The following is a 121,896-nucleotide window of genomic DNA, read 5'->3' as shown; positions in this document are numbered from 1 at the left end:
GATTCCCAAGTCCATCACTTTTTAAAAATAAGATAAATATTTTTTCCAAATAAAGATATTTTTTCTCCCTCTCATGTCTTGCTGCTTTAGGAGAAAAAAAGAAAGTAAAGAAACAAACTAACAACCATTGTAAGATATGTGCACAATCAAGCAACACAAATTCCCTTATTGGACATGTATGAAAAATACATGTTTCTCCCTGGTCCCTGAGGAATCCATTGCTTCTCTTTTAGGACTTTGGGAGAATGTTCAGTATTATGTTCTCTCCAAATCACTTCCTCCCTTTATAGGCTGAGAGGTGAAAGCTTATAACAGACCAGAATGGCAAGAGTAATTTGACAAACATTGACTTTGTTTCTACTTTGTTTAATGTATTATGGTTGACATAGGAGTGGGAATGGAGGGAAAAGGGAGAAAGACACATAAAGATAAGACCTGGCCTCGGAGAATTTCTGATCTAGTTCAGGAATATGGCACATACACAAATCTAACAAGAAATGTTAAGTACAAAAAGCTTTTTGAGATCTAAAGAAATGGCATATGAAATTCAATTGAAGGAACTGGGGATGCTTAAAGTTGAGAAAAAAGACAGGGTAATGGGAAAGAGAGGAGACAGTGTCTTCACCTATCAAAACTCACTGAGTTACAAAGAACTTTGTCGAGATCATTTAATGTGGAAACCTGACATAGCTGACATAGAAGAGGAAGGAGATTATATTCTTTGTGACTGAAAAGGGCAAAACAAGGAACAATGGGTGGAAGTTACAAGGTGGCCACATTTTTCACATGTTTTGTTTGTGAAGAGAGTGCTAGGCCTGAAGTTTTAGGAAGACCTGAAGGACTTGAGTTCTGGGCTAGTCACTTAATCCGATTTGCCTCAGTGTTCTCATATGTAATGAGCTGAAGAAGGCAAACCACTTCAGAATCCTTGCCAAGAAAACCCTAAATATGTTCACAAAGAATTGGACAGGACCAAAATGATTGAACAAAGAGCTATAGGCATCATGCCAGTTCTTGAAGCTATAGGTGTATTTTTTTTAATTGCCTGGAACCATAAATGACTGCCCTGAGCCTTTAAGTTTTCTCAAGTTCTGTGCATGTGTTGTGTTATTTAATCTTCAGAACAACCCTAGGAGGTAGGTGCTATTCCCATTTTACACATGAGAAAACTTGAGGCTGAGATTAAGTGACTTGCCCAGGACAGCCCAATAATTCCAGGGGACTCTGATGATAGTGAATTCCTCATCACTAGAAGTATTTGAGCTGAGCAAATTTTCCTACATGAATGCAGTAGAATACAAAATGATGATTATGAGGAGTTAGATGGCACGGTGGATAAAACACTGGCCCTGGAGTCAGCAGAACTTGACTTCAAATCTGGCCTCAGACATTTAACATTTACAAGCTGTCTGACTCTGGGCAAGTCACTTAACCTCAATTGCTTTACCCCTCAAAAAAAGAAAAAAAAGAAAAGAAAAAGGATTATGAAAAATTTAGAGAAATGTAAGATTTGTATGAACTAATGCAAAGACATAAAAGCTGACACAAGAATATAAAATGTGACAACAATGTAATGAAATTAACTATTATAGCACAGTTGAGTTTTAACCTTATTGGGTAAATGTTTTGCTTAAGCACACTTTACGCCATTCTTCATTAATTTGGGTTAATTGTATGACCGCATTGGCTGGCACGAGATTTACCAACTCTTTTTATTATAATTTAGTCAAACTTTAAAATAAAATTGAATTCTGTATGATGTAGAAAACACTGAACATCTTTGAAAAGAGATAATGAAACATAACTACTCCATAATCAAGAGGTTACCAAAACAAAATATTATATACATTTTAGGTGATGTTTCTGTATTGGATATTTTAGTGAATTGTTTTTCTTTGTCACAAAGATGGAATCAGTCTGGAGGAGATAGGTGAGAAATAGCTCATAGAATTACTTAGTTAGAATAAACTTTTCTCCCCTTTGGCCATTAATAAAGCATATTAAAAAAAGTTAAGAAAAGAAATATATAATGATGTAACAATAATTCTACCTAGAAGGGAAAAGGGAAAAAATGTTTAACTGTTGCCTGACTTCACCCATACCCGGATCCCCAGGCCCCAGCTTGTGTGGCAGCCAGTTCGTTACCGCAGACATTGGCCGGGCTCGAGCCTGGTGTTCAGGTACCAAGGGTTGGTTCTCTGGGTTCCCTTCCTTGGGAGAGACAGTGGTAGTGGTCTGGGATGAGGGAGAGGAATAATCTATGTCTCATTCCTGCAATAGGCCTTCAGGAGAAAGATTATCTTGCTGATGGGCACAGAAGCCTGAGGAACAGATTTGTGTGGTTTCTCAAGGGTGGATGAGAGTACCTAAGAGAGCAATAAGAAATATTTTCCTAGAAATTGGTGTGCATTCTATGCCCAGCATAAAAAGTCTTTTTTCCCTGCCAGTCATTGTTGCACATTCAAATACACCTTTGAATCCTTATCTGTTCTGTTTAAGATTTAAAACTAAAGAGACCATAATCCAGATCTTAACCTAGAGTCAATGACCTTTAAAAAATAACTTTTTCAATAAAATTGGTTTCCTTTTTCATCCTATATGTTTTATATTCTGAGAAGAGGGTCCAAAAGCTTCACTTGACTGCCAGTGGAATCCATGGTGCAAAAAAAAAAATTAAGAACGTCTGATTAGTTCAACTTATTAATTTTTCAATGAGAAAAATGAAGCCCATCAAAGAAATGTTACTTGTCCAAAGTCACATTGCTAGTAAAGTATATGTGTGGGATTGAAATATTGAGGATGGAATATATAATCCTTGTGTGTGGATGGGCTCACCTGAAGGAACTAATGCTTGGCTTAGAGCAGAGGAAAATGTGGAAGGAGTACTATTGCTATCTTCAAGTATTTTTATTAGGCTTAGCCCCAGAGGGCAGAACTTCTCATTTGGTGGAAGTCATAGAGAAATAGGTCTTAAAGAATCCCTGTTCTCTAAAAACAGAATGGGCTGATTTGGAATTGAAGGAATTCCTCATTACTAATGCTTTCTCAGAAGTGGTTGAATGACTGATAATCAGGGATGTTATAGAGGGAACTCTCCTGCTGCACAACAAAGAGTAGGGTTGAATGAAAGATCTTCAAGGTCTTCAGAAATTGGACATTTTGTAATTTTTTTTTCATTCTGTAATTTTTAAAGACCTTTCTTGGGGGAATTAGTCTAGGACTTGGGCAGGTGATGGTTACTAAACAGTGCACCCAAGTACATTGATTTCTGTGATACTAGCTGAATAAAGAGGAAATGAAGGGATAATCTATTTAAGATAGGGATCACTATATTTCAATTTCATTGAGAGCTTGTCTGGATAAAGACAGAAATACCTATGTGGTCTACTCAGAGCTTAGTAGAAAGGTAGCACTGTGGAAAGAATTTTAGAACTTGAGCTGATTTTGAACCTAGATTCTATAGTTCACTACTCTTTGAGCTGGGTCAAGTCACTTGACCTCCATGGGTTTCAGTTTCTTGTACTATAAATGTGCATGTTAAACTAAATGAAATCCAGCTTCAAATCTGTGATTTGATTCTATTCACCTCCCCTTTATTTTTTTTTAAGTAACTATTTGCTACTTACTAACAGCTAAAGTTATTTTGACCATATTAAGACAGTCCAGAGCAGCACCAGGTGATTCCACTTTGCACCTGTTTATTTGGTAGATCTCCCATGCTTTTCCCTGCAAGAAATTTTTCTGTCCCCTCTAAGTCCCTGCTTCCCGCTCCGACAATTCGTAAAAAGACAGGTGGTGTGGGCCCTCACCTTGCACATCAGGGCATGTGCAGAAGCTCCCTCCCAACCCCAGAACCTGTTGAGTAGCATTCCATGAAATAGCAACTGTACAGACTGGAGCTGAGAACCATAGACAGGCCTGAGGTAACCCACCCTCATTTCCCTGGTGGGCTAGCCTGGAGGACTCAGAGGGCGTTGCTGCTATCCTGCACCAGGTGCACCCTCATTCTGTCTCTCTTTCCTGTCCTTTTCTTCACTTTTGGGAACTAACACCCACATGATTGATATCCCAGAATGGCTCATTGCATCAAACCTTGTCTCTGAGAGAAGGGTTCTTAGTGGTGTGTAGGACAGCAGTAGAAGAGGCATGGGAATGCTAAAAGTGTCAGTGGGGGCAGCTGTCCTTAATATATGGTGTGTGTCTGCCCCTGGGCTGTAGATTATCTGGCCTTCAGTGTTCCTTGTCATCCTAGGGGTCACTGCGGGAGTCGTCTGTGGTTCATTTGGTTGCCAGTACATTTGAAATGTTACTGTCTCAGCCACTTAAGGGAGGACCCTGGGCAAGCCATTAAACTTTTCAGCCTCGGTTTCCTCCTCAGTAAGATGGGCATAATAATATTATCTACCTCACAATGTTGTGATGACAATCATGTGAAATGTTTTGCAGAGCTTAAAGAGTTATCTGAAGGCTGACTTTTTAAAAATTCAATTATACAAACATTTAACTAGCAGTTATGAGCAAGGTCCATATGCTAAGTACTAAGGATACAAAGATGAAAAATACAAGGGAATACAGTAAATATTTATTAAGTACCTAGTATGTGCCAGGTACTGTATTAAAATGGACAGTACTGAGGAGAATAAAGGAATGTTGATGCTCCGGACCCTGGGAGGAGACAGAAAGCCTGGATACTCTGAGTTTGCCTATGGGTAGGAGAACACCCTCAGGAAGAGGAGACACCAGCTGGAATAGCTGCAATTCAAGGCCCTTCCCTCTCTACTGGCAACACAAGGCAGGGAGGAGTTTGGATCCTTTCTGCCAGAATTCCCTTTAATTTTTCAAAATTGTGCCATCTGACCACAACAAACCTGAATAGAGATTTCTGTTGTAATCAAGTTTATCCCCTCCACCCTCATTTTAATGGACACACATGATGTGCATATCCATGATGGTGGTAAGTGATTACTTGTCTGCCTCTGGGCTGGAGCACAGCTGCTTGTAGGCCCTAATTCCTTTCAGCCATCTAAAAGGAATGTGCCCATTGGCTAAGTGTCTCAGTCAGTACAGATGGGTCTCTTCAGTCACATAGTAAGTCTCTCAGAGCTGTAAATTCGCTATCCCTCCCCAGACTGAACTTCCCAGGGCAAAGATCCTGGCTCCTTGTTTATTTGGTGTAGGAGAATTCCCTGCCTAGGTTAGTGAGAATTGCCAGTTTCTTTACACTTTGGATGCCTGGGGCACTGGGAGGTTAAAGACTTTCCCAGAATTGTACAAGCAGTATCTATTAAAATTAAGACTTGGAATCAGGTCTTCCTGGTTCTGAAGCCAGCACTCTGTCTGCTATATCTGTTGTTTCTGTATTATTATTATTACTATGGTTTCAACGGTCTGTAATTTTTGTACTCCTTACAACAATTAAGTTCAGTTTGCTACATACGCGTAGCTGTTGATCAGGAGTTTTTGTAGTCAAAAAGTCATTATTTAGTGAACTGACATAGGGACCAGTCTTTCCAAGCTTGGATATTAGATGTAGTGTTCAAAGCCTTTCCAGTCTGGTAGGGCCTCCTAGAGCTTAGATGCCACTAGGTTGGACCTTTAAGGACCTAGGGTCAGCTTCCTAACATGATGAGGTATCTGAGTTATTGAGAATCATTATCATAATATTTTAGAGCTATAAGATACTTATTTTCATCTGCATTTTTTTTTATAAAATGGGAGGAAAGTGTCATAATTCAAAGAATGAATATCCTAAAGCAATTCACCAATCTCCTTTTCCTTAGGAAAGATGAGCAATTTGGGGAAAAGGTCTTTGCTTGAAAGAGGTTTCTTAGAATCAAGTTGAAAAAATACAGTTAGGCTTTCCAAAAAAAAGTGGAATTGGGGCACCTCTCACTATGGAAAATCCATGTAAATTTTTTGGCCTTCTCTTTGTACTAGAGAAGAAGTCTGAATTATTATGGCATTAAAAGATGAAATATGTTGATATTATATAATACCATACATATATTTTTGCATTTTCAAGTTTTTCAATTTTCTGTGTCATTGCTGGCCTTTTTGAGTGTTGTCTGCTGGTCTTTACATGTTGTCTGAGCGTAAAACTCCCCCCAAATTCCCATTTTGTTTCTTATGTTGACTTGTAATGTATCAAAACTGTAATGAGAAAGTTGTAATGTGGAAGGGATAACTATACTCAGAATCAAATATGATATTTGCCTTGTTTAGGGCAGAAATTCTTAACTTTTTTTTGTATGACTTCTTTTGGCAGCTGACTTCTCAGAATAATGTGCATAATAATAAATGCATAGAATAAAATACTGAGGGTTACAAAGAAAATTTGTTATATTGAGATATATTTATATATATGCATATATGTATACATACATTTTAAAGTTCATGGGCCTCAGGCTGAAACTCTTTGAATAAGAGTAGGTCCTGACTTAGAAATTCTTCTTAGAATTTGGCTGTAAAGGTCAGCCTTTTCAAATGTTGACCTGCTTTGGCCAGAGCACCATTCCTCCAAGGCTCTGGAAAGGCTGCACAGATGAGACTGTGCAACTCATTCTTTGCTGTCAGTGTTGCTAAAATGTTATTGTCATTGGCAAGCTTTCCTTTTTTTCAACAAGGAAGGGATGGAAATATATTGAATGTTCTTGGTACAGAAAATGGAGCTTCAGGGATCAGGCAAGACTTAGACCTTGGCAGTCCTGAGAAAGCCTATGTGGATTCCAAGCGGTATAGGACCCCTGAGCAAAGTTAAAAGGTATATATCTTTGGCCCCTGAACTTCCTAACCATAAGTTTCACATTCTCCAAGTTTGGAACGAGTATTCTTTTTAGCCCTGTTACTTCCTGACTGCAGCAGGTGAGGGCACTTAAATCTTGCAAGAAAGGTAATCCTTAGGGAAAATCCTAAAATTGGAAATAGGAAGAAAAATTATTATTTCACTAAATGCACTCTGCCCTCCAGCCAGTTCAGTCTGCTTGCTATGCTCCAGATATGTCTGACCAGATTTGAATTCAGGCCTGACTCCACGCTTTTGTCTACTGTGCCATCCAACTGCACTCCCTTACCCCAGCAATTAAGGCAATTACTGGGAATTGATAACGTTCTTTCATAGGATGGGTAGATAGGAAGATATTGTAGACAGATATATTGCTAAATATGTGCATATTTTGTGCTTGTGATAAAAAAGGAAAATGAGAAATCTGGAGAAGGGGAATCAGAAATATTAACTGTTTTATGTTCATTCATTCAATTAAATTCCAATTGTTTTATTTAGTACCCATGATGTATAGGAAACTGTGAGAGACACAAAGAAGCAGATGACCTATTTGGAGAATGTAGGCAGTCTGAAGATTTTTGAGTAAAAGGTGAAAGATGTTCAGGAGATATATATATATATATATAAAGGAGATTACTTAGTGATGAGAACCAATGATGTCAAACTCATATAGAAATGAAGGCCACTAAACTTGTAGAAGGATTCCTATGTGCCATATAATGACGTTGAAAACATTGAAATAATAAATATTTTTTTATTTTGATTTATCTCGTTAAATATTTACCAATTATATTTTAACCTAGTTAGGGCTTTACTTGGAGATGTTGTGGGTCTCATGCATACCTTTGTTGTGAAAGGTGATGGAGAGGGAATAGACTGTCTTTTTCTCTTAAGGCAACATCCACGAGTAACAAGGATCTGCACTAAAGTCCATTGAGTGGACTATTCTTACTGGTTCAATCCTGATCTTTATTGATGTATGCCTCAGTTGTTGGGACTCACCAGGAGCATTTGATCATATATGTCCTTTAACAAGGGGCCAGATAAAAGCTTGATGCCATGGAACCAGAGCATATACCCCCTGGGTTTGTCCTTGCTACCCATTATATAAGTGATAGAAGCAAAATGACATGGCAGGTTCTAGCACTTAGAGTTCCACAGGGGAATTTGAAAGTCATGATGTCCACCCTCTCTTACCTAAAGTCACATAGTAAAGTGACAGAGCTAGAATGTGAATCCAGATTTTCTTTCTTTTTTTTTTTTTTTTTTTTTTTTTTTTTTTTCCTGAGGCTGGGGTTAAGTGACTTGCCAGGGTCACACAGCTAGGAAGTGTTAAGTGTCTGACATCACATTTGAACTCGGGTCCTCCTGAATTCAAGGCTGGTGCTCTATCCACTACGCCACCTAGCTGCCCCTGAATCCAGGTTTTCTGACTTAAGTCTGGTGTTCTTGCCACTATGGTACATAACTATGTAGTCATGACATTGCTGTTGGTTTTTGAATGACTAAGGATGCAGGATGGATAGAATGCTGGACCGGGAGTCAGAAGGTCCCAATTAGGAGTCTTGCCTCAGACACACAGAGTTGGTTATAGATGCTAACTTCCAGTTTTATGCACTGCATTTTAAGAATCAATCTACTATTTATCAAGTGCCTGTTATGTGCCAGGTCGTTGTGTCAGGGATAGAAAGACAGAAAGGAATTTCTTCTCTCTCTTAAGAGCAGAGTGGCACAGTGACAGAGCACCAGATCTGAAGTCAAGAAAGATTCCTCTTCCCGAGTTCAAATTTGACCTCAGACATTTATTAGCTGGGTAATCCCGAACAAGTCACTTTGCCCTGTTTACCTTGGTTTCCTTTAAAATGAGAAGGCTGGACTCAATGGCCTCTAAGGTCTCTTTCACAACTATAAATTTACAATCCATTTGTCATTCTTTGAATAATGTTTGCTATGTCCTTACAACATTGAAGGAAAGTTTTGCTTGGAGTTTGACTCAGAAATGGAGAAGCATTAAGGTATGGAAGATTGCTCTATTTGAAGTTAGAAGATATGAATTACATTTCAATCTCTGTTACTGTCTGTAGCACTTCGGCTCCCCTGGGTCTCTTTCTTCATCTATAAAACAAGGGAGTTGGCCAAGATAAGCTCTGAGGTCTCTGCTGGCTCTGTCTGTGAGTGTAGTCGGGGGTTTGGCATGCCTCCCAACACTCTCTGTCTCCTCTTGTTTCTCTCCTTTTAGGATTCTAGAATTTTTAAAGATTCGAATAGTATGCTGAAATTTTTCTAAAAAAATTTTTATTGAAGTTTTTTATTTTTTAAAACATATGCAAGGATAAGTTTTTCAACATTGACCCTTGTAAAACCTTGTGTTCCAATCCCCCCATCCTCTCCCCTAGATGGCATGTAAACCAATATATGTTAAACATGGTAAAATATGTTAAATCCAATATATGCATACATGTTTATACAGTTATCTTGCTGCACAAGAAAAATTAGATCAAAAAGTAGTAAAATATGAGAAAGAAAATAAAACCACAACAAAAGAGTGAAAATACTATGTTGTAATCCACATTCAGTTCCCATAGTCTTCTCTGGGGTAGATGACTCTCATCACAAGCTCATTGGAATAGGCCTGAATCATCTCACTGTTAAAAAGAGCCACATCCATCAAAATTGTTCATCGTATGATCTTGTTGCTGTGTACAATGATCTCCTGGTTCTGCTTGTCTCACTTACATACTGAAATATTTTGCTTTTGGAAGCTCTCCTTGCATCACTGCCATTCTGCAGTGAGTAGCAAACTGATCTTTTTAAGGGACCCCTGAATAACCATCAGGGTGGTCCAGAGGAGAAGACTAAGTAAGGAGATATTTCACCCCAAAACATGCTATTTTCTGAGCTCCTGCTCTGTCTGTGTTTCCTTTCCCTACAAGGTCACAGTATCTCAGAGTTGGGATAGCATAGGATCCTAGATATAGACCTGAAAGAGACCTCAGGGGCTATCTAGTTCAACCCCTTCATTTTTACACTTGGAGAACCGGAGGCCCACCAAGATTGTGACTTGCCTAAAGTCATAGAAATGAATGTTGAGGCAGAATTTGAACTTGAGTTCTCTGACTTCAGACTTGCCATATCCAGAAACACCACTGTTGACATCTAATCTAATGCATCCTTGAGCAAAAATCCTATTTCCATATCTAGGAAGTGGCCTCCTGACCTTTGCTTAAGGACCCTCCACTTTTGGAGAGCAGTGATTATTAAAGGGGCCACAAAGACATATGCTGGAGGTGGAGTCAGGAGAGACTGAAGCTGATTCTATTGCCTAATGGATACTTGGAGCCCCACCTGCTTTGGGGTGAGGTTATTGTAAAAATCAAATGAAAGTTATGGTGCTTTACAAACCTTAAAGTGCTATGAGAATACTAGCTATTATACTTAGGAAGTTTTTCCTATGCCAAGTTTGCTCTGTTTTTTTTTGTTTTTGTTTTTTTGGTTTTTGGTTACAACTCCCCTCACCCACCCACCCATCACCCCCTTATTTCCACCCTCTGGAGCCAAGCAAAGAACATCTACTCTCTCTTCTATAGGACATCTGTCTAGACATACTTGAGTACCCTTAACATCTCCCAAACTTATCTTCTCTTCCAGATAAAAATTAACTCGGCCCCTTTCCCAGCTTCCTTGTTCTCTTCCAGTATTGTTAAATGCTTACTACCTTCGTGACCCAGGACAAGTCCCTAAAATTCTTATTGCCTCAGTTTCCTCGTGTGTGTGTGTGTGTGTGTGTGTGTGTGTGTGTGTGTGTGTGCGAGAGAGAGAGAGAGAGAGAGAGAGAGAGAGAGATGAACTTCATGATCTCTTAAAATTCCTTCTAAAACCTAATGATTTTTGGCAATATCCTTCCTTCTTTCACCCTGCAAAATTATCTTGTTTTTATTTTGTATCTAGAGAATGTCCCAAAAGTCTTCTTGTAACTTTAAGCTATAATATCTTACAGAATCTTCAGAATCTTAGGTATCCCAGCTTAAAGCTGCACAAAGACTTTGGGGACAGCCTTTATTTTATATATGCTTATGTAAGACAATATTGTTTCCTTTTTCATTCATGCCTGAGTCTTTGTGACCCCATTAAGGATTATCTTGGCAAAGATACTGAAATGGTTTGTCATTTTCTTTCCCAGCTCATTTTTACCGATGAGGAAACTGAGGCAAACAGGGTTAAATGACTGCCTATGGTCAAATACCTAGTAAGTGTCTAAAACAAGAATTGAACTTAGAAAGGAGTCTTCTTTGACTTCAGGTTTGGCACACCATCCACTGCACCACTCAGCAACTTGGGTAGAAGAGAAGCTCCTTTTTGTCTTTCTAACCCTAACATGATGGTTTAACACAGAACAAGTACTTGATAAATGCTTGTAGATCGATTCTAATAAGATGCATAAAACGGAACACTTTGGAGGATAGCAACTATATCCAACTCTTTGTTTCCAACACAGAGAGAGCTCATAAAGAACTCACTAAATGCTCATGACTTGGATACATAATATCACATAATGGATAGTTTTGGGCTTGAGACAGGAAGACCTGTATTTAAATTCCACCGCTAATATTTACTAGTTGTAAGTAACCAATTATTTCATTTTTTGCTGCCTTATACATAAAGACAGGATAACAGAACTTCTACTCAACTAAACTAATGTATATCAAACAATTTACAAGTCTTAAAATGCTGTATAAATGTCAATACTATTTTTAGATGATTTTTAACTTAAGGAATGATATTTCTAATTTGATCTTAGTAGGACCTTTTTATTTTTCCTTTTCTCTCAGATATGGACAAAGATGAAGAAATTCAAAGTCTGAATTTTCTGTTCTAATGATGATGATAAATACAACAACAACAGCTTTTTAAAAAAGCTTTTAACTGTTTACAAAATACTTTGAATATATGTATATAATTTGATCTCCCTAACTGCCCTATGAAGAAGTTAGGGAAGTTACTATCTCCATTTTTCAGAGAAGAACACTGACTTTTGGGGCAGCTGGGTGGCTCAGTGGATACAATATTAGGACTGGGAATCTTCACTAGCTGTAAGACTTTGAGCAAGCCACTTAACTTATAAAGAAAGAAATGGCAAATTGCTCCAGTATCTTTGCCAAGAAAACCTTATGAACAATATGGTCCATAGGGTTACAAAGAATTGGACATAACTGAACACAAGTGTATTGACTTGCCTAAGGTCACACAACAATTAATGGGACTGAGACTTGGATATTCTGACTTGATATCCACTGCTCTTCTCACTTTATTGTAGCTGCCCATGGCAAATCAAAGGCAACAAGCAGGAAATGTTCATGGAGTTTTCTGTTATCCTGCTGCTAGGGATGCTGAGGCTGTGGTAGGTGACTGGAGATGCAGAGTTCTGAGCCATGCTAAGAATAAAGCCAATCATGTGTCCAGACTAAGGCCTGCACCAACATGGCAAGTCTTGGGGAGTGGAGAAGAAGGGAGGGGCACCAAATTGCCTCAGAAGGAGCAAAAGTGACCCTGTTGATCAGTAGTAGGATTGGCACTTTTAGCTTGCATGAGATAAGGAAACCCAGTTGAAAGAAAGAGAATTAGTTTATTTGGGTCTGTGAAGAATGTGGACATTCTCTGTTATGTTTGACTAATCAAAAAAAGGTTTATTGACCATGTTGCTGGGGAGAATACAAAGCAAGAAGCAAAGTCCCTGACCCTGGGACCTCACAGTCTAGAGATGGAGACAACAAAGCTGTAACTAAGAATCCTGGAGAAGTACCATAAACATGCCAGGGTAACCTTAGTAGTGGGGGGAGCAGTGCTAGGCAGGGGAGAAGTTTACCACAGCCTGCCATCTGTCAATAGCCTTTTATTTTTGGTTAATTTGTCTTGCTAACTAGGTACTAGTCAGTGATATTTTTATACCACTTTAGGATTGCAAGTGCTAAAGATTCCTGAAGTTTCACCTTGGTGAAAGCTTAGCTTTAGCTCTAGGATTCAAGGTTCACTTGAAGTAATTCAATATGTAGACCAAAGGGCTAGATTTTGTGCTTCAGACACTAGGTATGGAGAAGATTCCGAGGAAGGAGAAATCCATGTGGAGTGGAGTGTGAGGGAAGATTTTATGGAAAAAGTTGGCCTTTATCTGAGCCTTGAAGGAACAATGGAATTGTTAGACCCTGGATAATAAACCATAGCCCCTCTAATTGCACCTCTGTATCATAGTACTACGGAACAAGTACTTATTAAAGGCTTACTATATGCCAGGACTTGTATGAAGTGCTTATTTATTGTCTTTTTTAATTCTTATAACAATGATGGGAGGTAGGTGCTATTGTTATCCCCGTTATACAGTTGTGGAAATTGAAGCAGTCAGAGGTTAAGTGACTTACTCAAGATCCTGCAGCCAAAAAGTATCTGAGATGTGAATTCAGCTCTTCTTTGTTCTTGGCTCAGTATTCTCTCCTGTATCACCTAGCCCTTTAGAGAATGGGTAGGATTAAGGGAGGTGGTGAAGATGGATGTGTCCTAGGCTGGAGGAAGGGCTTGAACAAAGATAGTGTGGTGGGAAGGCATCTGGCATCTTGGAGGAGAAAACTGATTGGCCTGCAGTGTTTGCATTGGAAAGGATCAGGAGATAAGGAAGGTTACAAACACTGACTATTCTATGGACAACCTTGCTTCTAATCTCTTCACCTCTCCATGGATAGCATCGATGATCTCACTGATCTAGGTAGCTCCCTCTATCAATGCAGGTCAGCAATATAGTCTTTGAGTTGACCAGAGCATTGTGAGGTTAGGTGACATATTGGGTACATGTCAGAGATGGGACTTTAACCCGTGTCATCCCTGCTCTGAAGCTGGCTTTTAGTCATTTTATCACTTCAGCTCTCTTACAGAACTACTCAAAAAATCTTCGTAAGGCACAGATTTGATTATCTTATTCCCCTCTTAAAAATCTTACCCGGCTCCCTCTTGACTATAAGATAAAGTACAAACTCCATTGCCTGATGATAGTTTTCTTCCATCTGACACCAAGCTACCTTTCTACCCTTCTTTTACATCATTTACCTTTGAGAGCTCTCTGTTCCACTCTAACTTGATTAATCTTTGCTTTTAGCTACATTGCAAGCTCGTGCCTTTGTGAATTTGCTCAAGTCATCACTAGGCTAGGAATGCTTTTTTTTCTCTAATTATATTTTATTTTTCCAAATACATGGCAAAGATAGTTTTTCAACTTTCACCTCTGTAAAACTTCATGTTCCAGATTTTTCTCCCTCTCTCTCCCCCTCTCTCCTTTAGACAGCAAGCAATCCAATATAGGTTAAACATGTATAATTCTTCTAAACATATGTCCATATTCATCATGCTGCACAAGAAAAATCAGATCAAAAGGGAAAAAAGCAAACAAACAACAAAAACAAAAGGTGAAAATATTATGCTTTGATCTATATTCAGTCTCCATAGTTCTCGAAAGCAAATGACATTTTCCATTCTAAGTCTATTGGAATTACCTTGAATCACCTCATTTTTGAAAAAAGACTCAAATCCACCCCAGTTGATCATCACATAATTTTGTTATTGCTCTCTACAGTGTTCTCTTGGTTCTACTCACTTCACTTAGTATCAGTTCATGTAAGTCTCTCCAGGCCTCTCTGAAATCATCCTGTTGGTCATTTCTTACAGAACAATAATATTCCATAACATTCATATACTATAACTTATCTAGCCATTCTCCAACTGATGGACAGCCACTCACTTTCCAGTTTCTGGCCACTACACAAAGAGCTGCCACAAACATTTTTGCACATGTGGGAATCGTTCCCTTCTTTAAGATCTCTTTGGGATATAAACCCAGTAGTAACACAGCTGGATCAAAGGGTGTGCACAGTTTGATAACTTTTTGAGCATAATTCCAAATTGCTCTCCGTAATTCTGCTTTCCTTCAATTAGCTCAGATGCTTCCTTTTGCTAGTGGACCATTACTCTTTTCCAATCTTGGGAAGTCTCGCTTTCCTTAAATCACCTTGGGTTTATTTATCTGTATGTATTCTGTATCCCTCCAGGAGAATGTAAGCTCCTTAAAGTCAAGGACTATTCTAGCATGGTGTTTCATACATAGTTGATTCTTAGTATAAGTGTTGAGGTGAATTAATTTATCTTGAATGTCAATCTAAATAGAATAATAATCTGATAAACAATGGGGAGAGATTACAGGGGGCTATCCTTTAATATAATATGTAGGTGTCACAATGGCTAGAGCATCAGGTTTGGAATTGGGAAGACTCATTTTCACGGAGTTCAAATCTGGCCTTAGATGTGTGACCCTGGGAAAGCCACTTAACCCCATTAAGGAAGGAAGGAAGGAAGGAGAAAAGGAGGGAAAAGAAAGCAAGAAATAGGGGGAAAGGAGCAAGGAAGAAGAGGAAAGGAGGGAGTAAGGAAGAAAAAGAGTGAAGAAAAGAAGGAAGGGTGGGAAGGAAAGATTGATTTATTAATTTATTAAATGCTTACTATAGTCCAGGTGCTAGAAGATCTTGATTTAAATCCAACCTCTTCTACCTACTGGCTGTTTGCCCCTGAACAAGCCTAAGGCTTTGTGTTGTAGAGAAGGTGAGGCCCTGAAACTGTAGAAGGAATTTTCTTTTGGGAGAACGCCTATGACAGTGAAATCACAGATTGAGGCTCTATTCCTACCACTTGAAAAAGTGGGTAAGCAGTTGGGCTTCCTGTTGGGAAGACCTGAGCCCAAAATTCTTTGTCTGGCACATAACATGGGAAAAAATAATTTAACCTGAATCTGTATTGGTTAAAGAAGTTTTCTCAATAGAAGTTCCCTGTACCAATAAGATCACCAGTCCAGACCCTTCCTTTTCGTTTTTTGTTGTTATTGTTGGGTTTTTTTCAGACCCTTCCTTTTCAAAATAAAAGATCCTAACTAGTAAAACCAGAAGAAAAGGGAAGGAGTAAGAAATAGTTGGATTTAAGTTCAACATAAGAACAAATTTGCCAATAAAAAAACTGCCACAAAATGGAACAGGTTACTTTGGTAGGATGGAGTTTCAAACAGAAGTTGATGTGCCATATTCATTGTAGATGGTGAGCTTAGATTCTGGTTGACCCAAATGATGTCTGAAGTTCCTTTCAACTCCAAGATTCTTTCAGCCCATAAAACCTGTAAGTGGCAGAAGGAGTTCTCCTGGCTCTTTCTGCTAACCCACACTGCTATTCACTTTCACATATATACAAATCAATGCTTGATGGTCTCTCTCTCTCATTTGTGATTTTAAGCCAGTATCTACTCTCTGTACCAATGAAAACGAGGAACTGATCTCTGAGCCAAAGACTCATTGTTGAGGTGGTCTCTGAAGGGGATACCTTGAGGAGTCCCACAAAATGGGGATATTTGAGCCCCATCATGCTATTGTGGTAAACTGCAATGGATATTGGAACAAACTGAGAGACTGTAGTAGAGACACCATTTCTACGTAGCTCAAGATGATTTTGGGACAACTGTGTTTTTAAAACATTATTGGTTCCCCCTTCCATCCCCTCCCTTTTTTTTTCTTTCCTGCTGGTTTTTCAGTTTCCTTAAAACTTGACTCAAAGGAGGCATTGTTCACCTTCCAGTCAAGATGATGGCACAGCTGAGCTTTTTATTTTGGTTTAGTCATGCACATGGTCAGATGTTTATTTTCAAACAAATGGTAAACATCTTGATGAAGCAGCTCATGTCTTTTTTGCCAGCATGTGGTGCAAGCTCAACCTGTAGGTGGCTCAGGGACTGGCTGTTTTCTGGGAGAGGGCCAAAAGAGTGAAAAGCAAACCCTATAATTTATGCAGAATTGGTATCTACTTGAAGCTTCTTGTCTCAAAATGGCCCCTGAATCACCTAGAAAGGATCCTTCAAAGACTGAGTGAAAGCTACTTGCTCTGATAACTCTTTCTTAGAAAAAATTTTATTATGAATTTAACATCAATAATCATGAGCATTTCAATATACAAATAATAACAGAAAATAATTTAATTTTTTAAATTAAAACTAATTTTTTTTAGTTTAATAAAAGTGACCTGTATGTCTGTCCCATTCTGAACTTCCTTCCATTCTCGTCTATTTTTAAATGTTTGTTTGATACTTTTTTCCTTCATTTTTTTATATCTCTACATCACTACCTACCAATTTCCCCTTTCAATAGAATCCTTTCCTTTTATATAAAAACTTTTTCTTTCCTTGACCTAATTCTCCCACTGAACAAATTAAACAACAAACAAAAATAAAGCCTTTAATATAGGCATGCATAATCCAGCAAAAACAAACATAAATCTATATGATCATAGATTTGGAGGGACCTTAGAAGTTATCTAGTTTAATCTCATTTTAGGTGAGAAAACCAAGATTTGGAAAGATCAAATAGCTTGTTGATCATCAGAGAGCATGGGAGTAACAGTCTGGATTTAATTCAAGGGCCTCTAACGTGAGAGCCAGTATTCTTTCCACTGCACCATACTGCTTCTCAGTTCCACACTGTTTGCTTTCTAATAAAATACATGCATATACAGATATCTATATCCCCATGTAGATGTATATATACAAATATACACACATGTATTATAGTATACAAGTTGCATATACAGAGGACACACACACAAACATGTATTTTGTAACTCACTGTATTCAGTTGTTTTTGACTCAGAGATCCCTTTTTGATTTTTCTTGGCAAAGATTCTGGAATTTGCCACCTCCTTCTCCAGCTCATTTTACAGATAAGGAAATTGCAGCAAACAAGGTTAAGTGACTTAGCCAAGATCATACAACTAGTAAATGTCTGAGGCCAGTGAGAATTTGAGTCTTTCTGACTCCAGGCCCAGTGCTGCATCCACTTAGATATACATGCATATATGCATATGTGTATAGAGATACACACAAAGATGTATATATCTGTATACACACAAAAACTGTGCACATACACATGCATGTATTCATATATACATACACACATATGTGTAATAAAAATAGCTGCAAAGTAATAATAATGAGATTTACTTGCACTATATCAAATTTTTCCTTAGGCATTAGGTTAGTATAACATTATGTCTTTGCTGTTATAGTCAGTATGTATGCTTTGCTCTTATTTTCTTAGCCCAGCATCACTTTGTATAAGTCTTTCCAAATTTATATTACATTTCTATAATTTTCTGTGGCACAACATTTTTAATGGCTTTTGATTCAAATCATCGGGTAACTCCCCTTCAGAGGGGCTATAGACAAGATGTCAAGTTCATATGCTAACAAACATTTATCAAGCTCATTCTGTGTGCTAAATGCTGTGCTATGAGCTGCAGTTGTGAAGAAAGACAAAAAAAAATCATTCCCTTTAAAGAATTTAAAGGATATTCTAATAAGTAGAGAGAATATACATCCAACATGTATAGTGAGTAAATTGGAAGTAAGCTCAGTGGGAAAGCATGAGCATTGGAGGATGTAAAAAAGGCTTCTTGCAGATGATGGGATTTTAACTATGACTTGAAGGAAGCCTGAGAAGTCAGGCAAGGTGGAAATGAGGAGGGAAAGCATTCCAGGAGTGGGGGACAGCCAATGAAAGTCACACTTAAAAGATATGTATAGAGTGATGAACAGAGAGAAAACCAGTATGACTGGCTTGTAGTGTATGTAGAAGGAAATAAAATGTAAGAAAACTGGAAAGGTAGGAAAGGGCCAGGTTGTAAAGGGCTTTTAAAGGCATACAAAGGATTTTATATTTGTTTGTAGAAGTAATTGGAGGTCAGAATTTATTTGATAGGAAGGTGATATGGTCAGATTTGAACTTTAAAAAGATGACTTTGGTCCCTGAGTTTGGGGAGAGATTTGAGGCAAGGAGACTAATGAACAAGCTATTGCAAATAGTCCAGGGATAAGATGATGAGAGCCTATACCAAGATGGTGACCATCAGAGGAGAAAACAAGTCATTTATGAGAGATGCTATTTGAAGGTGGAATCAATAGAATTTGGGAGCAAATTAGATATGGGGAATTATTGAATGTGAAGAGTAGAAGATAACACCTGATGTTAAAGCCTGTATAATTGGAAAGGTGGTCTACAATTGACAATAATAGGGAAGTTTGGGAGGGGAAGGCTTGGCAGGCAGAGATGGTCCGTTAAGTTCTAGACATATTGCATGTAAATGTCTACAGAGCATGAGATGTTCAATAGGTAATTGGACATGTGAGTCTAGTGTTGAGGAGATGGGTTATAGGGTTGGATGAATGGTCAATTAACAGTATCAAATCTCACAGGGAATTCAAGAAAAATAAAGATCGAGAAAAGTCCTCTAGCTTTAGTAATGAAGAGACCACTGGTAGGTAACTTTGGAAAAAGTAGTTTCAAGTAAATGATGAGGTCAGAAGCCAGACCATAGAGAAATAAGAAGAAAGTGAGAGGAAAGGAGATGGTGGCGCAGATTATGCTTTCTCAAGGAGTTTAGTCACAAAATGAAGGAGAGATATAGGACAGTAACTAGTGGAGATGGATGGAGCAAATGGGTTTTTTTAGGGATAGAAGTGACATGGGAATGCTTGTAGGAACCAAGGAAACAGCTAGGAGACAGAAAGAGAAGGTCAGTGAAAGAGTAGGGTGATAGAGGGGGCATTCACCTGGAGAAGATGGAATAGAATGGACTCACTTGTGCATGAAGAGAGCTTTGCCTTTGCAGTAAGGATTACCTCATCATGTGAGACAAGAATGAAGGCAAAGATAATGACAGCAGGCATCTACATGATATGAGATGAGGAGAAAAGAGGGGCCTCTTGACAAATGGCCTCAATTTTTTTTTAGTGAAATATGGGACAAAGTTCTCAGCTGAAGGGGTGCTGGGAAGGCAAGGCAAGCTATACAAATTTGAGGAAAGAATAAAAGGTCTGGAAAAGTAGGTTGAGTGGGATACTTAGTCAATTAGGGATGTGTGAAAGATTGCCTCACTGCAGAATGTGCTTTATGAAGAAACATGAATAAGCTATGAACTACACAAGAGTATCCCACCATCAGAGCCATTGATGACATCACAGAATAATCAAATCAATCAAGTATTTGTACATATAGTTCAATAACAGTCCAAAAAGAGCAGGGATTATGAGTAGACACAAGATTCTTTTACAAGGACATCATGAATTTGAGAGTTATATGGAATTTTAAAGGCTATTCAGTCCAATCCATACCCAACAAGAATCCCCACTATAAAATGAATGACTAATGGTAATCCTTTTTCTGCTTGATGATTTCTAAGATGTTCATCACCTCTTGAACCATCACAATCTGCTTTTAGACAGCTCTTATTATTTCTAAATTTTTCCTTATGTTAAGTCCAAATTTACCTTTTCGCAATTTCTACCCTTTCTTCCTGGTTCTGCCTTTTTAAGATAAACAGAACAATAATAGCTAATATCTTTATTTAATATTTTTCACTAGTTACATTCAAAGCAATTTTTAAGCTTTAGTTAGCATTCAGTTCCTTTTTTAGGTGTGGATAGGATTTTTCATTACTTCAGAGTGTCATGGATGATTATACTGAGATGAGCCAAGTTATTTACAATTAGCTAACAGTTATGTAGTACTTTAAAAAACAACAACAAAAAAAAACACCTCATTCGAACAAGTCTTTGTCCCATTGGAATCCCTTCACTCCTTGAAGATGGTTCTCATGTTCTGCCTCCCTTACCACCCTTTCTCTTATGCTCTCTTTGCTTCTCTCCTGCGTCCTTTAACTGATCTTCATATGATGTGATGTCTTTGTTGTCCTCTGGACAGTGATGTTTACATCAAATTCCCAAACACCACAAGGCCACCACCTCAATAAGCTTCTAGACTCATACTTTCAGAAGCTATCCATTTATCTAATGCTTGTTTTTTTTAATTAGATTTAAATATAGATACATATAAAGTCTTAGTTTGCGTTCAAAAACAATTTCATAAGTAAAAGATGAGGGAGTCATGGCTATATAACAGTTAATGATGAAAAAGATTTGACGTTAGTGAACTACTGCTTAATATATATTAATCCATGTAATGCAGATTAAAAGACATCAATAAAAACCAACCCAATACAGTTATTTAAAAAGTTATTTAAAACTGCAGTGAATGAGGTCTGGTGTCCAGAAATAATTCTTTTACTTCCTACTATATCATATTTGGTTTTAGATGTCACATTTTAGGAATAACCTTGACAAATTGAAGTAGGTTTAGAGGAAGTGCTTTTGAGAGAACTTGGAATACAAGCAGAGGTGATATACTCACCATAGTTGCAGTTGGAAAAAAGCTTGAGAAGATAATTCTGACTGACCGTGGTCAGAATCCAAAATTATCTTTATAGGCTGCAATAGAATTTTGTATGCTTGTGTGTATGTATGGTCCATCCAGATTTGTGACTTCATTGGTTTTCTCTAAGTGAGGAAATTCCCTCTACAAAGTAGATTTGCAGCTGGGGCACTGAGAAGTTAAGTGACTTGCCGGGAGTCACAGGAGTGGGCAGTCAGAACTTGAATTTATTTAGGTATTCCAGATTCTCCAGCCAACATGCCATGTTACTACTATTAATTAATAAATATTTATTAAGTACCTACTATGTGCTAGGAACTGTGCTAACCACTGTAATTTAGTGAAATGAAATATAGCAAGTAAATGTAAAGTCTCATACGTAGGTTTAAAAACTTAATTATTTTTAAAAAATTAAATATGGGATATGTGTGTATGTGGCCAGACAGCAGTTTGTATAAAATAATGTGTGAGTTTTGATTTATTTTAAGCTTGATCTAAATGTGATATTACTAGAAATAAAAAAGTTAGTGCTATCTTAGGCAATATTAAAAAAGAGTGACTGGGACCAAGTTGGTGATTGTTCTAGTGATCTCTTTTGGTCAAATGGCATCTGCTGCATTGTATTCATGTCTGGGTGATGCATTTTAGGATGAGTATTAATAAATTTGAGAGTATCCATGATGTCAATAGACCTCAAGATAGTGTCCTGAACATGAGTATTGCTTGAAGGTATCCGGTTTGTTCATCCTGGGGAAGAGAAAACTTGCTAGGGTGGATTGTAGAGTAAGAGTGATATAAACGGTTTTCAGGTATTTAAAGGGCTGTGTTCCCATGTGAAAACTTTGTTCTTGGTCCCGGAGCCAGAAGTAGGAGTAGTGGATAGAAGATACAAGAGGAAAATTTAAGTTTGAAGCAAGAAAAAATAGCTATACAATTTATTATTTGTTTCCTTCTCAGGAAAATGTGTTTATGTATGTGAGGGAGTGGGGCTGGGGTAAGAGAACTGGGAAAAGTATAAAGTTAGATGATCTCTAAAATTCTTTCCAGTTCATAATTCGTTCAGTCTTTTGAATAATGTATATCGGGGGGACAGGGAAGGGAATAATAAGCATTTGTTGTTGTTCAGTCATATTTTAATCATGTTGTTCTCTTCATAATCCCATTTGGGTTTTCTTGGCAGACATACAGGAGTGGTTTACCATTTCCTTCTCAATCTCATTTTACAGATGAGGCTTCCTACAGAGCTTTCTTGCTAGAAGTTCACTTTTCTTCATCTCTAGATGTGATGTGAGATTTGGAGATAAAATAAATGCAATCAGTTCTATCCACAAAAGTTAGATTCACCACATGGGAAGGTGTGAGCCTAGATTTTTGCAATTTTAGACCAAGGGCTGTAAACCTCACTTACATAGTTTGTCATTCCTTTTCTGTATGGGCAATCTTGAGGCATGAGCACTGTTCCATCCCCAAGAAAAGGGCAGAACCTTGTTACATTGAATGTCTCTCTTCTCTGTTCTCAGACTAATTTTTAAAAAGATAGTCAAGGCACCAATCCAGTACTTACTAAAAATGCTAACCACTATGCTAAGTAAACTCTAGAAATAAAAATAAAACCGGCAAAAGAGAACCTGCCTGAAGGAGTTTATGTTCTAAATGGGGGGGAAAAGCACATGGTAGGGGGAGAGTATACTCTGGAGACAGCTAGGAAGTGGCATGGAAGCCTGTTTTGGGGCAAGAAAAGGGAAAAGGTTATTAACTTTCAGAGCTAGGCAAAATTGTGTTACAAAGGGAGAGGGAAGAAGAAGGAGGATAATGAATAAATATTATGATGGCAAAATAGTGGGGAAGATAGTTAATGAGGCTCTTGGTAATACTTTTTGACTTGGACATTGGGATTTTAAAAGGAAAATGGGGATCTTTATGGGATGGGGACTCCCATGTGGGATTAGGATCAGTTAAAGAAACTGGGTTTTAACTTTAGAAAGATATGACTTTAGTATCTTAATATTTGATGGACTTTCAGGTGGAAGAGAATTTAGCTCCATGTTTAGTTCCATCCCAGATTATAGAACTGTGAACATTGGATGGAGGGAGCAAGAGATAGATTTCAGTTTAGTATTAAAAAAGGAAGACAAACAATACTTTCTAATAATCAAAGTTGTCTAAAAGTCAAATAGACTGCTTTAAAAAGTGGTAAGTGCTTTCTCCCTGGAAGAAGCAGAGAGCCCTCCCTTCTTGGCCTTTCTTCAGGCATCCTAGATAGGATATCAGGACTTGAGGGCAGGGGTTAATTTTCATTTAGTCTTTGTCATTCTAGCACCAAATACAGTTTCTGGCACATATTATGTGCCTTAAGAAATGCTTGTTGTTGAATGTTACTGTAAAGGGTGAACCCAGGCTTAATGCACTCATGAATATTAACTTTGTACGAGGGCTAGAAGTACAGTTAGATTCCTGTGTGGATGAAAAGCATAATCTATTGTGTGAAAATAAACTGGAATTTATTGTATATTGTCTTTTATAATTTTATTTTTATATCTTATTAAATTTCTTTTATAAAAGAGTTGTTTCTTAGTGAAGGTATGAGATTGATTATTAACACAGAGATAGGGCCCAGTGCTTGCTTATGAATTATTCCTTGGGAACACAAGGAAGGTATCTGAATGGGGAAGAAGGACATGTTGCTGATTTGATCCTCTCCCTCCCTCTTGCTATTTTTGCTTCCTCCTCTCATACACCCACTTGCTCAGCTCAATGCCAGAGAGCTTTGAGTTCTCAAAAGGACATTCCAGAATTTAAACACTTCATCTCGATAACCAAATTTATTGGCTCTCTACTGTATGCAAGTCCCACTGATGTGGGACTCTATGGCTCATAGAGTCCCTGAAGCTAAATGGGCCTTTTGATGACAAGAAAATAGTCATTCAACTTGGCTGGGACACACTGTATCAGTGCTTGGCTCATTGATTTTCATGTGTGTTGATTCTTCGCTAGCCATGACAAGATAAATCAAAGGATAACAGCTCAGGTTGGGGGAGGGCAAGAGCAAAGCCTATAGACCACACCGGGTTTGAAGAGAGACTCATAATACCTTGGTAATTAGTCAGATAAGTCAGATTTGAAGAATTTGTATTCGATTTGGAAGTCAGCGTTTAGGTGCTGAGAAGATCAGACAAGGGAATAAAATAATAATAGGCAAGGTAGAAATGCCTATGATACTAGGACAGATGAAAGGGGCAAATAGATTTTCGTTCATTTTTTTTCTCAAGCAAAGGGGATGTCTGGGAGTTTAAACATTATAATCTCAGGGCGGTTGGACACTTAAGTGGCTCTTAACTGGATAGTTAATAGAGCACTAGTGGATAGAACACTAGAATGGGAATCAGAAGACCTGAATTCAAATCTCGCTTCAGACCTTGGACAAGTCACACAACCTCTCCCTACTTTGGTTTCCTCTGCTATAAAATAGGGATAATAATAGCATCTCAAAAAGTTATGAGTATCAGATGAGACAATGTTTATGAAGCATTTAGCACAGTGCTCGACACGTTTGTTTAATAAATGCTTGTTTCCTTCTTTGCTCTCTCTTCCAGGTGTGTATGTTGTGGTGTACCCATCATGTTTCCATGTACTTGTACCTTTCTCATCTTAACAAAAATGCAAGTCTTCTGTCTTGAGACATAGTTGAATATAACTTTACACTTCACTTACACAGGAGTTAGGAATCTACATAAAACCAATGGAACCTCATTCATGGAAATGCTCTTGTAATGATACCTTAGTTATAGGTTACTAAATTTAAAGCTGTTGGGACAAAGGGTCTTATAAAACACTCTCATTTCTATAGTATTTTGTGATTTACAAAGTACTTTCCTCACAAATATGCTGAGAGGAGTAGAATATTTTTATCCCCATTTTAATAAAGTAATGGAAAGTATTTATTGATTTTATACCCCCTTTCCAGGAGCAGTGACATTTTTGGTATCTAAGAATAAGGAGGAAGAGTGTTAGCTCACTGGCTAAGGCAGGAAAGACAGTGAGATGGTTCAAGGGGAATATTGGATGAAATTTGAATCAATATGGAATATGAGATCACTATAGATAGGGGGCTATGTGTCTTGGTTTTGGCTGATATGGAATATGAGATCACTATAGATAGGGGGCTATGTGTCTTGGTTTTGGCTGATTCACTAATTGGGTCAGTACTTCCTCACAGTGGTGGCTACCAATCTTAGTGGATTAAGTCACTCAGATGAGGAGACTGAGTCCAGGAAGACCACATAATTAATAAGCATCAGAGCTGGGATCCAAACTCAGGTTTTAAAATTCCAACTTCTGTGATCTTTGCATTGTTGCCTCTGCAGTAACTGAGCTTATCTCACATGCTTGGGTAAGTCACAGACAAAATATGTTATTGTGAGTCAGTTTTATGATTAGAAAGTGGTGGATGTGGAATGTAGTCTGTGGACTTGAGACAAAATGGCAGCCATCAAGAATTTGCTTTATAGTTCATTCTTTGAGGGATCCATTATCTCCATTGGCATAGATATTCCATCCAGCGGTGTAGATCAAATCCCTTCCAAATTCTCTCATTCAGTTAAGTTTTCATTTATGCTATCCATGTTATTTTATAAAATCTTCCTTAGATGAGCCAAGTACTTGTTCCGGGGGCTTACTTCTACATCTTTTATGTCACCCAATTCTTCCAGCATTTATCAACTTGATTATGTTAAATATTGGAAGTACCCATATTTAAATCAGCATTATGGATTGTCTAAGAACTCTGGAATTCGTAGTGCCCTCTGTTCCATTTCTTCTTATTCCAGTGCCATCATTGTGGAAGTGAAAAGAGGACTACATAGGACTGAAGGTCATCTTGTATTTTTATCTATTTTATAGATCAGTATGGGCCAAAGAATTCATCATTCACAAACCAAACTTTTGTTGCTTTGCCTCTTGAAATTATGTTAACTAATTATTAATTTTTGATCCATCATTTTCCTCATATTTCTTTAAGACCCAACTCCTGAAAAGGTCAGGCAGTTTTTGAAGGGTGTAACAATGAAGTAATCTCCACGCCCAGCCCAGGTAGATGCTTTAGTTATAAATGTATTAGTTACTGATATTTATATAATAATATATATTAGTCTAATTTCTCTCATTCTCTGTACTTACCTAGTCTGGTCTTTGAACAACAGTCATATTATCCATCCTCAAAACCATTTACTAACTAGAGTTAAGATAGGGGATGAACATGTGGTTTCATTGATCTAGAAAATTATTAAAATTATTAGGTAAGGAAACACCTTCTGCCCACATCTTGTTTCTATTCACACAACATTGCTTACATTACTATTTTAAGCATATTGGTCAAATTGGTCTCCTTGCTTTAGGTATCTTCTCCCCACGACAGTCTGTCCTCTGCTCAGCTGTGATTTTCCTCTACTCAAATGGTTTTCTTAAAGCTCATATCTGACAATGTCACTTTTCTATTCTCTAAATTCTAGTGGATCCCTATTGATTCTATGATCAGATTTTATCAAAAATATTCATATTATTCCCTTTTAATTTTGATTTTGTTTTGTAATATATATATTTATACTTTAGAACATGTATATAATTTACATGTGTGAATATATATCTATTAAAACTGAAGCTCAAACTTTTTTTTACTAATAAAGATGTGTGATCAATAAAATTTGGAAAATGTTACTCTGGACAATTTTATAAGAATATAAGTTGCAAGGAGGGAGTAACTGAATTGATAGGGGGAGTTTTCTCATCTGGGAGCTCCCATTACCAGTGATATCAGAGGTTGATCCCAATCCTTCAAGCAACTCTTGAATGTTATGGTTTACATTTACTCAACATCCTTTTTCTCAACAATATTTTACCTCCAAATACTGCTGTTGATTTTTATAAAGAACAACAATGACAAATATGAGAACTTCAGAGAATCATGTCATTATTTGTGTGACTCAATGAACTCATTATTTGTATGAAAGGAGAACCAGGAAAACAACATAATGATTATAGCAATTAAATGGAAAAAAAGTCATTAAAAAGAAGTTGAAATCTGAGTAGTCGAAAAACCAGTGAAAGTTTTAGAAATGAAAAAGTGAAGCACATCTCCTTGGCAGATGAGGGCAAAAACTACTAGGACACGGCAATGGATGTCTTGTCGGCTGTGGTTTTTGTCCTGAGGAAGGAAGGTTACATTTGAAGAGGGGTGGGAAATGACTTTAATAGAAAGATAAAAATATTAAAATAATTAAAATTAAGATAATATGGAATAGAAATGAAAATGAAATAGAATGTGAATAAAACTCAGCTGAATTATCCTGATGTGATCAATTCTCTGATTGTGACTATGGGACTCTCACCTCTGTCTGAATATTATGCCTTTCAGCGTAGCCTGAGAGTATGTTAACATCTTTGGTTTCCATGTTACATTGTTGATTGATATTAACCTGGAAAATCACCTAATAACTTCAAATCTTTTCCCATATGAACCCCGTTTCATGAAGTCTCTACCACATCATCTGATTATAGTCTTTTGTTACACTGGGTCAAGATCTTTTTATCCCCTAGCCCAGTCATCCACTATATCCTTTCCAACTTCATGTCCTCAGAAACTTTGATAAACATATTATGTATGCCTTTATCTAAATTAATGATGAAAAATGGTGAACACAGCCAAGTATTGATCCCTTGAAATAGTCCACTAAAGACCTCTCTCCAAATTGGTATCAGTTCCTTAAAAAATAGTTCTTTGGATTTAGTCCTAAATTCATCTAGGTATACTGTGTTTAGCTCCTCTTATTCCATCTTGTCCACAAGAACATCGTGAGAAATTTGTTGAGAGCTTGATTGAAATCTTGGTAAACGATGTTTATAGCATTATCCTGATCTACCAGTCTGGTAATCCTGTCAAAAAAGGAAATGAAGTTAGTCTGGCATGACCTGTTTTTGAGAGTCACGTTGGCATTCAGAGATCAGAGTTTCTCTTTCTAGGTGTTCACAAGACATACCTTAATTATATACTACAGAATCATGCTGGGAATGGAAGTCAAATTCATTGACCCATCTATAATTGGAAGACTTAGTTTCCTTTTTCTTTTTTTTTTTAAACCAGAGGAGTATTTGTCTTTTTTCCTGTCCCATGGCACAATTATTCCTGTTTGTGATAATCTAACAGGTGATGAATCAGCTTAATCTGACTCACAAACTTTGGTTCTTTCAGTATCCTAGAAATAGTTTATCCTGCCTTGGGGACTGGAATTCATTGAAGGCAGGTAGGTGCCTTCTTACTATCCCCTTGCTTATTTGGGGTTTCAAATCCTTGATTGCTATTTTTTTCCACCCTCACCTTTCCAATTCAAAGTTTATTCACCTTGACAAAGAAAAACAATGAGAATTGAGCTTTCTTTTTCCTCTCTTATCCTAGCTGTCTCTAAAGTAGTTCTGTCCTTGCTCTGATGCTCCCCTTTCTTACAACTTAAGTAAAAAACCTTTTTCTGGTTGTCCTTAGCTTCTGAATCCATTTCAGTCACCGAGCTCCTTTAACTGTTCTTTAATGGCTGCTGTATTTAAATATTAGTCTTCCATTCCCTGCCTCGAGTTCATCTCCTATATGTTTCCTTCTTAAATCTCTACTGGTCAATGAGTTGATTATTTGTGTCCAACTCTTTATAACCTCATTTGGGATTTTCTTGACAAAGATACTGGAGTGGTTTGCCATTTACTTCTCCAGCTCATTTTACAGATGAGGAAACTGAGGCAAGCAAAGTTAAGTGATTTGCTCCAAGTCATACAACTAGTAAGTTTCTGGGGTCAGATTTGATTGAGGAAGATGTATTTTCTTGAATTCAGGACCAGCACGCTAACTACTGCACCACTTAGCTGCACTTAGATACCCTTTGCATCATCTATATTCTCCTTTTTCTTCCTCATTAGAATTGTTTCTCTTCAGATTTTCAAAATTTTTCATTCTTGAGAGCTTTCCATTTTTTCTTGAACTAATCCATAGAATTTGAATTCATGGTGTTTGTTTTTTTTTCTGAAGCTTTTGAAATCTGTACTCTCACAATCTAGGATGCATGTCAGATTGTGTTCGCTTTTCTCTCCTCCGTGCCAGCTTTTAAATTGACCAGCAAAGTCAATAAACATGAGCAGTGCCTAAGGCAATAAAGTAATCATAAGAGGTTGCAGTGGAGGGAAGAGAGGCTTAAAAGAGCCAGAAAGTATACAAAAATTTTTTTAATTAAAATTATTAATATTGTTTAGTTTGACACCTTGGCTCAATTTGATGTCTTTCAAATCTTGGACTTTTTAAGTAGTACTTTACTATAGTGACATGTGTTATTATTTGTTGTTATTCAGGTGTTTGTCAGGTTGAGTTTGTGACCTCATTTGGGGGTTTCTTGGCAGACATGCTGGAGTGGTTTGCCATTTACTTCTCCAACTAATTTTAAATTTAAGGAACTGAAGCAACAGGGTTAAGTGACTTTTCCAGGGTCATACAGCTAGGATATGTCTGAGGGCAGATTTGAAGTACGCATGCACTATAGCTGCCCTTGGATTATTATTATACCACATTTTAAAGATGAGGAAATTGAGGTTGAGGGAGTTAAAATTACTTGTAAGTGTCTAAAGTAAATTTGAAGTAAATTCTTTGAGTCTAAGTCCACTGTTGTCCATTGTACCACTTTATCTCCATTTGCACAGCCATGAAAGACAGTGTTCTGGCAAATGGATACATCACTAACGATTGTGCTTTTTTCCCCTGGGTTTGGTTTGGAGGTGGAGAAGCAGGAGAGAATGTGGAGCTGGAGTCAGATCCTGCCTCTGACACAATCTGTGTGACTAAGGGCAAATCATTTCTCTTCTGTAATCTGCACTGTTTTCATTTATTTTTAAAAAATGTTTAAAGTGCCTATCTCACAGGATTGTCTTGAGGCTTAAATAAGAAAACATATTTAGGGACAGCTAGATGGCTGTAGATAGAGGATCGGCCCTGGGATCAGGGAGAACCTGAGCCAAATCTGATCTCAGTCACTTATTCACCGCTAGCTAAGTGAACCTTCATTTAATCCTGGTTGCCTCGGAAAAAAAAGAAAATTCATGTAAAGCATTTTGCAAATTTCAAAGCAGTTGATATGTAGTAGTTATTATTGTGGTCTAATAAACAGTCTTAAAATTTTTATTTTTATTTTTTGCAAAGCCATTGGAGTTAAGTGACTTGTGCAGGGTCATATAGCTAGAAAGTGTTAAGTATCTGAGGCTGGGTTTGAACTCAGGTCCTCTTGACTCCAGAGCCAGTGCTCTATCCACTGTGCCATTTAACTGCCCCCAATTTTCTTATTTTTAAAAATGTAAAATTTTTCAAATGCTGAGCATAAAAATTAAAACAGCAACAACGGCCTGTTTGCTTTAGTGTACCTTTTTGAGAGATCTTTTTTCTCAGCATTCAAAACATTTTTGTTTCTTGTAAGACTGCTTCTTTATTGGCTGTTTTTTCCTTTTCTTTACAGAAATCCCACTTTCCCATGCAGCATGAATCAGTTTCCAGCAAAGAGCTCTTCCCAGTGTCAGCGGCTGGAAGATTCAAATTCCTGGCTCCCCTCCATAGAGAGCCTTTCAATGGATGACTTTTGGATGGAGGTGGAGAACATGAAGCAGACTGATGAGCTGAAGCAGGAGGATGGTAGTGTTACTGAAGCCCAGATCCCAGAGGGTGAGGAACTCAGCTGCTACTAATCATGAGGAGGGGAAATGGACAGAAGGGCAGTGTGGCAGGGGTTTTCCATGGAAAACATTTCATTTTGAAATATTCGATGTGGAAAAAAAGAGTACATTGACTCAGGACAGGTTTTTTTAAATTAATTAATTTTTAATATACATTGTTTTATGAATCATGTTGAGAGAAAAAAATCAGAGCAGAAGGGAAAAGCCATAGGTGAGAAAAAGAACATAAAAAAGGAGTGAACATAGCATGTGTTGATTTACATTACAGATTTACAGTCTCCTTAGTTCTTTTTCATCATGCAGATGGCATTTTTTATCCAAAGTCTATTGGGATTGCCTTAGGTCACTGAGAAGAACCAAGTCTTTCATAGTTGATCATCACACATTCTTGCTGTTATTCTGTACATTGTATTCCTGGTTCTGCTTGTTTCACTCAACATCAGTTCATGGGACTCTTTCCAAGCCTTTCTAAAATCAGAGTGTTCCTTATTTTTTATAGAACAATAATATTCCATTATTATCATATTGATGGCATCTACTCATCTTCCAGTTCTTTGCTACCACAAACATTTTTTCACATGTGGGTCCTTTTTTCTCCTTTTTGTTTTCCTTGGGATACAGACCCTATAATGGCACTGCTGGGTCAAAGGTTATATACAGTTTTGTAGCCCTTTAGGCATAGTTCCAAATTGCTCTCTAGAATGGCTGGATGTATTCGCAGTTCCACCAACAATGCATCAGTGTCCCAGTTTTCCCACATCCTCTCCAACATTCATCATTATCTTTTCCTGCCATTTTAGCCCATATGAGAGGTGGTATCGCAGAGTATATAGCTATAGATGACTTTAATTTCTTCATCTAAAAATTTTCCTCATCATATCCTTTCATTATTTATCAATTGGGAAATGACTTGTATTCTTATAAATTTAACACAGTATTATATGTGTTAGAAATGAGACCTTTCTCAGAAACACTGGCTGTAAAGATTTTTCCTGCCAGCTTTGTACTTCCCTTTTAATCTTGTTTCTATTGGTTTTGTTTGTGCAAAATTTTTAAATTTAATACAAAGTTTTTCATTTTACCATTCATAGTTCCTCCCTTCTCCAAAGATCTGATCCAAGGCAGGTTTTGATTAGAGCAGTGAGGTGGCCCAGTGGATAGACTTCTGGGCCTGAAGTAAAAGAAGACTCAAATCTGGTCTCAGACATTTACTAGTTGTGTGAACCCGGCCAAGTCACTTATCCCAATTTACCTCCGTTTCCTCATCTGTGAAATGATCTGGAGAAGAAAATGGCAAATCACTATTTTTGCCAAGAAAACCCCAAATGGGGTCACAAAGATACTGAATCAGTGAACCCAACAACAAGGTTTTGATTGAGATGTTTGGCAAATGAAGAGTGTGTGTGTGTGTGTGTGTGTGTGTGTCTGTGTGTCTGTGTGTCAAATTTCAGCAACCAACTATTTCAATTCAGCGAACATTAGTATTCACTCAGTCTAGGGCTGTGGAGGAGATGCAAGGTACAGATAAGCAATTCCGGTCCTGTAGGAGCCTGCAATCTAAAAATTAAGATTCAAACATAGACAGCTTTTACACTAGATAGGAGATAAGGCTGTTATTGTTTGTCGTTCTTTCTCCAAGAGGGGTATGACATCAGAGAGGTGATGCCGTGACATGTAAGTGAACTGGATTGGAGGGAGGGAGGGCTGTGCAAAGTCACCAGCGTCACCTTCCCTGCCAGAGCCCTCTGGGTCTCTGGGTCAGATACAGATCAGGATGACTGGAGATGGCCCTGGATGCAGGGGACACCTTGGCCTTTTTAAGCTAAGGTCTTTTCCAAGGTTTGACAGAGGCAATGCTCAGCCTATAATTAAGGCAGAGAATGGCCTCTTACCTGATCAAAAACAATTTACAGCGGTACCTCGGCGTTGATTGGTTCTAGAAGGCACAGTGAGGGGTGAAAACGGGTACCAAAGGAATTTTTCACATAAGGAATCCACCTCCAGCCCGTAGTCCAAGCCTCCCTCCCCATCTAATTCCCCAGTGGGGCTTCCAGCTTTAGAGAAACAAGCCAGCCCAGCCCTGCCTGGCTCCTCCTTGACCCAGCTTGCTTTCTGAGAGGAATTTTGACCTTTGTACGCTCTCCCCATCCCATGCCATCCAAGTGTTCTTTCAGGTATGGGATGGGGGGAGCCTGGTTGTGGAGGGAGAAGCCAGCACCTTCTGCTGCCCAGGGCCTGGAGCTGCTGGGAATCCTGGAAGTCTGGGCCTCTGCTGCTACTACTGGGTCCACCACTGTTTCTGTTGCTGGTTGTGGGGCCCGATGCTGTTGCTCCTGCTGAGCATGCAGGCCATTATCTTTTGGGAGCTGGGACATGATATGCTGCAGCCATGTCATCTTGTAGGAACTGCCTGAGGACAGGCCCACTCTGCAATCTGAGAGTCCTGAGCACTGTAGCCTTCCCTGGCAAGTAGGCCTGAGGGCAGTAGCAAGGACAGGGCAGTGCCCCTGGCCAACCTCAGATCCCCATTGCTCCCCCAGGTGCAGGGAGGGCTGAGCAAGCTTCAGGTGCTGAAGCAATTTTTTTTCTCCTTGAACTGTATCGAATACTGAATTAAATGAGTTTAGAAGCAGACCAGTGCTGAAGTACTACTATATTATTTTGGGAGGGGAAGGCCCTCAGGATTTCTGGCCTAAACAGAAACAGATTGCTGAGCAATCAAAGCTCAAACAGTGAGCAGGTGGGGTTTGGCCTGGGACCCTTTGTTGGTAAATCAATGAGAGCTCGATGATTTGGATTTAAGACATAATCCTAGCCCATAAACCCAGATGTCTCACAATGTTTCACCAATCAAAACTTACATTCTTTTTGGTAGAGTGGCTGCATGTATGGACAGAGAGAGGAGAAGGAAAAGAAAAGAAGGAATTGTGTTGCCCAGCTGACCAGTTCTAATTGAGCCCCCAGTGGAAAAACTCCTACTTCTACTTACCAAAGCTATGTTTGTCCCTTGTTCTTAGAGACTACCTTGACACCCAGGACATGCTGCTATGACAGGACGAGTGAATTGGATTTAAGTGAGGGAGGGCTGTGCAAAGTCACCAGGGAGATTAAGTGCAAACATGAGGTGAAGAGCCAAATCCATTATGAATTTCTGGAGGGAAACGGTCTTTGCCAACATATAACTTCTTGTAGGAGGCGGCATCTGAGCTCTAATTGCATTACATTTATTTACCTCTATAAATCAGGAGTTTGTAACCTGGTGTCCAATAACCTGTTTTTAAAAAAATATTTTGGTAACTATATTTCAGCAAAGTTTTTCTTTGTGATCCTCTATATTTGTTTATTAGGCCTTTAAAAACATTCTTAATAGACTGCCAAGGAAATCTATGAGACCCAAAAGTTTAAGATTTCCTGGTGTGAATATTTATTTCCTCCTTGCCACAGCAACCATAGATTAATGAATACTCCCTGAGGGCACTGCTCTTGAACTCTGAGCTCTAGAGGGATAAGGGAGTAATACAAGGGCAATTAGTTTTTAGAAAGGGGTATTAAGATGTTACAGTAAGAACAGTTGGTATAAAATGTCCCCCCCACCCAAAAAAAAAAGTCTGTATAATACTTTCTCACAAGAGTCCGAGGGAATGTCGAGCTTAGAGCATATGTAGTAAAGAGAAGCAAGCCGGAGCTTGCTGGAGTACTCAGAATCTTTGCTTTTGGGAAGGGTTAACCCTCTTCTATATATTTTGCAGATTCTTGAAACCATCTTCCCTTAGGTTGTCTAGGTTGTCCTCACCCCCTGATAGAAACCACACATCAATCATTGCTGTCTCTGCCACTATTCATTGCTTTCCCAGGAGATGCTGCTGGGGCACTGATGAGCCTCCAGTTCCTAGAACCTCTGCATTTCACAAGGTCATGCTCTGGTTAAAGGGGAAAAGAAAAGGAAAGCCTGAGGTGTTCTCTCTCTTCTGTATTGCCCAGAGGTTTGGCTAGGACTGCTTTCACTGCTTGCTGGCCAAACCTTGGAGAATCCAAAGTGATTTGCTATTTTATATTAACTATATTCTTGATGCATTTCATTGAAAAGCCTTTTGTTGATTACTTCATTGATTCATTGGAGATGGCTAGGCTTTATTTACAACTTGCTATTTGCAACAATTGATTCATTCAGTTGAGAAGTCTGGATGACTTTCAATCCTTATGCAGGGAAGAGCCATCCACAACTGCCCCACCTAGCTGCCCCTGCCATATGTTTATGTAGTGTGACTTATGTATTTATGTGTATGTGGTAGGTATGGTTTTTGTAAGAATATATATTAGTATATGCATGTCTCCTTGAAGTTACCTAAGTAAATAAATACAAATCATATACAGATGAGAGAAAGAAAAGGAAAGAAAGACAGAGAGATCAAGCAATCGATCATAGTTGATTGGAAGGGCAAAGATCTTCTATATGAGATGGCACCTGGACTGTGCTTTGAAAGAAGGAAGGAAAGAATTTTTTTGCAAGACAAATTTTGCCTGATTATGGGCCACTTACAGATTGTCTCCTTTACCTTCAAGTCTTTTGTAGCAGGATTTAATGAGACAAGCGAACTCAGAGTCACTTCATTGGAGACATCATACCTGGTATATGCAATCATTCACCAATCAATTGTGAATTCACTTAATCATATCCCCATCTTGCTGTAAGATTATTATGAAAGTAGGATCCTACGATGTGAAGCTAGAAGGAACTTAAAAAATAAAGGCCATCTCAGAGGAAGTAGTCTCCCAATATATCAACTCCTCAAAGACTAAACACATGAGAGCCCCGTTTCCCATCCCAGGAGTGTACACACATAGTCCCACACACTATGGGTGTATACACACAGATACATATAGTACATACATACACACACCCTCCATATCACCCCATGGAGGTATTGTCAGTTCTGTTGGACTGAGATCCCCCTTTCATTCTACCAGGTTTAATTCCTTATCTTACAAATATGGAATCCAAGGCCTAGAGTGATATACTTCAAGTAGCAGAGCAAGGATTCAAAGGTATTCACAGGACCTCTGACTCAGAGCCAGCACCCTTGCCAATATATTATGGTGAACTTGACAAATGCTTTATTAAAATCAAGCTCCAGTGTATCCGTGCCATTCTTCTGATTAAACAGCCTGATAAGAGATGGCATTCATACTTATGTGGTATAACAAGTCCTTGCCTAAAATATTTCTCTATTTGTCAATATTGTTTATCCCAGTTCTTTAAACATGTCAAATAACTCTGTATATTCTTCTCCTCCTTTCTCCTAAACAGTTCCCAAACAGTACACAAACTCAAAGAAGTAAATTCCTTTTTATCTTACCTTTATCCACCCCCCTTTCCATCTCACCCCCCCCCCAAATCCAAACTGGAGGAAACATTCCCTTCCAGACATTATTAGTTGTAACAAGCAGAGATCAGCATGGTGAAATGGTAATGTGTACTTCTGTGATGAGTGGGACTTGGCTCTCAGCTCTTTTTTCCTCCTACCCTTGAGATTGTTTATGTCCTCCACCTTCCCACTAAATTTGTGTCTGCACAAATGTGTTTATACTTTTGGTAGTTTCAGATTTAGAAGCGACCTTTGCAGAATAGAACATAAGAGGAGCTATTCTTTCAAGTTTCCTTTATCTGGGACTTTTGGAAACATTAGGACATAATCTATTCCCCACTTATGTAACAGATAAAATCAAGGTAGACTGAGGCATAAAGTTATGAGCACAATGAGTTTATTAATAAAACATGAATTTACTAATAAATAGGACTCAACTTCCCCACAAAGCTAAAACCCCAAATGAAGGTTCTCTTATAGTTTTAGGAAATACAGAAAATAGGAAGGCTAGCATCATAGAAGAAAATATGATTTGATGGAAATTAGGAAGAGGGACTAACAACAACCCTCTTCGTTTCCATCTGTGAGAAATAGTCATTGTTTGAGTCCAGTTGCATTTGCAAGGACAGAGATAGCAAACCAGACTTCTTTGTGTAACAAACCAGATATCCATGAGGAATACTTGGTTCTGTAAAGATTTTAGCGATCAGTCTCCTTAGCGTCCACCTGTATTTTTTGAGGTGACATATTTCCTTAACACAAGTACAAAAGCATGATTAACAGAAGAACTGGAAACCTAACTCATTAGAGGCCAGCTAAATTTCTGAATTAAGTTCAGAGACAAGGAATCATGACTTGGTCAGTTATTGAACAAAAATCAATTAATTTTAAATAGGATCAATTTAAAAAAGCACAGAATCAATTTGTTTCACTTAAAAAGATTCAGTGGCTCCCTATGGTCTTTAGGCTAAAATGGCTTTTGTCTAGCATATAAAGCTATACAATCCATCGTTTTTTGGGGGTAGGGGAATCTTCTTGATTTATTAGTCATTCAGTCCTGAAGGAGACTAACTAACTCCAAAGAAAGAAAAAGAAATCTTTTCTTGTTCTCTTTGACTCATTATACCCCACCCTGGAGTCCTAGGAAAAATTTTCTAAAAGTTTAGGAATGGGTCATTAAACATAAAGCACAAAGAAGATAAGGTATAGGACAACTTTTTCTTTCTTCCACTAAAGAAGAAATGTTTAAAATACAAAGGATCCTTATGTATGTTGATGATTAAAGCAAGTAGCAGTAAGCTATATTTCCCTCATACTCTTGAATGTGATAACTCCTGACTTATTGAACTCACAAAGTTGTTATCGAGGCTGGAACCACCCATCTCAGGATTGCTGTTTGATCACCTGTGGTCAGGGAAAAAACCACTAAGAAGAGATAGCCAGAGCATTTGAGCTCCATTCTTAGGTTTATCTAGATCTCATCAGGTGTTCCCTGTACTGTGGAGCTTCCATAACTTTAAGGAGTTATGGAAGCCCTTCCCACCGCCCTTGTTGGAAATCTGAGGAAGGGCTTGAAGAGTCCTAACATATTTGATAAATGGGAGGAAAGAATGATCATTCTTTCCTTTTAAAGTCTATTGAATAATCAGCCTTTTCTGCTCAGTGGCCAGCTCTATTGGGTTTGCCTCAATCTCTCACTCTCCCCCACCAACTTCCCTATCACAGGGACCAAGAGACCAACCACAAGTTTCTGTTTACATTTGTGCTTTAGCAAACAGCCAGGCAAATGTATTTATCAGAAACAGTCTGGTGATAAGGCCATTAGAAAGGACCAAGATACTAGTTCAGCTCCATAGGAAGGGCTCCAGACAAAACAGATAAGGAGTTTTCCCCCATTATAAAGCCTTCTACAGTCTGGTCCCAACTCCCCCCTCTGCAGTTCTTTTCCAGAGTTATTACATATAACTCTCCTTCATAATACTCCATTTCAGTCAAACTCTTAAATTGATGTTTTCTTCTGTATTCCAGCCTCTTAGAATCCCTAGCTTTTTTCAAAGCTCATCTCACATGCTACTTTCTATGTAAGATTGTTCCTGATTCCTCTTGCCTATTAGTACTTTCCTCTATTCAGTTTTAGTTTTTATGTTTCTTTGTATGTAATTTGAATTTTCTTATTTGTGCTCTCATTGTTTTTCCCAATTAGAATGTGGACTCTTTGAGGACAAGGACCTTAAAAAAATTTTTATTTTTGTATTCCTAGCATCTAGCACTTCAGAGTATATTGTAAGTGCTTGACCAATGCTTGCTGGTTAGATAATTGCATAAATATGTATGCATATATTGGATTTAACATATATTTTTACCATGTTTAACCTAGATTACTTGCTATCTAGGAGAGGAGGTGGGGAAAAGGGGGGGAAAATTGGAACACAAGGTTGTGTAAGGGTCAATGTTGAAAAATTATCCATGCATATGTTTTGAAAATAAAAAGCTTTAACTAAAAACATTTTTTTTAAAAAACGTTTGCTCACTAAGAAACCTATGGTTCAAATCTTTTGGATCATAGAATTAAAATTTTTAAGCTAAAAGGAACCTGAAAGGCCATCTAGTTCTACCCCTTTATTTTTATAGATAAGAAAATGAGGTCTAGAGAAATTAAGTGATTTCTTTTAGGTCATACAGTTAGAAAATGACAGAGCTAGACTTGGAATACAAAGTCTTTAATTCCACATCCAGATTTCTTTTTGCCACATTAAACTGTCTCTAGATCACTTAGTTCCTGGATAAAACTAGAAGATCAGAAGACAAAGCAATTTGCATTTGCCAGGTAAATATCAGTGATTTTGTAGTAGAGCTGTTTTGGGAGAGTTTTGGAGGGCACTAGTGGGCATGTCAGTATCTCTTCATTCTTTGTTTTCTAGTGACCAGTATGTCTCATAATGCTGGGGAGTCTCTGGAGAAACCCCACAGGCTCCAATTTGCACTTCTATGTTTTGCCAGCTTTTTAAATGACTCCTAAGTGTGTGGGGAAGAGGAAATTTTACCCACAACATAGGGAGTCCATGAAGGGACAAATGACCTGTTAGATAATTGAGCTCAGATGGGTGTGACCTCTATCATAGAACAACTGCTTTCTCTAAAGGACCAAATATATGGAATAGTTTTACCATTTTAGTTTTCTATTTAGCTCTTTCTTTTTTTATATTGTGACAATGAATCTTCTAATTTAGTTTTTATAAGTACTTAGTTTTTATACTGTCTTATTGAGAAGAAATTGAACATTTCAGGCTGAAACGGGTTTTGCAGTTAGACGGATGAAGCTTTGGATAGAAAATGATAATGATAATAAACATTAACATAATGCTTTGCAATTTATAAATGGATATGGCAACCGGAAACAACTGTGCTTTCTCTGAACTCAAACCCAGCCCTTTAGCTTATTACTAGGTTCTGTTTGTGAGAAAAGTGGGTCATTACAAGGGAGTCTCAGACATCAATTGGGGAAAGCTAATTTTCTGAGAACAAGGATGATTTTTCTAGGTTAAGCTTCATTACAGGCCTGCACAATCTCTAATTAAATTGTGTACAAAACATGCAGGCCAAATCCAGTTTTATTTTGAGGATTTGTGATTATTTTGTGTAAGAAGATGAGCTGTCCAAAGAACATGAGCAGTGATTTCCAGAGTTCTGGAACTTGATAGGCTCAGTTGGAGATCCCTTAGCTTGATATTACAATCAGAACCTGTCCCGATTGCACTCTTCTTTCTTCCCTTCCCCCACCTTTTTGTTATTTTCCTCTTTTAGAACTGGCCTTGAAAAATGGGATTTTTTTTTCTTTTTTTCTGATTGTACTTGTATTCCCAGGGCTCAGCACAGTTCCCAGCATATAGTGCTTATAAATGTTTGTTTACTGTTAACTTTTTTCCTTTCTCTCCTTCCTTCAGTCTCTCCCTCCGTCTTCTTTCCTTTCTTCCCTTTTATTCATTTATTTTCTCTCTCTCTTTCTCTTTCCTTCTTTCCTTTCTTTCCCTTACTTCCTTTCTTTCTTCTTTCAGTTAATTTCTTTTTCTTTCCTTCCTTCTCTTCTATTCTGACTTTCTTTTGGGAAGAAATATGACTTCAGATAAAAACTCTTTTTTGGGACCATTTATCATTAAGGATAGATACTTCAAGAACCCATGATTCAATTAATGTGAGTATGTCCTACCATTGAGAAATACAATTCCTACCACATTAGTTGTTGATTTGATGAATTACTGTAACTGAAACGTTCCTTACCTTAGTGGCCAACTTTCTGGTGATGAACTTCTTTCTTGGCCAGGTCTGTCTGTACTCAGTCTTTCCAATTTAGTAAGACCTCACAGAGTTTAACTTGACTAAGATGATCTTAAAAATGAGTCCTCTGTGCCCGTCTGACTCATCAGAGAATGTTGGTAGAGACTCTGGTTGGAAACTTAATAAAATAGCTTCGGTTTCTATTTATGGTACCTGGAGCCTTTGAATGCCTGGCAATTTTCCCTTGACACACACTCATTAAGGTTGTTCTAAAGTATCTGTTTCTTTAAAATGATCAAGGGTTGACAAGTGAAGGATCAGATGAGAACCTGAAATATTGGAGTAGAGAAAGTAGGTAGGTAAATAAACTGAAACAAGAGCAGGGGAATTCAGTTTACCTTACAGATATCTGTTGTATATGTAGAGGAGGTAACATGAAAGAATGAAAAGAATACTGAATTTAGAGCCAAAATACCTGGAGTCAAATCCTAACTGATACTTACTTGTGACCTTTAGCAAATCCCTTCCCCCTCCAAACTGCAGTTCCTTCATATATGCAATGTGGCAGTTGGACAAGATGATCCTAAAATCCTTTCTGGTTCTATAGGTTATGATACTGTGACCTCCAAACTTATTATATACATATATCTCCCTGTCCCCTCTCAAAGAGACAGGGGATTACCCTTGGAGCAAAGTTCCATGATGCCAAGGATCTAGATAGTGCTTCTTAGATTGGTTCTACACTGGCTCCTTTGAAGAGAATGTTCGTTTATTCTGTCATTTTTTTATGAGAATGTGACCATTTTTAATATTTTATTATCATAATATGTTTTGAGATTCTAGTGAATCTCCTTTTAAAAATATTTTAACAATTTTATTTTAAAATAATATAATCATTTCTAATAATTCTTTCCCTCTGGTAATTCTCTTACTTATTGACAGCAATGGAAAACAGTAAGCAAAACTTTCTAATATATCATATTTGTTTGAGTATGAAGCATTCTGTACTCATAGTTTACCACTTTTCTGTTTAGATGAAGGGGGTATGTTACAGTTTCTGTCATCTGGAACCAGTGTAGATTTTTGCCTTTATTTATTTAGAGTGATTTTTATGTGTTGTCATATATTGTATTATTTTAATTATTAGTCTTCTAGTTCTTTGTATTGCATCAGTTCATACAAGCCTTCTCATGTTTCTTTGAATTCCACATAATTGCTGCTCCTCAGAACAAAGTAATACTCTTTTACATTCATTTAGGATGATTTGTTTAGCCTGTATCCAATGAATAGTTATCTGCTTTTGGTGCTATACAAAAGCATGATATTCATATCATCTCATATACACACACACACACACACACCTATATACACATGTATATATGTGTGCACACATATATAGAACTTTTTTCCCCTTTTATAGACCTTCTTGAGGTGAAATATCTAGTAATAATTCCTGTGAATCACCAGATATAAACAACTTAATAACTGCTTGCATAGTTCCAAATTGTATTAGTTTGCTTGTGTTAACAAAGCTTATCCAACATTTAGTTCAAATCTCTGAGAATTTGCATCTTTTGTCATTTTTGCTAGTTTGATGAGGGTATTTGATTTGGAGCATTTTTTCTTTATTGATAAGAATATATTTTGCCTTTGCACAACTTCATATTCTTTGATTGCTAAACTTTTGTTTTTAAAGTACAATTTTAAGCTTTATTAATTTATGTCAATTTCCTATATAATTTATAGGTAAAACTTTTATCATTTTTCTTGATTTAGCTTCATTGATTTTATTTATACAAATTGTATTTTCTTTTTTATAATCTCTATCCATTTCTGATTGTGATTCTTCTCATAACATGACATTAGTAGTTAGATCACTTATGCCAGTTATCACAATAAGTTCCAACTGGAGAAGATGCTGATTTAAACATATTTTGTGCCTACCTGCTTTCCATTTTCCCCAGAACTTTAAAAATAAGGACTTCTTCCTACAGCAATTTGTTTTTGGATCTATCAAACACTGAATCCCCATGATTGTTTGATTCTCAGACTTGTTAAGCTACTCAGTTGCACTGGACTACTCTTTGGTTTTTTAATTAGTATGAAATAATTTTAGTGCTTTATAATATAACTTGAAGACTGGGTTGCTTGTTCTATTAAGTTGACATTTTCTGAGTTACCTCTATTAATTTTGTTATTATTTTGCCTACTTTTATGAATAATCTCTTGGTAGTTTGTTTGATATGACACTTCTGCTTTTAGAAAATATTGAATGAAACATAAACAGGTTTAAGCTACAATGTAAGGAGAGATGGTGCTCAAGACATAAAGGAAAACTTATTGGTCAGCCTGAGGATAAAATCCTTGGAGTGACCTTAATAAGGGTGGTTGTGACAGCTCTGACCTTGAAGGAAAAGAAAAGGCATCATATACTCTGGATTGTTTAGACATTCATTAGCCTTTAGTCAGGAGCCAGTGACTTCTTACGGTCCTTTATTATTCTGGTAGCTGTGATACATCATACTTGATAGAAAGCATAATTCCCATTAATTATGCTTTGAACCCACTTCACAAGTAAAATATTTGCTGAGTGTTAAATATTTCTGAAATGCTAATCCGGTTCCCTCATTCTACATGGAAAGAACCTCCGGCATTTAACTGCTGTGCTATAGATATTCAGGGTTAATACTAAAAGTTCATTGCTTTTAATCCTTAGATGAAAATATTCAGCTAGAATTCATATATTTCAAACCAAGTTTTACCCATGGTAGTTGTCCTTTAGTGATTATATCTGTGAATGTGAATATCAATCTCTGAGAATTATAAAATGAATGTCTGGGTGGGACTTCAAAGATCATCTAACCTGGTAGCTTCTTAAATCATAAGTATCCCATCTACTTGACATCTTTGACATCCTTGGCTATTTAGTGTAAGTCCAAATAAATATCTTGGTTGACAAGGAACTTGTTACCATAAACATCTGTGTGTCTGATATTATCTGGGCGAATATGCCCCTCTTTGCTGTCCTCCTTGCTTCTGGAATCACGGTAACGTGTTCACTATATGCAATGCTTTGCATTTGTTGACAGAGGGTGAGGCAGAAGCCCAGTGGCTTCAGGATACGGGCTTGGCTGACCTCATTGGAGCCCCTACGCCAGACACTGATAACAGAGCACTCTTATCCACACTCACAAAGACCCAGGCGGCTGCTGTGCAACGGAGACTAGACACATACACACGCTCAATTCGTAGGAAAAACAAGCCACCAGTGAGAGACGTCAGAGACATCTTTGGGACTTTTGATTCTGGGGTCAGTTAAACCTTATCTTTTTTTGTTTTTGGTCCTTTCCTTCCCCCTCTTGTCTCATTCCCAGTGCTCCTGCTGACTGTAGCAACTTTCTCTCAAATGATTTTTGCCACAAACAAAAATAAACATTGATACTCTGGTGACCATTAAGCTCATACACACAAAAGAAGGTCAGATTTGCAACTGAACAAGTAAAGCATTTGCCTGCATAAGAGAAGTATCAGGACCTACCGAGTACATTACACTAGTTTCTAGGACTACTGTGTGGTGTCATGGAAAAGGTGGTTGCATATGAAATCGGAGGATTTTGATACAAAATTCGTCCTTAAACTACCTTGGACATGAGCAGCTAAATAGCATAGTGCAAAAGGCACTTGGCTTGGAATCAGAAAGACTTATCTTCCTGAGTTCAAATCTTGCCTCAAACACTTATTATCTGTGTAGTCCTGGGTAAATCACTTAACTCTGCTTACCTTACTTTTCTCATTTGTAAAAATGAGCTGGGGAAGGAAATGTCAAGTCACTTTGCCAAGTGGCAACTTTGCCAAGAAAACCTTCAAAAATGGGGGTCAAAACTACCTTAGACAAGTCACTTAATTCTCTAGGTCTCAGTTTCCCCTTCTGTAAAATGAGGGGATTGGACTAAATGACCTTTGAGGTCCTTTCTTGCTCTAAGTCTCTTATGACAAAGGTTAAAATCCTTACTCCCGATATCTAGGAGTTTATTTAACACAATAATTTTAGGATCATAGATTTAAAGATCTGATTTTAGAGCATATGGAATCTAACCCCCTCATTTTTCTTTTTGGATTTTTAAATTTTTAAAAATTTATTTTTATTTATTTATTTTTAATACACATTGCTTTATGAAACATGTTGGGAGAAAAAAAAATCAGTATGAAAGGGGAAAATCATGGGAGGAAAAAACCTAGAAAAAAGAAGTGAACATAGCATTACATTCAATCTCCATAGTTCTTTTTCTGGATGTAGATGGCATTTGCTGTCTAAAATCTAAAATCAGTGAGGTCATTGAACCCACTGAGAAGAACCAAGTCTTTCATAGTTGATCATTACACATTTTTGCTGTTATTGTGTAAAATGTATTCCTGATTCTGCTTGTTTCTCTCAGCATCAGTTCGTGCAAATCTTTACAGGCCTTTCTAAAATCAGCTTGTTCATCATTTTTTATAATACAATAATATTCCATCAACCCCCTCATTTTACAGAGAAAGGATACTGAGGTCCAGAAATTTAAGTGTGGCATCTAGCATCTTTTCTGGATCTAATCAATAAATTATCATTCAGAAGTCCCTGCTTCTATCACATCACCACTTTAGAGAATAAAAATAATAGTAACTCATATTTTATTTTAAATAATAGCTTTTTATTTTTAGATAGTTTTTAACATTTATCCTTACAAAATCTTGTATTCCAAACTTTTCTCCTTCCTTTCTCTTTATTTCCCTTCCCTAGATGGCAAGCAATTTAAACATGTGAAATTCTTCTGAAATTCTATTCTAAAATTATTATGCTGCACAAGAAAAATCAGATCAAAAAGAGAAAAGCAAACAATAAAAAAGGTGAAAATACTATGTTGCCGTCCATATTCAATTTCCACAGCCCTCTCTCTGGTGTAGATGGCTCTCTCTATCCAGTATTGGAATTGGCCTGAATCACCTCATTGTTGAAAAAAGCCATGTCCATCATTATAGAATACTTAGAGCATTATAAAGTGTTTTCTGTACAAAGACCCTGAGATTGGCAGCATGATATTATCCCCATTTGTAGATGAGGAAACTGAGGTTCTCAGAGAAGGAAAAGTGACCTATCGATGGTCACAGAAGTAGAATATAGCAGAGCCAGGATTTACAAAACCAAGTCCTCTCACTCCAAGACTACATCCTTGGGCCAGAGAAAGGTCTTTGTCTCCCAGACAATGGCACCTGAAACATACTTGCCTATCAGGAGGTAGGGAAAGAGAAAGGAGATGAGAAAAATGAACAGCAGCCCTTTACAGCCTGATTTGGCTTTCTTTTAGGCTTATTATATATTACATTTATCCCTTCCACATCGTGACTTTCCCCAGCAAGTTTTTGATTTATCATGGGGTGGCATAAGAAATTAAATGGGAGACTTTTAGAATTTTGTGGAAACTGCAAAGGATACAGAAAACAAACTCAAAAATATGTGTGTATAGACATATACATACATATGTAGTATTGTGTTATATTAACATTTTATCTTTTAATACCATAAAAATTCAAACATCTTCTATAATATGAAGGAAGAACCAAAACATTTTCTGTGGATTTTCCAAATTGGGGGAATGTTATACCCCTAACCCTTGAGATGTGGAAGGGATTAACTATACTTTTTTTCATATATCTTACAATCCAGACAAATTGACCTTCTTGGTCTCGTTTTTCTTCCTTGCAAAATGAGGACAATAATAGCACCTCCTTCCTAGAGTTATAGTGAAAATTAAATAAGAGGACACAGAAGGCACTTTGATATATAAGCAGCTATCATTTAAGGTTTACATTGCATCACTCATCCCTCTCCCTCTACATAGACTGTCTTTTTCCTTTCCCCAATGTCCCCTGCTTGGAATTTACTCACTCATTTCCTCTTCTATCTTTTAGAATCTACAGCTTCCTTTAAAAATTACTTCATGCTTTTTCCTATATGATGCCTAGCCTGATTCCCCCTGGCTATTATTATTCCTCCCCTCAAAATTACCTTGCATTTACTTTGTATCTGTGGTAGATAATCCATTTTGTGAACACTTTTTATTATACATGTTGTTTTCTCCTATAGCTATTAAGCTTCTTAAAGAAAGAGACTTTTATTTTTGTCTTTGTATCCCTGGCACACAGTAAGTACTGAGTGAATACTTATTGATTGATATAATTTGCAACATTTTTATTCAGCAGGTGTTAGCAGAGAGAGCGGATGCTGAAGAGAAATGGACCCAGCTCAACTCTAGACCTGCACAATCCCCACCAGGTAAGAAGTCCTTTTGTTTTTTGGGATTCTCAAAATATATCCAAGTTCCTCTTCAAAGAAATTAAGTATTTTGTAACTATCGGTCTTTGGACCAACATCAGTCTCTGGAAGAGGTTTATCAGTCAAAATAGTTTTTTGCTACCAGAGTCCTCACTTTTTAAAATTTTAAAAAGAAACCCTTCCTTCCTCCTCCTTCCTATATCCTGCTCATTCCTTCTACTTGGCTCCCAGCTTCTTAATGTCTTTTGTGATACTGTTACTGAGTTTGAAAACTCGACTAGTAGACTTCTGGGCTCTTGTACCAATGTAGAAATGAACTTAAGCAGGATCAGTGGGGTGGGGATCAAATTTCTTGGCAAATCCGGGGATGGAGCCTAATGGTGGTGAATCTTTCATCTGCATAGAATTGTGTGTCCTGGCATTAACATGACCCAAAAAAAGTGTGTTTTTTTTTTATGTATCAGAGAACTTGAAAAATGCGTCGTAGGTGCTGGGAGTCCTAGTGGACTCTGGTATCTGGAACTTTACATCATAGAGGGGAAAAGGCACGTTATGATTATAAGACTTCTAGATACAATTCAACAAAGTTTATTAAGTGTGTGCTATGATCAGAGCCCTGGATTAGGTGCTCAGAAAGAGACAAAGTTTAAATTAATTAAATCAAATACAAAAAATCTTGGTTCTTCATGAATTTAGTCTAGGAATATGCTATAACACAGCTACTCATAACATGCAATATTACATGTTGAATGCTTTAGACGATCCAAGGGGGAAAGGCCAAACAACCAGTGGTACCTTGGAGGACTTAGTCAAAGAGGTGGAATTTGAATTAGAAAAGAATTGGAAGGAATTCAGCAAGCAAAGAGATTGAGAATGGGTAGAGGGATAGAAGGTCACACAAAAGATTGGGAATAGACTGAACGAAGACAAGAAAGAGGGAGAGTGTAGTGATTATTCTGCAACTTTAGAGATAACCAGGTTTATAGACTATATGTAAGGTAAGGCAGGAAAGGGAGATGGCACCAAATTGAAGAAAATTTAAATGTTAGTCAAAGAAGAATGAACTTTACTCTAGAGGCAATAGGAAAACATTGAAAATTCTTTAGCAGATCACTGATATCACTAGATCTATGCATAATGAAAAATATTCTGGGTATGAAGGACAGGTTGGAAGGATAAGAAAACAGAAGTGGAAAAAACTTGGATGGAATCCCCATAGTTAGTTACTCTGTAGCCAAAATTCCTTTGAATGTGAGAATTAAAAGTTTGGCTTATGGGTCTGAGGTCCAGGGAGGGAGAAATATATCTGTAGTAGATAAATTCCTGAGTAGCTTTCTCCCTCAGAACTGCAGTCACTAATAATCTGCAGGACATCTGTCCTGTGGATTCTATTGAAGAACTCTGTTTCTCCCCCTTTTGGTAGTGGCAGATTATCCAGGATGTGTGGAATATCCTTGCCCAGTTCCCAGTTCTGGGAAGGAGGAAATATTCAGCACTGATTCTGCATATTCGGAGCAAGCAGCTCTCCTGCAAAAAAGAACACTACCCCCAGAAAGCAAGTGGATAAAGGGCAAGGGCTCACTGCCGGTAAGGGATTGAGAACACACTTGGATGATTGTTTGCATTAACTTTTGGGGGCATTTGGATTCTTGAGGCACCATTGAGGGTATGCTCTTAGATTCGATTTCATAAACTTTTCCTGGATATCTACAATGAGTAAGGCCCTCTGAAGGATATATAGATGATAATGTATTGTCCCTGACTTTAAGAAACTCCCAGTTTCATATATGAGATAAGGCATATGCACAGCATTGTAAAACAAGGTTTATTGGTGATTTGGGGTCATACACTAAAAGGTGTACCGATTAAAGAATATTTCTCATCCTTTTCTCTCTTTTCTTCCTGCTCTTTTTTTTTTTTTTTTGATAATGACTAACATGGGAATTTGTTTTTTCTTGACTATACATATTCATAATTTATTTTTTGTCTTCTCAGTGGGTTGGGGAGGGAAATTGGAATGGAAAATAAATTCAGTTGAAATTTTAAATTCGGAGGAAGAAGAGCAATGGATGGAAATTACTAAGTGACAAATTTAGGTTTGATATTAGGAATAATTTCCTAGAAATAAATTGTAGCTTTGTTAAATACCTGCTCTGAGAAATTGTGAGTTTTCCCTCTTTGGAGGTTTTTCTGCATGACCAATTTGGTAGGTTTGTTGTAGTGGGAATTCCTTTCATTTATGTGTTGAACTAAATGCTTGCTTATGAATATCCTGATATGTCAACGAGATGGATAGAAAAACAAAAACTGAAGGAACTTTGGCACTACTATACATTTCTGTCACTTAATTTCAGTGAGGCCTTCAATCAATTTTGTGACTTTCAGTGAGTTTTGTGACTTTTCTCTGTCAAAGATCACCCATTTGGGATCCTAGATGGAATATTAGTAAGGATGGTTTGGCAGTGGGCACAGGAATGGTAAAAGAGTCTAGGACTTCAGCAGGAGAATTATTGAAGTATTTGGCCATAGATTATAAGCTATTTAGGGTAGTAGATGAACTAGAAGTGGGCTAATATACTTAAAAACTAGGGATGCCTAGAAGGACTAGAGTTTTTCAAGAGAGAAAAGACTAGGTTCACCAAGTGTGAGAGTAAGAGAGCAGATGTTCTTTTGTAGTCAGAGTGTTTCAAAGGTGAACTTCTTTTCATTATAGATGCATAGACTATCAGAGTCAAAAGAAACCTTAGAGATGATGTAAGAACTAGATCATTTCTAAGATTCCTTCTATATTCTAGACCAACTGTCTCATTATACAAATGACTTAACTGAGGCTCAGAGAAGAAGGCATTGTTGGTCTAAGGCTACACATGATGTTAATATCAGATCCAGGACTAGAATCTGGACATTATGATTTTTCCAAGGGACATTCATGTGTTACTTGCAAATAACTAAATTTCCAGGGATTATCTGTAATTCCAGATATGTTAGTCCCTACAAAAGGTTTTGAACATTGGGAATTTTTTTTTTGTTTCTCTAGAAATTTAGAATTCCAAAGGGAAGACTTGGAGTGACAAGAATAGGAGACTTATCCCAACAAGATATGAAGAAGATTCCTACTTTGGCCCTGATTGAATTGACAGCCCTCTGTGACATTTTGGGACTGGACTTGAGGAGGAGCAAGGCAGGAAAATGGAAGGCAACAGGTGAGTTGTCTATCTAGTCTATCTTGTCCTCCACCTTTCTTTTTCTGCCCACATTTCCTCTTCCTGGTTCTCATGTTTAGAATAATTTTTATCTAGTTTTCTTAAATTCACCTTAAGACTCACCTTATTCTGGCCACCAAAAATACTGATTCTTAGTGTTGAAAGGATGAAAGAAAAATAATTTATAAACACTTTCCATATGCCAAGACTAGATTAGACTAAATTTCTTTAATTGAAATAAGATTTAATTGGCAACAAATTCATATTCTTTTAAATCTTTTTATTTAGGAGTAGAGGGCATGGGAAATCTTAAATCTCTGCAGAGGTGCTAGGTAATGTGGAAACAGGGGAATCCTAACATGAGGCTTGAAAGAGACATTTCTTTGTAACAATACTGACCCCTTGTTGTTGAGAACAAAGAGTCCCAGATTCTTGGATAAGTTTGTTCATCAAAGGAAGGAGACAAATATTTATTTTGTTTTGTGAGACAGTTGGGGTAAAGTGGCTTGCCCAGAGTCACACAGCTAGTAAATATTAAGTGTCTGAGGTTGGATTTGAACTCAGATCCTCTTGACTTCAGGTCCAGAACTCTATCCACTGTGTCTAGACAAATATTTATTAAGCACCTTCTATGTTCCAAGCATATGGGCACTTTATAAATATTCTCTCATTTGATTCTTGCAACAACCCTGGATGGTAAATACTACTATGATTTTACAAATGAGAAAACTGAGGCAGACAGTCAAGTGATTTGCTCAGGAGCACACAGCTAGTTTATCTGAGGTTAGGCTTGAACTCAGTCAGACATTTCTTGCTCCAGACCCAGCTAGAGCCTGATTCCAGCATCTGCTTCTAGTGCCTCATGGTCAGTAACAGAGCCCAGCTTTCCCCAATGCCAAGTCTCCCCCTACCTCCATTTACAGGTGTGTGTGTGTGTGTGTGTGTGTGTGTGTGTGTGTGTATGTGTATGTGTATGTGTCTCTGTTCTGTGGCATATACATGTTTTTCTTGCATCCATAGAGCTTCATCTCCCGCCATCCTTGTTTTGTGCTTATTTGCTTGCTTGATAGACACAGAGAAGGCTAAGACTCAGTTTTTGTTATTTCAAGAACCTGTGGTCCCATTAGTGAGTGCTCCTACTTACACAGATTGCAACCTCTCCATATCTTGGAAGATGATTTAATAAGTTGTCTTGAACAAAGAAATCAGGACCCACTGGCCAACTTTTGGGGATTAGTATATTTTAATTCAGTAGATCCAATGCAGTGTGTTATAACAGACAGGGTATTGGACTTAGAATCAGGACTAGATAGACAACTCACCTGTTGCCTTCCATTTTCCTGAGTTCTTATTCCACCTGAGATATTTACTTAATGGGGCAGCTAGGTGGCGCAGTGGACAGAGCACCAGCCTTGAATTCAGGAGGACCAGAGTTCAAATTTGATCTCAGACACAACACTTCCTAGCTGTGTGACCCTGGGCAAGTCACTTAACCCCAGCCTCAGGGGGGAAAAAAGAAAGAAAGAAAGATATTTACTTAACTTGTATAACCTTAAGCAAGTCACTTTCTTCCAGACCTGTTTCCTTATCAGAAAAACAAAGAGGTTGGGAGTTTGGGAGCTCTTAAATTCACTTCCATCTCTAAATCTCCATGTCCCTTGTAGGGTGGATACTCGGTCTGTTCCTGGTCCAGTTCTCAAAGCCTTTTCAGCTCAGTAGGAATTCTGTTCCATTATAGTCATCCTGAGAACTAAGCTTAGGATCTATGTCTCAGGGAGACATGGAGGAAAATTTTTGTTGAGTTTAGTCATTGTCTTTAAAATTTGTCCTTTAATTCTGTTGGAATGGATGGTCTAATGCGTGTTGCTCCTGGAGAAACTAAGAAAGGAAATTCAGTATTAACTAAAAAGACATGAAATATTTTTTGGTCACTTCTTTTTACAGAGAACCAGCTCTTTGGAGTCCCTCTTAGTACTTTGCTGGAGACTGATCAGAAAGTTGTCCCCAACACACAAGTCCCATTGATTCTACAAGCTGTAAGTTGCCTTCAGATGTCACATGTGTGTAGCTCCAAGTTAGCTTCTGGCCATCTGTTTGCATACACTGAGAGGTTCCAAACCTTTCAGATTCTGGATTATACATAAAAACTAGCTTCCAAATTGGAATCTTCCTAGGTGGGCTTTCAAAGCTTCTGTCACCTGATGTTTCACTCATTGGTTCCACTTCTCTCCTAGCTGCTGTCCTGTTTGGAGAAGAGAGGATTAGACACTGAAGGGATTCTGAGAGTATCTGGCTCCCAGACCAGGATTAAGGTAATTGGGGGTTTTTTTGTTTGCTTTTATTAGTAATATTTTTTAAACTAGTTTTTTATATTCATCTGTGCACATGGTGGTCTCTGTTCCTGGCATTTTTCTTATTAACATGTAACATATGGCTAGTAGAAATGTTCTCTTATTGGCCTGTGCATTTTGTGAATTGGTGTGGATAATTAAGCATGAATGTTTGTTGAGTGAGTGAAATGCAAATTCAGTACATGAATACTGACATTCATTTGAGGTGGTTCTGTTTAATTTCATTTGACTTTTTAAACACTTGTCTTGACTATCTTGTCCTCCACCTTTCTCTTTCTACCCATATTTCATCTTCCTGGTTCTCATGTTTGGAATAATTTTTATCTAGTTTTCTTAAATTCATCTTAAGATGCACCTTATTTTTCTGGCCATCAAAAATACTGATTCTTAGAGTTGAAAGGATGAAAGAACAATCATTTATTAAACACTTCCCATATGCCAAGTACTCTGCTAAGCACTGAAGATAGCCCTTGCTCTCCAAGAGCTCACATTCTATTAGGGGAAACAACAAAAAGAGAATTCTATGGGCCCAGTGTGAGGACGGGACTGAAAATCCCAATAGCATGTGAAAGGACATAGGGCAAGACCCTGGAAAACTTCATTTGATACGATTACAATGGTCAGAGTTCTGGAGGACCTGGAGGCAAGGGACATGATAAGGCTAAGTGGTTCTCTATCACACCACAAAGATTATATTTTCATCCAAACTGTAAGCAGCCATATATTCTTCACCCTTGCACTGTAGATGGCCCGGAGTTTGGGGGAAAAGGAGAAGGGATATTTCTCTTGGCAGTGAGTAATCCATATGTTAAACATATGTTTATACACATTTCTATACATATTTCTACAATTATCATCCTGCACAAGATCAAAAAGAAAAAGAAAGAGAAAGAAAATAAAATTCAAGCAAACAACAAAAAAAGTTGTGATTCATATTCAGTCCCCACAGTACAGATGGCTCTCTTCTTCATCACTAGATCATTGGAACTGTGCTGAATCACCTTGTTGTTGAAAAGAGCTATGTCCGTTAGAATTGATCATCATATAATCTTTCTACAACCCCTATTCTCAAAGAGTCATTACCCCTTTTTTAGTTTTTCTGAATATAGTAACTGCTCTCTAGGACTATCACTTCTTTTCCTGGAATTCTCATGGATTGCAGGACCTACTGGGTAATTTGGATAATAATTGTACCGTAATTAGCTTGAGTCCCTACCCCAGGTCATCTAAATTCAGTTACAACATCTTCCTAGCAAATCAAAATTAAGAATATTTTAAAATAAAATATTTCATTAGGATGAAAGTAATTAGCAAAGGAACAGAGAAACATATTTCTGGAGGGTTGTAATCCAAAATGCCCAGTTACTCAAAAGTGATGGGGGCGCTGGGGATGGTGGGGAAGAGAACTGGGATCCATTATCCCTTGAAAACCTTGTAAACCAGGGTGAAGGAATTGTTTCTCTCATGGTCAAATGGAGTAAAGAAGGTATACTCCTTCATCTCTTTTCATCTTGGTCTTTGTAGCTGGTTGGAATACTATATAGCAATGAGACTCCTTGTACTTATTTCAGAGGGAGTTAGGCTGTTTTTCTGTTAACAGAATGTTAACTTATATTGGAATCATCCCCACTGAGCAGACCAAGTCTCATGACATCATGTTCTAATTTGATTCCCCACCTTCAGTGGCTCAGGGACTGATTCCTTTTCTCTGCGACTCGGAAACATGTTGGGACTCCTGGTTTGTACCATCACAACTTCACTGAAATTCATCTGTGGGTTCTTAGACCCATATATCACAGGATGTCAGGCCTGGAACTCTAATCAAGCTAATCCTTGAAGCCTAGAGCCTTATGGGAAATGTTAGAGTCTATATTCTATTCAGGGGGTAGGAAAAGGAGGGGATTGTTAGAAAACAAAACCTGCACACAAATAAAGTAAATATAACATTGTAAGTAGGGAAAAAGTACTTATACTTGGGGAGCACAGGGCAAGTTTCACAGAGGAGGTAGTTGAAGAAAGGAAGGCAAAGATTCCCAGAGGCAGAGTTGAAGAGATAGTGGATTCCAGGCACTGGGGATGTGCAAGTGGAGTGTTGCATTTGGGAATAGTTTATACTCCAGTCTAACATGGAGGTTAGGAAGGAGTGTAAAATTAAAATAAGGTTGGGAAGGTGATTTGGAGCCAGATTTAGAAATTCCTTAAGGGCCAACCCGAGGAGTTTGTATTTTATCCAAGAAACTTGAGGAAGTCCTTGAAAGGCTTAGAGAATGGATGTGACCTTTGCCTTAGATTATTTTGGCTGCTTTTTGAAGGTTGGATAGGAGAAGAAAAAGACCAAAAGGGGAAAGATCAATTAGATGGATGTTACATGATGATTGAGGGACAGAATTAGAGGGATGATTACATATTTAGACAAAAGAAAAAGGATATGAGAGACATTGGTGTCTTACCCATGTTCTTGTTTTCAGATTTTGCAGCAGAAGCTGGAGAGAGACTTCTATGCAGGTCTCTTCAACTGGGATGAGGTCCATCAAAATGACGCATCGGGCTTGCTGAAGAGGTTCATCCGAGAGCTCCCTACTCCACTGCTCACAGCTGAGTACCTGCCTGCCTTCACCGTGGTACAGAGTGAGTCGTCTCACCCACTGGGGTCGGGGTGAAGAGGGGAATGGCGAAGGCTCAGGACAGCCTCCTGTTTTGTAAATAGACTCCTTTCCAAAAGCGGAATGGCTGCCTCCAGCGGAGTCTGCCATTACCAGAGGTCTCCTGATACAGGACCGCCATTTGTTAGTGATGTGAGAGAGGAAATTTTGTCCACGCGAAGTTGCAGACTGCTAGTACACCCCCTCCTTCCCTCCCCTCTCCCCCCGCCCACCTTGGTGATGCTCATTCTCAATTCTGTGAGACTTTAAATGTGTAAAAGAAGAACCAACTGGCAGGAGCTTGCTAAGGCTTCTTTGGGGAGAGGCAACAAGAAGCAGAGTTCTTTGTGTGGAAGTCTATCCCAGCTCTCAGGGAGGATGCTTGTTGGGGTATGTGAGCTGAGTGCCAGATGCTCTCTAAAGGGTACTGAGATTATGTATGTGTGTTTCTTTTTGCTTAGAAGACACTATAAAAGACTGGGAAGTTTCCTTTGGGGGTCAGTACTCTCTTTGCAAGTAGAAATTTCTTTTACTTCCCTGGGAAGTAACTTGTCAAGCTTTGTTGATAAGAGCCATGCTTCTGTTAATTAATCACTCAACGGACATTTAAAAAAAAAACACCTATTATACCACTACACTAGACATTGCAGACACAAGGACAAAAATAAAATTACTGCTCTCAAGGAGCTTGTCTTCTAACATATATAAATATATATAAAATATAGAAAGGGTTGGGGTCTGGATGTGTGATTTTATTAATCTTGAAAACTCTCAGATGAGGAAATCCTTCCCTATTAGCACCTTCTCTAAGACTTTATAGTCTTACTTCATATATAAAAGGGGTATCTTTTTTTTTGTTCTTCCCACTCAGTGGGATGAAGGATGGAGGAGAGAGAGAATTTAAATCTGAAAGTAAAAAATTTAAAACTTAAAGAAAAATACTTACAGACCTAGGAAGTTTCCTAGAGTCCTAAGAGGTAAATAATTGCATCATAGTCTGTGTTAGAAAGACTTTCTTCTAATTTTGGAGACATTATTGTAGCTACTATACCCCTTTGCCTCTTAGTGTATTATTCATTACTGATTAAAATATTTATAATTTGTTTTGTTTTTCTTGCCTTCTCAATGATGGGAGAGGAGAACAGAAAGGAGAAAATTTGGAATTCAAAATCAAATAAAATAGAAATTTTAAATCATATTATGCATTATTCAAAGTATTAAATAAGGGGCAACTAGATAGTGCAGGGGATAAAGGATAGGCCCTGAACTCAGGAGAACCTGAGTTTAAATAAGGCCTCAGATAGTTAATACTACTAGTTGTGTGCCTCTGGGCAAGTCACTTAACCTCAAATACCCATCCTCTAAAAATGAAAAGAAAGAAAGAAAACAAAATATATGTAAAATAAACACTAAATAATTTTTGGGGGTGGAAGAGAGTAGCTGTGAGAATTTTTAAAAAGCACTTTTGTAGCATTTGAGCTAAACTTTGAAGGAAATTAAGAATTCTAAGAAACAGAGAGTAGGAAGAAGTACATTTCCTTATACTCACTGGCTCTTCCTGGAGTTGAGATTGTTACTAAAAAAATGTGTTGATAGCTCTAGAGGAAAAGACACCCTAAAATTAGCAACAACAACAATGATGATAATTCATTAAGTATCTATTATGTGCCAGGCACTATACCAAGTATTTTACAAACATTATCTCATTTGATCATCTCAACAACCCTGGGAGCTGGCTACTATTATTATTCCTGTTTTACAAATGAGGAAACTGAGGCAAAAGGAGGTTAACTGTTTTGCCCGGAGTCATAGAGCTAGTAAGTATCTGAAGACATTTTAATTCAAGTCTTCCAGACTCCAACTCCGGAACTCTCTGTCTACCTACCTTCCTCCTAACAAAACTCAAAATAGGGTAAGAGACCTTCAGAATAAGGTACTAAGGAAAAAAACAAAAAGATAAAAAAGATTAGATTTCTGATGCCTTTCTATATAATGTGATTGGGGACTTGTTCATTCAATCTAACTGGATTCTGTAAGCATTTCTTTTTTATTTATTTGTTTAATTACTTTTGTGGAGATAATTGGGATTAAGTAACTTGCCCAGGGTGTCACAGCTTGGAAGTATTAAATGTCTGAGGCTGGATTTGAACTCCTGACTTCAGGGCTGGTGCTCTATCCACTGCACTATCTGCCCCTGTAAGCATTTATGAAATGCATTCTATGTGCTAAAGCATGCCTCGACAAATTAAAATGACTCATTTCCTTTAGGAACTTTTAAAGAACCAATAGGTTCAAAGCTGGAAAAGAGATTAGAGACCATAGAATCCAATCCCTTCATTCTATAGTTGAGGAAACTGAGACATACATAGATTAAGTGACTTGTTCAGTGTCACATACTAAGGGTCTGAGATGAGATTTGAAAATGATTTTTTCTCATTCCGAGTCTAGTGCCCTGTCTTCTCCCTTTCATAAATCACCTACCTGCTATGGGCTTGAACCTCCCCAGTTGCACCACAGAGATCTCTACTGCTTTCCCCCCAAACAGATATCCCAGACCTGAAGCAACGGCTACAGGCTCTGAATCTGCTCATCTTAATTCTTCCTGAAGCTAACAGAAACACTTTAAAGGTAAGACTCTATTCTTACTCTGCTCTCCCTTCCGAACTCAGTATTTCCTCCACCCCTTACCCTGAGCATCTCTAAATATTTAATGCTTTCCTTGCCCCGCCATCATTCTAGACAGCCTTGGATCTGGGCCCAAACCTGTTAGCACACATGTACCAAAGGTCATGCTTTTTCCTTGACCAGGACTTACAAAGACATCATTGGCTAATGGAATTATTGGCTTTCACTTATGGAGGTATCACAGGGGATGTGACTCAATTTATAGTGTAAGTCACCAACATGCCGTGTGATAATGGGGTTTTATTCTGATGCCTCAGGTGGTCCTGGGTCCATAGAGGCTAAGCCAGTGGAGCCTAAACCTCAGGCTTTTTCTAGTTGGAAAATTATGAGCTAACGGTCTAGAGTCAGACTATGGGAGCCTTCTTCAGGACCAGCCTAGCTGGGGTCACAAGATTAGTCACTACAAAAACTGCTGGGAAAACTGGAAGACAGTACAGCAGAAACTAGGTCTAGACTGACTCCTTACAAAGGAGCTAAGGTCAAAATGGTGCATAATTTACCCATTAAGGGAGATACCATAGGCAGTTTACCTGTCAGTTCTATGAAGAAGGAAAGAACAAGAGATAGAGAACATTATGAAATGTAAAATGATTTCTTTTGATTATATTAAAAAGTTTTAGCACAAACAAGATTAGTCATTAGGTAATGTTTTTTTTTTTTTTTTTGGCTAGAGCAATTTGTGAAACTATGTGAAGATTCAGAGAGGATACCCTCTGTACTAGTAAAGGGAACAAGGACATCACATTGGTGAAAGTACAGAACTTTGAGAGTATGGAAATCAAAATTATCGTTGCAACATTTTAGCTATCCTTCCCTCATTAGAAGGAAATAAGTGTGGTTATAGGTATTCTCTTTTTCACCTCCTTTATGAGATGCCAGCGTGTGATACTATAAAAATGAACGTGTAATGACGTGGGTTCAGATTATGACTCTACTACTTTTATAATAATTATGCATAATATCTAAGAATTTTAATTTATGTAAAATGAGAGGAGAAATTGGGGCTAAGCACAATGCCTGACCTATAATAGATGTTTAATAAATGTCTATTAAATGTTTATCAAGATGGCATCCCAGGTCCCTTCTAGTTCTAAAACGATAACATTCCTAAGGAGTAGAGGGTGATTGTGAGAGAAAAGAGAGCATTCCATTTTACAGCAGGGTATGCACAGACCCGAGAGTTTCCAAGCAGCTTGCCAAAAATCACACAGAAAGTTGGTGGCAGAAATGATCCTAGAATCCCAGGTCTCCAAAATCCCAAAGAAGACGCTTTTCATTCCCACAGTCTCTGCTGCTTTGGGTTCCTCTCAGGATTAGAACACTAATAGGGAGAGGTGGAAGGTTCAGTGCTTTTCCCAATTGCCTTCTCTGAGACGTAGGGTTTAGGATTTTTCAGAAGAAGAAGCTGGGAGAAAGAGAAGGGAAGTGCTAGCTCAAGGTTATTGAGCTAGTAAGTGTTAGAGCTGGGATTTGAATCCAGATCCTGAGTCCAGATCCTCTGTGCTTCCTCTTACCCTGTGTTCTTCCTCCTTCCCCGCTAGGCTCTGCTGGAATTTCTCAGGAAGGTCGCTTCCCGAGAGAAGAACAATAAGATGACTTTGTGGAATGTTTCCATGGTGATGGCACCAAATCTCTTCATGCATAAAGGGCAGCCTCACAGAATCCCAGAGGGAAAGGGGAAGCAGCTGGCCGAGGGTGCTGCCGATGTCGTCCGGGCCATGATCCACTACCAGGACCTTCTGTGGACCGTAAGTCGGGGGCTGAGGGCATGGAGAAGGGGCCGGCTCTGTCCTCATCAAATGGTGGCAGATCCTAGAAAGTTATTTATGAAATGAGGGAAAAACAAAACAAAACAAAACAACCTGCTTCTATCACTTTGTATTTTCCTTTTTGATATGTTATCAAAAATATTGTGACAAGGGGTTTCACAAATCATAAAATACTGTATAAATGCCAGCTGTTACTATTTTTGTGATTCATAAAGCATAAAATTCAAGTTAAAGAAGGTCATCATGACTGGGCTTTGTTAATGCACGTTTAAAAAAATGGATCTATTCAGGGGCATTATTCCTTGTATGAAAATGTTTTACCATAGGAACACCGTCCTGGGCACCTGGGTGCTTGCTGTTTAGTGTATACTTAGTGATTTAAATTAATGCTTTTAAATAAGAGAGTGCCCCTTGGACATTTCAAATATAATTTTGTTTTTGCATGTTACTGCTGTGGTAAGTAAAGTGTGTCACCATTTTATACATTTCACCCTTAAGAACATGAGACGCGCTGCTTGGGAATCTGCCTGTTGCATTTCACTGGAAGCTTCAGTGCCATAATGGAAGAAACCATATGATTGAGTAAGAAGAGTGATGGATTTGAATGGAGCCAGAGGTCCTGGGTTCAAATCCTGACCCTGTCATTTATATCTATATGGCCTTGTGCAAAGCAGTTAAGCTTTTAGTTTCCTTATATATTAGATGAAGAGAGCGGTATCAGAGCTTTCATATCCCTTCCAACTTCCAGTGTATGGTCTTATGACACCCTCCTCCCCAAAGGAATGATGGCTCTGTAGCTGTGATCCCTGAGGCCCCTGGGGTCACTGTGGCAGGAGTGAAATTCCGCCCCTCTCCCCGTGCCTACCTCATTTCCCTCCCCCCAGAGTCCCACGCTGACTTGAACTGCAGCTGGCTTTTTTTGGCGTTAGGTCTCCTCGTTCTTGGTTGCCCAAGTGCGGAAACTGAATGAGTCCAGCAGCTGGAGGCATCAGTTCTATGACAGACGGATCAAGAACTTCCTTAGAAAGATTCACACGGACAAAGACAAGGGGAACAAGACCTCTGGGGAGGTGAGTGTGGAGCTCATTCCATAAAACATGGTACCTGCCCTGGTGCACCTTAAGTATAGTCTCATTGCCAGGAATACTTGACAGATTCCACTGATAATTTGGGAGTTTATATGCAAAAGATGAGGTTCAAAATTGAGCTTGCTCGGGGGCTCTGAATTTGGGGTCAGAGGATTTAATTCTGACTCTGCCACTAACCAAATTTGGGCAAATTAACTCACTTTTCTTAGCTTCAGTTTCCATCTATAAAAAGAAGGGGTTAGACTATATGGCTTTTTTGTGTTCCTTCCAACTTTATAAATCTAGGATCTCACATTGACCCAGCAGAAGCCATGTGACTAGTGGTCACAGGCAATGGGATCTGATTTTTAGGAACAACTTCTTGCCACTTGTAAGGTCCTTTCCATCTCTCATGCCTGAGATCCATTTGGTTTCCTCGCTCTGAAAGTCACAGAATCCCAGAGTTAGAGGGGAGAGAAGGGAATACCATTTATTATAGTGCATGTTATTTGCCAGGTACTGTGCTAATCGCTTTTTTTTTTTGCAAATATTATCTCATTTGATCCTCACAGCAACCCCCAGAATATAGATGCTGTTATTCCCTTTTTTTAATAATTGAGGAAACTGAGGCATGCAGAACTTGCCACGTATTGCAGATCTCACAGCAGTTACATGTCTGAGGCTGAATTTGCACTCAGTTCTTCTGTCTCTAGACCCAGAGCTTTATCTGCTGATGCCCCCCCCAGAGGGGACCTCAGAAACCGTTCCAACTCAGCCCATGCCTAAGCAGAAATTCTTTCTATGGGGATCTTAGATAAGTGACCATCAAACCCTTTTGATCTCCAAAGATGGTAAACCCACCATTCCCTTGAAGAACCTCATTCCAATTTTGGAAGTTTTTCCACTTATTTACCGATTCACTGACTAAATCAGTACAATTCCCATTCATTGCTTTTCATTCTTAACTCCTGGGATCAAGAAGAAAAAAGTCTATTCTTCGCCCCCATGACAGCTCTTCCACTATTAGAAAGCACTTCTCATTTCCCACCCTAAGATTTCATTTACTGCCTGAGTTACCTTAAAGACATTGCAAGATAAGGGGGTTGGACTAGATGACCTTTGGCATCTCTTCCAGCTTTTAAATCTGTGACCTTATTATCTCTGAACCTAAACCTCCTGGGAAAGACCGTGCTCCTGTGGGTAGCTCTGGACAAAGAGCAGGAAGAGGAGAGAACAAACACTGTACTTTTCTAGGTTTAACTGGCAGTTTTTCTGGAGCCTTGGCTAGGGGATGAAGGGAAATTCTTTAGATTCAGGTATCTTGCCTTCGCCAATGGTTCAGGTTCAGATTGATCATTTTAAACAGAACCTATGCCATCTCTGAACACCTGGGGGCGCTCCAACTTTATTCCCAAATTCTAACTGGGCTGCTGATTCAATTTGGCTGAGAGGATGTTTTTATGTATTTATTTATGTCGACAGCTCTTAGCACTGTGAAAAGACGGAGGCTGGCTGGCTGAATGTGAGCCATTGTTTGCAACCTGGCTTCCTTGGCACCCAGGCCTGGGCCTTCTCTGCGATCTTTCCTAGGTGTCCCATGCTCCTCCCTCTGCCCAGCGGCTTGGGTCCTGGGAGGGAGTCCTTTGCAGCTGGATACAGATGCAGAGGAGGGAGTGCAGCGCCTGCCTAAAAACAAAGGGATTCAAAGCTTCAGCAGCCTTCTGGCCATCCGCAGCAGAAAGACCCCACCCACCCCACCAAGCACCTCACCCTCTTCTTTGGGTTCTTGAGTGCACCGGTGACACTATTTTTGGCTAAAACCCAGAAAAGTCCTATGTGAGCATGTGTGTCTGTGCGTCCACGTTTCTCTCTCCTTAGCCTCCCAAGTCCATGGTGTATGGGTGTTTGTTCTAAAGACCACCCAGGCAGCTAGGTGGTGAAGGTGGAGCACTGAGCCTGGAACCGGGAAGACTCATCTTCATGAGTTCAAATCTGACCTCAAACATTTACTAGCTGGGTAACCTTGAGCAAATCAATTTACCCTGTTTGCCTCAGTTTCCTCATCTGTAAAATGAGCTAAAGAGGGAAATGGCAAAACAAACAAACAACAACCACCCCCCCCCCAAAAATGAATCAAATGAGGTCACAAAGAATAAGCCATGACTCAACAACAAAAAACAGTCATTCACTGTGTTCCTTGCTATTCTGTTAAACTTTCTGTGTTCATCCAATGTGAACTTTAGAACAATGTAAGTATGATCTCCCAAATCAAGCTTTCCTTCTTAATTTTGCTCAGTCTTTTCAGCTTTATTTCAAAATGAGGGTCATTTCATCCTTTCTCCTCTTCAATCAGATCGTGCTACTAAATTTTCTCTAGTCTTGCCCAGATTTTTGCAGTCTCCCCCATGCCTGAAGCTCATTCATTCTCTTCCCCCCTCTGCCTTTTGAACCATTCTCATCCTTCAAAGCAGATGTCAGTTTGTCCATGAGCAATTGAATACTGAAAAAGCATGTACTTAGTATATACTAAGCACCAAGGATACAAAGAGAAAAGTGAGACTTCCTGCTTTCGTGGAGCTTATATTTTAATTGAAAGTTATTTAATAACATTTGAACTATAAATTTAGTATATGAGAATTCATCTACAGAACTGATGGGAAACCTTAGCAGTCCTAAGAGTTCAGAAATAGTTCTCTTCCTTCTTAAATTTTCTTAAGTATACTGTGTCTCTGTCCTATCACTATCTTATATTCTAAACTATGTTGATAAATGTTTAATAACTGGCTCTTTTGGAGGGGAGGCATTTCTGCACATGACACATTAAATTTTAATCTGCGTTATTAATATTTTCACCACCATATCTTAAGTCTAGATGATCAACAAGTCAATAAATCAAATTCTGAGTTGTAGCGTTTGCCAGTTTTCAATGTATAAACATGCTGGAAATTTAATAATTGCCTAGTCACATTTTACTCTTTGTGACCCCATTTAAGGATTTTCTTGCCAAAGATATTGAAGTGATTTGCCATTTCCTTCTTATTTTTCAGGTGAGGAAACTGAGGCAAGTAGAGTTAAGTGGCTTGCCCAGTGTTACACAACAAGTCTAAGGTCAGATCTGATGAGTCTTCCTGACTCTGTACCTGGCATTCTATTCACAGCAACACCCAGCTGCTCAGGCTTGAACAACCTGCTTATGTCTTATGTGCACATGTAGTGAATCCTTGCAGTGAAGCTTAAGTTCCTTTAGAGTAGGAACTATTGTAATTTTTCATCTTTATGCTGCTCCCTTCTCCCACTCCTACTTGCATGTAAACCAGCACTTTGATAGATCTGTGATCTCATAATTCATAGCTTTAGAGCGTGTCCAAGAGAATATCAAAATAAATAAATATAATAAAAAGGATAGTCTTTATAGCAGTGACCAGAATGAGATTATTAAAAACATATTGTAGAAGTAATAGCAATGTTCTGGGAATACTAGCTGTAAATGACATTGCCATTTTTAATAGTACAATGATCCATAACTACACTGAAGGATTTATGATGAAAAATCCCATCTATACCCAGAGAAGGAACTGATTGTGTCTGAGTACAGATTAAAGCATTCTCCCTCCCTCTCTTCTTCTCTCTCTCCCAGTTTCTCTGTCCCTCTCTCCTTCTTTTCCTCTCTCCCTCCCTCTTTCTCTCCTTTCCCCCTCTCTTTCTCTTGCTTTAATTTTTCTTGAGGGTTTTTATTTTCATTAAGGTAGGAGGTATATGTTTTCTTTCATAACTTGACTTTATGCAAATGTTTTGCATAACTTCACCTGTGGTTTCTTAATTGTGGGCGGGGATAAGGGAGAGAATCCAGAACTCAAAAATTAAAAAAAAAAATGTAAAAAAATTTTTTGTCTTAAATGTAACTAGGGGAAAAAATTAAATAAATCAAATTCAAAAGAAAAGTACCAGTTCACAGGATTTTTGTAAGGATTAAGTGAAATGTTATTAAATATATTTTGCAAATCTTAAAAGAAAGAAAAAGAAAATATATTGTAGGTAGTTATTGAATTGTGCACTTCCCTGTTCAGCCTTCTAAAGTCTGTATCATTCATTTATTCATTCAATTAGCATTTATCAAACACCTCCTTTGTATGAGGCATTATGCAAAAACAAAGTACTTATCCTCTATGACCTTAAATTTTCTCTTGGAAGATACATGTATATAGATAAGTAAATGCAAAATAGAAATTTTTATAAGTTGTTTCAGAAGAGAAGACACTAACCCCTGGAAAAGGATTGACCTTGTGGAGAAGATGACAGTTAGGTGGCACAGTGGATAGGACTCTGGCTTAGAGTCAGTAAATGCGACCTCAGATACTTACTAGGTATACGACCTTGGGCAAGTCCCTCAATTCTGTCTGCCTCAGTTTCCTCATCTATAAAATGAGTTGGAGAAGTAAATGGCAAAGCATTCCAATACCTCTGCCAAGAAACTCCCAAATGAGGTCACAGAGAGGCAGACATAACTCCAACAACTGAATAACCACAAACAAGCACTCCTGTCACCTTGCCAAGAAAACCCCAAAGGGCATCACGAAGATGGGAATGTGACTGAGCAGCAACAGTGAGATGGCACTTGAGGAGAGCCTCGAAGGAAGCCGGGTGCTCTGAGAGTAGAGAGGAGGAGGGAAGTACCTTCCAGGCATAGAAGACAAGAAGCAGAAAAAGGTGATGGAATGGAGAATGCACACATGCCAGATCTACAGGCATTTATGTGTGTAACTATCATATGCCAGGCACCTGCTAAGGGCTGGAAATACACATATGTGCAGAGAGAAAAGCAGTTCCTTCCCTCAAAGAGCTTACATTCTAATGGGGGAAGATAATCTAAAAGGAAGCTGAAAAATGATGAAAGAACCTGGTGAATCGGACATTGTAAAGCAATTCTGCAGAGGAATGGAGACGTGGCTGATCTGGGTTATTGTTGGTTTAGTTCTTCAGTCTTGTCCAATTCTTTCTGACCATATTATGCATGAGGTTTTCTTGGCAAAGGTACCAGAGTAGTTGGTCGTTTCTTTTTCCATTGGATTAAGGCAAACAAGATCATACAGGTTATAAGGGTTTTAGGCTGAATTTGAACTCAGATCTTTTGACTCCAGATCAGCATTCTATTCCCTGAGCCATCTAGTTAGTTTGGGCTTCTTCCTTAAAAAGGAGGCTCTGGGAAGAATCAGTTAATCACAATTTGAGGAGGTCCAAGGGACAGAGGGTACTTCCAGTGGGAGAGATCTAGAGGTGGGATGATCTTGCAGGGAGGGCATTGTAGAGAAAGTTCAGAGAGTCAAGGGTGCAGCTACGGAGCAATGAGAAGAACTCTGTTCTCCTTTAACAAGTCTCTTCATGCCTGTACCTACATGTATGTGTCCTTCCTTCCTCAGCCATCCAAAGTGGTGAAAATCCAGGCTGCTCTGCTCCTGAAGGACTGTTTAGAAGTGCATCTCCATAATGGCACCAAAGCAGCTGATGTGCTTAAGCAGTTCCAGAGGCACCTCTGCTCCAACAGCTGGAACGTCATGAATACCGTCAACCCGATCCAATGGTAACTCCTGCCTGGAAACTTGGGGAGGGGGGGCTAGTGAGCAGTCTGGCAATGATGGAAAGATTGTCAAGTTCAAAACCAGTAGACCCTAGTTTTAATATTGCCTCTGCAGTTTAGCTTGCCCCTATAAAAATTAAACAATCTGTTCAGCCTTCTCACCTCCTAAGTGCTTTGTTCTAACCACTAAGCTTTGTGGATAGGTGATTATTCTGGTCCTCAGTTTTTCCTCTATAAAATGAAACGGTTACACTGGGTAGTCTCTAAAGTACCTTCCCGCTATAGCAAACGGACTCCTGGACTTCAGGCCAGAAAACCCCTAGATTCACATCCCAGAATTGCTAAACTATCTCTGTAAACTTGTATAAGTCGGTTTCCTCCTTTGTAAAATGAGAGTGTTGGACTAGAGGACCTCTAAGGTTCCTTTTAACTCTTGAGTTTCTGATGGGATGATGATATCAGAGCATTAACTTTAGCACTAGCTCCTATGTCCCCGGAGATCTTTAAAGAGGCACATAGCTGTCCAGGGTACCAATGGCATAATGGGAAAGAATCCTCTCCCTTCAGAGAAAAAAGTGAATTTGAGCAGTGTCTGAGCAATGTTTTGAAGAACAGCTGACCTCTTAGTTATTTAATATCCAGTCATGCTTTGGTCTTAGAGGGAAGGACATATAGTGACTTTTGTGGAAGAAGAGGATAATAATTTCCATTTCTATAATGCTTCTATATTCTAAATAATCTACATTTACAAAGTGCTTCTTCCCTCCCCACCTTGCTCATAGTAGGTAGGATTCTAACAAAATGTAAGTCTCAGGACTCATCCCATCATTGCTGCCTGCCAGGAACTGCTGCTCTATTTGGAGCAGAGGAAGCAAGGGTTCAAGTTCAGTCCACTTGAGTGATTTTGTGATGCTAGTGAGACTTTGCCCTTTCCCAGGACAAAAAAAGAGTCTTTGATGTCTCTGTTTCATTTATTCATTTTGCACACATGGAAGTCAAATCTCAAAGAAGGGAAGGACTTTCCCCAGAGCCACAGAGGTAGTAATGTGTGGAACCAGGATTAAAATCTAGTTCTCCAGATTTCCCAAGTCCAATGTAGTTACATACCTTTAATGCAAATTTAAACTTAATCACAGTTGTTCATTGTAGATAATAACTCTTACAGATTTTTCTTACATATGTCATAGGATTTAGAACTGAAAGTGATCTTATCATTAATTCAGTCCAATTACTACAGTTCAGAGATACAGAAACTGTAACCTGAGAGAGAAAATTGTTTGTCCAAGGTTACAAAAGTAGTCTATATCAGAATTCAGATTCAAACTCAGTAAAGATAACACAGGGCTCAAATTATTCCATAACAAGTATTATCTCAAGGGAAAACATCTGCCAATGAATGTAACAGACTAAGGTCCCAGACCTCCTTACGTTACCATACCTTTGCCCATTCCCAGTCAGAAGGGAAGGAAGGTAGATGGCTTAAAGTTGGATTCTGCTTTCCTATCCCCTATCCTGGGTGATTATTCATTTGATGTAGTTTTCTGCAGGCCTCTATATACTGAGCATGAGTCATCCATTTAGCTATATTCTTTGCTCACCTTGTGAAAATCTGGTATGCAGTTCTCATGCCTTTGTACCTTTCCCATAATATCTAGAGCTGGAGAAGAGCTTAGAGATAAGATTATCCATTCTCATCTCTTCATTTTACAAAGGAGAAAACTAGGCTGAGAATGAGTGAGAGACTTGTCCAAGATTACACTTAAGAGAGTGGGATCTTCACTTTCAGGTGTGAGGTCTTTTGCTGTTTATTAATTGTTTTTTTTCTGGTTACTAACTTTTTAAATACACATTTCTTTATGAATCATATTGGAAGAGAAAAATCAGAACAAAAGGGGAAAACCATAAGAGAAAAAAAATTGAAAAAAAATTACCCCACAGTTGTTGAGTCATTAAAGAGTTCCCCACTCATGCTGGAAAGATATTATGGAATGAGTAAAAAGGATGTTGCATTTCAAGTCAAAAAACCTTATTTCTATTCCCTGATTACCAGTTAGGTAATAACTGATGACAAGTCACTTAATGATGCTGAGCCTTAACTGACTCAACTATAAAATGAAGAGTTTAGATTAAATGGTTCCTGAGTCTCCTTTGGGTGGTTGCTTGAAAAGTGCTTCACAAATCTTAAAATCCCAGTGAGATGAGAGCTTTTATCATTATGAATGTCTTTGGGACATCCTCAGTAGGATGTATCACTGTGTCTTTTTTCTGTGTCCTGCAGTAACGGGCCTGTTGAATCGTCAAATCTACTCCTCTATGAAGTCGGTGGAAACATAAGTAAGTCTGTCTTTGGACTTTTCAGACGATTACTTGGGCAGTGATCCACATCCACCAGTCATTCTCTCTTTGAGTAAGGACACATCTATTAAGACAATCAAAGAGGAAGGCTTCTTGGTTGTGAGATTTCACTCATTCACTCACTCACTCATTCATCAGCTCAATATTCAATCACCCACTATCTGGGCCTTGTATTTCAGACTGGGGAAAACCAAATGTATCTCAATGAAAAGAGTACTGGATTTGAAATTAAATGACCTAGGTTCTATTGAAGAAAAAAATAATATTAATACTATTACTGTCCTCTATTTTTAGTTTCAACTCTTCCAGAACAATTTGTTTGAATAATTTTCAATTCATTAACATTTATTCAATGGCTACTATGTGCCCAGGTACTGTGCTAAGTGCTGGGGATCATAATTTAAAAAAAGGAACTTAGAATCTAAGGGGGGAAGATAACTTGCAAAAGGAGGCAGAAAAATGGGGGTCAGGGAGAGGCAGAGACGCTGGGGGTATCTGGTAGGTGGTATTTAATCCATGTACTTGAAACTAGGCAGAGTAGCAGGTACAAAAGTCCAACTTCTGCCATCTGTAAAGAAAGGCATAATGCCTGTTGGCCCAACTCAATACCCAAAGATGATTATAAGGAGCTAAATTATAGATATCCCAAAGAAGTAATTTTTTTATACTTTTAGTTTTGCCAAAAAAATTTTTTAACATGCTTCCACAAGTCAAAGCCTGATTCTTTTAATTAATTAACCTCTGTGTCCATAGCTGAGTCACTTAACTTGTTGAGGATTTCTTCATCTATAAAACGAGAGGTAGTATTTAATGACTTCTAAAGTCCCCTTTAGCTCTGAAGTCAATGGTCATATAAACATAGCCTAACAGGGGAGATACTGTAGGTGCTCAGATAGTTTTAACATGAAAGTGCCTTTAAATGCCTTAACAGAGGTGAAATGTGTTTTGAGGGTTCAGAGGTAGAAGCCATTGTTTCTGGCTGGAAGGGAGGAAAGATGGCATCTGATTTGGGCAGCAGGGGCGAGTATGAAGTTGAGGATTTGGCATTAGGCTTTGACTGGGTTTAAAAAGATCAGGCAAAAATCCAGCTAGTCATTTTAGCCTTCTGCTCCATAATCTTCATTGGCTCCCTATTGTCTCCTGAGTAAAGCTCAAATCCCTCTGCCTCACTTTAAAGGCCTTCCACCATCTACAATTATACCTTTCTAAACCTATTTTATATTACTTCCCTTTGAACACCCAAAATTTTAGGGAAACTGCTTATTTCTCACTCTCTGAATAACCATATGCTCTCCCACCTGATACCTTTACTCATAATGTTCCCTTTTGCCAGGAACATCCTCCTTTTCCTTTTCCTTTTCCTTTTTTTTTTTTTTTTTTTTTTTTTTTTTTTTTTTTTTTGCCTGTTTAAATTTCTGTGAGGCCTTTAAAGTCCAGCTCATTCTACTTCCTCTAATAAGCCTACTTAGTTATGACCTGTTTGTAGTCTGAAAGGACTCAAACTTTACTTAGCTTTTTTATTTCACGTGTTTCTGATGCACTTGTCAGTTAATATTGAAATTTACAGTTATCTCTATTTGTGTCCCATCCATCTCCTATGCTCCATGCTCTCTGAGACCAGTCAAGCCAGGCAATATACATTAATTAAACCCTAGGTCCCAGGCTAGGTGGTGGGGATAAAGAAAAGTGAAAGACATTTCCTTTCCTCAGAGAGCTAGCATTCTAATAAAGGGGTATTTATCTCATTTAAATTTTGTATCTATTCCCATATTTAGCTAGTTCATTCTACATGATAGGTGATTTTTGGTGGTGATGGTTGTTGTTATTGTTGAAGCAATCAAAGTTAAATGACTTGCCCAGAGTCTTAGGCTGGATTTGAATCCAGATCCTCCTGACTCAGAGCTGGTACTCTATCTACTGTGCCTCCTAAGCTGTTCTGTCATAGATTTTTTTTTAAATTCCCATTCCCTTTCTTTTCCTCAGTAGCATTTTATTTTCCCAAGAACATGTAAAGATAGTTTTCAATATATATGTTTATAAAACTTTTTGTGTTCCAAATTTTTCTCCCTCTCTTCTTTACCTCCCCCTTCCCCAAGAAAGCAAATAATCTGATATAGGTTAGACACATTCATTTTTGTAAGATTTTGAGTTCCAAATTTTTTTCTCCTTCGTTCTCTAAGATAGCCAACAGTCTGACATAGGTTACACATGTATGGTCATTTTAAACATACTTCCATATTAGTCCATGATAGGTTTTTAAATAGTATTTCATTTTTACAAATGTAAGCAAAAATAGTTTTCAACATTCACCTTTGCAAAACCTTATGTTCCAGATTTTTTTCCTTTCCTTCTCCCTTCCAGCCTCCCCAAGATAGTAAACAATCCAATATAGGTTAAACATGTACAGTTCTTTTAAACATGCATTTTCCATATTCATCATACTGCTCATAAATATCAGATCAAAAGGAAAATAAAAACACAAGAAAGAAAAAAAATAAGCAAACAAACAACAATAAAAGGTGAAAATACTATGTTTTGATCCACATTGAATCTCCATAATTCTCTCACTAGATGTGGATTGCCTTGAATCATTGCATTGCTAAGAACCATGATCATCACATAGTCTTGCTGTTATTGTGTACAGTGTTCTCTTGGTTCTTCTCACTTTACTTTGTATTAGTTCATTTAGTTCATCAAACTGATGAACATCAGTTCTGGCCCATAACATTGATAACTATTTTTCAATTGTCCCTTTGCCCCCCAGGTGAACATTGCCTGGATCCAGACACCTACCTCTTAGACCTGTACCACACCAACCCCCATGGGGAATGGGTCATCAAACAGAGTCCCACCTTACCCCGAACACTTTAGGAGGATTAACAAGGTAGGTGACTTCTTTTGCACTTTGGTCCTGGGTAAAGATAAGCAGTCACATCTAAGGTACCATAGGGTCTTTATTTTCTGCTGAGAACTGCCTTTACTCTCTTGATAGGGAACTGTCAAACATTCTTCTCTGGCCTTAAGTGGAGAAGCTTTCAACATGATATTGTCAAAACTACAAATTAACATTATCTATGTTTCATTGTATTTTTACTTACCTTAAATATTTTCCCAAATACATTTTCATCTGGTTCCTTCTTGGGAATTTTATGGACTGTAAATTTGACACTTCTGCTGTAGTACAGTATCCCTGAGAAGTGCCTTTTCAGCCTTTTACTTAATGACTTCCAGTGATGGGGAACTCATTATCTACTAGAGCCATTCTTTATAATTTGGACTAACTTAAACTTTCAAAAAGTCATCCCTTATAACAAACAGTACACTACCTCTTAGCAACATCTCTCCATGGCTTTAAGTTATGATCTCTGACACCAAATAGAATAAACCTAATCCTCCTCAGGATAATTTTTCAAATACTTAAATCTAATATTTGTTAATTTTTTCTCTATATTAGATATATGTAGTGATTCCATTGATGCTACTTTGTCCCTGGCATTCAGTTCCTTCACCCATTTGTGTCCCCATTGCTTCATATACTCACTGCCCTTCTTTTTTTATTATAGCTTTTTATTTACCAGATATGTGCATGGGTAATTTTACAGCACTGACAATTGCCAAGCTATTTGTTCCTTCCTTCTTCCCCCTACCCCCACCCCCAGATGGCAGGTTGACCAATACATGTTACATATGTTAAAGTATAAATTAAATACATATGTATGTATACATGTCCAAACAGTTATTTTGCTGTACAAAAAGAATCAGACTTTGAAATCTCACTGCCCTTCTTAAAGTATTATACCTAGAATGGAACATTGTATTTTACCTGTGGCCAGAGAGTCTGCCATGGTAGAAACATCAGAGAAAGGCTCAACAGTTAGGTTTGGTGGGAAGAAAAACTTTGTAGCAATCAGAAGTGGAATGGGTTCTCTTGGGAGGGGATGTGTTTCCCCGTTACTGGAGGTCTTTGAGCCTATCTTGGCTGGTCACTTGTCAGAGCTGCAGTGGAGGGGATTCTTACTTAGATCCTAACTGGGATTGTTGATTTCTAGATCCCTTTAGATTCTGAAGTTGCTTAGATTTGCTTTGTATTTTGTTCTATTTATACCATAGGGTCAGAAAGAAAGAAGAGCAGCGGGAAGAACATTTTTTCCTTTTGAGTACTTCCAGTGCCTTTAGCTGGAAGATGTGCAGAATTCAACCTGAAGGTGGGCAGAGATGTGGAAGCTACAGATCACTTCATGTTCCAAAGAACCCAGCTGATCGGCAGCGCAGTGCCTGTCATTAGTGATGTGTGAATAATGCATTTAGGTGGGCAGACATCTTCCTGTACAGCATTCCAGCCAATAGTTGCCCAGAAACCAATCTGACAGTGAAATCCTTGCTCTTTCTTGGGCAGTGACTCATAGAAGAGAGAGAGAGAACAAAGTCCTAGAAACTGCAATTCTGAAAGAAAATTGTGCAGCTGAGAAAGACATTCCCATTTTGGAAAGCTTTGCGGCTATTTCTCCTAAGAACAGCTCCCTCATGTTTCTGTTAGTCACACGAGTTCTCTGCTCTTTGCAGAGAAGAAATGCTACTGCTCTGGGATGCAGTAGTCTTTCCTGGACAAGAGAGCTCCATCCATCCATCCTGTTCTGCATTAGGGCAGTCACCTTAATCTGTATCTGGCCACTGGACCCAGATGGTTCTGGAGGGGAAAGTGAGGCAGGAGACCTTGTACAACCTCCCTCCCTTAAATCCAATTCACTTATGTATCATGGTCCTCTTCAGGAACAAAGGTCAAACAACACATTCTACTAAAAGACTCACCCCAAGAAGGAGGATGAGGCTGTTAACACTTAGTCAGCTTCCTCAGCTGCCTACGCTGACTTTCCAAAGTGATTTTGTCCTCCTTATTCGTGAGATTGTGGAGTCACTCCCCTCCCAGTCAACACTGGTCATTGTCCAGAAATCAAGTGGCGTGTTAGGGGTCTTCGGAAGTATATATTTTGACCCTTTCTTGTTCAATGACCCAGTATTACTTTTTGCTTAAGAAGCATCAGTGTCTTAGCTTTTAAAAATCGTGTCTGGTCTGAAGTCTGTTTCCCCCTTGGAAATCCCTGCTCCATATCTGAGATCTGCTAACAGAGGAGTGCCTCGGGAATCTTTCCTTCTCTGACCCTGCTGATGACACTTGGAGAAGTCCAGTGCCCTGAGCCATGTTGCCCTTCCCCCCCTTGCCTCAGAACTGTCTACCTATTGATAGTTAAATGCATCTTGTGGAATGTAGTGAATGAAGCATTGCCTTGGTGATATCTTCATGCCTTTCTGTTGTGGTCATATTACAATCCTGATTCAGTGTCTCCAAATAAAGACAGACAATCCCAGGGAAAATATGAGCAGCCCTTTGTGGTTTTAGCCAAGTGGGAGATGGGGGGCTGGACCCTTCTGCCCTCAACCTGTCTTCAGATGTGGTCAGGGCTGAATGTGTGCCTCCAGCCATGATCAGGGAGGCAGAGGGAACATAGCTCTCTGACCCGACATCCCACATAGTTGTGAGAGGCAAGGGGTCTCAGGCTGGCCCAAGACCCAGTGGGTACGATGCAGCCCCGTGTTCTAGGGTTTCCTCCAGAATGGCTCCATGCACCAGAACACAATGGACATGACTTTGGACTTTTCTCACTTGCTCCTTAAGCATCTCTGATCCTTCTAACTCCTTTGCTGCCTCCCCTACATAGATCAGTACTGTTTGCTCCAGACAACCATGCATCCACATGCTATGACCTTGCCATGCTGAGAATCTCTGGTACTTCTGGGCCTCCGTGAGTTTTATCACCATCCTTTGGGCTCAGCTGTCGCCTGTTGCCAAGAGAGATGGGAACACAGAGCTTCAGGAAGCCGTCAAAGAGGCCTAGCTTTTTCAGGGAAATTGCTGTGAATTTGATGGCCTGGGGTCCAAGACTCAGGCAACCTTTGGCAGGCCCTTTAACTTTTTCCTTTGTAAATGGGCTTTGAGTGCTGTGGGGGTGGTGCTGGATGATCTCTGAGGTCCCTTGCAGTCATCCCTTGACTTCAAATCATCGAGCAGTGATAGAGGCTATTCTTGGGACTGAATTTAAATTGAAGGTGTCAGCACTGTGAGTGCAGATAGGAGTTTTAGGACTGTAAGATTTGGTGCTGAAAGGGGCCTTAGAGGTCATTCCATCTGAGGTCTTCATTTTTTATGAATGAATAAAAACTAGTTGAAAAAAGTGAGGTGACTTACCCAGACTTGCAAGGACAAGATCGCCACCCCAGGATTCTTTCAATGACCTCACACAGGTGTTCCCACCATTTTTTATTTCCTTGTTTGTCAGAGAAGAAAACGAAGAGGTTAAAACACCAAAAATTTTTGTTATTGAGTTTATTTTCTTTTCATTTTTAAAATTATATTTAAAATTAGTTTCAATAATAAAGATAAGAAAAAGTTTACATCTTTTCAGTTTTATGTCCTTCAAGATTTTTCTATCCTTCCTCCAACTTTCAGTGGGTGACACTATCATATCCTAGGAAGTAACATAATAGGTTTGAGTGAAAGATGTTTTGATGCTTTTCAACTGATTTATGCTAAAGTATTTAAGCAACACGTTTCAGTTAAGATGGTTATCATATGATGAAAGCAGGAGAACCATTGTCCATGCTGTTTAAGATTTATGAAGTATTGTATGTAGTGACAAGAATACTGAGCTAAACTTGAGGAAACCTGAGTATTCTAGTGCTCAGTCTGCCTCTGTCTTGTGTGAACCTGGATGGCTCTTTCAGCATCAAATGAGTTAATAATTTGTTATGTTTAGAAAAATTGCCCGTTTAACCCATATCTGATTGCTGGTCTTGGGAAAGAGGGAAAAAAATTTGGAACACAAGATTTTTCAAAAGTGAATGTTGAAAACTGTCTTTGGAGTTATTTGGAAAAATAAAATACTATTTTAAAAAAGGAAAAAATAAAATGAGGGGATGGGACAATAAAAACAATCATTGAAAAAGATTTTTAAAAGAGAAAACATTTGTAAAGTGCTGGCACTTTATAAATTCCTAGTAAACACTTAACAGATGCTTAGTTCTCTTCCCTCTGTGGGTTTCTGTTTCTTGGATTTGAGTTAAAATTCAGCACTTTTATCTAGCATCTACAAGTTGCAAAATATTGGGGCAGCTAGATGACTCAGTGGATGCAGCAAGATCTGAGTTCAAATCCCAGCCACATTTACCTACTAGCTGTAGGATCTAAAGTCACTTAACTCTGTTTGCCTCAATTCCTCATCTGTAAAATGGAGACACATGGAAGGGGAAAATGGAGAACCACTCCAAATCTTTAGAAAGAAAATCCCATGCACAAGTCCTTATAATTATGTAGATTCAGACAGGACTGAACAGCAACTGAAGGGCAAGATATTATGTTAAGCATAGACACAAAAATTTTAAAAATATTCATTATGGGCCAGCTGGCACAGTACTAACCCTGGAGTCAGGAGGCCCTGAGTTCAAATCCAGCATCAAACACAACACTTCTAGTTGTGTAACCCTAAGCAATTGTCCCAATTGCCTCTCCGAAAAAGAAAAATAAAAAAGAATCACTACTTTAAGGAATTTGTTTACATTTTAGTAGGTACTGAGTGGTGTGAACACATACAGCAATAAATGTAAGAGATGCTCTGGTCCCCTTCTCTCAGGGCCTGGCCTGTTTATTTGATGCTCTCTAAAGTCCTCCTGGGCCCTGAAGGGATTGGAGAGTTTCCTCTCTACCATCTGCTGTAGCCTCACTGGCTGTGTTCCTCTCATTTGTAGGTCTCCAGTGACTGACACCTGAGTTCCATTTAGCCACTTAAAATTGCATTAGCTTCCACAAAAGGACATTTACTTCAAAGATAAACTAAAATCAAATATACAAATATTTGCTCCAACATTTAGGGGTATCATATATACATGCAAACACGCACACAGCTCACCCCAGGCTTGGATGAGGGGGAGGATCAGTCTTAGAATTAACTCAATTCCTCTGTAGCATTATTCCTACTAAATTTGTATCTATATTTCCTTCCTTGCTACTCATTCTTTACACAAGGAGATACTTAATAAATGTGTTGATTTTTTTCACCCACTACTCTCCAGAGATAACCTGTCTTTTGGGGGGAGGGGCTATTAATAATAGCTTTTTATTTCTCCAAATACATGTAAAGATAATTTTCAACATTCACCTTTGCAAAACCTTGTCTTCCAATTTTCCCCCCATCTCCTCTCCCCTAGACAGCAAGCAAACCAATATAGATTAAACACGTGCAAATTAAATTGTTGAGTAAATAAGACCCCATAAATACTTAAGCAGTGAACAGATATAGAAGTGACTATGGTGGGAGGACACTTCCACATGGTGCCCCAGATGCACTAATATAGCTACAGTCTTGTCAAACTATCTTTCACACAGACACAATAGTAACTCCAAATTAGAGACATAGTAATTTCTCTAGTAATTAAGAATCACCAAGCATTTTCCTTACAACAAGAATGTGAGAGGTAGGGCACTGTCAATATCCCCATTTTACAGAAGAGAAAATTGAGAGATTGTGACTTCGCCATTGACATATAGCTAATCAGTGTTGAACCAGTTGGTTCGGTGGATAGAATGCTAAGCCTGGAGTTAGGATAAGTCATCTTACTGAGTTCAAATCCAGGCCCAGAATCTAGTATGGTGACCTTGGGCAAGATGTTTAACGTTTCCTTATCTATAAAATGATCTGGGAAAGGAAATAACAAACCACTCCAATATTTCTGCCAAGAAAGTCCCAAATAAGGTCATAAAGAGGTGGCCATGACTGAAAAACAACTGTTAGAATCAGAATTTGAACACAGATCTCCTCTCTTCAGATCAACACTTTTCCCACCATGGCAGCGGCATATGAATACATCAATGTTATTCAGCTCATCCTCAGAGCTAACCAACTCAGGGTTTCTTGGTGGGTGTTGCCCTATGTATCTTTGTGCATACTTCCTAAGCTGGCTATTAATTCTACATGGGCTGAAAACTTTATGGTCTCCAAGTTGCTGGTCCAGGTGATGAGTTAAGGAAGAGCATGTAAGTAAGACAAGAATTGGTTGGATGGGTTATTAGGTAGTCAGATAGAAGCAGAGATGGGGGAAAGAAATAGTCCTTAGTCTCAGGGTAGCATCCTGCTCTCTTCAATTGAGCACTAGGGATTGGGCCCTAAGAGTTAATGATGTGGAACTTAATAATGATATCTGTGATTGCAGGGTCAGGAGAGCTCCCGGATAATAAGTCACTCTGACAGGGCCACTCTCTTTAGTAGGATATTCTAGACTGAGAAAGGCTCAGTGTTGACTTAACTCTGCAATATCAGCATCCTTTGGCAGGGACAGGGACAGGGATCCAAGCATCCCATGGGATCAGGAGCTAAGAACCTGGATGTTTCCTAAAGATGGGTGGATAATAGTTAATATTTATATAGAACCTGGAGGCATTTTGCTAAGCACTTTGCAAATATTTGTTCCTTAAAACAATCTTGGGAGGTAAGTACTATTATTTCTCCCCATTTTACAGTTGAGGAAACTAAAGTGCATGAGTTAAGAGATTTTCCCAGGTTCACATAGCTAGTATCTGGATATGAACTCAGATATAACAAAAGCCCATATGGTCTCTCTAAGGAAATTGTGCATCCTAGTATCACATTTAGAACTATATGATGTAAAGAAGATCCAACTCACTTCCAGTTGATCAATGATGGACAGATAACTATACCCAGAGAAGGAACACTGGGAAGCGAATGTAAATTGTTAGCACTACTGTCTATCTACCCAGGTTACTTATACCTTCGGAAGCTAATAATTAATGTGCAACAAGAAAATGGTATTTACACACATATATTGTATCTAGGTTATATTGTAACACATGTAAAATGTATGGGATTACCTGCCATCGGGGAGAGGGAGTGGAGGGAGGGAGGGGATAATTTGGAAAAATGAATAAAAAAAAAAAAGAACTATATGATGGCTAAGTGAAAGCAGCAGTCTTCGAATTCACAGCCTAACCGTGGTAGCTGAGTCAGAAGGAAATTTTGTGAATGCTGACACATCTACTTTGGGCATAGGTGGGAAACAAACATAGATTCAATAGGGAGACAGGAGCTTTGGAGAATCGGGTTGGATCAAACAAATAATGAGTCCCTGGCATTTTAGTTTCCTAATCTGATCCTAGCTATTTAGCTCTGAAGCTGTAAATCAATAATTTCTCCTTTCTCTTAGTCTCTTGGATCTTGGTACCTTAGTCACCCTGCCACCAACCAGCCTAGTTTTTTGGTTTAGATTTGTCCCTCAACTATAACCTTCCTTCCTAACCCTACTTATTGGCATTTATCTTAGTTCTGGTATTTAGTGGTTCAGTGGAATACTTTCAAAATTTTCTAATGTCTCCTAAAAAGAAGGAAGAATTAGGAAAAAAACAAAGTCTGTAATCAAAGAGCCATTGGCTGGATTACTGACATCAATCTCTGGCTTTCAATATGTATTTTTCAAATACATATAAAGATAATTTTCAACTAATTTTTTGTAAAACTTTTATGTTCCAAAATTTTTCTCCCTCCCTCCCTCCCTTGCCGCTGCACAAGACAGCAAACAATCTGATATAGATTAAATATGTACAATTCATTTCCATACTTGCCATGTTGTGCAAGAAAAATCAGATCAAAAGGGGAAAAAACATGAGAAAGAAAAAAAGCAAACATCAACAACAAAAAGATGAAAATACTGTGATTTCAGCCACATAGTCCATAGTTCCTTCTCTTAATCCTGATGATATTTTCCATCACAAGTTTATGGAATTGCTTTGAATCACCTCATTGTTGAAAAGAGCCAAGTCCATCATAGTTGACCATCACATAATCTTGCTCTTATTGTCTACAGTGTTCTCTTGGTTCTGCTTACTTCACTCAGCATCAGTTCATTTAAGATTTTCCAAACTTTTCTGAAATCATCCTGCTCGTTCTTATTGAACAATAATATCCCATTACTTTCATATAACTTTTTCAGCCATCCCCCATTTGATAGGCATCCACTCAATTTTTGCAACATACATTTTTGCACATGTGGGTCCTTTTCCCCCTTTTAGGTCTCTTTGGAATAATGTCTTAGTTTTCCCACATCTCCAATATTTATCATTATCTTTTCCTGACATCAGTCTTTGGTAAGTAATCCTAGAATTAGGTCCTAGATGAGACTCCTGACAGTAGAAATTTCCATATAAATCCCCTGCTAAACTGAGCCCTCCATGTATTTGACTAGGCCTTCCTTTTTTAATTTTTAAATTTAATTTTTATTAAAGCTTTTTATTTTCAAAACATAGATAATTTTCAACATTCATCCTTGCAAAACCTTGTATTCCAAATTTTTCTCTTCCCTTCATCCCCTCTGCTAAACAGCAAATGTTAAGCATGTGCAGTTTTTCTATACATATTTCCATAATTATGCTGCACAAGAAAAATCAGATCAAAAAGGCAAAAAAATGAGAAAGAAAACAAAATGGAAACAAACAACAACAAAAAGAATGAAAATACTATGTTGTGATTCACACTTGGTACCCACAGTCCTCTCTCTGGGTGCAGATGGCTGTTTTTATCACAAGAGCTTTGGAACTGACCTGAAACATATTGTTGAAAAGAGCCATGTCCACCAGAATTGATCATTGTATTATTTTGCTGTTGCCCTGTACAATGATCTGGTTCTGCTTACTTCATGTTCATGCAAGTCTCTCCAGGGCTCTCTGAAATCATCCTGCTGATCATTTCTTATGAAATAGTAATATTCCATAACACTTATGTGCCATAATTTATTCAGTCATTACCCAGCTTATGGGCATCCACTCAGTTTCCAGTTTCTTGCCATTACAAAAAGAGTTGCCACAAACATTTTTGTGCATGTGGATCCCTTTTCCTCTTTTATGATCTCTTTGGGATTCAAACCCAGTAGAGCCACTGTTGGATCAAAGAGTATGCACAGTTTCATATCCTTTATTACATGTATCCATTATATTTCTAGTTCTAGTTCTCCCACATCCCCTCCAACATTTGTTATTATCTTTTTCTGTCAATCTGATTGGTGTGTAGTGGTACCTCAGAGTTCTCTTAATTTGCATTTTTCTGATCAATAGTGGTTTACCATTTTCTTTTCCAGCTCATTTTACAGATAAGGAAACTGAGACAAATAGAATTAGGTGACTTGTCCAGGTTCATCCAACTCAAAGGCCAGTCTGAGGCCAGATTTGAACTCAGGAAGAACAATTTTTCCTTATTCTGAGCCTGGCATTCTATCTACTCTGGCACCTAGCATTGTGCCCTTCTCTACTTACCTTCACCATATAGAATTTCTCTTCTTTTTCAAATCAGTGGTGTGCTGGAGCTGGTTTGTGGGCCCTCCCACCCTCACCCTCACCCTCACCTGATTGTTTTCTTTCCAATATGAACTTATATATACCTTAGAAATTAGTAAAGGCTACAAAATTAGGGCTTGCTTTTGGTTTGTTGTTATCTAAACTTAAGAAAATGATGGAGAAAATGTTAATAAGATTAAACTCAAAAGTATACTGGCCATTTCGGTGGAAATCCAGTTCTTAAATGATTACCAGTTCACCTCTGTTCAAGATGCAGCTCAAGCATCAATTTCTATATGAAATTTTTCTTCTTACCCTAATTTCTACTTCCTGAACTAACTGATATTTAACAAATTGGTATTTATTTGTATGTATTTTTGGAGTATTTTTTCTCTATATATTTTTATATGTCCTTGACTCCTTTGTTCTAATACAATTTCTTGTGAGTAGAAATTGTTTCATACCTTGTGCTTTTATCTCCATTATCTAACAGTGTCTGACATATAACAAGTGATTAACAAATGCTTGTTGATTGATTGATTAGTTGACTGACTTAAAAGGTAAATGACTTTCCCGAAGTTAACACTCACAGGCAGAGCTGAGCTTCTGTCCAGGGTGCTGACAGCCCAAGTAAAGGAATCTCAAAATACAGGAAAATCGCCTTCACATAGAAAAGAAATGGTATTGCTGCCTCTGAGACATCTTTTGGGAGAAAAGTCTTTTGCTACAACCTTGGCTCATTCTCTCTGCAAAAGAAGAGGAATTTCCTCTCAGTTTTGTCTTTTCAGCTTTTCTCAGAGATCATCTAAGGAAAGATACCAGTTTAATCAAATTTCAGTCCCTCCATTTATCTTCTGCATTATCAGAGCACTCATCTCTCTTGGTCCGTTTGGATTGCTTGGTGATTGATCATCACACAATGGCTTGTCTGCAGGGAGCCATGCAAGTTCCCTCTCGGCAGGCAGAGTGGGTCTTAACACACTAGGTCTCTGGTTCTTACTTCACATTTGAGTTTGGATTTGGGGTTTTGTGATCTATTTGTTTTGAAAAACATTTGACGTAACATCACATGAAAGGAAGAATACTGGATTTGGAGTCAGGACTCAAGTCTCAGTTTTGACACTTTAGGTTGTATATGATCTTAAACAAGTCATTCAACTTTTCTGAGACAGTTTCCTCACCTGTAAGGTGAAGGGATTGGACTAGATGGCTTCTGAGAGCCCTATCTGTTCTAAAACTATGGTTCTGTTGTCTCATTGCTTGAAAATTCATAGCTAAAATGAAAATGACTAATATGAAAGCCAGGAGAGCATTTCCATGTAGGCTTTAAAGCTAGAAGGGACTTTACAGAGTCTAACCTCTTCATCTTATAGAAAAAGGAAATAAGTCCAGAGAAAAGTCACAGTTAAGTGACAGAGTCAGAATTCAAGCCCAAATACTTTCCAGAGAAGATTATGACTGGAGAGCAAAAGGTAATTCCAGAGGAAAAAAATTCTGCAGTCTGCCATGTGGGGAAACAGCAAATAAAAATAGTTTTTGCCCTCAAAGAGATCACCATCCAATAGAAGGGAGGACAGGAAAACAACATGCCAAAAACATGTAGGATAAATTGAAAATAATCTCATAAGAAAGACACTAAAACTCAGGACCCAGAAAACCTCTTTTTAAGTAGTAGAAATTTTACCTGAGATTTTAAGGAAACCAGGAGGTGAAAGTAAGGAGGGGGGAAATTCACTTTAGTCATAGTGTTGAGGAGGAGGAGCGGCAAGGAGGGCAATGAGAATGGAAGGGAATAAGGCATAAAAAGACTGGAAAGGAAGAGAATAGATTACGAAAAGCTTTAAAGCCAAGCAGAGGATTTTACATTTGATTCTGGAGGTAATAGGGAGTTACCAGAGTTTTTTGAATTTAGGGTACGAGGTGTAACATGGTCAGAATATGCATTAGGACGATCCTTTGACAGATGAGTGGAGGATGTACTAGAACTGGGAGATCTGAGTCAGGAAAACTAGCAGTTATTAAATAGTCTATTAGTCAGGTGATAAGAACATGTACACAAGGCATGTTAAAAGTTAGAGAAAACAGTTTGGCAACAAATTGGGAATGGGGGAGAGGGAAGTGAGAGAATAAGGAGTGAAGGATGACACTTAGATTGCTAGACTTTGGAGAAAGGTAGGATGATAGTTCCCTGGGGTACTGACTTGTTCTGGGAACTGTAATCAAATCAAGACCAACCTTGCTCTTATAAGGGATGTGTAAATTATCTGCCTTGTTGTTCATTCACTAACCCTGGGACTTCTAAACCAAGTTGTCCTACATAATTTCTTTATATTTCTGTGCCTCAATTTCCCTCTCTTTGAAATATCCAACATCCTGTTCCATCTTGATGTTTATGAAGGTGAAATAGAATGATATGCCATAATATCAGACTGCTGCTGGATAGAAGGACCTGGGGTGACCATCCTCTCTCTTTTCCATTAAGAGGTCCTTCTCTGCTCTGATATATACTCAGAACAAGTTGAGTGCTGGGGAAATTGTCCCACTAAAGAGAGGGTTAGGCTCTTTGTAGAATCTTTTCATTCTTTTCATCCTCATTTTGAACACCAGTAAAAGTAATTTGTAATTTAGATTTAGTTGACCCATGCCTAGGATCTCCCCAAAAGTGAAAGTTATTCATTGTACAATGTAGATCAATTATAGAACAAATATTTATTTCCTTCACATAAAGGAAATGCTAAACAAAAGTTTTAAAAACGTTGTGACTTGTAGCTACTATCTTCTCCTAAGAGTTGATATTGGAAGCATACTTGTGATGGAAAGTACAATCCATATCCAAAAACAGAACTATGGAGGCTGAATATGGATCAAAGCATAATATTTTTATCTTTTGTTGTTATTATTGTCATTTGCATGTTTTTTCTTTCTCAATTTTTTTCTTTTGATCTGATTTTTCTTGTGCAGCACGATGAGTATGGAAATATGTTTGGAAGATTTGCACATGTTTAATTTATATTGGATTGCTTGCTATCTTGGGGAGAGGGAAAAGAGAGAGAAAAATTTGGAACACAAAGTTTTGCAAAGGTGAATGTTGGGAACTATTTTTGCGCTTGTTTGGAAAAAATACTATTAATTTTTAAAAGGAAGCATAAAAACAAGACTGCTACATTGGCATTTCACCTTCACCTTGGTTCTGCTCAGTTTGCACAATTCCTTATAAGTTCCATGTGTCTTCTGACAAGGGATTAGTAGTCTTTACCGTGTCTATAGTCATCTTCTCCAAGAAGCGTATGATTGTAAAATACTCCTACTTCTACCATCTCTACCAAAAGATCCAGGAATTCTGAACTTCCTATCCTCAAGAGGTAGCTTCCGTGACTATAAATGTCTATCTCAGGATCGATATGTGGTCACTTATATTCAAATAAGGACCACAAAACAGAAGAGGCAGCCTGAATCCCAAGACCCAAGTTCAGATTTACCCACACAGAGTTACTTGAGCCAGGAGGCTCCCTCCAGAGGTGGGAAAGGGTGTCCTCTTTCTTCCCTCAATCTACCCAACAGGAGGTCTCTAAGCAATACCACACATTCCAGGAAAAGGGAAGAAGAAACGGAGAAGCTGAACATTTAATCTCCTGACACCCTTGGGAAACCAAGGGACCACACGGTGTTTGCTATATCCCAAAGGACCAAATACTTCAGAGCTCAACGTATTTCCCCAGGAATAGTCAGGGAGCAAGCTTAACCCTCCATGTGCTTTAAGGAGAGTACTATTTATTACCATCAGAAATACTACTTTTGCTACCACTCATGATGGCAATGATGATAGTGTTCATATCCACAGTGCTTTAAAGTTTGCAAAGGGCTTTCCCTATGATCAGGACACTGGAGTGAGGTATTTAACAACTGGCTCGGGGGGGTGGGGGCAGGGATTGTACACATAACACTCTTTTAAATTTACTCTTCATTATTAACATTTTCTCCATTACTTTCTTAAGTCTTATTGTTGTTCAGTCATTTCAGTTATGTCTGACTCTTCCTGAACTTATTTGGGGTTTTCTTGGTAAAGTGCATATTGCCATTTACTTCTCCAACCCAATTTACTGAAGAAGAAACTGAGGTAAACAGGATTAAGTGACTGGCCTAGGATCACACAGCTAGTAAGTATCTGAAACAAGATTTAAACTCAGGAAGAGGAGTTTCCTGACTCCAGGCCTGACACTGTGCATTATGTGTTGCCCCTTCTTAAATCTAGGCATCATTAAAACAAAAATTTGTGGCTTTTCTGATTTTTGAGTTGTAAATGCTCACACTGAAAATTTAACAAGCAGATCTCCAAGAGTTTGTTCCTGCACACCCCTCACAGTGAACCTCCTAAGATTAAGTGGCTTGTATTGGATTCACACAAGGCTGTGCTTTGATTTTTAAAAGGAAAGGGAATGGATGAAACCCAGTTAATGGGGACTCCTTGAAAGCATGGCATATTTAGGGAAGAAGGAGCTAGGTGTCTCAGTGGATAAAGTACTGGATCTGGCACTAAAAAGACCTGAGTTTAAACATGGTCTCAGACACTTAATAGGTGGCAATGTCCTTCAAGCCACACAACTACTCTCTGTCTCTGTTTCCATTTTTGTAAAACAGAGACTGTAGCAGTGTATACTTACCAGGGTTGTGAGGGTATAATGAGATAATAGTAGTAAAATGTTCTGAAAACCTCAAGGCACTATATACGTGCTAGCTATCATTAGGAATATATTTTTTGATAATTTTCTGGTAAAAATCTCAGACATCCATTTCCTGCATCTCCTGCCCCCCTTTTGTTTCTTGTTGAACATCTAAGCATCTTTCTAAAATGCTGGAATCCCTTTCATGCCTCGGTCCAGTTCCATGATCTGATCTGAATATTTGCTCAGTTAATTCTCTCTGAGGAGACAAACGGTACGCTCCCCCTGCCCGATTCTGAAACAGTGGACCCCATTTTCCCTCCTGGGCCTGGGTGAAGATTAAGGTCAAGCCTGGGCCATCTCTGGGAAGGAGAGAACACTAGTCCAAGTGTATCCAATATAGGCCTGACACTGAGACCAACGCTGCATCTCCTGCTTCCCTGACAGGTGTGAGGGTATCCTGAGAACTGAGGGGGTCTGGAAGGGTGAGGAGAATAAAGCTACCTATGTTAGATCCAGACATGACTGCTGTGAGCAGTGGCAAGGGTAGATCTTGAGGCAGAGGCAGAGGTAGGAGGGTAGGGCATCCTCTGAGACCTGCAGACCTAGAATCTCCATCCTGATATGGGGCTGGGGCTCCAAGAAGGGACCCAAGCGTCCCTGGCTTTCAGCAATGGGGGGGGCTGCCTCATTATTAGGTATTATTAGAGCTAATCAACCAAAGACTGACCATTAGTCGAGATTCTATAAAGGGGATTCCTTCCAGGTACAGACTGAAAGAGATGGACTCTGGATCCCTTTGGACTGTGGGTAAGAGGAGATGGACAGATAGGTTGGGGTTCTCTTGCCTGGAGGCTCTCACCCAATTCCTGAGGGACACGGGATCTCGGGAGGTCCTGACACACTTGGAGAGCTGGCTGACAAACATCTCTGCAACTTCTCTGTAGGACAATGACAGAGTAGACGTTGTCGGGGGGGTTCCCTAATTGTCCTCTTCTCTCTGCAGTGTACATATCCCTGGTAGCCTGGTGGGAGGAGGATATTCTGAATCACTTGTTATTATCCCTGTCATTTAGCTGGCAAGAGGCCAACGGCAAGAAGCACTTATCCTTTGGTGTATTTGCAGCCTGATGAGCACCCAGCTGCCTGTTTTTAAGGTAAAATTACCATAATTAACAAATCAATCACCCTTGGGGATGCTCTGGTTGCCTCTGAGGATGAGTGGACAATGTGGAAAGCTCTGAAGAGCTTGTCTGTGGTTGGGTGGGGCTTGCACAGACTAGCAGTGACAGGGGGCTACGTGCCCCACATAGTATGAGATAGCCTCCATTTTTACAAATTAACATTTGTTTTCACCGTCCCCACATTTGCCAGGGCAGAAGGTAACATCATCCTCAGTGACAGGTCCATGATGGGCTTGGGCTGGTGTGGGCTTTATTTCCTTCCTGCAGCTGAACCAGATTTGACCTTAATTCTTTCAGGACCAAGCAAGGGAAATGGGGTCCACTGTTCAGATTTGGGGGATCCCAGAATTTCAGAAAGATGTTTAGATGTTCAGTAAGAGACAAAAAATGGGGGGTTGGGATGGAGGAGGCAGAGGAGATGAGAAAGAAGATTGTCCTGAGGTTTTTACCAGAAGATTGTCAGAAAATATAAATGCTTTAGATGATAGCTTGCATTTATATAGGGCTTTAAGATTTGCAATGATTCCCTAAGTGTTGAAAGGATAAAATCTAAATGGCTGCTCCTTACATTCAACGCCTTCTACAACCTAACACTTTAATGTTAATAATAATAATAGCCCATATTTATGTAGCACTTTAAGGTCACAAAGCACTTTACATATTTGTCTCAGTCATATAAAATCCTGGGAGGTAAGGAGAAATTATTGTTTACATTTTACAAATAAGAAAACTGAGGCTGAGGGTTTAAAGTGACTTGCCTGTGGTCATTCAAGTAGAAAGGGGTCATATTTGAACTCAGAACCTCCTGGTTCCAAATCTGGTACTCTATTCATCATACTATATATGATAATACCCATAACTTACTCTCCACAGACAGCTAAGTGGAGCAGTGTATATAGCATGCTGAGTCTGGAGTCAGGATTCTCATCTTTATGAATTCAAATCCAATCTCAGACATTTACCAGCTCTGTGACCTCGGGACAGTCACTGAACCCTGACTGCCTCAGTTTCCTCATCTGTAAAATGAACTGGAGAAGGAAATGGCAATCACTCCATTTTCTCTTGCAAGAAAACCTCAAGTGAGTTAGACATGACTGAACAAACTGAACAACTATAACAATTATTCTCTATCTCATCTTTCCAACCTTCTCTCATATTGCTCCCCATTATTTTCATCATAGTCCAGTTGAGCTGGACTAGTCTCTTCCCCTTTCTTGTCATTCTGTTCTCCTTCTCTTTGTTCCCATCTCTGCTCCTCTGCCCAGCCCAGCCCCGACAGCTGGGTGAGACAACACTGCAAAGATTGGCATTGGGAGGGGACAGCTTGTGATCTTGAGCACGCAAGGCATTCAGTCTTTCTGGGCCTCAGTTTACTCACCTTTTAGAGTGAGGAAGGGGTTGGATCACAGGTCACGGAGCTGGAAGAGACCTCAGAGACCACGTAATCCAATCCTTTGATTTTACAATTGAGGAAACTGAGGCAGAGAAAAAGTAAACAATTTACCCACAGTCACCCAAAGAGAAAGGAAGAACCCACATTCAGAACCTGGCTCCTGGTCTCCAGATCTGGCAGCCTCTCCCCTGTGCCCCAAATGCCTCGCTGGGAGCGAGAACAGGCCGGTCCAGCTGGTGTGTGAAGTAGGAGGTCGCTCGAGACAAGTCAGGAATGGCCAGATCCCTCCCGTTACTACAGTCATTCGTGCTGGTGCAATCACACTCCCTCCTTCACTGGATCCCCCCAGCGTCCTAGGAGACAGGCGGGCAGCCATTAACACCATTGGAAAACCATTAACACCATCGATGGAAAAACTGAAAGCTGGCAGAGTACAGAGCCCAAGCTAGAACACAGCTCTCTGGTCCCCGTGTCCTGTGCTTTCTCCATCACACCCTGTCACACAGGCCGTCTCCCTCAACAGTTATTAGTCTCTGGAAACCTAAAAGGTCTGTGGAGAGATTTCAGGGCATCCGTGAACTTGGATAGAAAAAAAATGACATCTTTATTTTTACTAAACTCTAGCTGAAATTTTGGAAACAGCAAAGCCAGCTATTGTTGGCTTTATTTGACATTTCCTTTAATTAGAATATGGGCAACAAAATAGGATACTGAGATGGTCCATTGACTTCGCCAGATTGCCAGATGAGTTTATGACATAAGACAGGTTAAGAATCCTTTATTTGTTTAACGCCAGCCCTCTATCAGTAGCAGGTGATCGAAGGATTTAAAACTGGAAAAAGCCTCCAAGATCATATTGTCCATCCCTCTAAGAGGGGAAGTGGCTGGTCCTAGATCACACATGGCTCATATCTCAAATCCAGTCATCTTTCTATTGCAGGACTCTTCTACCCCCCCCCCCCATTCCAGGTCACATGTCCGTCCGTCCTCCCCACGCCACAGACCGGATTCAGCAGATTCCCCAAAGCTGGGACAGGGTCCCTGAGTTCCAGGAGCCCTTTCCATCCCCCTGCCAAGGCTCTGGGGACTGGGTCTGAGCTGGATAACATGGCCAGACATGGAGGCAGCACTCTAAGGCTTCTGCTCGTCTGTCACTTCCTATCGGATTTCCCCGTCCGATGTGGCATAGAATTCCTGGCCAGAGTGGGGTAGAGAATGGGGAGGGGTGTCACATCCTCATCCGTCCCCGCCAGGCAGGGGTGACCTGGAGGAGCTGTCGGAGGCCAAGCCTCGATGGCTGAAAGCTTCATTAGCCCTGTTTCAGCCTGAGCTTGTGCAGTGATGTGGACAAATAATGCCTCCAGTGTTATCAGCTGGGCACAGGCGCTGGTTGCATAGCAACCCAGATTGGTCTCCAGCTCCAGCTTCCAAAAAAAAAAAATCCACATCATTTTCTTCAATTTAGCGCCAATGAAATGGAAAGGGACCCTTGGCAGCTCAGCATCTCCAGGCTCCTATCCTGATTGTGAGGGGCGGGGGCCAGCCGGGCAAACCCAGACCGTTATTTTTAGTCTGTCCCAGTCTCTGTCCCTCTTTCAGAATCACAGAAGAGTAGAGATAAAGGGACCTCAGAAAGTTATCCAGTCCAGGTCACATCTGAAAAGGAATCCCCTCTACAAAATCCCCACAGTAATATTCCCAGCTCTGTTCTAAAACCCTCAATGTAGGGGACCCACTACTTACCCCTTTTGGACAGCTCTCATTGTTAGTCTGCCTCTCTCCACCTTCTACCCGTTATGCCCAATTCTGTCCTCTGGGGCCAAACAGAACAAGTCTAATCCTTTTCTTGACAAGGCATAGTTGATAATAATAATAACTGACATTTATATAACACTTTAAGGTTTACAGAGTGCTTTACATTTATTATCAAATTTGACCCACAGAGAAGGAAGAAAGAAAAAGAGAATCCAGATTTAACTACTTTCTTGACACTAATTGACCCACCCTAAATCAAGGATGGAAATAGCCTCCATTTGTTCTTGGAAAACCCAGGAAGGCTCTAGGGCCCTAGAGGGCATCATTTTTTTTTTTCCCTTGGAGGAGAAGAAGTCAATAATTCAACAATTATTTATTTATTGTCATTTAATTTAATTTTTTTAATGAACAAAAGAGTATTTTCTCCTCCCTTCCCCATTAGAAAACAAAAACAAAAACAAAAATTTATAACAAATATGCAAAGTCAAGCAAAATTTATTCTCACATTGACTGTATCCAAGAATGTATATCTCATTTTGCATCCTGAGTCTGTTATTTCTCTGTCAGTAGGTGGGTATCATGCTTCAGTATCAGTTCTCTGGAATCTTGGTTGGTCATTGCTCAACAAATATTTATTAATACTTACTATTTGCCGATCAAAGGAGCTAGGTGGCACAATGGAGTCAGGAGGCTCTGAGTTCCAATATGGCCTCGGACACTAGCTCTGTGACCCTGAGCAAGTCACTTAACCCTGTTTCCCTGAGTTTCCTCATCTGTAAAATGAGTTGGAGGAGATTTTATATTCTTATGTGTCAGTGTCAAGGGTCTTGTCTTCAAGGGAAAGACATCTTCCAGACACAGACCATAAGACTTCCAGAAAACAGTGCTGCCTGCAGCAAAGATGTGAGAGGTGTGTGAAAAAAGAAACCCGGCCAAGCGGGTAGCTCATGCAGAACTCCATTTATTAATTACAAGCCCAAAACTTATATGCTGTTTTAGAACAAAGAAAGTAGCCATAAAACATTCTTGCTTCCTGGGGTCATTTTTCATAAGACTTATTTTTCTAATTTTTTCTTTAATATCGTGATTAATGTTTCATATCAAAACCATTCTTCAGGTGTCTAAAGTACCCAAGAATAAGATGAAGATCATGATCTCAGTTCCTGAGACAGGGCAAAACCCTGAATCCTGAGCTAAGTTGTGACCACATTACAGCTCCAGAGGGAGCAGGTCTGCTTTTACTCAGATCAACATGATATTAACCCTAAAGATTTCCAATAAACTAGACCCTCTAGGACTTAAGCCATTCAGTTTGGGAACTTCAGCTGAGGGGCCAAGCTGTCCTTAGTAAGTAGATATAAACTCTTATAGACCATTATATCCAGTTATCCTTCCACCAGACCATGCTTCATATTTTCCTTCCTTCCCTCCTTCCTTCCTTCCTTCCTCCTTTCCTTCCTTCCTTCCTCCTTTCCTTCCTTCCTTCCTTTCTTCCTTCCTTCCTTCCTTCCTTCCTTCCTTTCTTCCTTCCTTCCTTCCTTCTTCCTTCCTTCCTTCTTCCTTCCTTCCTCCTTCCCTCCTTCCTTCCTTCCTTCCTTCCTTCCTTCCTTCCTTCCTTCCTTCCTTCCTTCCTTCCTTCCTTCCTTCCTTCCTTCCTTCCTTCCTTCCTTCCTTCTTTCCTTCCTGTTCCTGTCCTCCCATTCCCCACCCTCTGTTTCTTTTCTTTTTTCTTTTTTTTTTTTTGAGATTGGCTCTCTTTTTAGTATTGATCAATTTAGAAAACAAACTTTTCTTCTTCCAACTCTATCTGACATTCCTCTTCACAGGTAGACTTGATCTCTGCCCCCGCCTTGAGTTCACCAGATTGGTGCTGAATTTACTGTAGGCGTCCTATTAGCTTTAGTTCACTATACTCACTCTTAAGTTCATCTGATCTACCAGATTCTGTCTTCCTGGTATGAGGGATTATAGGTACACACTGTCAGAATAGCCCCATGCTTTACATTCTGTTCATCTAGCAGACTACCTGGGCTCAGTTTTTACTACTTGCTTTCCACATTGCCTTCATTCCCTCCTGCTTTCTTATTTTTAACTCTTGCTTCATGAGTCTTAATTAAATAATTTTATTATAGTTTCCAAAAAAGGTGTGCCAATTATCTTTCCTATATTTTCATATCTATAACTTCCCCAGATTAAATTGTTATCTTTCTCTGGCTGTTATTCCCTCTTCTCTTATTAAAATGTAAGTTCCTTGAGGATGGGGGCTGTCTCATTTTTTATATTTGTATACCCAGGTTATAGCACAGTGCTTGATAAATAAATGTTTTTCATTGACAAGGCCTGTTCTTAGTTAAAGAGTTACCTTCTTGAAGTGAGCTAAGTAAGCCCAGTCCCTTGGACCCCAAACTTCTGGTCCTCTTTGAAACTTCCTTTCTGAACATACCAACTATTGTGAAGATAGTCTTTGCCTATGACCCTGCTAATGTTGAGGATGAATTTGGAAAGTCAGGGATCCTGAACTTGGGAGAGGAAGGTTAATGATTTGATGACTTAAAAGAGAGTTAATGATCTAAGGCAGAGGTGTCAAACATGTGGGCCAAGTATTGCATCTGGCAACACCCTTGAATAAACCAGAAACAGATTAAAATGTAATAGAGAAATATTTAACTAAGTAAAAATATGATACACCATAACTAATACTAATTTGTGATTTTCTAAGTTAGTGGCTCCGAATTCTATTTCAATTTGACTCTAATTCTCTAGAGAAATGATGATGGAGCACATTTCCCCATCCTGCCAGAGAAGTGATGAACTCAATATGTAAACTGAGATGCACATTTTTAGACATTACAAATATGTCAAATTGTTTACTTGACTAAGTTTATTTGTTATAAGAATTATTTTCTTAAGGGGAGGAATAGATTGAAGGGAAGCTAGTGATTTGTTGTTGTTCTGTCCTGTCCTACGCTTTGTGACCCCATTTGGGATTTTCTTGACAAAGATACTGAAGTGGCTTGCCATGTCCTTTTCCAGCTCATTTTACAGATGACTTGCCTGGGGTCACACAGCTAATAAATGTACAAGGTTGGATTTGAACTTAGGTCCTCTTGGCTTCAGGGTTGGTACTTTATCTATTGTGCCACCCAGTTAGTTATCTGTGGAGCTAGTTATAGTGTAGATTAAAAAAGAGGAAAAGAAGAAAAAGAGATAGAATATTGAACTTTTTAATTGCATATGTTTGGGTGCTGTTAGAATTTTTAGCCCATGTAGTATATATGTGTCCACATGAGTGGTTCAAAGGAGGAAAGGAGAAATAGCTATTTCCAAGCCCTCCTTTCTCTCTAGCCCTTCCCCTCTTTCCAGAGAAACTCAGATTTCTCCCAGGAGGGACAGCAGGACATTGGAGTCAGAGGCCCCTCTACTCTCCTCAGAGACATAAGGTTCTGGGATTGAATCATAGCTATCTGCTCCCTTAAATATTATTAATCTAGAAGAAGAAATTTGTAGGTTAAGGCATACTACTAATCATTCCTTAATAGGAAAAGAGGGCCCCAAATTACGTAGCCAAGGCTTGACCCCTTTCCCACCACATGCCAGTTCCACAATGAACATACATAACAAAGAAAGCCATTTATCAAAAGAGAAAGTAAAGAGAATCAGAAAAGGTATATTTATGAGACTATAGAATAGACAAAACACAGAGTGGGAATGTGATAACTCAGCTCAACCAAAAGAGTCTCAGATCTCACCCAAAGGGAAAATTCCATGATGTCTCTAGTGTAGCAAGTTATTAATAGAGACATGGTGGAAAGTGCTAGCTATTCTACATGCCAGCTTCTTCCCCGAGTTTTTCTCTTCGGTGACCTGAAGGAGGAGGTTGAACTGCTATATCTTCCCTTTTGAAGCAGGAAGCCAGAAGACCAGATTTCCCTTCTTTCAAGCTCTCATTAATTATGCCCCCACTGGAGCACTGGTCTTTATGAATGAGGAGTGAGTCCCATACTAATGGGTTTTAAGACCTGGGTTACACACAAAAAGGAATGGAATGAAGTTTGAAAAATAACAGAGAAATAAGATAGCTTTGAAGCTACGAGGTTGCATTTATTACATACTTTTTATGGCATATACTAGAGATTAAATATTTCCCATATAATATTTTTTCTATTCTACTTTGGATATAGAACTTGATTTCTTCTTTTGATCATTCAATTTAGAATTTTAAAAATAGCATTTGGAAAGAAGGAGTCTATGGTCTAAGGAAGCACAGAGAAATCCAGTGAATTATGTTTCTGAATGCTAGTAGGCTGTACTCTTGCTGCAATCCAACACTAGCCCAACAGACACATCCAGGGCTTTGTAGCTTTTGCTCAATCGGCTTAAAAACTGAGGGAGTAAAAAAACTCAGAAGTGCACTCATCAAAGGGTCAGAAAGGCCTCCAAGGATTGTCATTTATTCAACAAGTATTGACATAGGACCTACTATGTGCCAGATAGCTAGAGCTGTGTTAGTTCTCTCTCTCTCTCTGTCTCTCTCTGTCTCTGTCTCTGCTTCTCTCTCTGTCTCTCTCTCTCTCTCTCTCTCTCTCTCTGTCTCTCTCTCTCTGTCTCTCTCTCTCTCTCTCTCTCTCTCTCTCTCTCTCTCTCTCTCTCTCTCTCTCTCTCTCTCTCTCTCTCTCTCTCTCTCTCTCTCTCTCTCTCTCTCTCTCTCTCTCACACACACACACACACACACACACACACACACACACACACACACACACACACAAACACACCCCTTTGGTGTAGGCAATACAATTATAATCCCACTTGACAGGAAATTGGGACTTAGAGTTCAAACAAATGACCTTTTCAAGTAATCATCATTTAGACCCAGCTACATTTTTTCCATCAGTTGATGCTCTGCAAAATGAGAGGATTGATCTAGATGCCTGAAGACCCCTTTTGGTTCCCAATTGGGGGGGACAGAATCTCGACCACTTGTATCCTTTCAGCTCCAGGGAAAACAACCAGTCTATCTGAATGCCAGTCAGCTGGTGAGAATGAATCTGGGGAAAGGAGAGAGATGAAAATCTACAAGCTTGCAAGAAAGCATGCAACTGTCTCCAAAAGAACGAAAGTCTTCTGATCATCACTAGCTCTCTTTCAGCCTTTTGGGGTTCCCCCCTCAGTGTTTGAGGCTGCTTCTCCCTCTTCACCCCTGCTTGAGAGGAATCAGATGCTACTTTTCTCTGAGTCACTAAAGAAAACATTTGGGGCCAAACCCATTTTCTAACATTAAGAAGTGAGTTCTCCACCAGGCCCCAGACAGGCTCCCTGAGGCCCCAGACAGTGATTGACTCCTTTTCCTTTTTGTCCCCTTCCTCCCCTCCCTCTGTCTCTTTTCCAAAGACTGAGGACCCTCCAGGGATGGGGAACTTTCATTTCACCACCCAGGTTTCTGACAGCAGCCCACTGGCTCCTCTGTACACATTAACACAGCAAATTAGCATTGTAATTGCCTTTTAACTATTCATCAGTATGAAAAAAGATCAGGTTTCCCCCCCCCCCAACCTTGGCAGGGCTCCCAGCCTGCTTCCAGCCTCCCAGGAGAGCTGCCAGCTAATCAGACCCACACTCACCTCTAGGGCTCTCCCCCAATCTATCCCCCCCCCATTTCAGCGGTGTGTGAGTCCTAGAAGAGGTTAGCTATAACCACCTCCAACCTTGGAGCTTGCCTCTGATGGGAAAGTGTGACAGATTAGCACCAGGGTCAGAGGGGGAAAGTAGTCTAAGACCTCCATATATGACAGGTACCCCTATCAGTCTTCAATGAGAGCCTCCAAACACTTTACAACCTCGCAGGAGAGACCCCTACTCCTCTCCTCCCCATGGCGGAGGCAGAAGTTCTGTGTGGCAAGGAGGTGGGCCCATATTCCTCCCTCCCTCCGAGCTCAGTGAGCAAAAAGAGAAATTCTGGGCCGCTCAGTCTGTGACTCACGTTCTCCCCTCCCTCCCCGGCTTTCTTTAAACTAGGCCCAGCCTCTACAGAATGAAGGGGGGTATTTTGTAGGCATTAGCGTTTCACTTTATTTTTAAATCGGACACTATCATTTGCGCAGCTTCTGAGGGAATCTGGGGATAGGAAATGGGGAAGAGCTTACAGGAAGGTTGGAAGGAGGGAGGAGATTGACTGAGACCCGGAAGGTAGCAGCCAGGGCTGGAACTGGCTCTGGGCCCAACAGGTTTCCAAGTGAATGGCCCAGATTCCAGCCCTCCCACCAGCTAATGACCTCAGCTGACCAGCACTGGGACAAAATGAGAGCATGTAGAATTTCTTGCCCTCCTATGGGGCACAAGCAGGAAATGAAATGTTGGCAGAAGGGAGAGGGAATGTAAACTCTTATTCCTAAAGCCCACCGTTTGCTTTGGCTGCTGAGACTATGTCTGGGCCCCCCACGACTTCTGTTTATCACCTGAGGTGCTTGCCTTTCATCCCAAGCCACACACATGGACCCCTCCAGATTCTTCCTTCTCACCAGGGTTTTTCTAGGGTAACCTGCCTGCGAATCTCATTAGAACTAGGAAAGAAGCCAGAGAAAGCCTGCCAGTGGCTGGCCACTAGCATGGGCCTTGTCCAGGTTTCTCTGACGCCCACTCTGGTGGGCAAAGGCTAGAAGCAGAAGGCCTCAGCCCTTAGAGAAAGAACACTTATGTGAGGTCTCTGTGGAGCAGACAAGTTCCCAGGGAATCTCTTATTCTTCTCTACATACACTGTCCCACAGCCAGCCTGGCACAGCGCTACCATGTTTGCTGGGAGAGAGAGCACTCCACCTCTTATATCTGTTTGCCCAGCCTCCTTACTTCTATCTCAGAATCCCTGGCTTCCTTTAAGGCTCAGATCAAACACCAGCTTCTACAAGAAGCCTTTCCTGATCCCCCAGCCACTAGAGCCGTTCCCCATCCTCCAGTCACCTTATATTGGGCATATAGGAAAGGCAGTAGGAGCTAGTAGAAAGAGCCAGGAAGACTGGTTCAAGTCATGCCTCCATGCCACATGGCCATGAGAAAATGTCCTTCAAACTCCAGGCTGCCCTGTGAGAATAGAAGGGCAGAGGGGAAATTTCCTTATTCCAGTTTAACACAGATCCAATCCTTATCTCTATACCTTTATATCTCTATACTGTCATATTTTCCCTTTTGAAGCAGGAAGCCAGAATATCAGATATCCCTTCTTTCAAGCTCTCATTATTCATGATTATATATATATATATATATATATATATATATATATATATATATATATATATATATATATATATATATATATATATAATTAAATAGCTATTTAGAAACCTATATAGGCAGCTAAGTGGTACAGTGATAGCACCTGAGAGGAAGACCTAAATTCAAATCCTGTCTCAGTCACTATCTATGTGACCCCGAACAAGCCATTTAACCTCTTTGTTTCTCAGTTTGCTCGTCTATAAAATGGGGATAATAATAATATGTGCCTCACAAGGTTTTTTGAAGGTCAAATTAGTTATCATATAAAAAGTAAACCTTACTCTGAAAACCTTAAAGTGTTATGTAAAATAAACATATACATTTTATTTTTCCCCACATGTGTATTTTATTTTTTTACATGTATATAAACTTTTAAATTTTGTTTATGAATTGTGTTGGGAGAGAAAAATCAGAACAAAAGTGAAAAACCACTATAGAAGTAAAAAAAAAAAAAAAACAGAAAAAAATGAATATAACACATGTTGATTTATATTTAATCTCCAGAGTTCTCTTTCTGGATGCAGATGGTGTTTTTAAAGCAAAATTTATTGGGATTGCCTTGGATCACTTAACTGCTGAGAAAAACCAAGTTCTTCGCAATTGATCATGGCATAATTTTGCTGTTACTGTGTACAATATATTTCTGGTTCTGCTTGTTTTGCTTAGCATCAGTTCGTCTTTCTAAAATCAGCTTGTTCATTATTTTTATAGAACAATAATATTCCATAACTTTCATATATCATAACCTTTTTAGCCATTCTCCAATTAATGGGCATCTATCTACTCATTTTCCAATTCTTTGTCACCACAAAAAGGGCTGCCACAAGCATCTTTGCACATGTGTCTTGTTCCCTCCTTTAAAACATATACCTTTTATAAAATCTAAGCACTACTGTTATTATGTTGTTATTGTCATCATCTCCCCAGCTAGATTGGATTTTCTTTGAGGGCAGGAATTATTCTCGGTGTCTACCAGAATACACATAAGATGCTTGCTTGTTGATTCTTATAAAATGAAAAACACTCCACGATATACAGTCTCCTGATGGAGCAAAAGGAGAACTGTGTTTAGAATCAGCAGATCTGGGTTGCAATTCTGTCTCTATGACTCAATAGCTGTGTGGTTTTAGGCAAGTTCCTTCACCTGTTCCTTACAGATTAAGAAGACAAGACTATGAAAGTTGAGTTTATCCAGTAAATTAAGACTATCCATCCGGGGGGAAAGCCCTGCGTATTTGGCGAATTTTTTAAAAATATTATTTTTCCCAGAACAATATGTAAAAAAATTTTAAACATTCTTTCTTTAAAGTTTTGATTTCAAATTTTCTCCTTTCCTGTCTTCTTTCCTCTTTCCTTGAAATAGTAAGCAATCTGCTTTAGATTATTTGTATGCTGTCATATAAAACATATCTCCATATTAACCATATTATGGATTAAAACTCAAACCAAAAAAAAAAAAAGAAAGAAAGAAAAATGAAAAAGAAAGAAAGTGAAAAGTTGTATGCTTCAGTTTTTTTTCTTTTTCTGGAGGTGGATAGCATTTTTTATCATGAGTCCTTTGGGATTGTCTTGAATCATTATATTGCTGAGAATAGCTAAATCACTCACAATTGTTCATCATACAATCTTGTTGTTGCTGTGTACAATGTTCTTCTAATTCTGCTCACTTCATTCAGCATCAGTTCATGAAAGTCTTTCCAGGTTTTTCTGAAATCCACCTGCTCATCATTTCTTATAGAACAGTATTCCATCACATTCATATACTACAACTTGTTTAGCTATTTCCCAATTATTAGACATCCACTTAATTTCCATCTCTTTGCCACCACAAAAAGAACTGTTATAAATGTTTTTTGCATAAATACAGATCTTATAGTGTTATTGTTGCATCAGAGGGTGTGCACAGTTAGATAGCCTTTTGGGGATAGTAACAAATTGTTCTCTGGTGTCTAGTGAAATTTGAGGGAATAGGAATTCAAATCTCCCCAGCAATGGCAAATCCTTAGGGAAGGATACAAGGTCTCAGCTAGGCCATCTATTAAAATGCAAGCACTTCTGGAAGGACAAACACATTAACTACTCCATTTCACTCACTAATCCCCCTCTATGTCACTTTGGGAGGCTTTGAGAAAGGGGGGAGGAGCAGAAGGGACTGAAGATGGACTTTTTTCAGGGTAAAGAAAAGATTTGCAAGATGAGGAAACTGATCCTGGGGGTGTCCTATAGGTCCTTCTCCCCTTTATAAGTCTTTGTTGCTATCCTTTCCCTTTTGTCTACATCAAAATCACTTTTATAAAGAGAGCTGCCTGGGGCAGCCACGGAGCTTCCTGGAGGGAGGAGCAAACCTCAGAATTACAGACTCCAACTAGCGGTACTGCAAGTCAGTCCATGTGAAGGAGAGTTGTCCCCCTTCCTTTTCCCCATTATTTCTCTTCCTTCTGAAATATGTTGCTCATTCTTGAGCATCTGGATCATGGAAGAATTACAGTGGAGTCCCAATTTTTTCACGTCTAGGGACAGAGTGCTGCCAGGAAATCTAGAACTTCTATGGTTTTATGCCCAGGTCCCACAGTCTCCTGCCATAGTAAGTGTCTCTTCAGATAGCTGTGGGATTCATGCTTTCTTGGATTGCTCCAATGAGCCTCTCTTTTGCTCTGGATCAATTCATTGTGAGACCATCCTGATGACCTTGACCATTTCCCATCACCAGGTTGTGCATCTCTTGCTCTGCTAGTACTTCCCACTAAGTCATTTGTGGCTTGTAACGTTCTCTTACCTTTTTCAGTTTACCTTTCTGCCTTCCATTATTCTCTGGGGCAGCTAGAGCAGGACATCCAAATGAGGCTGAACTGATTTCCTCAAATTTGTCTTTATAATTTCAAAGGGGAGGAGAGAAGGGCAAAGCCAAGTGATCTCAGCATGTACCCAGGATTTAGAGGGGTGAAGGGCCACCAATCAATCAATCAGTCAACATTTTGGTATTCATTTTTTTTCAGTCCTGACTCTTCATGATCCTATGGACCATCAACACCAAAACTGTCCTCAGAATTTTCTTGGCAAAGATACTGGAGGGATTTGCCTTTTCCTTCTCCAATGCATTAAGGCAAACCAAAGTTAAGGGCTTTGCCCAGAATCAGATACCTAATTAGTGTCTGAGAAAGATTTGAACTCAGGTCTTCCTGACTAGAGCCCAGAACTCTATCCACTGAGTCCTAACTGCCTCCAAACATTTATTAAGCACCTACTATATGCCAGACAATGTGCTAAGTTCTGGGAATACAAAAAGAAGTTAAAGACAAGTTCTGCCCTCAAAGCGGTTATAACTGGTATACAGTATTATGAGGCAAATGTCAGAAAAGTACAAAACAGTATTTTCTGGGGAGAGGGATAGTCTACGATGGAGAATTTATAGTTAGATGAGAACAAGAATTGAATTAGATGAGGGAATATAGATAGATTGTAATCTATCCAGTGGAGGGGGGTACCCACACTGGGGAGATCCATTGAAGTATGGAGGAGAGAGCATTAGCTCTTCCACAGAATAAGACATTCAGCCTGAGATGACAAACTTCAAGGACATTGCTGTAGAAAGGACAGGGAGACAGCAGGAGCTGGTTAAAGGAGTTGATTTGGAGGAAGGGCTTTCCATCCTATGACTTTTAATGTACTAGAAGGAAGTCTTCCTCTGTGAAGTAGCAAAATCCTAGATAATGAAGGAAGGAGATATAAATGCACATGTAGGAATAGGTCCCACTATCCCTAAAGTAAGAGTTACCCCTTAGCCAAATTATCCGTATAGAAATAAACTTAAAAGCTCATCTGTGCTCCAAAAAGGCATAAGATTTAGAGCCAAAAAGATCATGTAATTTCATACCCTCATTTTCAGGTATGACCCATGTCCATCAGCTGACACATTTGTAAAATAAAGGATTCGAAATAGATTATCTCCAAGGTCTTTTTTTGGCCCTAAATCTAAAGGCTTTCTGAGTTTGTTTTCTCATCTGTAAAACAGAGTATAGTATGTATGATAGATGAGCTTTAAGTTTCCAGCTCTAAATTTGTGCTCTTATAAAACTGATGCAGAGTCTAGAGTAGAATTCAAGTTCTCTGGTTCTTAATCTAGTATTTCTGCAATTGAACTTTGGTTTCTTTCCCAAGCAAGGGGTCACTATTAACTATACTCAAGGACATCATGTCAACAAGTATGGCCAGACTGGGGCAGCTAAAGCAGGACACCTAAATGACAGGGAAAAATAATGTGGTATGCTGGAGGGGATGTGGGAAAATTGGGACACTGATACATTGTTGGTGGAATTGTGAATACATCCAGCCATTCTGGAGAGCAATTTGGAACTATCCTCAAAAAGTTATCAAACTGTGCATACCCTTTGACCCAGAAGTACCACTACTGGGCTTATATCCCAAAGAGATTTTAAAGAAGGGAAAGGGGCCTGAATGTGCAAGAATGTTTGTGGCAGCCCTTTTTGTAGTGGCCAGAAACTGGAAACTGAATAGATGTCCATCAATTGGAGAATGGCTGAATAAATTATAGTACATGAATGTTATGGAATATTATTGTTCTGTAAGAAATGACCAACAGGATGATTTCAGAAAGGCCTGGAGAGACTTACATAAACTGATGCTGAGTGAAATGAGCAGGACCAGGAGATCATTATATACTTCAACAATAATACTGTATTCTGATGGACTTGGCCCTCTTCAACAATGAGATGAATCAAATTAGTTCCAATTGTTCAGTAATGAGCTGAACCAGCTACACTCAGCGAAAGAACTCTGGGAAATGACTATGAACCACTACATAGAATTCCCAATCCCTCTGTTTTTGTCTGCCTGCATTTTTTATTTCCTTCACAGGCTAATTGTACACTATTTCAAAGCCCGATTCTTTCTGTACAGCAAAATAACTTCTTGGACATGTATACATATATTGTATTTAACTTATACTTTAACATATTCAACATGTATTGGTCAACCTCCATCTGGAGGAGGGGGGTGGGAGGGAAGGAGGAAAAAAAATGGAACAAAAGGTTTTGCAATTGTCAATTCTGAAAAAATTGCCTTTGCATATACCTTGTAAATAAAAAGCTATTATATATTAAAAAAAAACTAAAAAAAAAAAAAAAAAAAAAAAAACAAGTATGGCCAGAGCTAGACAGGCTCCAATTCATTCTTTTTTAGGAACATTTATTGTGCAGTTACAATGTGCAAGTCACTTCATATAACCAGAGCCCTTGGAAAATAGACTAAAAACAAATGGAAAGCCTTTTCTTTTGTGGTCATTGTGCCTGGATAGAATACATAAGCAGGTATACAAGAGCAGGAATACATAAGCGTTACATCAAAGGCACACATCACAGAGCTGAAGATAGCCAATGAACAAAATTTTGAGATCCTGGAGAATAAGATATAGTGCTGGAAGAGATCTTGTTCATCAAGTAGTCTAGCCTTTTCATTTTAGAGAGAAAAAATGAATCCTAGAGAGGTAAAGTGGCCTGAGAGCACACAAGCAGTAAACAACAAATGTGATCCAAACACACCTTGGACTTCAAATCCAGCAATCTTATCATTGCACCATGAGAATAAATAAAAATGCATTCACTTAAAAGACCCCATGTTGAAGGAACAACATCAGATGTTTGTTCCCCTGTGATATAAGCAGACTTTAGGATCATTAGATTGTCTTTTTGTATCCCTAGTACTTAGCACAATATCTGGCACATAGTAGTTGCTTAATAAATGTTTATTGAATGAGTGAATCCTACCTCAGCTGGTTCCCAACCTTTAACATTAATTCAATCATGAATTGTTTTTCTTCTTTCTTTTTAATTAAAGCTTTTTATTTTCAAAGCATATATATGGATAATTTTTCAACACTAACCCTTGCAAAACCTTGTGCTCCAATTTGCCCCCCTGTCCCCACCTCTCCCCTAGATGGCAAGTAATCCAATATATGTTAAACATGGTAGAAATATATGTTAAATCTAATATATGCATACATATTTATACAATTATCTTGCTGCACAAGAAAAATCAGATCAAGAGGAAGGAAAAGAAAAACTGAGAAAGAAAACAAAATGGCAGCAAATAACAACAGAGAGAGTGAGAATGCTATGTTGTGGTCCACACTCAGTTCCCACGGTTCTCTCTCTGGGTGTAGATGGCTCTCCTCATCACTGAACAAGTGGAACTGGTTTGAATCCTCTCATTGTTAAAAAGAGCCATGTCTGTCAGAATTGATTGTGGTATAGTCTTCTTGTTGTTGTGTGTAGTGATCTCCTGCATGGTCTGAGTGTCAAGATGGGTCATAGGAATAGTGATGTGTCTGTACCGTCTTTCAAAGAACATCTCAGTGGAAGTCAGTGGCTGTTGACTTCTGAATGCCCCCTTTTTTTTTTTTTTTTTTTTAAATTTTTTTATTATATATATATATATATTTTATAATATTATCCCTTGTATTCATTTTTCCAAATTGCCCCCCCTCCCTTATTCCCTCCCCCCGACGACAGGCAATACCATACATTTTACATGTGTTACAATATAGTCTAAGTACAATACATGTGTGTGAATATCATTTTCTTGTTGCACAATAAACATTAGAATCCGAAGGTACATGCAACCTGGGCAGACAGATATTAGTGCTAACAATTTACATTCCCCTCCCAGTGTTTCTTCTCTGGGTGCAGCTACCTCTGTCCATCATTGATCAACTGGAAGTGAGTTGGATCTTCTTTATGTTGAAGATTTCCACTTCCATCAGAATACATCCTCATACAGTATTGTTGTTGAAGTGTACAGTGATCTTCTGGTTCTGCTCATTTCACTCAGCATCAGTTGATTTAAGTCTCTCCAACCCTCTCTGTATTCCTCCTGCTGGTCATTTCTTACTGAGCAATAATATTCCATAACCTTCATATACCACAATTTACCCAACCATTCTCCAACTGATGGACATCCATTCATCTTCCAGTTTCTAGCTACAACAAAAAGAGCTGCCACAAACATTTTGGCACATATATGTCTCTTTCCGCTCTTTAGTATTTCTTTGGAATATAATCCCAGTAGTAGCGCTGCTGGGTCAAAGGGTATGCACAGTTTGATAACTTTTTGGGCATAATTCCAGATTGCTCTCCAGAATGGCTGGATTCTTTCACAACTCCACCAGCAATGTATTAGTGTCCCAATTTCCCCACATCCCCTCCAACATTTGTCACTATTTGTTCCTGTCATCTTAGCCAATCTGACAGGTGTGTAGTGGTATCTCAGAGTGGTCTTAATTTGCATTTCTCTGATCAGTAGTGATTTGGAACACTCTTTCATGTGAGTGGATATAGTCTGAATGCCCCTTTTAAAACCTCATGGGAAAAGTGGTGATGATGCTTGAGGAGCAACAGGGGTAGGGGCAGGGGCAAGGGCTTGCTTTCTGAGACCATGAAATTTTCCCATGAAAGTTTTCTTTAGACCCTATGATGTAATGAGGACATTCCAATATAGTCTGTGGCAACCTGAGCCTGGGTTGGGGTGAGAGAGTGATCAATATGTGAATATAGGGAACCAAGGCATAGAATGGAGAAGGGGCCATGTGGAAAGGGACAAAGAGTACCCAGTGGATATTAGCTACCTATCCAAAGTTCCCTCTGCCAGATGAGTAAAAATATTACTTGTACCTTCCAGATTTTGGTTTCTTTAGTTTCCAAAGCTTTGATCACTTTATCCTACTTGTGGTTCTGGCTGCCCAGTTCCCACACAGCAATGGAGCTCTGTCTTTACTTTTATTAAAAACAAGCATACAGCCTGTTGATTTAAGTATAAATCTTTGTCTCTGACATTAAAAATTTTCCACAATTTATCTACAATCTATCTGTCCATTTTGATGTCACACAATTCTCCTAGGGCAGATAGGAAGATCAGTGGGTAGAGTGCCAGAACTGGAGTCAGGAGGACTCATCTTCCTTAGTTCAAATCTGGCCTCAAACACTTACCAGCCATTTGATCCTGAGGAAGTCACTTGACCCTATTTTCCTCAGTTTTCTCATCTGTAAAATGAGCTGGAGAAAGAAATGGCAAATCATTCCAGTACCTTTGCCACGAAACTCCATGTGGGGTCATCAAAAATGACTCTGCAACAAAAATTCCCTTTATGTATTCTAAGCTTTAGCCAAACTGGATTACTCTCCATCCCTCATATGCATCCTGTCTAACTCTAATCTTATATACATACTTCTTCACACCCGTAATGGACTCTTGCCCTGCTCACCTTCCATCGACTGAAATTCCTTCTTTCCTTCAAGGACTAACAAATTCCCCCTAAGTCTTCCCAAATCAACTCGTCCTTGAAAGTACGTCTTTCTCCCCATCCTCAAATTTGTCAAGCACTTGCTGGAATCTCTTCTTTGCACATACTTTCCCCTTGCTTTTATCATAGCAACTTGTATATTTATCCTACCCAATTTCACATTAGATACGACTCTCCTTGTGAGTGAAGACTATGTCCCCTCTATTTTTGAATCTCTAGCACTCAATATTGGACCTTGCACAGAAACAGGTCATTAATAAATCTTTGTTGAATTGATTTGAATTGATCTGAGCTAAGAGTGGACTAAGGGCCAGAAACTCAGGGCTTCAGCCTTTTACAGTGGAAATCTCAGGCCTCAATCAACAGACTCACAGCACAGTATCTTCCAGCCTTAGGCTACAGCCCTTTGTCCAATTTCACACCTGACTGAGTGAGCATAGAAACAATCACTGCCTGATGGTGAGCCCAGACTGGGAGGTCATGGTATCAGCTGTTTGTTTATATTCTGTGCAGAAACACCTCCCCCCAGGTGTCAACCAGGGATGGAAAGAGGAACTAAACCCTGTATGCACAAGCCCTGGTTTTTTTCTTCTGAAAAGAAGCTTTTCAGACCTGGGAATCCTCTCAGAATAGGGTAATAGGAAAGATCTATTCTCAATATGGTGTATTACGTTAATTTGATGTTGTAAACATGGAGAGATAGAATGGGGTGCGGAGTGGTGCAGCAGGGATTATTCTCACAGAGGAGAAAACCTGAGGGAGTAATCACTGGGGGAGGGAAGGGGGGAACTGAGTAACTTGAGTCTGCTTACTCACTGAACTCAGGGCTGTCAATCACTTCAGGGCCACACATGGGCTAGAAAAGCTGAGGCTTCTCTCACTCCAAAAATAATAGCTGAGTGGGAAGTCTAAGGTGGGTGAAGGAGTAGGCACTAGGCTTTAGAAATAAAAAAATGATTGTCAGAATCAGAAGATTTATGTTCAAATCCCAGCCCTGTTACTGAATGTATTGTGATCTTAAATTGTCAGGACTGTCTCAGTTTCCTCCTTTGTAAAATGAGAAAGTGGGACTAGATTCTCTTTAAGGTCTTTTTCTGCCCTAAATCCCATGTCAGTATAAAAGATAAATAGTAATAGGAAAGTGTGAGTTATTTTCTTGATGTTTTAATTTATTTATTTTTGGGGATGCTTTTATTGCTCTTCAAAATAGTCCTGTGATGTAGAAAAACTAAGTGAAGAACTTACCTAACATTAGACAGATAGAGATGTAAATTTGAATCCTGGTTTTTCTTATACAGTTGGATGTGTTTCTTACACAGAGCTGGACGAGACCTTAGCAGCCATCTATAGCCCAACCCCCTACACAAAAGAAAACTTTCTAACTTCAAAGCTAGTGCATGGGTTTTTTTTTTTGTTCTTTCGTTTTTTGTTTGTTTGTTTGTTTGTTTTTTTACTACATTGGAGAAGCCAGGGGTGATGTCAGCTCCATTGAGGTCTCATGGCTATGAAACAGAGTAGAGCCAAGGTCTCAGGGTTACTAATAAGAAGAGACCCAGAAACAAGATTGAAAAAATGGGCAAGACCCCAGCTTTGGGGATAAGAATTCACTATTTGACGAAAACTGCTGGGAAAATTGGAAACTAGTATGGAAGAAATTAGGCATTGACCCCCACCAAACATCATATACCAAGATAAGGTCAAAATGGGTTCATGATCTAGACATAAAGAATGAGATTACAAATAAATCAGAAGAACATAGAATAGTTTACCTCTCAAACTTGTGGAGGAGGAAGGAATTTGTGACCAAAGAAGAACTAGAGATCATTTTTGATCACCAATAGATAATTTTGATTATATTAAGTTAAACAGTTTTTGTACTGTCAACCTGCCATCTGGGGAGGGGGAAAGGAGAGGAAAAATTAGAACAAAAGGTTTGGCAATTATCAATGTTGTAAATTTACCCATACATATATCTGGTAAATAAAGACTATATAAAAAAAAAAAAAAAAAAAAAAAAAAAAAAAAAAAAAGTTTTTGTACAGGAGCAGCTAGGTGGCGCAGTGGATAGAACACCAGCCCTGAAGTCAGGAGGACCTGAGTTCAAATTTGACCTCACACACTTAACACTTCCTAGCTGTGTGACCCTGGGCAAGTCACTTAATCCCAACTGCTTCTGAAAGAGGGGGAAAAAAAAGTTTTTCTACCAACAAAACTAATGCAGACAAGATTAGAAGGGAAACAATAAACTGAGAAAACATTTTTACATTCATTTCTAAAATATACAGAGAATTGACTAAAATTTATAAGAAATCAAGCCATTCTCCAATTGATAAATGGTCAAAGGATACATATAATAGAGGATAACAGACAATTTTCAAATGAAGAAATTGAAACAATTTCTGGCCATATGAAAAGGTGCTTCAAATCACTATTAATCAGAGAAATGCAAATTAAGACAACTCTGAGATACTACTACACACCTCTCAGATTGGCTAAAATGACAGGAAAAGATAATGACGAATGTTGGAGGGGATGTGGGAAAACTGGTACACTGATGCATTGTTGGTGGAGTTGTGGATGGACCCAACTATTCTGGAGAGCAATTTGGAACTAAGCTCAAAAAGTTGTCAAACTGTGCATACCCTTTGACCCAGCAGTGTTTCTACTGGGCTTATATGCCAGGGAGATCTTAAAGGGGGGGAAAGGGACCCACGTGTGCAAAAATGTGTGCGGCAGCCCTCTTTGTAGTGGCAAGAAACTGGAAACTGAGTGGATGCCCATCAACTGGAGAATGGCTGAATGAATTATGGTATATGAATCTTATGGAATATTATTGTTCTGTAAGAAAAACCAACAGGATGATTTCATAGAGAACTGAAAAGACCTACGTGAACTGATACTGAATGAAACGAGCAGGACCAGGAGAGCATTATAAATAGCAACAACAAGACTATACAAAGATCAGTTCTGATGGATATGGCTCTCTTCAACAATGAGATGACCCAAATCAGTCCTACTTGTTCAGTGATGACAAGAGCCATCTACACCCAAAGAGAGAACCGTGGGAACTGAGTGGGGACCACAACATAGCATTTCCACTCTTTCTGTTATTTGTTTGCATTTTGTTTTCTTTCTCAGTTTTTTTTCCTTCTTGATACAATTTTTCATATGCAGCAGATAACTATATAAATAACTGTATAAATTTGTATACATATATTTTAACATATTTAATATGTATTGAACTACCTGCCATCTAGGGGAAGGAATGGGGGAAAGGAGGGGAAAATTTGGAACAGAATATTTTGCTATGGTCAATGTTAAAAAAAATTACCCATGCATATGTTTTGTAAATAAAAAGCTTTAATTGAAAAATGGGCATTAGAATCCAAGCTACACTCAAGGGTAGATAGAGTCAGGCTTAACTGCTAGCCACTGGATAAGTCTGTTCAACATAGGAAGAAGATTATAAGACAGGAATAATAGTAGAAGAAAGGATAATTCAGTTTTATATTATCCAGGAAAAAATATAACTGGATTATCAAGAATGCCCAGCCCGTGTAATAAAGAGGTACCCCACTAAATAGGTGGAGTAGCACTCTTTGGTCATTACCTAGCCAAAATAGGCTGCATCTAAATCTGGATGGAGTGAGACCATCTTTCTCTTTCTTGCTACTTCTGGAGGATGAAGATCACAATTCATCCACAAAGTAGAAGCCATGAAATGGACTAGGAAGGAAGGGATATAGTTTCCATTCCTCTTTTGCTTTCTCTCTCAGATATTATTTTGTTGGCATTTGTTTATGTTTTGGTACTTCTCAGTTTGGGGTTCAAGAGGTAATCAACAGAGATAAACAAAGCAACACGAAAATAATTAGACCCTACACTCCCAGAAGGTAAAATTCTAGTGCCCTTCTTCCCAGAAGAGTTATAGTCTCAAATCTGTCTAAAAGCTCATGTTTCAAATAGGTAATATTTAGGGAATAGGCAGGATTTATTCACATATTTTTCTGGAGTAGATTTGGAGCATTAGCAAAAGTAACATCACCATCTTTACTTGGATCATTAGCAAGTCTCTGCAGCTCTACAATAGTCAGAATGTCTCCCCAGTTCACTCCATCAAATATCAAACAGCCTAAAATTCATGTAGAAATTTTTAAAGGACATTTCTATTATTCCCAAATCACCGTCCCTTCCCTACCACCTCCCCCCAAACTGCCTCCACCCTCCCAACCCCAGCCCCAATTTGACTTTCTCCTTCTCAGCAGCTGGTTTCTTTCTACAATGAGCATCAGTTCCTGGCCTGTATTGTATCTTGGGAAAATGAGTACTTGATCATCTCCAATCAGTTCTGTGCCGTGGACCCATGGGAAATGTAGTCTTCTCGTATCATTACAATGTACTCTACCCACTCTCTCCCACCTGGAAGTACAATAAGGATTTTTTTGCTTCCTATATTTAAAAAGTATTAAGAAGTCCATTTTTTCAGTGTCTTCACCTAAAATCCTTGATTTATGAATGATTAAGGTATCTAAAAAGTTTCTTTTGAATAGAATACATGACTATCTGAAGATACAATGTCTTAGTCCAATGTCTGTTTCTTATTAAAGACTTAAACAGTTTTTAAAGGAAAAGGCTCAATCGTCCTGGAAACTTCCCTGTAATGATCAGACCAAGAGGAAGAACATCTTTGATTAATTAAATTGGTTGAAGTATTTCTCCAGTTCTTCTTTGAACAGATTGAAAGACAATTCAGGTATTGAATGGTTTTAGGGAAATAAGAGCATACCAAAAGTTGAGTTATTATTGTACTGTTTTATAAATAAAAAATTGTCCTCCTGTTTATTCTGGACTGTAGAATTGTGTCTTCTGTTTGGGAATACTATAAATTGTGTGTGGAAATGATTTATGTTAGAGAAATTTTCAAAGACAGAATGAATTTAATTCTCTTAGTGATAAAGAAATCCTAAGAAACAAATTCAAATAATATAAACAGAAGGAAGGAAAAAGGTGAAACTGAAAATTGTGTGATTATAATGACCAACCTTGGTCATATAGAAGAACTGAGAAAATTTACTTTCTTTTCCCTCTTTGCCTTGGTGATAGATTAAGGGAGAAGCATATTTAGATAGCAGTTTGTCTGAAAAAGCTCTGGAGGTTTCAGTGAAGTGCAAATTCAATGTGAGTCAACAGTGTCATGGAAACCAAATAAACTAAAGCCATTGCAGCCTTCATGATGAGTGTTATGGTATCTTCAAAAAGGGGAGATTCTGCTCCCACTGGACCCTGCCCTGGTCAGACCCCATCTGGAATACTAAGTTCAGTTCTAGGTGAATTTTTGGAAGGCCATTAGTGTTCAAAATTAGCCAGTGGTGCAGTCAGTCTAAGATATCTCATGTTTTAACCTTGCTTGATCTCTGGATACATGGGCAGCCAGCCTATAGGACAGGGTGGTCCACATGTGCACTAATGGCATGTGCTTGATGCCTTAGTGTCCTTTTGTCTAGTTTCCTGAGTTTGCCTTAATTGACAAGGGTAAGGCTTGAGCCAAGATTTCCTTTAACGTCAGAGTACATCCAGAAGACAATCAGTACTAATGACAATATCATATGAAGACTAAAGAGAATGGGATCTTCATCCAGGAGAAGAAAAGGGATGTGTGTGTGTGTGTGTGTGTGTGTGTGTGTGTGTGTGTGTGTGTGTGTGTGTTGGAGGAGAGGGAGCAAACATGATTACTAAATATTTGAAGGATTATCCTGAGAAAAAACAGGTTAGATTCCTTTGCTTTGTCTCAGAGGACAGAAGCAGGAAAAACATGTAGAAGTTGTAGGAACAGATTTAGACTTGACTTAAGGAAGTACTTCCTGATAATTAGAGCTGTCCCAAAGTGGCAAGGATTACCTTATGAAATACTGGCCTCCCCCCCCCCCCCCGCCCCATTAGCACAGGCTGAATCTGAGGTAGGTATGAGTTAGACTAGATGACCATCTGAGATCCCTTCCCACTTCTAAGAGTCTGTGAGATGGAACATACCAAGCTCAAGAGTAGGATTTTTAAGAGCCAGAGCTTTAGAACCCTAGAGGAGAGGATAGAAGTGAGCAATTTCAAGTCAGTGAATAAATAAATAAAGGAAATGAATCTTTTCCAGACTGGGGGGAAGTTTTCTACATTTTCCTACTTCAAGTTGTATTTTCTCCATATTTTCAGAGGTTTAAAAGTAGCTCCTTCATCCAACAGCTAGGCATGTATTCTAAATAGGTCATGAACAGAAAGAAAGCTCCCATCTACACCAAAATGTCCATTTTTTTAATAACAAAGAAATAGATACAAAGGGCTCAGCTATAGCTAAACAAACTGTGGCACATGAAGGTAATGGAATAACATTGCATCATAAAAAGGATAAATATGAAGATTTCAGAGAAACATGAATAGACTTAGATGAACTGATGGCAAGTAATTAAACAAGGATAAAAAAACCCCAATATACACAATGAATACAATAATGTAAATGGAAAGAACGAAAAATCCAAATTGAATGTTGTATAATTAGAGTTGAAAAGGTTGACCCTGGCAAAGAATTGGGAAAATATACTTACTTCCCTTCATCGAAGAAGTGGGAGATGTTGGATGTGGAATAGTATAATGTACTAATGGCCACAGATGAGTTATTGGCAGTTTTAATTAAAATGCTTTTTTTTTCTTTTGAAATCTTTCTTATAAGGGATAACTTGTAGAGTACTAGGGAAATATACAGAGATGAAGGTGATGAAATAACAAAAATGCTCAATTAAAAATTATATAAAGTTTTGAATAGTAGTTCCTCTCAACTCCTTTGACTGCTTTTTTTTTTTTTTCTCATCTTGGTTCTTTATGAATCTCCCTTTCTGGTTTTCAACTTATAAGATTTAGAGATAGAAGAGGCTTTAGAGGTCTTCTCCAGGATTTCTTAACTTGAAGTCTATGAATTTGCTTTGTTTTGGTATTACATTATAATAAGTGCATTTCAAGAGGCAGCTAGATGCCTCAATTATAGATAGAGCTCTAAGCTTTGAGACAAGAAGAGCTGAATTCAAATCTGGCTTCAGATTTACTTACTATCTGGGTGACCCTGAGCAAGTCACTTAACCCTATTTGTCTCAGTTTCCACATCTGTAAAATGAGCCTGAGAAGGAAATGGCAAACCACTCCGGGATCTTTGCCAAGAAAACTCCAAATAGGGTCACAAAGAGCCAGTCATGTCTGAAAAACAACAATAAAAAGTATACTTCAATGTAATTGATTTTCTTCTTAATTATTTGTATTTTATTTCATTCATTTAAAAACAGGATCCATAGTCTTCACCAGATTGCTAAACACATCCATGATACTCTACCTTTGACCTCAGTCCCAGACTACTCCGGAATAACCAGATAATTTCTTTATCTTCCCTCATACTCAGTTATAACCATTCTCTATCTGTAAATTAAAAAACATCTCATAGACAGAAACCCTGTTCTTCTTTTGCCATACTATTTACCAGAACAGATTTCAAAAAGTTCCATATTTTTTACTTGGGGATCTTAATATATCATTACAATCTCTTTAGCAATTTCACTCTTAGATCATAAGTACCCTTCCCATCCCTGTCTTTCCTCACAAACTCTCTCTCACAGGTTGTGTGTCCTAAAGGGGTGGCTGCCACTTCCAGGTCTGGAGATATAGACAGCTATGTTCCTGACATTATAGATTCTAAGTCTCCTGGTGTCCTTCCTATCAACATTCAGTTAGATTCAATTAACTCTAAACAAAGGTGTTTATTCAAATGGCATATTTAGAACAATAGTTATAAAACATTCCTCCTATCAATCTAGGGCACATTCTTCCTCCAATAGCATCTGTGGGAGAAACTGTGTCTGTCAGTGGGCAAAGTGATATGGCAGAATGGTCATGTATAGACAAGGCAATTTGTAACTCTAGAACCAAAGGGTCCTTTATCTTTATATTGTCTCAATGTATTTACCCTTTCTTAAATTGTCTTCCTTCTCCTCCTCCTACCAAGTCACTGATAGACAAAGGGCTCTGCTCTTTGCTGAGGTGCTTGTGGGCAGCTTCTTACTTCAGATTTAGCTGAAGTCCTCAGATGAGTGTTGCATGGTTTTTAGAAAGGGCAAGGGCAGCTAGGTGCTACAATGGATAGAGCACTGGTCCTGGAGTCAAAAGGACCCGAGTTCAAATGCGGCCTCAAATACTTTGATACTTATTAGCTATATGACTGTGGACAAGTCACTTAATCCTTATTGCCTTGAAAAAAAAGGGGAAAGCAGAGACCCTAAGACTTACATTGGCAGAAGCCTCAACCTTCTTGATAGTTCTTAGGTTTTGGTGATTTTTTTTCATTTTCTAGTCAGCAGGCTGCAATACCAATATATTCCTTCTCTTTTCCTTTGACTTTTGACTTTTTCTTTGATTTAGACTCAGATCCCCTCAGTGAGAAACAACTCTTACTTATAGTGACGATCCAGTATATTTTCCAAATTTTCACGCTTTCTACAGGCTGTGGTTTTTTGCCCCATGTCACCAAATAACTTGGGCTTCAAGATTTTCTATTTTTAACTCTATGTTTCTCCTGTTGTCCAAATGCAAATAAATAAGTGACTGAGAAGCAAGGTACTGAGACAGTCACTGTCCTGGGAGAAAGCTCATAGCCTTAGCTCTTCCCTTTATTTGTAAATCTGATCCTCAAAGCTTATCTTATTATACTCAATATCTTTAATTTGCCAGAGTCTGAAAGGGACACACACATACATATATATCTAATACCTCCCATGGTAGGATAAGAATGGTCTGGGATCACATAGACATATTTGCTCATTTCCTGAGGCAAGGAAATAACTCATGGATTGAGACTGGAGGTGGACTAAGAGGAAAGAGAAAGAGATAGAAGGGAAGAAATAGGGCTTTCTCAACACATGCAAGGGGAAAATATCAAGTTATAAAACTGTGTGGCTTTTTTCTTGATAGAGGGCTCTTATTTTTTTTAGCTTTTACTTCTTTAGACTGCCTAGAGACATGTATTTGAAGAAGAGAACTACTAGTATTACCACCTTTGCTGACCATTTGACTATGGTCACTCAATTTAATTCAGCAAACATATATTGAGCCCTACCATTTGCCAAACACTATGTTAAGTGATAAGGATACAAAAATTAATAACAATAATGAAAAAAGACATTAGATTTGGGAAAAACATGTGGGATTCTTAGAAGAGATATGGTGGAAGGACTGGGAATGCTCAGAGCTGAAAAGCAGATTTTGATATCCTCAGAATTGGGGAGGAGCTACTACAGAACCTCAGAGATAAATGGGTAAGGCTATGACATCATCAGAACTAGGGAGCTGACAAAGACTGCACTCTGTGGTGAGGAGATAAGCTTAAGGCCAAAGCAGGAGATTCCCCACTACCTCAGAGTAGGCAAGAAGGGAGGGGAAAGAGGCAGGTCAGTGTTCATCCTGGAATAGAAACTCCTTTGTTCAGCTCCTTTCCAACTCAGAGGAAACCTAGGATGAGATGGTTAGTGTAATTTTTTTATTAAGGCTTTTTATTTTCAAAACACATGCATGGATAATTTTCAACATTCACCCTCAAAAAACCCTGTGTTCCAATTTTTCCCCTCTTTTCCCTCCACCCTCTCTCCTAGATGGAAAGTAATCCAATATATGTTAAACATATACAATTCTTCTCTATGTATTTCCACATTTATCATGCTGCATGAGAAAAATCAGATAAAAAAAAGGAAAAACAAGAGAAAGAAAACAAAATGGAAGCAAACAACAACAAAAAGTCAAAATTTATGCTGTCATCCACATTCAGTCCCCACAGTTCTCTCTTTGGGTGCAGATGGCTCTCTTCATCACAAGACCATTGGACCTGGCCTGAATCAACTCACTGTTGAAAAGAACCACATCCATCAGAATTGATCTTCTTATAATTTTACTGTTGATACGTTAAAATGTTCTTCTGGTCCTACTCATTTCCTTTAGCATTTATTCATACAAGTCTTTCCAGGCCTTTCAGAAATCATCCTACTGATTGTTTCTTATAGTACAATAATAATCCATTATATTCATGGTTAATGTCATTGCTTTGCAGAAGGAACAATTTTTTGAAAGTAGGTTTATATTTAGCTTGAGAGCCCAACCAACTCCATATTTAGCCATAGAATACATCTATTTATGTGTCTGTTGAATTGGGATAAATTTTTGTTGTATTTTTTAAAAGATCCTTACTTGATAACCATCATCAACAACAAAATCCTCCAAACAAATAGTTTTTTAAAACTCAAATATAAAACTATAAATTATTTATAATTTGTAAAAGGTTTTGCTTTTTTTTAAAGGACGCAAACTAACAAAATAATTTTAAAAATACTTTCTAGCTTTCCCATCTCTTTTTTCTTATATATGTATGTTTTATTTCCTCCAGATTTTGCTATCAACCCATATGACTAATTTCTCATTTCCACAAGATTTTTATAAGAATCATTTACACCTCTTGAGAATATTTAAATCTGAGATGAACATTTAGTAGGAGAATATATCTTTAGATACATGCAGCTAGATAAAAGATACAGGGATTACCAAATCCTGATTACTTTTAGCTTTCAGTTGTTATTCAATCATTTTTGATTTGTGTCTGACTGATTACTCATGGCCCCAAATGGAGTTATCTTGACAAAGATACTCTAATGAACTTACCATTTTCTTTTCCAGCTCATTTTATAGATGAAAAAAGTGAGATAAATCTGCTTAAGTGACTTGCCCAGGGCCAAACAGTGAGTGGTTGGGGTCAGATTTAAACTCTGGAAGATGAAGCTATCTGATTCCTCTTCATCACCTTTGTTAACTATTTTAAAAAAGGATTTGTTTCAGTTAAGCATAATACTCAAAAATTTTCCTCTAGCCAGACATTTTTCATGTATTGTTAAAAAATCATAAAAAAGATCTCTTGATAGACTTAACAACAAGATTATTTTGTTTCATGAATCCTAAAATGATTACTATATGAGACATAAAATAGAGACTTTAGATCACCAAAGGTGTTTTCCACCATCATGGAGATCCAGTGCAAAATTCAAATCAAAGAGAAGTTCTTTATAGATACTTTTATAGGTCCCTCGATACTTGCCTCCAAATGATATTGAAATGATTGCATTGAGCTCCTTAAACATTGCAGAACCTCCTAAATGAGATTTGTAGACATTCAAGAGAATTCTGTCTAAATAGCCACATGAGAAGATGAAGAATGCCTATTGTCCAGATTATGATATAGTTGGATAGACAGTTCATAATGCTGTTCTATCAGTTCATATATCTTGGACAGGCACTGCATGTAGACAATAAATTTGTCCAGAATTGAGTAAGAAGATGAGTGAGCTGAGCTGCATTTGGGAAATTGCAGTCTAAGCTTTTTGCAGAAACAAAAACTTAATCTTTTTTAATAAAGACTGAATGAAAAGCCATTTATTAAGTGCTTATTATGTGCAGAATGCCGTACTAAGTGCTAAGGATACAAATGGAAAAGCAAAGCAATCTGTTCTCAAAGAACTCATATTCTGAGGGCAAACAACACATATAAGGTAGTTTAGCTGAAAGGTGGAAAGACCTGAAGTCCTTTGTTCAGCTGTCTTAATTTTTGTGACCACCTTAGACCACAGCAGTCCTTGTATAACCATAGGTAGCAGTTCTTGACAGAGATACTGGAATAGTTTACCATTTCCTTCTCCAGTGGATTAAGGCAAACAGAAATTAAAAAGCTTTTTAGGGTCACACAGCTATTAAGTATCTAAGGATGGATTTGAATTCAATCTCAGCTCTCTAGATGCCTTCTTCCAGTGACATATGGCAGTAAATCATAGAATATCACATTCTCCAAATAATCAGAAGTGTGAGGAACCCAAAGAGCAGTAGAAAGATGCCAGGTGAGCATATTAGCAATAATGAATCATGGTCAGGAAATGGTACAGTCTGTCACCAAAAAAAAGTAAATGACAAGAAAAGGAAGTATCCTAGTCATGTAGCAGAAGTGGCTAGGTGGTGCAGTAGATCAAGTGTCAAGCTCTGAAACAAGAAGATCTGAGTTCAAATCTAGTTTTGGATAAACATACTAGCTACATGATTCTAGGAAAGTCACAACCTTCATTTTCCTCAGTTTCTTTATCTGTAAAATGGTGATCTACCTCCCAGGGTTGTTGTAAGAATCAATTAAGATTATAATCATAAAGTACTTAGCACAGTGCCTGTCACATTTTTGTTGTTTAATAGTTTTTCAGTGACTTTTTGGAACCCCATTTTTTGGGGTTTTCTTGGCAAAGAAAGTAGAGTAATTTGCTATTTCCTTCTCCAGCTCACTTTACAGATGAGGAATGGAGGCAAATGGGGTTAAGTGATTTGCTTCTTTTTAAAAGGAAGCAAACTTTAACAAAATAATCAGGAAAATGTTTGCTCGTTTCCCATATCTTTTTTCTTATATATGTGTGGTTTGGTTTTTTTCCCTCCAGATTTTTTCTATTAACCTATATGCCTAATTTGTAGGTATCTGAGGCTAGATTTGAACTCAGGTCCTCCTGACTCCATGGCCAGTGTTCACTTTTCCACTTCACCATCTTGCTGCCCCACCTCCCAAATTCATTTTAATTCTTATCATAATAATAATTATAGTAACATTATAATTTTAATTGTTGTAATATTAATATTGTAAACATTATAATAATTATTATAATAAAAGTTAAAAGAATGTTTCTGGGCAAATTATTCCCAGGATTTCTAGGTAGCAAATGTGGAAGGGACTTAGGGGAAGCTGAAGTATAAAGACTTCTTAATTTTCTATTATATCTTTTTTGTTCCACATAAATCACAGAGAATGGGCTAAGTGGAGAAGAGCAAAAAGGGCTAGAAACATTTGCCCAATTCCAAGGAGCAAGGAAAAAAATTACTGCCATTTTCAACATTTCTTTTTTATATAGTCTATATTATTCCATTTTTTCCCTTTTTTTCACACTCTGCATCATTTTACTTATTTTTTTCTCAATATTTTGTTTTTCTAATTATATATAAGGATAGTTTTCAACATTCATTTTTGTAAGATTTTGAGTTCCAAATTTTTCTTCCCTCTACTTTCCCTCCCCTTTCCTTGAAACAGCAATCTGATATAGTTTAAGCATGTACTATCATTTTAAACATATTTTCATATTTGTCATTTGTGAAAGAAAAATCAGAACAAAAGGTGTAAAGGGTCACAGATAGTGGAGAAACTCTGGGTAAAGTATAAGACTCTTCAGCCCAGGAGGAACCTGCTAACAATGTCTGGTTCAGCTCCCCTTCTCCCCTAAGGGCTCTCGGTCTCCCTGAGAAGTCAGGGGACGGTGATCACCTGTGTTGTGATTGAAGCAAAGTGATACCAGGTGGCAAACTATATATAATAGCAAGTTTATGTGATCCCACGTATGCAATGCATATGCCAGTGGTTTTGTTACTTAAGGGTATGAAGGTATAAAGGGGGGAAAGTCCTTGGAATAAATGGACTCCATTTTCCCACCATTCTTAAGAGTCCCGCCTTCTCCACTAGGACAGTATATTTTAATCACCCCAGCATGGGGGCTCTAGAAAGCAGGACACAATAAAAAGGGAAAAACCACAAGACAAAAGAACAAAAAAAATTCAAAATGGTAAAAATAATAAGCTCCAATCCCCATCTTCTCTGGATGCAGATGGCTTTTTTCCATTCCAAGTCTATTGGAATTGCCTTGGATCACCAAATTACTGAGAAGACCCAAGTCCATCATAGTTGATCATCACACAATCTTGCTGTTACTTCCTGAGTTCAAATTGGCTTCAGACACTTACTAGCTGGGCAACCCTGTTTGCCTCAGTTTTTTCATCTAGAAAATGAGCTGGACAAGAAAATGGCAAACTTCTCTAAGTTCTTTGCCAAGAAAACCCCCAAATGGGATCACGAAGAATTGGATACAACTGAACAACAAAACGCTTCATGCTTCCTTCTGGCCCTCTAACCTCTTCAACTTTGTTCTAAATTTCCCTTGCTTCCCTACACTTTCATGACTCATATTGACTGGAACTATTTTTCTAGCAATCTCTTTTCACAGGATCAGAGGTTGAGTACTGGATGGGTCCTCAGAAATTATCCAACTCAATGTCCTTACTGTGAAGTAAAAAAAAAATGAGGCTAAACAAAACACGTTGACTTGATCAAAATTACTCTGGCGTTAAACTGGTGGCCCCTGAATCCTGGTCCAATGGCACACCCAACACTCTCATTTTTGACATTAGAAAACCAAGGACTCACAAAGCTTAAGTGGCTTCCCCAAAGTCACCCAGATAGGAAGTAGGAGAGCTCAGTTAATACCAAAGGCTTCAGACCCTAAATCTAGGGTTATTTTTTACTGTTACACTCGACTTAATGTTTTTTTTTGTTGTTGTAATTTATTGATGTCTTTTGCTTTTACATCATCTCCATTTCTGAATATTTTCCTCCCAGTTCCCTTTCATAGCAAGCTATCACTTTTTTAAAATTCTATTTTTCAATTAAGAACCATTTCTCTCCTCCTATTATTTAAAAGAAAAAAATAAAGAAAAATTTTGGAACATTCACACACAAACAAAACAAATTCCCAGTTTGACAAAATCGACCCACAAATAGACTCTGCCCAGATAGTAAATGTAATATATCATATCTATATCCCCCCCACCTCCGCAAAGAAGAGGAGATACATTTTCTCAACTTTTGCCTGAGCACAAGTTTAGTTATCAGATCTTCACAGCATTTGATTTTTTCTTGGTATTCTTTGCCTTTATATGATTATATTCATTGCATATGATTTTTCTTATTCTACTTATTTCATTTTGCATTAGATGCAAGTTTTTATCTTTCACATTCATTATTTTTATAAAGTAGTAATATTATATTACTTTTAGATACTTTAACTTATTTATCCTTTTTTATGGGTGGTTACCTACTTTGTTTCCTGTTCTTTTGAGACACAAAAAGACTACAATTGAATTTTGTCTCTCTAATAATCCTGTGTGACAAAATTATGTGATGATCAACTGTGATGGACTTGGCTCTCCTTAACACTGAGGTGATTCAAGGTAATTCCAATAGACTTGGGATGGAAAATACCAATCATATCCAGAGAGAGAACTATGAACACTGAATGAGATTTGAAGCATAGTATTTTCACCTTTTTGTTTGTTTGTTGCTTTTTTCTTGTTGTTTTTCCCCTTTTTGTCTGATTTTTCTTGTACACTATGAGAAATATGGAAATATATTTTAAAAGGATTGCACATATGTAACCTATATCAGATTGCTTGCTGTCTTGGGGAGAAGGGGGAAATAAGGGAAAGAGGAAGAAAAATTTAGAGCACAACATTTTACAAAAATTTATGTTGAAAACCATCTTTACATGTATTTAGAAAAATAAAATACTATAAAAAATAAAAAATAATAATTCTGTATGGTCTTGGCCTTCCCTCATGATCACCTCAAGGGTATTGCTATTCTCTTATTATCTATAATTTCCTATGTTCTACATCAGACATAGTCAACAGTGTGCCTAGAGAAAAGTTCCCTTATTTCAATTTATTTTTTCATAAGAGACTAGTCTTCATATGCTGCTACACCATTGTTATCTGCTAATATTTATAATTTAAAAAAAACTCAGATGACAGTTCACTTTTATTTTGTAAATATATATTGCAAATATTTTCCAATTACATGTAAATTTTTTTAACATTCATCTAAAAGTTTTGAGTTCCAAATTTTCTCCCTTTATACAGCCTTTCCCTCATTCTTAAAAAGGCAAGCAATTCAATATCAATTATACCTGTAAAGTCTTGCAATATATATTTCTAGTTTAGTCACATTGCAAAAGAAAAAAGACCAAAAAACCCCCAAGAAAATAAAATAATGTGTGTTTCAATCTGTATTCAGAGTTCATCAGTTATGTCTCTGAAAGTAGATAGCATTTTTCATCATGCATCCTTCAGAATTGTCTTCAGTCATTATATTGCTGAAAATAGCTAAATCATTCACAGTTGATCATTGTACAATATTGCTGTTACTGAATTCCAAATTTTCTCCCTATCTTCCTTCCCTTTCCACTCCCTAAGACTATAAGCAATTTGATAAAGGTTATATGTGTGCAATCACGTAAAACATATTTCCATATCACTCCTGTTGTGAAAGAAGTAATAGACCAAAAGGAAAAAAGAAACACACACACACACTCACACACACACACACACACACACACACACACACAAAGTGAAAATACTATCCTTTGATCTGAATCCAGACCCTACCACTTCCTTCTCTGGATATGAAATTGTTCTCTTGGTCCTGCTCATCTCACTCTGCATCAGTTCACATAAGTCTTTTCAGATTTTTCTGAAATCCTTTTCACCATTTCTTATAGTACAATAGTACTT

General features: G+C 38.6%; 1 protein-coding gene across 1 annotated transcript; it reads left to right on the top strand.

Moving 5' to 3' along the window:
* Window positions 1-2,083: 2,083 nt before the first annotated feature.
* ARHGAP40 (Rho GTPase activating protein 40) lies at window positions 2,084-73,753 on the top strand. Its single transcript, XM_074292667.1, has 16 exons — window positions 2,084-2,180; window positions 30,645-30,847; window positions 43,589-43,809; window positions 46,737-46,812; window positions 48,236-48,399; window positions 49,850-50,015; window positions 51,960-52,051; window positions 52,250-52,327; window positions 54,835-54,994; window positions 57,554-57,636; window positions 59,235-59,441; window positions 60,392-60,532; window positions 65,947-66,107; window positions 68,383-68,438; window positions 71,224-71,343; window positions 72,570-73,753. The coding sequence occupies exons 2-15, from the start codon at window positions 30,667-30,669 to the stop codon at window positions 71,328-71,330; spliced, it is 1,893 nt and encodes a 630-aa protein (XP_074148768.1). The 5' UTR covers window positions 2,084-2,180; window positions 30,645-30,666; the 3' UTR covers window positions 71,331-71,343; window positions 72,570-73,753.
* The last annotated feature ends 48,143 nt before the right edge of the window (window positions 73,754-121,896 follow it).

This window comes from Sminthopsis crassicaudata, chromosome 2, assembly GCF_048593235.1.
Source record: "Sminthopsis crassicaudata isolate SCR6 chromosome 2, ASM4859323v1, whole genome shotgun sequence".
Lineage (NCBI taxonomy): Eukaryota > Metazoa > Chordata > Mammalia > Dasyuromorphia > Dasyuridae > Sminthopsis > Sminthopsis crassicaudata.
Note: the sequence above shows the minus strand (reverse complement) of the source record. Positions and strands in the feature narration are given on the sequence as shown.

Bases quoted from the DNA above. Each gene is read 5' to 3' on its own strand.
- ARHGAP40 (XM_074292667.1), top strand. From the start codon at position 30,667: ATGAATCAGTTTCCAGCAAAGAGCTCTTCCCAGTGTCAGCGGCTGGAA. The intron at 50,016-51,959 runs GTGAGTTGTCTA...TTCTTTTTACAG, and splicing joins AGGAAAATGGAAGGCAACAG to AGAACCAGCTCTTTGGAGTC. The intron at 68,439-71,223 runs GTAAGTCTGTCT...TTTGCCCCCCAG, and splicing joins TGAAGTCGGTGGAAACATAA to GTGAACATTGCCTGGATCCA.